The sequence below is a fragment of the Gossypium hirsutum genome, chromosome D01, assembly GCF_007990345.1.
Source record: "Gossypium hirsutum isolate 1008001.06 chromosome D01, Gossypium_hirsutum_v2.1, whole genome shotgun sequence".
Classification (NCBI taxonomy): domain Eukaryota; kingdom Viridiplantae; phylum Streptophyta; class Magnoliopsida; order Malvales; family Malvaceae; genus Gossypium; species Gossypium hirsutum.
In genome coordinates this window covers 2,175,780-2,313,385 of record NC_053437.1, presented here as the reverse complement: position 1 = coordinate 2,313,385, position 137,606 = coordinate 2,175,780, and the positions used below count along the sequence as shown (strand labels likewise).

The 137,606-nt window shown below is 32.3% G+C and overlaps 27 protein-coding genes and 1 pseudogene across 37 annotated transcripts in view; 16 read left to right on the top strand and 12 right to left on the bottom strand.

The window, feature by feature from the left end:
- LOC107936127 (uncharacterized) overlaps positions 1 to 2,605 on the bottom strand; it is a 4,625-nt gene extending 2,020 nt beyond the window's left edge. The window contains exons 1-7 of the mRNA XM_016868794.2: positions 2,280 to 2,605; positions 2,067 to 2,197; positions 1,892 to 1,969; positions 1,772 to 1,816; positions 1,638 to 1,682; positions 866 to 917; positions 633 to 729 (exon numbers count right to left, since the gene is read on the bottom strand). Coding sequence (XP_016724283.1) covers positions 633 to 729; positions 866 to 917; positions 1,638 to 1,682; positions 1,772 to 1,816; positions 1,892 to 1,969; positions 2,067 to 2,197; positions 2,280 to 2,574 — 743 coding nt within the window. The 5' untranslated portion in view covers positions 2,575 to 2,605. The remainder of the gene's footprint in view (positions 1 to 632; positions 730 to 865; positions 918 to 1,637; positions 1,683 to 1,771; positions 1,817 to 1,891; positions 1,970 to 2,066; positions 2,198 to 2,279) is intronic.
- Positions 2,606 to 4,060: 1,455 nt separating this feature from the next.
- On the bottom strand, positions 4,061 to 12,487 carry LOC121213723 (phospholipase D zeta 1). Of its 3 annotated transcripts, XM_041086723.1 has the most exons (20): positions 11,925 to 12,487; positions 11,725 to 11,826; positions 11,478 to 11,593; positions 10,745 to 10,886; positions 10,213 to 10,383; positions 9,514 to 9,687; positions 8,830 to 9,072; positions 8,612 to 8,728; positions 8,079 to 8,218; positions 7,845 to 7,994; positions 7,383 to 7,539; positions 6,794 to 7,300; positions 6,292 to 6,402; positions 6,048 to 6,194; positions 5,768 to 5,965; positions 5,537 to 5,638; positions 5,307 to 5,438; positions 5,102 to 5,167; positions 4,775 to 4,836; positions 4,061 to 4,690 (listed from the first exon to the last, which is right to left on the bottom strand). In XM_041086723.1, exons 1-20 carry the CDS (start codon positions 12,156 to 12,158, stop codon positions 4,441 to 4,443), a joined length of 3,321 nt encoding a protein of 1,106 aa, XP_040942657.1. In that variant the 5' UTR covers positions 12,159 to 12,487; the 3' UTR covers positions 4,061 to 4,440. The 3 variants fall into 3 exon arrangements, with proteins under 3 accessions (XP_040942657.1, XP_040942658.1, XP_040942659.1); XM_041086724.1 differs by lacking the exon at positions 11,925 to 12,487 and having other exon boundaries at positions 11,478 to 11,568; XM_041086725.1 differs by lacking the exons at positions 11,478 to 11,593; positions 11,925 to 12,487.
- A 14,079-nt stretch (positions 12,488 to 26,566) lies between these two features.
- LOC107936086 (RING-H2 finger protein ATL2) lies at positions 26,567 to 28,009 on the bottom strand. The gene has a single exon (XM_016868737.2). The coding sequence runs from the start codon at positions 27,699 to 27,701 to the stop codon at positions 26,841 to 26,843; it is 861 nt and encodes a 286-aa protein (XP_016724226.1). The 5' UTR covers positions 27,702 to 28,009; the 3' UTR covers positions 26,567 to 26,840.
- A 390-nt stretch (positions 28,010 to 28,399) lies between these two features.
- LOC107936109 (uncharacterized) lies at positions 28,400 to 29,863 on the top strand. Its single transcript, XM_016868770.2, has 2 exons — positions 28,400 to 29,007; positions 29,189 to 29,863. Exons 1-2 carry the CDS (start codon positions 28,802 to 28,804, stop codon positions 29,355 to 29,357), a joined length of 375 nt encoding a protein of 124 aa, XP_016724259.1. The 5' UTR covers positions 28,400 to 28,801; the 3' UTR covers positions 29,358 to 29,863.
- A 1,313-nt stretch (positions 29,864 to 31,176) lies between these two features.
- Positions 31,177 to 35,070, bottom strand: LOC121213722 (probable acylpyruvase FAHD1, mitochondrial). Its single transcript, XM_041086722.1, has 7 exons — positions 34,879 to 35,070; positions 34,615 to 34,780; positions 33,662 to 33,714; positions 32,975 to 33,037; positions 32,517 to 32,567; positions 32,285 to 32,402; positions 31,177 to 31,699 (listed from the first exon to the last, which is right to left on the bottom strand). Exons 1-7 carry the CDS (start codon positions 34,987 to 34,989, stop codon positions 31,584 to 31,586), a joined length of 678 nt encoding a protein of 225 aa, XP_040942656.1. The 5' UTR covers positions 34,990 to 35,070; the 3' UTR covers positions 31,177 to 31,583.
- Positions 35,071 to 35,872: 802 nt separating this feature from the next.
- On the bottom strand, positions 35,873 to 39,352 carry LOC107936138 (eukaryotic translation initiation factor 2 subunit 3). 2 transcript variants are annotated; one of them, XM_016868808.2, is made up of 9 exons: positions 39,247 to 39,352; positions 38,563 to 38,722; positions 38,358 to 38,419; positions 38,093 to 38,205; positions 37,902 to 38,004; positions 37,565 to 37,792; positions 37,255 to 37,473; positions 36,774 to 37,034; positions 35,873 to 36,448 (listed from the first exon to the last, which is right to left on the bottom strand). In XM_016868808.2, the coding sequence occupies exons 2-9, from the start codon at positions 38,666 to 38,668 to the stop codon at positions 36,146 to 36,148; spliced, it is 1,395 nt and encodes a 464-aa protein (XP_016724297.1). In that variant the 5' UTR covers positions 38,669 to 38,722; positions 39,247 to 39,352; the 3' UTR covers positions 35,873 to 36,145. The 2 variants fall into 2 exon arrangements, with proteins under 2 accessions (XP_016724297.1, XP_016724298.1); XM_016868809.2 differs by lacking the exon at positions 39,247 to 39,352 and adding an exon at positions 38,852 to 39,230.
- Positions 39,353 to 40,673: 1,321 nt separating this feature from the next.
- LOC107936136 (ubiquitin-like-specific protease ESD4) lies at positions 40,674 to 45,131 on the bottom strand (annotated as a pseudogene).
- Positions 45,132 to 46,737: 1,606 nt separating this feature from the next.
- Positions 46,738 to 47,383, bottom strand: LOC107936137 (protein RALF-like 33). Its single transcript, XM_016868807.2, has one exon. The coding sequence runs from the start codon at positions 47,238 to 47,240 to the stop codon at positions 46,863 to 46,865; it is 378 nt and encodes a 125-aa protein (XP_016724296.1). The 5' UTR covers positions 47,241 to 47,383; the 3' UTR covers positions 46,738 to 46,862.
- Positions 47,384 to 52,961: 5,578 nt separating this feature from the next.
- On the top strand, positions 52,962 to 56,063 carry LOC121213721 (vesicle-associated membrane protein 724). Its single transcript, XM_041086721.1, has 5 exons — positions 52,962 to 53,260; positions 54,425 to 54,566; positions 54,670 to 54,790; positions 55,344 to 55,406; positions 55,497 to 56,063. The coding sequence occupies exons 1-5, from the start codon at positions 53,071 to 53,073 to the stop codon at positions 55,644 to 55,646; spliced, it is 666 nt and encodes a 221-aa protein (XP_040942655.1). The 5' UTR covers positions 52,962 to 53,070; the 3' UTR covers positions 55,647 to 56,063.
- Positions 56,064 to 61,500: 5,437 nt separating this feature from the next.
- On the bottom strand, positions 61,501 to 62,061 carry LOC107936147 (flowering-promoting factor 1-like protein 3). The gene has a single exon (XM_016868819.2). The coding sequence runs from the start codon at positions 62,001 to 62,003 to the stop codon at positions 61,665 to 61,667; it is 339 nt and encodes a 112-aa protein (XP_016724308.1). The 5' UTR covers positions 62,004 to 62,061; the 3' UTR covers positions 61,501 to 61,664.
- A 4,067-nt stretch (positions 62,062 to 66,128) lies between these two features.
- LOC107936146 (60S ribosome subunit biogenesis protein NIP7 homolog) lies at positions 66,129 to 68,816 on the bottom strand. Of its 3 annotated transcripts, none has more exons than XM_016868816.2 (2): positions 68,115 to 68,816; positions 66,129 to 66,386 (listed from the first exon to the last, which is right to left on the bottom strand). In XM_016868816.2, exon 1 carries the CDS (start codon positions 68,699 to 68,701, stop codon positions 68,120 to 68,122), a length of 582 nt encoding a protein of 193 aa, XP_016724305.1. In that variant the 5' UTR covers positions 68,702 to 68,816; the 3' UTR covers positions 66,129 to 66,386; positions 68,115 to 68,119. The 3 variants fall into 3 exon arrangements, with proteins under 3 accessions (XP_016724305.1, XP_016724306.1, XP_016724307.1); XM_016868817.2 differs by lacking the exon at positions 66,129 to 66,386 and adding an exon at positions 67,282 to 67,587 and having other exon boundaries at positions 68,115 to 68,767; XM_016868818.2 differs by lacking the exon at positions 66,129 to 66,386 and adding an exon at positions 67,282 to 67,581 and having other exon boundaries at positions 68,115 to 68,767.
- Positions 68,817 to 72,319: 3,503 nt separating this feature from the next.
- On the top strand, positions 72,320 to 77,744 carry LOC107936141 (cullin-1). 2 transcript variants are annotated; one of them, XM_041086720.1, is made up of 20 exons: positions 72,320 to 72,456; positions 72,822 to 72,976; positions 73,105 to 73,204; positions 73,725 to 73,910; positions 74,000 to 74,047; positions 74,140 to 74,343; positions 74,430 to 74,507; positions 74,622 to 74,711; positions 74,800 to 74,880; positions 75,022 to 75,084; positions 75,173 to 75,208; positions 75,284 to 75,370; positions 75,458 to 75,607; positions 75,689 to 75,744; positions 75,831 to 75,951; positions 76,065 to 76,226; positions 76,362 to 76,505; positions 76,590 to 76,808; positions 76,887 to 77,054; positions 77,151 to 77,744. In XM_041086720.1, exons 2-20 carry the CDS (start codon positions 72,837 to 72,839, stop codon positions 77,250 to 77,252), a joined length of 2,235 nt encoding a protein of 744 aa, XP_040942654.1. In that variant the 5' UTR covers positions 72,320 to 72,456; positions 72,822 to 72,836; the 3' UTR covers positions 77,253 to 77,744. The 2 variants fall into 2 exon arrangements, with proteins under 2 accessions (XP_040942654.1, XP_040942653.1); XM_041086719.1 differs by having other exon boundaries at positions 72,358 to 72,563.
- Positions 77,745 to 79,186: 1,442 nt separating this feature from the next.
- Positions 79,187 to 80,308, top strand: LOC107936103 (transcription termination factor MTERF6, chloroplastic/mitochondrial-like). Its single transcript, XM_016868763.2, has one exon. It carries the CDS (start codon positions 79,187 to 79,189, stop codon positions 80,306 to 80,308), a length of 1,122 nt encoding a protein of 373 aa, XP_016724252.2.
- A 1,508-nt stretch (positions 80,309 to 81,816) lies between these two features.
- LOC107936119 (transcription termination factor MTERF6, chloroplastic/mitochondrial-like) lies at positions 81,817 to 82,926 on the top strand. The gene has a single exon (XM_016868784.2). The coding sequence runs from the start codon at positions 81,817 to 81,819 to the stop codon at positions 82,924 to 82,926; it is 1,110 nt and encodes a 369-aa protein (XP_016724273.2).
- A 1,277-nt stretch (positions 82,927 to 84,203) lies between these two features.
- On the top strand, positions 84,204 to 85,774 carry LOC121202891 (transcription termination factor MTERF8, chloroplastic-like). Its single transcript, XM_041086718.1, has one exon. The coding sequence runs from the start codon at positions 84,389 to 84,391 to the stop codon at positions 85,538 to 85,540; it is 1,152 nt and encodes a 383-aa protein (XP_040942652.1). The 5' UTR covers positions 84,204 to 84,388; the 3' UTR covers positions 85,541 to 85,774.
- A 1,071-nt stretch (positions 85,775 to 86,845) lies between these two features.
- On the top strand, positions 86,846 to 88,408 carry LOC107936116 (uncharacterized). The gene has a single exon (XM_016868779.2). It carries the CDS (start codon positions 87,014 to 87,016, stop codon positions 88,172 to 88,174), a length of 1,161 nt encoding a protein of 386 aa, XP_016724268.1. The 5' UTR covers positions 86,846 to 87,013; the 3' UTR covers positions 88,175 to 88,408.
- A 1,222-nt stretch (positions 88,409 to 89,630) lies between these two features.
- LOC107936118 (uncharacterized) lies at positions 89,631 to 91,174 on the top strand. Its single transcript, XM_016868782.2, has one exon. The coding sequence runs from the start codon at positions 89,780 to 89,782 to the stop codon at positions 90,938 to 90,940; it is 1,161 nt and encodes a 386-aa protein (XP_016724271.2). The 5' UTR covers positions 89,631 to 89,779; the 3' UTR covers positions 90,941 to 91,174.
- Positions 91,175 to 93,521: 2,347 nt separating this feature from the next.
- LOC121214082 (transcription termination factor MTERF15, mitochondrial) lies at positions 93,522 to 94,511 on the top strand. Its single transcript, XM_041087822.1, has one exon. It carries the CDS (start codon positions 93,522 to 93,524, stop codon positions 94,509 to 94,511), a length of 990 nt encoding a protein of 329 aa, XP_040943756.1.
- A 2,377-nt stretch (positions 94,512 to 96,888) lies between these two features.
- Positions 96,889 to 98,874, top strand: LOC107936114 (transcription termination factor MTERF15, mitochondrial). Of its 2 annotated transcripts, XM_016868777.2 has the most exons (2): positions 96,892 to 97,066; positions 97,706 to 98,874. In XM_016868777.2, the coding sequence occupies exons 1-2, from the start codon at positions 96,983 to 96,985 to the stop codon at positions 98,258 to 98,260; spliced, it is 639 nt and encodes a 212-aa protein (XP_016724266.1). In that variant the 5' UTR covers positions 96,892 to 96,982; the 3' UTR covers positions 98,261 to 98,874. The 2 variants fall into 2 exon arrangements, with proteins under 2 accessions (XP_016724265.1, XP_016724266.1); XM_016868776.2 differs by having other exon boundaries at positions 96,889 to 98,874.
- A 4,056-nt stretch (positions 98,875 to 102,930) lies between these two features.
- LOC121213720 (uncharacterized) lies at positions 102,931 to 104,186 on the top strand. The gene has a single exon (XM_041086716.1). The coding sequence runs from the start codon at positions 102,959 to 102,961 to the stop codon at positions 103,910 to 103,912; it is 954 nt and encodes a 317-aa protein (XP_040942650.1). The 5' UTR covers positions 102,931 to 102,958; the 3' UTR covers positions 103,913 to 104,186.
- Positions 104,187 to 105,339: 1,153 nt separating this feature from the next.
- On the top strand, positions 105,340 to 106,798 carry LOC121203361 (transcription termination factor MTERF15, mitochondrial). The gene is made up of 2 exons (XM_041086715.1): positions 105,340 to 105,455; positions 105,959 to 106,798. The coding sequence occupies exon 2, from the start codon at positions 106,053 to 106,055 to the stop codon at positions 106,617 to 106,619; it is 567 nt and encodes a 188-aa protein (XP_040942649.1). The 5' UTR covers positions 105,340 to 105,455; positions 105,959 to 106,052; the 3' UTR covers positions 106,620 to 106,798.
- Positions 106,799 to 108,169: 1,371 nt separating this feature from the next.
- LOC107936104 (uncharacterized) lies at positions 108,170 to 109,008 on the top strand. Its single transcript, XM_016868765.1, has 2 exons — positions 108,170 to 108,661; positions 108,907 to 109,008. Exons 1-2 carry the CDS (start codon positions 108,170 to 108,172, stop codon positions 109,006 to 109,008), a joined length of 594 nt encoding a protein of 197 aa, XP_016724254.1.
- Positions 109,009 to 109,816: 808 nt separating this feature from the next.
- Positions 109,817 to 111,496, top strand: LOC107936087 (transcription termination factor MTERF15, mitochondrial). The gene has a single exon (XM_016868738.2). The coding sequence runs from the start codon at positions 109,987 to 109,989 to the stop codon at positions 111,124 to 111,126; it is 1,140 nt and encodes a 379-aa protein (XP_016724227.1). The 5' UTR covers positions 109,817 to 109,986; the 3' UTR covers positions 111,127 to 111,496.
- A 2,584-nt stretch (positions 111,497 to 114,080) lies between these two features.
- Positions 114,081 to 117,993, top strand: LOC121213719 (zinc finger CCCH domain-containing protein 34). The gene is made up of 7 exons (XM_041086714.1): positions 114,081 to 114,470; positions 114,584 to 114,729; positions 114,976 to 115,041; positions 115,185 to 115,304; positions 115,381 to 115,689; positions 115,780 to 116,079; positions 117,032 to 117,993. The coding sequence occupies exons 1-7, from the start codon at positions 114,401 to 114,403 to the stop codon at positions 117,425 to 117,427; spliced, it is 1,407 nt and encodes a 468-aa protein (XP_040942648.1). The 5' UTR covers positions 114,081 to 114,400; the 3' UTR covers positions 117,428 to 117,993.
- A 1,683-nt stretch (positions 117,994 to 119,676) lies between these two features.
- LOC121213718 (serine/threonine-protein kinase PBL27) lies at positions 119,677 to 123,876 on the top strand. The gene is made up of 5 exons (XM_041086713.1): positions 119,677 to 120,396; positions 121,092 to 121,291; positions 121,430 to 121,619; positions 122,151 to 122,542; positions 122,669 to 123,876. Exons 1-5 carry the CDS (start codon positions 120,246 to 120,248, stop codon positions 123,287 to 123,289), a joined length of 1,554 nt encoding a protein of 517 aa, XP_040942647.1. The 5' UTR covers positions 119,677 to 120,245; the 3' UTR covers positions 123,290 to 123,876.
- A 1,242-nt stretch (positions 123,877 to 125,118) lies between these two features.
- Positions 125,119 to 130,177, bottom strand: LOC107936132 (uncharacterized). Its single transcript, XM_016868801.2, has 8 exons — positions 129,744 to 130,177; positions 127,816 to 128,226; positions 127,603 to 127,723; positions 127,074 to 127,383; positions 126,718 to 126,790; positions 125,768 to 125,858; positions 125,602 to 125,681; positions 125,119 to 125,436 (listed from the first exon to the last, which is right to left on the bottom strand). Exons 1-8 carry the CDS (start codon positions 129,792 to 129,794, stop codon positions 125,302 to 125,304), a joined length of 1,272 nt encoding a protein of 423 aa, XP_016724290.2. The 5' UTR covers positions 129,795 to 130,177; the 3' UTR covers positions 125,119 to 125,301.
- A 1,571-nt stretch (positions 130,178 to 131,748) lies between these two features.
- LOC107936095 (receptor-like cytosolic serine/threonine-protein kinase RBK2) lies at positions 131,749 to 134,754 on the bottom strand. Of its 3 annotated transcripts, none has more exons than XR_005909158.1 (9): positions 134,443 to 134,611; positions 134,206 to 134,324; positions 133,694 to 134,131; positions 133,355 to 133,606; positions 133,122 to 133,276; positions 132,938 to 133,017; positions 132,713 to 132,848; positions 132,149 to 132,315; positions 131,749 to 132,064 (listed from the first exon to the last, which is right to left on the bottom strand). XR_005909158.1 is itself a non-coding variant. In XM_016868747.2 (9 exons), the coding sequence occupies exons 1-9, from the start codon at positions 134,475 to 134,477 to the stop codon at positions 131,966 to 131,968; spliced, it is 1,464 nt and encodes a 487-aa protein (XP_016724236.1). In that variant the 5' UTR covers positions 134,478 to 134,754; the 3' UTR covers positions 131,749 to 131,965. The 3 variants fall into 3 exon arrangements, 2 of the variants coding, with proteins under 2 accessions (XP_016724236.1, XP_016724237.1); XM_016868747.2 differs by having other exon boundaries at positions 132,149 to 132,298; positions 134,443 to 134,754; XM_016868748.2 differs by having other exon boundaries at positions 132,149 to 132,298; positions 133,355 to 133,594.
- A 2,756-nt stretch (positions 134,755 to 137,510) lies between these two features.
- Positions 137,511 to 137,606, bottom strand: part of LOC107936145 (pre-mRNA-processing factor 19 homolog 1) — a 5,950-nt gene continuing 5,854 nt past the window's right edge. For both annotated transcript variants that reach the window (XR_001694326.2, XM_016868815.2), the window contains one exon: positions 137,511 to 137,606. This exon is cut by the window's right edge. The gene's annotated coding sequence lies outside the window, so the exon portion shown is untranslated.

Here is a 137,606-nt window from a genome sequence, read left to right as displayed (position 1 = left end):
AATTATCGAGCCAAGCTCAAGCTTAGTAATACTTGGTTCAAACGGCTCAAGAGCTTTATCAAACTTTTCATTTTTAATGTATATTTAAATATTTTTGTCATTAAATTACGTTGTTGTTTAATTATCTAGTTGATGTAGAGCTCAAACTTGAACTTAATCGAGCTCAAGTTCAAATAACTTGGTTATATCTCAAATCAAGCTTGAGTTTAAAATGGATATTCGATTGAGCTCTGAATTTTGAGCTGAGCTCAAACTCGAGCTCGCCTCGATTACACCTTTAATATTTGGGCTCAGCTCGGCTTGAACAAAGTATCAAACCACAAAGAAATACAGAAATGAAAGTCATACTTCAGATGGCTTACAAAAAATTTCAAATCTAGCAAGCAATGTGGTTCTGCATTCATCACGTGCTTTATTCCCTATGTTAATCAAACTCGAGTGATAGTGTTGGATATAGAGATGTACACCACGGGTATATTCTATTTATTTTCCCTTAGATTTTCAAGTATTTGAAAGATTCTTAGAAGATCATATCTTCATACTGGTATACACTTCAAGGAAAATAAGAATCTGAGGAACATAATATTTTATACTATGTAGGACTACAGCATAAGAATTGCAATAGTACATACCAATGTCGAAGATATACACGGCACGGCAAGATATCATCTCGCCAAATCTTTTCGATGTTGTATCGACCGTAGTGCTGGAAATAAATGTCCTTATTTCCTGCACAAAGGCATAAGCTTTTGTTACACATTATGAATATGAAGCAGCATAAACGGTTAGCAAAAAAAGTACATATTCTTTCACTCAGAATCTCAAAGTCACAAAAAAAAAAGAATAACTAATGGAAAAACTTAACCTTTGCATCTAATTTGAAAGAACTCCTCATCACTGTAACGAGTACAAAGCACCTACATTGATATTTCCAAGCAAATATGCATAAAAATTACAACCCCAAAAGAAGAAAGGCATGGGTTATCTTAGTCAGATTCGGACGGGAGTGTCGAATACTGGCATGTATTTTATGTAATATGAGTACGTTCGTTTCTTTTTAGCCATAATAACAAATTTAGTTATTAAGGTTTACTTATTTTGTTACTTTGACTCTGATTTTTCTTTTATCACTTTGACCCTAGTTATATCGCTTTTTGTTGGATGAAAAAGTCAGTTGAACTGTTAAAACTTTCACAACACTGACGTGATAACTCGTGTGGCACTTTACATGCACTTCGTAAAAATTAAAAAAAAAATTTAAAATTTTTTTAAAAAAATCATAAAAGTTCTTTTTAAAGATTATCTATGTTAGCAATGAAGTACAACTGTACAACTAAATTGCCATGTGAGATACCACGCCAATGACATTAAAATTTTAAGAGTTTAGTCAGTTTTTCCGTCCAACAAAAAGCAATTAGACTAAAATCTAAAGGTTGAGGGCAAAAATGATCTAAAGAACAGAATTAAGGTCAAAGTGACAAAATATGTAAACCTTAGTGGCTAAATTTGGTATTATGCTTCATTTTTATGCATTAGCATGTTTATCTATGTTCGAATATGTGTCCAGCATGGGTGTTGAATACAAAATACTTCAGGAAAATGAAAGTGGTAAAGTAAATTGAACAAATTTCACATACGGCTGGATTAGCAAAAGGCTCTCCATCAAGTGTTTCAGGCAAGACCTGTAAAACAAACAAATCAATCCTCCATATTCACAGAGCAAGAAATGGATAGCCAATTAGCACGAAAAATTAAGTAAGAAGAAACTTACAGCAAGAAATCGGAATTCGAGTTCTCTTTCCATGAAAGCTGGAATCTGATTTTACACAGCAATATATCAGGTAAAAGCTGAAATTATTCAACTCAAAAATTTGGAATAGAAATGCAATACCTCAGATTTTTGAATCTCGAAAACAGTAACAATTAGAGTCTCCCCTTCACAAGGCTCTACACTTAAGCTTGATATCTCCTGCAATAAAAAACAACAAATTCATTTTAAAACATGAAAAAGAAATTAAACATTTCAAATCAAAGTTTCCACTGAATTCTCAGTATCCAAACATAACCTTGGTTTCAGGCTTGGCGATGCCACGATCGAAGAAAATTGGGGCGACGTGAGCGAAGACACGCCTAAATCCTTTCAATTTCGCTACTCTGAAGTTCAATAGATTCGGAAACGTACTTCGTGCGCTCCTTTCTGCTCTCAATTAAGCGATGATCAATGAATCATGATGATCATCAATTAAGATCAGGTTGGAAGCTTAGCTAACTGTACCTACCGGAGAGAAGGGAACCGAAGCCGCAGATTGAGATGTAACCGCTCGGTGAGAGGAGCTTTTCGAAATCGGATGAATCATTAAGTTGACACAGCTCCGGTTGAGTCGCGGCAAGTTTCGTGTTGGAGCTCATTATCGGAGAAGGAATCCAGAGAAATCTACGGTTGAGAGTAGAAGGATAGGTGCGAGCCGAGACAGCGATCGGAATGGAGATGGTGGCGCGTAAGGGGAACACGCGAATGTGCAACACTGTTGGTGGAAATGAGTGAGAGACAGAAGGAAAGAGCGAATTGGACATGGGGAAGGTGTAGGCTGTGGAACCTATCTTGCGAGATTGTATATATAAGGCAGGGGTTTTGAGGTCAATTCAACGTATGATGGAAATCACGTGAGGCGCACGTGAATAATATATTACAGCTTTTCTTAGTTCAAGAATTCATGTTTTATAAAATTTCTCTTTTGTTTTTTTTTATTCCCGAAATGAAATACATTCATATGTAAATAGTTATAATTAGGATTTTTACGATAGTAAAAATATAATTTTACTATTTTAATAGTATAAATTTTTATAATTTTTAAAAAATTAAATCAAAATTTTATTAAAATTTTTTATTTTTTAGGAGATTGTGATTCTGTCAGCCCCTAGCTTCACCACTAGTTATGATCAAAGAAAATGAATCATAAAATTTAACATGTTAGGAATAAAGCTCAATGGAAAAAATGACATATAGAAAATACATCATTTGACGCTTAGCTATCATAATGAAATACTTAAATCTAATACTGACAATATTATCTATTTAAAAATATGTAAAAACATGTAAAACTCAAATCTTCTAGATTATATATAGACAAAATTATTATCTTTTAGATTATATAGACAAAATCATTACGGACTCAAGGAAATTAAACTATAATGACTCGAGAAATCATGAGTCCTCAATGACTAAAGGGCCAAACCCTCAGCCAAATTTATCATTTCGAAATCAAAGCCCTTTCATGCCGGAAAAAGGTGAGTAGCAAGGCAAAGAAGTGTCAATTGGAAGGAAAATGATGGAAATGGGAGGGGAAAATGGAAAATAGGGAAGGATGAGGAAACAAGAGGTGAAAGATGAGTGGGTAAAGGATGAAGGAACGAAGAGGGGAAGGAGGTTTTGCCGGCAAAAAGTATCATAGGAAAGCCAGCGACAGTTAAAACAAAGATAGATAGTGTTTAATTCCCAAAAAGGGAAAACTAGGAGAGGTTGGAGAATCCTTTCGTTTCTTATTAGAAGAATATGAATAGCAAAGATAAATTTGTGTAAATAATAGCCGGTTAAATTTTGTTATTTTTGAAATTTTATATAAAAAATTTATTATCTCACGTTTAATGTCATATTAATTTACTATTTTTATATGATACTCAAGAAAAGCAGAGTTTAGTTAAATCGATTTTATGTCTATCATTTCAGAATTTAAAATACATAAAAATTAAAAATAATTAAATTGAATAATAAAGACTACATCTACAATTTATGCTAGTATAAAACTAATAATAAAATTTGACCCAACCAAATCTAAAATTTTGAATTAAGAAAAAGGACCAAAAGTAAATTTAATCAACAAATTTCACTGATAACAAAACATAACCATCAAGCTTGACCAAATAAGAATACAAGGTCCCGTTGATATTACAAGAATATTTTCAATTTAGGTTACGAAATATTTATTTATGGAGATAATTTAATTATTTATTTTATAAAAATATAATATGATTAATTTTTAAATAATTCTTTACTAAATCATTCACATTGAAATTCAAATAAATTAAAAATCTCCAAATACATGGCTTTTTATGTACTTTCACAAATTACACGACTAACTAAAAAACAATATGAACACATGTATGCCCAAATCTATAAAATACCTTAAACACAATTATGACATGACATAATATACGTACACTATATTAATACACGAATTGCCAGGTCTACCAAACACTAATTATATCCAAAAAAAGAAAAAAGGAAAAATTTTCAACCTTCAAAAATGGTGGTGAGGTCGGAGTTGCTGAAGGAGAAAGCTTGGTTCAAACCTGGCTTTGTTGGAGAAAAAAGGTTAAAGAGGAATCGTATGCAATGGATGCGAAAAATCGAAAAAACCGGGCTTTCTATGATCTCCCTACTTAATGAAAAACTTGAGGGGATGCATAATATTCACTCTCATTAAACACAGGTCTTAAATCTTCATTGCACATGAAATCCAAAGGGAAAGAAACAAGATGTCCTCGTACCGACTTTAATCTATCCATTGGATCTGTTTGTTTGATATCTCCGTTGTGGTATGATTCTAATTTCTTAGGGGCTATTCCTAAATCAATTGTAGTGTGACCAAGTCTTTCCTTCCAAAAGGTAAGGCTTTGTCGGAGCGTAAGCCTGCAGGTTATCGTCCATCAGGTTAAATCTCAATAATAGGATAACTGAAGAGAAAAGGAAAAGAGTACGAAAGAGATATGGTACCGGGAATGTATGATATCATTTGGGACACAGGCAAAGACATCCTGGTAGATTGTTGTATTCATCTGTTATATAATATGACAGTATCATGTTATTGAGCAGTTTCAATTACTTTGACTTTTCATTTAAGTACTTGTGTCCGACATTCATCTCTGACACAAGACCATCCCAATACTTGGAAAAAAAAAAACTGATCATATCTATATCCAACACTCACACCTCCAAGTAACATAGGTTCGTAAATCATTTTACATCTGATTTCTTTTAATCCGAGCATTTCAGCAAATAAAATGCAAAACTACTAAAGAAACATAAAAGTCCAGTTCTTACCTTTGCAGTTGCAACCCATATCTCTTTATAACTCGAATCACTAATGGGATCGATTATTTGATTTATCTGAGGTGGAATGGAAGAACACATATATCAGTTGAATCACATGAAAGACTGTAAATACCGTATGACCAATCTCGAAGTCCAGTTAGATGATCATAATCAGAATTTAAAATAGGTAAACAGTAGATGGAGCCTGTCAAACCTCTCCTTTACGAAGATCAAGATGTTCGGACCATAATGAGAGGCGAAGACTCAAAGTGAATTTTCCAACCTTCCATGGATTTCCTCCCATCCGCGAATCAACTAATTCTTTGTCTTCGATAAGCACACCGATCTGAAAATATTAATTAACATCAAGTTTCTTGGAGAAGTAATACAGATATGTTAGTTTTCACAGAAAAAAGTTAAAACTAATCTGGAATGCGGAGGTACCTCTGAATCTCTAGAGCCAAGTAAACTTCTGTCATTAATATTTGCAGATCCAATTAAGGCTTTAGAGTCATCAATTAACATGATTTTACTATGCACATATACCTGGAGAAATAGCAGGGAACAAATATATCATCAAACACGTACATGCTACATGCTGAACTTTCATCGTTAAGTGCTATGACATGATACTATACCACGGAAAAGAGAATTGTACAGAGAAGGCGAACATACCGGACTTGTAGCCACAGGACCGTGATCGAAAAGTTTACCATACGATCTAAGGCCATAGAAAGATATGTAATCATGAGTTTTAGGACCAAGAACTTTATGAAGTTTATGCAATATTGAATTCTGTCCTCGGCAAATGGTTCGGTATTGCCAATGCATTATAGCTCTCACAGATGCCGCACCAGCATCATCAAGGCCACCCTGTTAAAACTTAAAAAATCAGTTCAAACATAATACTAATGTCTGAACTCCAAAGTAAAAGAAAGTTACCAATATTTACAACCTGGAAACCGGGAAGCAGTGGTATGACTATAATAACCCTGAAACACTTCTTATCATTGTAAGCTCGCATAATACGCCGGTACAATGCTTCTAAAACACGATTCCGAATAATTTCATCCCCAGAGAGGCCTGATATAAAAAATTGGTTCTGGAAAAAAATGAAGCAACAGGAGGATGGTAATCCGTGTGATTATATGATTTGTAGTGAACTGAAAATAAAAAAGATTGAGAGATGAAGCACGTACCTCAATGTAAACAAAGTGTTCCGCTTTCTCAATGAGGGAGCAATAAGCACAGTGAATGCTTTCTTCTACTTGGCTGGTTCCAGCAGACCATTGACTGACACTTCGTATAATCTGAAATTTATAGATCATCGTTGATTCACACCACTTAATAAGTTGAAAATATCTCTTGAAATGAAAAAGAAAGTCAAACTGAACAATAGGAATAATAACAGATTGCATTCATATCATAGTTGCACAAAAGAGCTTCATGGGCTGCAAAAGCACAGTACTGATGGCTTGAACCAATATTATGACCAGAGACATCACTCCGTTTTTCCTATCATTATAATTTTTTATTTCTATCATGTAAATATGCTGTTCAACAAAGTATACGACCTAAATTTCAATGATTTTTTTATGCACTTAATGAAATAAGACTGAAGATTTGGGATATCAAAGTAATAAAATGAAAATTCTGACCCAGATGCAAAACTTGTAAAAGTCTTGATGAGAAACAACCCACCTGACAACGACATGAAGTTCGGGGACCAACCTGTCCAGCTTCATCTACAAAACCAACTTGATCACCTCGTTCCTGTGTTTCCCACCATTCTGGGTCTGCAGCTTTGCTTCCAAGCTTCCTTTTTACATCTGAAGATCTTTCCATACGAAGATCCAAGGAGTCAGGGTCATCAACAAAGCCCTTCATGGGTGTGTCTGTGACTGCTGGTTCTATTTTGGACTTTCGGAAAGCAAAAGAAACACTTGTACCGGCAGTAGAATCCAACGCATTAGATTTTGGAAACCCATTGCAATTATCCAACTCAGCCTCTTGAGGCAAAAGTAGAGGAATATCTTGTACAGCTGATCTAGAACAAAAGTAATCCTCTCTGTCGATGTCTTCGGTGTTGTCCAAAACGCTCTTGCCCTCAATTTCAATCTCTTTGCTTCTTCCCATATAATGTGGAATCACCATATGATGATGAGGCATGAGTAGTGGAATTGCTTCTTCATACAGAGCTTTATTTCTCTGGAAAAGGAAACAGCAGATTATTCTTAATAACAAAGTTACAGCATTTTTACAGTTAACTATATTAATTTTATAAAATAACCTTCGCATAATTCCAGCGCTGAACAAAATGTCGTGCTACATCACGACAAGGTGGTCCCCAGAGTGCACAATGGACATCATGCCAAGGCATTCGAGGAAATTTTCCTCGATCCAACTCATCTTTCATAGTATCTTCCCATGAATTAGGTTCAGATTCCCTGTGAAAATGAAATGTGTTTCATCTGTTATACTACAACAGCTCCAAACCAACTCATATTCAAGAACATTATAGAAAAAGGAAGAAGAGGGGCGGGGGGAGAGCACTGAATACGCAGTCACAAAATCTTGAAAGTTTTGAACTTGTGATCTCTATATACAAAATCGAAATGTGTATAAAATAAGCATATTATAACTTATGACAACTGAAATGTGACAAGTTCAGGAAAGGTTAAAAAGAATGTAAGTCAACTTCTAAACAAATTTCTCAAAAATTGAGGAGAATCTTTGCTTACTAAAAGATTACCGCGGGTTATAGTAGTCTTTTCCAGGCCATACTAGGGGAGGATTATCGCCCACCTTGTGTTCAAATGTGTCATAGCGACCAAAGCATAAATCAAGTCCACCAATGAAACAAATTTGGTAATCAACAATCACAAGCTTTTCATGGTGGGACCTACAGGTAAAAGAAATACATGTCAAAGTCTGAAATATAAAAGTAAAATGCCAGTGCACACCCAATTCTCCAAGTAATGCATACCATAGATAGACACCAGCAGAGAAGTGATCTGGATATCGCAATACCCTCACATTCTCGTGAATGCTAAGAAGCTTTCTCTTGCTATAGACACTGTTGATCTTCAAAGCAAGGGCAAGTTCTTTGTAGAGAAGGATGTATATCTGCAGTCATAGATACATTTAGCATTTTCACGTCAGGATTGAAGAGTGATCTAAATAGCAGAACTGTCAAAACAGATCTTTTTGAAAAGAAGAAGAAGAAGAATGAACACGTATGCAATAGTTAGATAAGGTTGAGAATTTAAAGGGTTCAAAATAAAAAAAATAAGTCTTCAACCATCAAATAGTGACTGAGCTCATTGAAGACAAAATGGATTGGAGAAAAAAGTAATACATTGTGAACACGCAAGCCTTCATTTATGAGTCATAATTCATGTACATTTGTATACACAGCCATCAGAAGATGATAAATAATTCAACATCCATTTTTAGTTGACAAAAAAAGACTTATTAATGAAACAAGACTTTTAATAAATAAACCAAATATTACAATACCTGGACCCCTTGCTTAGCTTTGGCTTCAAGCAAAGAATCGAGCCTGGAGGATGCCTGCTCACGAAAAGGGCGGCGTAGATACAATTCTGGGCAAAGCCACCAGCCACAAATAAATATCTGCATAAATTTTTAAATCATACAACAGGTTTTATGCTAAAGAGCAGATTTGGACACAACCCATTTCAACATGCAAGAATGCAAGAGCAGAAAGGACAGACCTCTGATTTAGCATCCTCAATTGCTGAAGCTATTGCATCAAAAGCAGCCATACCATCTATGAACCATTGCGCCTGACTACCATCTTCTGTCAAACCCCTTGGAGGAGCAAAAGAGCCAAAGCGATGAGGATGACACCAGCCTTCAGGAGGCCTAAACCCAGCATCATTAATAGCAGCAACCCAATCTTTAACTTTAGCACTACTCTTCGTTCTTAACTTTATACTGCGGACTCCACATGTGACCTTTTGAAGTTCCCAATCATCTGTTAGAAAGTGAATTTCTCTAGATATATACATCAGACATACAACTTAACCCGTCATCACAGCGATAAATAGTTCATTTAATGTGTAGAAAGAAAGCCAACACCCTAAAAAAACTGTCCAGAAAATCGACACATTTATCTAGGCCCTAAATGTTTGAAATTAATGTCATGTTAATAAAGGTTACTGATCATGTTTTAGAATTAAATTTAAAATAGCAGGAGTATCACCAGAGGTTTTCTAATGCAATAAATTTTTTTGTTCGGGATTTTATATTCTTATCCAAATCACAATGAGAAAATAAAGTAACAATAAAAGGTCATTGAATATGAGCAGCAGTGCCATAAACTTTAACATGGCAATGTTAAATAAAATATTATTCCCATCAGCAGGAAAAAAAATCGACAGCAGTATTCTACTGACCTTAAAAGAATGGCGTAAAGGGTTACGTTCCTTTACTTCTTCTGCTAATGATACCCGGCCCTCACCATTACCATCTGAGGCTGGTAATACATCAAAAACAATAATATCTAGAGGTTTGGCATTAAAAGGATCTTCCAGCAAGGCCAAGAATCCAGGTTTCAGTACAGCCCACACCTGTAAATAATCATTACAAATGAGAACAGAAAAAGATGGGTCCTTCAAATCGACTAAAATGAGAAAATACCCAAAATGATGGAAAAGGAGAATTATGGTCTGACTAGTGATTTGTCTATACAGCAAGACTAGGGCAAAAGAAATCTGAATTTTTTTGCAAGGTAGGAGACAACTCCAAAGCTCTCAAGAGCATAAGAACCAACATATGATACCCATTAACCCATCTTTATAATCCTCTCCACAAAATCCTATAATCTTCTACCGTTCAACATATCTCACCCTTTAAGGGACAGTAAGAGATCCCTATGCATATTCTGTATCACAAAGCACAGCTTACTAAGTGATACCACTTGCAGAAGCACAAAAGATGAACACTATCATGCCAGTTTTTCTCCCACCCCAAGATAGACACAGAAAAAAAGTGGCTAGTATTTGTTGCACCGCATGCAAGAGCAGCATGGGCACTGAAAGAAATGCATTATAAATTGAATATACCCCAAACTTTCAGAAATTAGGTCACGTTACCTTTTGCCAGTTGTCATTACAGCAATTGAACCAATGACATGCACAGCATCTATCAGAGTCGTCATTCTTGGCAATTTTTGGTAGATGCTTCACCATTACATACGCTTCCTTTAGCTTAGGGCCATACTCTGGTGAAAACGACAATTTTGAAACCTCCAAAAACTTGCAAACCTACAAGAAACTAGACAAGATACTAATGCAACAAACAATAAAATAGGGACACAACGCAAATTGAAACTCAAAACATAGTAGTTACGGACCACATTCCAAGTTCCAAGTTCAAAGAGTAAATCTACAGAAGTTGAACTAAGACCTATGACTACAAAATGCATAATCCTATCAATTTAGTAACTGACAGACTGAAAGCTTACTGAACCAGCAGTTAGGAGGCTTAATCTACTTCATGATTGTTGCATGAAAAAAGGAAAGCGCAGAACTTGGTCTAAAACCTATGAAGACAAACATAACTGAACCAAAAATGATTGCCATGAACACATCGTAATATCACATCTCCATGTTTAGGAATGCATACCTCTCGAGAATTAACAATATCCATATTTCCAAGAAAGTGGTTCAAGTATTCTTGCATTGCAACCTTTGCCCTGTCCGATATTGATGACTGCCTTCCCAAGGCTGGTCTAATAACTGGAAGAGCAGCACTGGATGGAACATCTCTGCATAGAAAAAACAAAAGAAAATAAAAAAGACTAGTAGGCACTAGAGGTGTGATCGAGTTGAGCCAAGCCCGAATACTGGCAAGCTCAAGCTCGAGCTCAACTCAAAATTCAGAGCTCAATACTTGGCTCAAGCTCGATCAAACATTTATTTTTAAGCTCAAACTCAGCTCAAGATATAATCAAGCTACTCAAGCTCAAGCTCGATTAAGCTCGTTTATCAATCTTCATAGTCAAGCTCAAACTCGAGCTCAATTAAGGTTGTATATTCAAGCTCATGTTTGAACTCAGTTCAATAATTAAGCTTAAGCTTAGGGTTAATAATATATATTATGGGCAATAATGTAATTTAATAATATAAAAAATATTTAAAATATATATTAAAAACGAAAAGCTCGATAAAGCTCATGAGCTATTCAAGCTAAGTATTACTAAGCTCCAATTCAGCCCAATCGATTACTTGAGCTCGACTCGATTAATGACTTGAATTCGAGTTTTTTTTAATCGAACTCGAGTAGCTTGCGAGCTATGTAAGCACACATAATTAAATTTTGTCTTCCTTTTCAGAAAATTCGTGCCAATAACAATCACCTATTTTTAGCACTTTCGTCATGATGTAAAGGAACTGCATCATCATCCCGTTCATCATCATCGTGAACAACTGGCGGATGATCTCCTATTCCTAGATTTTGAAGCCATTCTTTAACCTTTAATGTAATAATATTCAGTGTGAAAAACACATTCGAATCTTAAACCTTCAGACTCAAAGAGTTGCTTATTAAAAGAAAATTCAAATTGCAGCAAAACACGGTTAAAACTTGTCGTTTCATCTACGCACCTGTTCCTGCTTCTCGTGAATTTCTTCAATAAACAATCGTTTCTTCAAAGCAAAGTGTAGGTAGAAAACGTCTGAAGCTTTCTTCAATAACTGCCACCTAAACTGAAGAATAAAAATGAACAAATTACTAAATATATACATAAAAAAAAGAAAGCAAGCGGTTAAGATCTTCTAATTGAATAATGAAGCTAAAAACTAACTTGTTTGTATTGGAATTCCATAGTGTAAGATAAGAGCATGGGACTGATATCGCCGGCGTCAGGTCTGGAGACAGAGACTATGGAAGCTTTAGGTAACTCGTCGAAAATCCGAGTTGCTTCAGGGGTGACACCTGGAGCAAACGAGAAAAACGATGACATCATCGACGGTAAAGTATCCGATTGCATCTGGAAGTGCCGGAAACCGCCACCTGGCATCAATTGCTCCGTCGCCATAACTTCGAGCTTTTATTAACTAAAAATCGGAGAACTTCTATTTTGTGAATTTTGTTGGATCTGATGAATTGAAGATCGAATGTTGAAAATGTGATGGAACTGGGATCCAGAAGCTTTGAGAGGAGGAGAATGGACAACGAGAGCAGGATTTGGATTTTTCTGAAATGCAATTTTTTTAATTTTTCTTTGGAATAATAAAAAGGTAAAATTCTATAAAAGGTCCTTATACTATATTTTTTGATAGATTTAGTACTTCATTATAATTTAAATTTTCTAAAAGGTGCTTGTACTATATGTTTTTAGTAGATTTAGTGCCTCCATTATAATTTTGATTATTTTTAGTCCTGCGTCTTGAAGTCGACCTTTTTTCAGTTAACTCCGTTGTATATACCATAGTTATTTTAGTATTTTCTATACAGTTGTAAAAAGAGATAAATTCCAAAATTGCACTTAAACTTTGGTTGAGTATACATTATGATATATGATTTTTTTTAAGTATATAAATTTTTGTGGGTGAAGCCACAAAAATTTTTTAGGGGCCAAAATTAAATTGTAATTTTTACAATAGTAAAAATATAATTTTTAAAAGATTAAATCAAAATTGTATCATTTTTAGGGGCCAAAGTATAATTTTATCTTTACTCATTTAAAATTTTTAAAAATTTTAAAGGACCAAAATAGAAAAAAAATTATTTTAGGGGGACCGAGGCCTAGAGGTGCTCATAGGCCGGGCCGGGCCCGTAAAAAATTTTGGCCCAGGTCCTAGGCCCGGCCCGAAATATGGGCCTAAAATTTTGCCCAGGCCCGGCCCAGGAAAAATCATAAGCCCTGGACCGGCCCGGCCCATTTTTTTAATAAATACCAAATTTTTATTTTAAAAATTAAAAAAAGTATTTTAAAAATATTTTAAAATAAAAAATAAAAAAAAAAGTATTTTAAAAATATTTTAAAATTAAAAAAATTAAAAAAAATTAAAAAATAAATATATTTATTATATCGGGCCGGGCCCGGGCCAAAAAAGTGGTGCCTAAGGCCCGGCCCATTTTTTAAACGGGCCTCGTTTTTTTGCCCAAGCCCATATTTCGAGCATATATTTTTACCCAAACCCTCCCATATTTCGGACGGGCCGTCAGGCCGGGCCGAGCCTCCCGGCCCATGAGCACCTCAACCGAGGCCCCTGCCCAACGCCTAGATTCACCCCTGAATTTTTTTGAATTTGAATTATTTCTAATTTCATAAATTACTGACACTGTTATTAATTAAGTATCGTTTTATGTTTGAATATTGCATACAAAAATAATTGTATTTATCTAACATAAAAAGTAATATATGTATTAAAATATATACAATTGAATTAAAATAAAATGCTTATGTGTATAATTGTAGCAAATAAAAGTTCATACATCACGTTTCTCGTTAAATTAAAATTCCCGTATAAATTTAAAATTTCTCTAGAAAATATTATAACTTAATCTCCTTTTTATTTTTTTTATATGCAACAAAATATTTAATTGTATAAAATTATTAAGATGTATATGTCGTTTTAAAAAATAATCCAAATTAACATGAAAACGTTAGTTTTAGGGTTAATATATCATTTGGTATATGAGTTTGATTTCAATGTTCAATTTGGTATCTAAGTCAAACGGCATGATGTAGCTTAATGAATATTTGAAACATATATTCTAGTAAAAAAACATAGATACTTAATTGAAACAAAAAACTCAAGTACTAAATTGTTAATAAATCCAAACTCGAGTGATTAATTGGAACAAAAAAATCAAGTATCAAATTGAAAATTCTTATAAACCAATTTGAATGTTGAAACCGAACTTAAATACCAAATTGGGACGAAAAAATTACAAATATCAAATTGAATATTAAAACCAAACTCGAATACCAATCAATATATTAACCTGTAAAATACATAATTTAAAAAATAAAGGACTAAAGCTATAAATTATAGTATGTAAACTAAATTTGTAAAAGGTATGGGATAAATAAACCATCCAAAGGTTGGATAATCCATCCAGCCCGACTCGAGTCAAGCTTGGACAAGGACTTTTACACTTTGGACTAGTTCGACTTTGATCCTAATATAACTTAAAGAATAAAAAATATTTTAAATTAAAATTTAATTATATAATATATAATTTGGCACCTTTAGTGTAAATGTTTTTTTTATAAAATTTAACTTTTATTAATTAATAAGATAAAAACAAAATAAATTAATAAAAAAAGATGTGAGAGACATGTTGGGTGGACACATCTAGTGGTAAATGAAATATTTTTATAAAATTTAACATTATTAGTTAATAAAATAAAAACAAAATAAATTAATGAAAAAAAGATGTGGGAAACATGTTGGGTGGATTATTGTGCATCTAGAAGGTCTCAAATTTCAGGTAAGATACGAAAGTATTAAAGCATGTCATTTTGCCTACCTATACGTCAATTATTTAACTAATATGAATTTTATCGTACTTAGACTATTTATTAATTATTTTTAGATAAATTATAAAATAAATATTTGGGTATTAAAACACAGTTAAGTTCATTATCAATTATTTTTATATATTTAAAATTTAGTTTGCTTTATTTATTTTTAAAATTTTAAAAAAACTAATTGTTAATATCTTTAAATTCTTTTATTAAATTTAATAATGTGAATTTTTAAAATTAAAAATATATATTCATTTAGTAGCCATCAGTGGCGGAGTCAGAAATTTATTTTGGGAACCGAAATTAAATTGTATATTTTTACGATAGTAAAAATGTAATTTCATCTTTTTAATAGCCTATATCTTTATAATTTTTAAAAAGTTCAATTAAATTTTTATCATTTTGGGGGGTCAAAGTATAATTTTACTATTACTAATTTAAAACTTTATAAATTATAAATAGCCTAAATTAAAATTTTACCATTTTAAAGAGGCCTCTAGGTCTCCACTATGCTCCGCCACCAACTAGCAGCCATGTAACCAAAAATATTGAAATAAAGTTGAATTTAACAAATAATTTTAACGATGTTAACTTTTAAAAGTTAAATTAGCATTTAATCAAAATAAAATATTTAGGTTAATCAACAACATTGTAAAAATTAAGATATGGAATTACCTAAAAAAAATTTAAAGTATAAACATCAAATTTTAAATTCTAGTGTAACACATAGGTTAAAATTTAAAATTTTACCATTGTTATATAATTTTTAAATTTAAGTATTGCATATGGACTAAAATTGAAATTTAACTATTTTCATATATAATGCAAAAGAAAATTGATCCACGTGTCGACCAGGAAAGGTCCAAAGATTCCTTTTACAAAAAAGACCTTCATTTTATATCTGGTTATATTAATTAATTAACTAAAATATTAAAAATTAAAGGTATAATGTTAAATTTAGCCCTTAGTATTTATATTTTTTTTGTTAAATTGGTCTTTTTTTAGTTAAATTTGATCCTCAATATTTTAAAAAGAGTCAAATTTGGTCATCAATTTTTTGAAAAAGAGTCCAAATGAATTTTTTAACAAAAATATTAACTAAAATGTTAATTTTTCAAATACGAAAATCTACATGACAATCTATGTGTACTCTATACTATTTTTTTAAAATTTTTATGAACTTTTTATATTTTTTTTAATTTTAGTTTTGGTTGTTTTTATAATTTTTGAATCATTTTTGACATGAAAAATAAGACAAATGATGATATGTTAATATGATATGTAAGTGGATTAACATACAAGTTGTTTAAAAATTAATATTTTAATCATCATTTTCATTAAAAAAACAAATTGACTTTTTTTTTTACTCAACTATATTAGATTTTTATATGTTTCTATTTTTAGATTAACCAACTGGTGACTAACAAAATAAAATTGAATAGTTAAATAACTATTTTATAAATTTTTATAATTAAGTGATAAAAAATATATTAATAATTGAGTACTATTTTGTAACTTTTATTGTCGGTGACAAAAAGAGAAAAACAAAAAAGTCATGGTAAAGATCAAGTGAAATGCAAAACTTTACATCATATAGATACACGTCATGGCCATTGATCATTTTGATCCTTATGTGGTGTCAACTAGTCTTTATATACCCTTTACACGTCATGGCCATTGTTTTTGTGTGGTGTCAGCTACGGCTAGTCTCTCTCTTTCTATATTTTTTTTAAGGTTAGAACTTTTTGTATATTTAAAATTTAGTCTTTTTTATTTTTAATTTATGAAATTTATTCTCTTTATTTTTTATATTTTAAAATTTAAGTCCAATTATTTATCCCATTAAAATTATTTAGTTAAATTCATTTGTGTAACACACTAAAAAAAATTACATGGCTACTGTGTAAAAAAATTTGACGTTATAATGAACTTGAATTTAACAAATGGATTTTAAAAATGTTAACAACTAGGCTTGAACTTCTAAATTCTAAAAGTACATGGATTAAATTTATTTAAATAGGCGTAGAGAAATAAATTTCAAATGTACAAAAAGTACAGAGATTTTAATTATATTTTAACCTATTTTTATGCTAAATACATAATTCATAAAGGGTAAACTACATCTGATGTCACTAAACTATTAATAACTTTATATTTTGGTCACTCACCTTGAAAAAGCTACAAAATAACAACTAAACTATTCAAAAGTTTTCATTTAAGTCACTAAACTTTTTGAATTTTTTTATTTAAGTCACTGGATTATTAAGTTTTTTCTTTTACCAGCTAAAAAGATCCAAGTGATGATTCGATGGGTTAGTACCCATCGAAAATAGCAGAGCATACCAACTTAGACCCAAATCGATCTAACAATCAGTATCGGAGATCAATGGAAAAATCTATTTGAATTTTGATTCGTAAATCCGTGACGTTCAAAGCTATTTTATGAAAAAAATGAACTATATAAGAGAAGTGAAATAATAGTTTTTAATTATTGCAGACAGTGCAAACATAGAAAGTTGTATAACAATGATTTTAACAACTCCGTAACTTAAATAAAAATTTTAGAATAATTCAATAATTATTTTATAACTTTTTAAAGTTAAATAATTAATATATAAACTTACTAATAATTTAATTACATCAGATATAATTACTTTTCGTACAAAAGTTACAACAAAACGGATCCATCAAAGCAAAAGACAAAACCAACAGCAAATGATAGGAGCCCAAAAGGAACTTGAAATCCAATCCACAAAGAACCCTGCATCTAATCCATCGTTCTTGTCTCGTCTTGCATTTGTTTATAAACAACATCTTTTCATGACCAACTATTTCATAATTATAGTATTCGATGTGATTGCTACAATACTTAATTTTAATATTATTTTATTTTTATTCTCATCAAAATTAATCTTATTGTCAGTAGGAGTGAGCTTTCGTCGAATCGAGTGAAAATTTTTGAATTAGTTGAGTTAATGAGTGTTATTTTATCATCTTAATTTTATTTTATTTTCTTTCCGCATCAAGTTAAGTGAAATTGTTCAAGTTAAATTAAAAAATAAAAAATGTCAAAATAAAATCCATGTTAGACACGTAAATTTAAAACCATATGTATTCGCAAACTCTTCCAAAAGAAAATAAGAAAAAAATTTAAGATACTTTAGTATAATAAAATTGAATTCGTAATTTACTTGTTTAGGTCATCAAAATTATTATTTTGGAAATTTTTTAAAAATAATTACTTTTTTTTTTGGAATTTTTGGTTTTAAAAAATATAAAATTTGGGGGTTTTTATAAATATTTTGTATTATTTTTTTGTTGAGAGAGACCAATTTGTACATTTTAGAAATTGACAAGAACCAAAGGGTATTTATACCAATTTGTTATTTCAATTATTCGAGTTATTCGAATTGTAAAACTCAACTCGACGCATTTTATAAAACTAATCACATAATTTAACTAGATGCATTTAATTGCTACCATTTAAACTAAGACTAAAATTCCAAAATTCCAAAAGTATAAGGACTAAATTTGATCAATTTGAAAAGTAAGGAAAAAAAAAACTAAAATGGACCAAATCAAAGTATATGGACTAAATCCATAACTTACATAGAATACATGGACTAGTAGCAGAATTTGACCAAAACAATATTATTAGTTGATCAAATATGGTTAAATTTCTATACACTCTAATACATCCAAGCAAGGCCCAATCATTGTTAGATGCGAAGGAAGAAAAGCATAAATTGAATGAAAAATTTGTCTTTGATTACCAAGAATTACGTGGAAGACAAGTTCATATCTCCCCAGCCCATGTGATGTCTTCTTATCGTTGATTTAGCTTTATATTATTATTTCAGTCAACAATAAACCTAAATTTCTTTGAATTTAACAAAAAGAATAAAGCATGCTAACGTGGCTAGAAATTTATTTAATTCAGGGAAGTAATGTTGATTGAGTGTTAATTTGATTAATATAGATACTGTTGTCAATGCAGGAGGACGTAGATTCGAGTGCGCTAAAGCGTATTGCCTTTCTATTTATTGGTTGAGAAAGGGCTATACCTAGTTTAACTGGGCATTGTGCTAAAAGAAAAAAAAAGAACAGATATGATCAAAACCTATAATGAGATTGTACAAAGAAACTTCACAGAGCTAATTACAATTTCAAATTTAGGTATTTAAGTAGATATGCCATCAATTTGTCAGTTCGAACGGTCCAACAGATTTGATTAAATAAATCATTAAAATAAAAATATTAAAAAACATTGAAAATAAAGATCAATCGGTTCGTACCGATTCTCGGGTCAACCGGCTGAATGTCTTTGTTTAAATTGATATTTCAACCGATCTGACCAATCAATCCAATCCGGTTCAAACAACATTACCCGAAATCTTTACCTTAACCAATAATTCCAAAGCTTCATATGCATTTTGTCATGGATTAAGACTCAACCCTAGTACAATTTTAACATCGTGAATTGAGTTAAATCATATTTTAAATAGTTTTTTAATTATTCGAATCAATCCAATTCAAATAGAGGTGATCATAGGCCGGGCCCAGATCGGCCCGAAATATGGGCCTAAAAATTTGTCCAAGCCCGACCCAAAAGAAAATTGCTAAGCCCAATCTAGGCCAGACTCAGCCCATATTAAATTTTACAACACCAAAATAGAATATTTTAAAAAGAAAATAGCATATTAAAATTTAAAAAGTATATTTGATTAAAAATAAAATATATATATTTAATATATAATTCGGGCTGGGCCCGGGCTAAAAAAGTTTTACTTGAGGCTCGACCTATTTTCTAAACAGGCCTTCTTTTTTGCCCAAACCTATATTTTGGGCCTATATTTTTACCCGAACCCTCCCATTTTTCGGGTGGACCGTCGGGCCGGGCGGGGTAACCCAACCCATGATCACCTCTAAATTCAAATTACTGTTCACTATATATATATATAAATATATATTATAAAATATGTTAGACCCTCACGCCTACACATCATCTCAATGCCATCAATACTAATTGTCAGATCAGGTCCAATCTTATTAATTCTTTCGACTTTCCAATCATATAAACTCCGCATCAAGGTACATCTAAACCATATTTTAACCCAAGCCTAAATTAGACAATACTAATAAGACAATCATGTTACGAGATACCTACTCCAAATCCCCCATTCTCCTGTAAATCTCTCATTTTCCAACATTAATGGGACATGGCACACAATACAAGAGATCAACTATATTAATCGATCACTCTACTAAAACATGATCCTAAATCTTAATTTTCAGTTGATTTCAACACCATACACAATGTGAACTGCTACTATAATTTATATCAACCGTTTTTGTAACTTAGTTGTTATAACAAAATGTATTGATAAATATTTTTCAACATTTTAAATAAAAAAAATATTTCAAGATGAATATATATATTTGTATAGACTTGGATTGATAATAAACATTAATAAATTTTATCTATATATCTAAATTTTTATTTTTAATGTCAAATTAATAATTCTTCGTAGTTGAAAAATTTTAATTATTTAAGGATTGAATCTAATATTAATATTAAGTTTATGTTTCTTCGGTGATTAGAAAAACGACTTAAGGCTTATCTGGATGGGCATTTATTTTCAGTGTTATGCGTTTAACTTTTTTTTGTCTCACGTTATAATATTTAATTTTACTACCACCATTATTTTTATACTAATCACAAATAAATACACCGCCCATGATAACACTTACATTGTACCGGGTAATTTATCAATAAAAGCCGTTTTTTTTTCAAAATTTACCGAAATGGGCCGATTCTTTTTATTATTTACCGGAATGGGCCATTTTTCCGGAAATCGCGTCCACGTCAGCGCGGAATGGGCCATAACATTCAAATATTCTTAAATAGAAAAATTTCATGCTAATTTTGAAATAATTACACTTTAGTCCCTATACTCGTAACTAACAAATTATACATTAAAAATTAGTCCCTATTCATCTCTAAGAAGTTTGTCAGCGCGCAGATCTCGAAAATTTATTCGAAATCAAAAAAAAAATCTTCTCAATCGGACAACCGAGCCAAAAGTTATGGCCTTTCAAAGTTTTTCAAGCTAAAAAACATAAACTGTTCATGCCACGTCAGCAAATCGCGTCCTCTAGGGCGCAATTTCTGTCCACGTCAGCAAGTCGCGCTGACATGGACGCGATTTCCTGGCGCGTACCCTGACATCGCGCTGACGTGGATGCGATTTCGCGGAAAATGGACCATTCCGGTAAATAATTAAATAGTTGGCCCATTTCGATAAATTTTGAAAAAAAGGGCTTTTATTGGTAAATTACCCCATTGTACCTATACCTTTCCTTTAAATGACATGACCCATTTTTCTTTTTCCCCTAAAAAACTTCGACTAAACAAGTTGATGCATTTTCCCATTCATTTTTTCAAAATATTAATTTTATTTTATTTCTTATAATTTATAAGTTTCCTTCTATTTATCCTTATTTTAAAAATAAAATATTAAAATATTATATTGCATGTTGAATTGATAACAAAAATTAATTAAATGAGTTACACAAGTTGATACGATTAAATTAAGTAGATTGTAAAACAATATGACACCATATAAGATATAAATTGATCACAAGTATGATATAAGAAAATTTTATTTCTATTTTAATTTTTTAAAAAATTTAATTAGGTCCCTTAAATTTTTGAAATTTTTTATTATATCATTTTAACAAAAATAGTTAAAGGTCTTTTAAATTCTTTAAAATTATCACTAAACTCTTAAAATTTTTAAAAATTTTATTAGACCCCTCAAAACTTAATTCCAAAATCTATCATTGATTATCCTCTAACCCCAGATTAATTTACTTCGCAATATGCTTTTTTTTGTTAAGTCGAAATATTTTTCACTTGCTTCAACCTTAATAATTTGATATTTATATTTTTCATGGAAAATTTATTTTGAACCTAATTTCATTTTAAATTGTTAATATTTAAACTCCACTCTAATAACTTTCACTCAACATGACCCTAAATGTTCATCTTTATAAATTAAACTTAAAAAAATAAAAATATCTAATTAAAATATAAAAAAATAAAAATTGTAATTAATCATATAAAATTAATTGTACAATTAAAAGAATGTTATTTTGGTACAATTTTCAGACAGATTTTTCGTATATCCTGTTTTGTCTTTTACTAGGATGTTCAAAAGCTTGAAAAGTCAAAGATAAAAGAGTTGACTTTTAAACGAGTCAAAAGGATATCCACTTTCCGCCCTCAGTTCAACGTTATATTGAGAAATAGACAAAATTTCATGGTTGTATGTAGGGGTGAATAAAACTTGATTCGATTCGAAAAAATTGAAAAAAATTTAAATTTCGAGTTAAATGAGTCGAGTTATTCGATTTAATCGAGTTATTCGAATCAACTCGAATTTTTTTTCGAATTTCGAGTTCGAATCTAGTTGAGTTTTTGAATTCGAATAACTCGAATAATTCGAATATCAAACTATAATATTTTACATTTTTACCCTAAACTCCCAAACCTTTTTACTTTTCCCTCAAAACTTTTACTCTTTCCCACTTTCTCCCTAAAATTTTTACTCCCCTCCCCTCCCAACCCCCAATCTACCCAAAATCCATTTCCCACCAAAATTTTACTCTCCCATTTATTTTTTCTCAAAATTTTACTCCCAAAAACCATCAAAACCTTTTATTTTCCACCAAAATTTTTACTCCCTCCCACTTTTCCCCTAAAACTTTTATTCCCTTCCCATCTCACCTCTCATCTATCCCAATCCAAACCCTCCCCCCTCCAATTTATTTTTTAATATTTTTCCTCTAAAATTTTACTCTCCCTATTTACTTTCCCTCAAACTTTTATTCCCAAAACTTTTTTATTTTTCCCCTAAACATTTACTTCTCACCCTTTACTCTCAAATAAAAAATCAAAATTATCCAAAAAAATCACTAAACATAAATAGTAATAATTTTATTTATATCTACTATTTATATTATTAAATTAAATTTCACATTTTATATTATTTATATTATTGAATTATTTAGTCATATTGAATATTTATATTAAAATTGAATTATTAATTATGCCATAAAATATTCGTGTTAAAATTTTATATTGGTATCAATTTCACATTTTTTTTAAAATAACTTTTATTAAAAAAATCATATTTTTACATTTAATATATTTTTTAATTCTAAAATACATAGTGACAAGAATCTGAAGATAATTGAAACAACTAAGCAAGCAAAGAAGCTAACCAATATATAAAAAATTAATAAATAAATTATGAAGTGATGAAAGTTAATAAAAAATTTGATTAAGGTGGACAAATTTTATTACGATGGGTGACAATAGTTACAATGACCCAAAATTAATTTTTAAAATTTAACTCGAAGAAATATATTCGATTCGATTCGAATTCCATCTCACTCGACTCGATTCGAGAAAACTTCAAATAAAGTTAGGATGATAAAATGAGATTCGAAAACTCGATTAACTCGAAAATTTTCGATTCGATTCGATCGAATGCTCACCCCTAGTTATTTGGATTAGTAGGTAGGATTGTGCATGGTTCGGGACAAGGGTTCTGAGAAAGTGTTTAGATCGATTGAGTCGAAAAGTAATACGAATCAATTAAATTAAAATAAAAAATTATTTAAATTAGTTATTAAATCGATTGATTCAGTTTTTTTAATGTTTTTAATAAATTATTTAATCAAATCATTTATACCAATCAAACTAATAAATTAGTCGATTTAATCATTAGTCCGGTTCTGAAAAGGTTACCAAATTCATACACTTCTTAACAAATTCCTTCTTTTAATATGAAGTATCCATTTTTATTTAAATTCATGGTTAGGGTCTATTCTTTTAGTGGACCTATAGGATACGAAAGATTAGTCATTAGATTTGCTTCAATGAATACCTTGATAAATTAAAAAAAATATATTTTTTAAAAATATTACGAGTAAAAGAAATTACAGAAACATTAAGCTTAGAAGAAAATGTTTTTTTATAGGTTAAATTCTGTCATTAATCCTTGTACTTTGCAAAAATTATGGATTTAATCTCTATACTTTCTAAATTTTAAAATTTTAGTCCTCACCAAATCATATATGTTAAATTCATTTAGTAAAGTTCTATTACTTATAAAATCTGATGCGTCAAACATATTATCAGATGTGTAATGTCATGCTTCTAAAATCTGATGCATCAAACATATTATCACATGTGTAATGTCATGCCAATTTACTATTTCTACATGTTACTCACTAAAAATCCAATTAATGGGTTAACATTTGTCATTTGCGTCAAGACTGAAATTTCAAAAATTGAAAAGTATAGGGACTTAGAATGATCCAATTGGAGAGAACGGACTAAATCCGTGATTGTACACATAATACAGGACTAGTAAATAAATTTAACCAAATAGATTTAATTGCTACTATTTGAACTAGGATTAAAATTTGAAAAATTGAAAAATACAGAAACTAAAATTTATCAAATAAAATATATAAAAATTAAATCTAGTAATAACATAATTTAACTTTTTATATATAATCACATATACCCTTATCTGTTTTACCGCTTAAGAGAAATTGAAATATTATATGACATGTCACATGTGTATAAAAAAATTGTAGAGGTCGATAATAAAATAGAAATGTCTGCTAGGTTGGGTCAAATCGAGACGGCTCTAGTTGCGCCACCATCAACTAACAATAATAAATATTATTAATATAATAAAAATATAATATCATCAAATATAATATCAATTAGATATATTCAATTATAAAATAAACATCATATTATTAATAAGGTTCATATCCTATTAATTGATTTTTTTATTTTCATTTTTTAAAAATTAAAAACAATACACATTTAAAAGCATTTAAACTTAATTAAATTTTTAAATTTTTTTAAAAATGTAACACATGTCATTTTATTAAGAAATTATTAGATGAACTATTTCAACCGCATGATTCATGTTCTCTTTCCAATTATTTAATAATATTTCAAAAAAATTTTATGTCATTGACACATAATTTTGGTGATTTTTACTCTGAATCTCGAACCCTGAACTTAACTCAATATTAAGGTTTAGGGTAAAACATTACAAAAAAATATGTATTAATGACATGAAAAAAATTACTAAAATATCATTAAATAATTGGAAAGAGGCAATGGATGATGTGGAGGGAAAAATTCATAAAATAATTTTTCCATTTTATCATATTCAATAAAATAATACTCGTAAAAAATAACGCGTAACATACAAATAAAATTAGAAATTTTATGTTGAAAGATCTAGATAAAAATCTAATAATTTTATCAACCATGGACTTCGGGACTTTTTTTTTTCAACATTAATCTCATTATAAGTTATTATCATATCTATTTTTTTATACAATGACTAAAATTATCCATAGCCTCTCCCAAATTATTAAATAGGAATATAATGTGCTTCAGGTACTCGAACCTACGACTTCCTACATTGATAACAATATCTACATTGATAACAATATCGATACAAATCAAGTTAAGGCTTAATCAGCAATGCCATAAATTTTTAAATTTATTATTATCAAAAATATATATTAAAATAAAACAATAGAAAAATCAGATCATATAGTATTTAATTAGTTTTTGAGTTTGTGTATTATTCTTTTTTCGAAGACGATAATTTTAGTTTCTAAAGGTGGTTTACCTCAAGTAAAACAAATATATATAAAATAATATTAATTGGATTTTTTACAAAAATATTATAAAAAAATAAAAAATAACTAAAATGTTATAATTTTTTTATTTACCAAAATATATCAAAAAATAAAAAAAAACCTGACACCAACCTGATCAGGCCAATTAAATTGGCGGCACCAAATGTGCCAAATAAATTGGTGGTATTGGTGCCAAAGTCATTGGCGGCGTGCCAAAGGAAAAAAAAAAGTGTGTAATTGCTTTCTAAGTCCTCATTGTTTATTATTTTCTTTTTATTCCCCTTCAACTCTTTTTTTATTTAATAAACTATTCTCATTTAATAACTCTATTTTAATTTAATAAAATATTAAGTAATACTTAATATTTTATTAAATTAAAATAGAGTTATTAAATGAGAGAATTCTAATTAAGTGACCATCTGCAGTTTCAAGGACCTGACATGTAAATTTACCATTTTGAATTTTGAAAGCGAATTGCTGCTGCTTGCGCACTAAAATTGAAATGTGGCTAATTGCTTTCTAAGCCCTCCTTATTTATTATTTTCTTTTTATTCCCCTTCAACTCAATTTTTTATTTAATAACTCTATTTTAATTTAAAAAATTAAGTATTACTTAATATTTTATTAAATTAAAATAGAGTTATTAAATGATAATAGTTTATTAAATTAAAATAGAGTTATTAAATAAAAAATTGAGTTGAAGGGGAATAAAAAGAAAATAATAAATAAGGAGGGCTTAGAAGGCAATTAGTCACATTTCAATTTTAGTGCGCAAGTAGTAATTCACTTTCAAAATTCAAAATGGTAAATTTGCATGTCAGGTCCTTAAAGCTGCAGATGGTCACTTAATTAGAATTCTCTCATTTAATAACTCTATTTTAATTTTAAAAAATTAAGTATTACTTAATAGTTTATTAAATTAAAATAGAGTTATTAAATGAGAATAGTTTATTAAATTAAAATAAAGTTATTAAATAAAAAAAGAATTAAAAGGGAATAAAAAGAAAATAATAAATAAGAAAGACTTAGAAAGCAATTACACACTTTTTTTTCCTTTGGCAGTGCCGCCAATGACTTTGGCACTATTGGTGCCACCAATTTATTTGGCACCTTTGGTGCCGCCAATTTAATTGGCCTGATCAGGCTGGTGTCAGGTTTTTTTTTTGTTTTTTTAATTTTTTTTATATATTTTGGTAAATAAAATATATATATTGGTAAATAAAAAAATTATAACATTTTAGTTATTTTTTATTTTTTTATAATATTTTTGTAAAAAACCCAATGTTAATTAATGAGACAAATTTATACACACAAAAAATTACAAATAAATATTCTTGTTCATCAACGTCTCAAAATCTGCCAGGTGTTTTCGTTTCAATATCCTCAAGCCACGTGGATTCTGTCATCCTAGTCCTCGTAAGAATGTCTTTTCACCGCAGTACAGTAAATCAGCCGCGCCGCTGATTTTTGTCTACTGAGTCACACATCACGTCATCACCCTAGTAATCCCTGAGTTTGCGGAGTCTCATCCCCGCCTCGCTCGATATCCGACTCGGGAACGGAGATTGTTCCACTCCCTCTTCTGTCCCTACTCAGTATCCTCTTAAACGACAACATTCGAGTCATTGGCGATCTATAAGCTGGACTCGGTCCTGAGTTCCACCCACTCGACTCACCCACGAAACCTTCAGTATTTCTTGAAATCTCAATCGACAATTTCCTGCGGTACCCAACGGCCGACGAATCTTCATGTCCTTCCTCGTGTCGACACGTGGCACACAAATCTGAGCTCCGATCGGATCCGGATTCTCCTTCTGACGGTTCATTGATAGTTAATACTAAATCTCCCGGGTTATCAGATACGGGTTTGTATTCTTCGACGGGGGTCCGACAAAGAGGACACGTTGAGTGAGAGTGAAACCACATATCTATACAAGCTAAATGGAAACTATGATTACATTTGGGTAATACCCGGCCCGACTCATTTTCTTCGAACTCCGACAAACAAACGGCGCATTCGAGGGCGGAATCCGGGTGGGTCTCGGAGGAGAAAGTGAAAACCGGGAGCGACTTGAGAACGCGCGCATCTAGTCCGCGATTGGCGGCGGCATTGGAGTTTGGATCAACGTAGAAAACGAACTGCGTTAGCCGTCGATTACGGCGACCGCTGGAACGACGGCTGCGGGAACGTAGGATGTACCAACGAGCGTAGAGATGGAAGATGAAGGCGAGTATAACGACGAAGAACAAAACAACAATGGTGCTGAGCATGATCCTGCCACTTAAGGCGTAGCTGTTATTGTTATCCATGGGAATATCAGAGGAACCACCGAATCCATTATCGGTCTCGCTCATGGCTTTGAAGCTTTTGCAGCTATGGAGTCTGATACGGAATCGGGTCGGACTTTGATTCTTCTATTTAGAAAAGAGAGAAATGGGGTGGAAGGGTTTTTAAGTGAAAAGATGAGATGTTCGACTTTCAGTCCAAGAGACGCCTTGGTTGACGGTGGAAATTGTGAATTTGACTTTAATGCCCTTACCCACTTTTCGATATTTTATTTAATATTATTTGTATTTTTAATTAAATATTATTTTATTTGTATCTTTTTTAGCTTTTTTACATATAAAGGGTAGGGAAATTCTACCGAAAGCTCTTACAAAAGAGCTTAAAAAAAAAAAAAAAAAGCTTACCATGAGCTTAAGAAAACAAGAGCCTTTAGATTAAATAAAAATTAATAGTAACAGTTGGATTGCTGTTTGGTGATTAAAATTCGATTTGATTTGAAAAATTTTATAAAAAAAATTAAATTTTGAATTTAATAATTTGAATTATTTGTGTTAATCGAGTTATTTGGATCAATTTAAATAAAGAATTAAGTTTTTTGATTTAACTCAAATATGAATTACACAATTTGAGTTATTCAAAAATCCGAATAAAGACAAAACTACTTTGTTTTGATATATGTTTACCTAAAGGTAAAGCTATTATATTGTTTATATAGTTAAATAATTTTGTACTTCGTCTACTAGTTAAATAATTGGTCCATGTAAACACAACATTGAGTATAAATAATAGGATCCGTTAACTCGACTTGACTCGAAATTTTTTGACTATATTCGACTCGATGCAATTGGATACTCACCCCTAATCTTAACGAGAGAGTAATCATTTTGTAACAAAATGATAACGTAAGTGACTAAAACGTAACATTTCAAATATAAGTGACTAAAATATAATCTGAGACATAAAAATGTTTATTTAGTAGTTTACCCAAAAAGAAATCTTCTTTTACGTTAAAAAAAACTTCCTCCCCAAGTCGCCATTCACGGTCCCTCCTGTCGGCCTTCCTTCCAACCCATTCCGATCGACGCCACCACCGTGTTTGCCGCTCTTCGGCGCCGGTGGAAGCCCGCAGCAGCATCAATGCCATAGGTTCCGTTTAAGGCAACGCTTTATGCCATCCCATGCTTTCCTCTTCTTCATCGCAGTTCAGATCGATCCCGCTGGACATCATCGCCGAGTCTGTCGCTTTCAGACAACTAACGAAGTCCACTACCTCGTCAGTGCCGTAGTTCCCGCTTGGTGCATTTTGGTGGTTCCTCTTCTTCACCGTGGGACAAGCTTACTCCTCTCGACGTCGCCACCCTCTTTTGACTATGGGTAATCTATCAATTCCTTGTCTCTTTTCAATAGAAGTAGTTCGCTTTGGAAACCGTTCAAAGAATCGTCAATGGCATAGCTTGGGATGTTATTTTGAGAAGTAATGCATTTTATATAGTAGTTCAATGACTACTGTTTTCAATGTGCTTCATCTGAGTGATGCATTACTTTCATTTTCCAGAATCAGCAGAGACCTTTCTCCTCGGAAACAATTGAAAGAAGAAGCAGAATTACTGGTGGAGCAATTGATGGTTTCAGTTCAATATGCAGCTGTAAGTTTTATGCAGTGGGGAACACAGTGGAGGCTGATAAAATGGAAAATTTTTTATTTAAGTCTCCTTATAGTTTAGAAAATTTTAAATTAGTAATGGTAAATTTTTACTTTGGCCACCAAAAATAATAAAAATATGATAAATCCCCTAAAAGTTATAAAGATATTGACTATCAAAATGATAAAATTATATTTTTACGATCATGAGAATATACAATTTAATTTTGACTCCCCAAAAAAATTTCTGCCTTCACATAAGAATTGAGTATTTATGATGTTTAAATTCGATTCAAACACAAGCTTTACTAAGAATTATTAAATTAAATTTGAGTTATTCTAATCCGATCCAAATAAAATGCGATTACTTGTATTTCATTTATACCCTACATTTTGTAGCCATACATTTCCGTAGAAATGTCAATATTTCGTAATTAGTACGTAAGTAATTAAGTATCAAGTCATATACAAGAAGAAGGGTACACTATCAAAATAGTCATTTTTGTTTTCTCTCATGTTATATTTTAGTCACTTATGTTTGAAATGTTACGTTTTAGTCACTTACATTAACGTGTTGTAACATTTTAGTCACTAAGCCGTTAATTGCCGTTAACAGTGTAACGGTAAGCTGACGTGACACGTTAAATCATCATTTCAAATAAAAATTTTAGGTTAGATCATACAATTGTACCCCATATTTTTTTCATTTTGAACCATTGTTCCCCAATGTGTAAACTTACTTGGGGTGTAGTTTACCCAAAAAAAAGAACAAATTAATCCAACATCGGGGCAGCTAACTACTGTGAAATAAGATGCAGCGAACATTGTTGTAGTGAAATAAATCAGTATGCTTACACACAAATTTGATTTAGGGTTTGAAACCCTAATAATGACATGTTTGCCTAAGCACCTATTATCCTTCCCACATGCAAGGGTGTGATTGAACATGATCTCATCATTGTTGGTTGATTAATAATTAATAATGCAATATATATGACATGAACTTCAAGTTTCAAAACAAATAAACTGATAAGAATATACCCATAAAATCACAACAAATTATATTTTCGTTGAAAAAATGAAAACAATATAATATTTTAATAATTTAACTGTTAAATTTATTAATAAAATTATAATTCATATATGCAAAATTTTAAATTGCTATGATATTTCCACCATATTTATCCAAAATACTATATTAATAGATTTTTCTTTTACATAAAATGATAATTTGCATGATTTAAGTGCACATGAGATAGGTGAAACTGATTTTTATTAAAATTATAAACTTTCAACAAGCAATGTTATCATACTCAGACCAAGTTAATTGATTGAATAAACAACTAGTGATTTAACTGACAACATATAACTGGGAATAAAGAGGACAGCTATGAATTGGTAAAAAACCGTGGACCAAGATGAAAAATGAACTAAAAATCATATGAACCAAATTTAAAATATATTTTGATTTTTCTTTTCATATTTTGGCTAATATTTATTGCCCAAATTCTAGAATTTGTGTTTATTAATTTCTCTAGGTCTTTTTTATTCTTTTATTTAATCATAGATCAACTGGCATTCACCCGTTAAATCTATTAAACCAAATGATCAGCTTGACTATTGATCCAATTTACAATAGAGGTGAAAATGTCTTTGAAGTTCATTATCAGCAACCAGGGACTTGCCTATATCCATGTCTTGAACACTGAGTGTCGCATTCACATAAACAAAAATGACGTCTTATGTCATTTCGAATCCTCTTTTTTCTTGAAACATGTATATCCGACACTTATGTCTAGCACATATCTGGACATGGATACAAGGTAAGGTTTTCCAACGACTCTCCAAATACATGAAAATCTTGAAAAAGAAAATTTTGAACATAACCACATCAAATAAACTCAGACAAAAGAAGTATTGGATATGTTAATTTAAGCTGAAACTTAAAACAATTCATGTCACTGAATTATTTGTCTTGAACTTTTAAGCAAAATCCATAAAATCAGGCAAGTTTCAAAAGCCAACAGGCATTGGTTTCTTCTGAGTTAGTTTCAGTAATAATCACTGCAACTAACATTGCGTGTCAATAATGATGATGACTCCATAAACACGAGATTCACAAAGTACTATATATAAGAAACTTTATTGACAGAATACCTGAAAAGATCCAAGTCCAGTCTCTTTTGCTTGGTTAGCTTCAATGGCAGATTGTGCCATTTTTTATGTCCTGCTGCAATTGCATCAGAAAATGAAAGGGTAACTTGTGCTTTCAACAGGCAATGGTTGCAGCAGTGCAGATGCACTAAGCTCAAGTACTCCCTGGCTTTTGGCGTTTTCCAACGTCGAAGCAAACATCTACCAAGCCTGTTATTCCGGCAGTTATCTTTTGGCCTACCTTTACAGGGCCAACACCTTGTGGAGTGCCTACAAAAGTGAAATCAACAGAGTGCCTAATTAAGACTTAAATTGATGAAAATGTTGTATACAATAACTAGCGTTTAAAATCAGAAGTTTGATAAAAAGGACGAGAACAAATGGGGTATGCTAGAATCTATAGAGAAACCTGTATCTAACACATATCCGAACATGAGTATAGGTATATGATCCTTCTAAAGACACTACAAACACTTGAAAATCTTGGCAAAAATTGAACATATCAATGTTGGATACTCGCAACCAAATCCAAATAAAATAGGGAAAAAATAAAGCACCGAACCAACCAGTCATGCCATATCTATTGGATGAATGATACATGAAAACAGAATATAACAATCTAAACATGCAACAGAATCAGGCAAAGAGTTCCATTAGGAAATGTATGGATCATCAACATGAATGAGATCCCACAATAGAACATACCCCCTGGAAAAGAATTCGGTTTTTTTGCCAATGGATTCAGATCTTTGATCAATATGTTAGTTTAAAAAGGAATAACCAGATAACATGTTTTAAGTTTAACAACTAATGTGAAAGAAGAAAATTTGGGGGAAAAAGGGAATGCTATTTAACCTGTTAATATGGTATCTCCTTCGAAAAGGGTCATTATGGAACTTATGTGACTAATAAGGTAAGGAATCTTAAAGATCATATCCTTGGTGGAACCCTTTTGTCGTATTTCATCATCTACCTGTGATGAAAATGCACCTAAACTTGATTAGTTTGGGGGAAAAAGATAATTAACTTGAAGAATTCCATGTGTACACAAAATGAACGCTGAATAGCAGAATGCTGGTATATAAACCTTTAACCAGAGCTCCAAGTTGTCGGGATTGGGCACCATGGACACTGAAAACTGCAGAAAACTTTTCATTCAGCAAACTTTGGAAGATATATATATAACATTATAGAACACCATGGGAAAAACAGCTATTCTCCTCAGTCCAACTTGGATGCGAGTGTTAAAATATGAGTATGCATCCAGCTAGGATATGTTCAACAGTCTTTTCAAGAATTTTATACATTTAGAGAGCTCTTGGAGGATCATATCCCATACTTATGATCGGATATGTGTTGGACACAACCACTTCAAGAAATGAAGGGTCAGAGCAACATTGTTCGATATTGATTATTCCTGAGCAGCAAATGTAAAGCTCAAAAGACACACTCATCATCTAGTCAAAGAGCTTGAAAATTAATTTGGGGACATAATGTACTTCAGAGAAAGGAGAAAGATGAAATTATTTCAATCTTATTTCTTACAACAGAACTGATCGGAGTGAAGGTGTCTTGCCCTTTAGCAACTGTCCATGGAAGACCTGCAGACTGACAAAAGTGATAAGAAAGGAACATCAGTAACTCAAACAATAAACAAGTAGAATAAGAATCATGGCAAGATGCATGTGATGAATAAAGATTGACATATAACTTAAGATCTGCCATTAAAGTAGATGGTTGAGCCTACAAGCTTTTTCTTTCCATTGATCCTGTAACAACATGGTGTGGCAATCATCCAAAAGGAAAATCGTTGCATTTTCCAGAGAATTTCAGTTACAAATGCTCTTAACCAGAGAATTAATTACAAAGAAATTTTGAGGTTTCGTGAAGGCTAAATGATTTGTGGACTTTATGTACTTGTCTCTAATGTGTTGATCCCATCCTCATTCTCCAAAATACGTACCAATGGAATGAGTAAAAAATAGCCAAAGAAAAACTGAAACTGTAGAACATCAGAGGCAACATAATGGTAACCCCACTATTAAAATACTTCATTTAAGAATTTCATAGTAATAGCAATATAAGTCCTACCGGAAAACAAATCATAACTTGATATCCTCTTGTCTATCAGAGCAAGGATTTGCCTCAGTGGAAAAGATGATTCATTCGGATGTGAAGTAATAAAACCTTTACAAAATGTACATGAGAGCTTAATATGACTAAATGTTATACCTTCGCAACAGATTGGATTTCCCTTGCAGTCATATCCAACGCTACAGCATAGCCTGAAGCAGACGAATGTAGCCATTTTAGCATGAAATTGATAATTTCATCAGTCTATGTAAATTGTTAATGTGCAAAAAGGGGGGGAAAGTAAATGAAACGTATTAACATCCAAGGTTTCCCATCAATTTTACAACAAAATCAATCATAAACCTTTGCAAAAATAATAAGAGAGCAAACTAGAGCTTCTAAAGTAAACTACACAAATACAAAATCAAGTAGTAATAAGCACATCATTTGCTCCATTACAGTTAGAAAATTTGCTATTGGATCAATTTTAGTCTCATAAAAAATGGGGTCTTTAGGGAACCAGTGATAACAAAAACGGGACCAATTGGTCAGTTGAACCAGTTCACTCGGAAATCAGTGACCTCTCTGGTCCGGTAAATCCCAAAAAAACAGAGAACCAATGAACCAGGAATATATCTATTTAACCACCGAAAGTGTTGGGTACAGTGTTTGAACCTCGGAGACTGGAAACCCGAACATAGATTGTAAAATAGACATGAAAATACAAAAAAAAATATTTAACCAATAAAAACGACAAAAGAACGGACTAAACCAGTACAAAGAACGGACTAAACCAGTAAAAACTGGGGTTTGGGTAATTTTTTATTAAAATTATTTTCGCAAGTGATTGGAATTGAACTTATAACCTCTTATTCATATGTATCAAACATTATAGAATCAAGTCTAACACATGCTTTTATTAACTAACAATTACGCGATCCAATTCTTATTTAATAACAAAATCACATATTTTAGCAGAAAAAAGGATATCTCGAGAAGCGAGATCCTAAACCCACTTTCATCTCGAGCTTATCAGCCCCTAAGCTTTCCCTTTTATCACAGAAAACACAGCACAAATTCCGTCGGTTTTAATGAAAAATGATTCGAATTACCTCCAACATAGTTCATGGCAGTGTTTTCAGGCACATCCCGAGCCGTTTTTCCGATCACGACAGCAAGTTCAACTTCATAATCCAATGAATTCAATGGATGTGGAACCTCAATTGTACCTCCATTTTCCAAATAAGATGATGTCGGCTTTAAAAACAGTACTGGTTCCTCGGAAACCAGATTTCCACATCATATTTAGTTCATAATTGGAAACAAACCAATTAAATCTTCTCTTTGAATAAGATAAATGGGAACTAGATAGATACCTTGGGGACGGCGTTGCCGAGTTCTTTGGCGTGCGCGGCATAGTTGCGGCCCACGCCGACGATTTTAGTCCCTAGTTTCAGGAGATTCTGCAAAGATCCTGCAGCCGCCATGTTTGTTTGTTTGTTTTTTTGGCCTTTCTGGGTTCAGAAATTTGAGAAAGGAAGAATGGAAGTGACCAACAGAAGCGTGCTTTGATGAAGTTCCAATTTGGATTTGATATTTTAGGTAAAAAGACCACTATGGTCCCGCTCAATTTTAATATTAGACAAATTGGTCACTCTCAAAAAGTATACTATTTAAACCCTATCAAATTTCGCATATTAATTATACATATTTTATTAGCTAATAAAAAATTTAGCTTTAAAATTTTATGCATCTTATAATTTCATCTTGATTTAATAAATTTAGTCCTCATCTTGATTTAATAAATTTAGTCACCAATATTTATATGTTTATCAAAATTTATACAAAATATATAAATATTGAAAGTTCAATTTATTATTAAACCAATTAAAATGATATAGAATTAAAAAAATTTCATGTCATGATTAATTCTTCTTATTTACTCACTTTCGAAATTAAAAAGATTAAATTATTCTATTCTTTTAAAAGATTATTGTACTTTTTTTAAAAGAACTGATTTATCCAATATTGAAATTGCTAGAGATTAAAATGTTATTTTTAGAATTATTTTAAAATAGTAATTAACAATAAAAAAAATATGTTAAATATAAAAAATTTCAACCAACTCATCTTGTTGTCAAACTAAGCGCGAATGTGTATAACTAAGCGCGAATGTGTATAGATGTTTATTTTGGCGAATTACAATAGGAGGGTAAAATACTAACAACATGACTAGAACCTAAGTCACACCTGGAACAGTGAATATCCTGACCACCACAGGTTCAACTTATTTAGATTGCAATATAATGCGTGGTGGAGATTGCTTCATTCAGCCATTGAGAAACTGTGCTTAAACAGTTAAACTTTCAGTTCAGTCAAATAGATATCTCTCTCAATTTCAACAGTGTTTGCATGACAAACAATAGCCTCGTACAAAATTCCATGTTTCCCACAATACAACAAACAATGACAAAAATTATCAAAACAATGTTTTCTTCTCCACTTGACAAAAATAGTACCATGATATTATCTTTCTGCCCCCACATCTAAACACCCTAAAAAATTCCTTACTTAAGCGTCTCTTTTTTTTCCTTGAACTGATGTTTTAGTTTTCTGTTACCTGATTATCAGTTCGGTGGTCGTTCAAAGCGGACAGGGTGGAACCTCGAGGGTTGTTCCAGCTTGAATTTGACCCCATCCTATTAGACGCCAGTGCTTCTCCACGCGTCGACTTAGTGCAATCTTCTCTCCCTTGCTGGTGCACACAGGAGATGTGAGTTGCAGCTTTGCCAAATCGTTCTTTACAGCTATGACCCGAGCCCCAGTCGACATGGACCCGATGTTCAACATTAGGATCTCTCCCTTGGCCAGCTTTGACACTTTTCCCTGCCTTTCTGATCCCTTTGTCCTAACACCAAGAAGCCTTCGAAGAAGGAAGAAGTTTACCTACACGATAAGACAAGATGCATGCCATCGGTGTTTATTTTCACTTTTGTTAGCAGGTGCAATAGTATATATGATAATTATTCACCATGGCAGCTGACATTGACAACATCGAAATAGAATAAATTATCAGCACTTCGCAAACCAAACCCATCTCCCTCTCTGAAAGGAAAAAGGAGGGAAACTATGCATGCCTTGAATATGTAGAACATATACATGATTCACTGCTATGACTTCATAATCTAAATAAAGCAAGGAAGGTAGCAAATATATATAACCATCTTAGCGAACAAAATGTGAACCCCTGCTAGAAAAATTCAGCACCTACCTCAAGCTCAACAAAAACGTCTGGGAGTGACCCAACCTCTCCTAGGACTTGACCCACCAACCGATCAGCACGTGTTAAAGTTGGGTCCATAGTTGTTCCAACACCGATCAGGCCTCCGGGAACAGCAAATTGTAGCTCATTTTGTTCTGCATATAGTGAGACTATTCTGGAATAGATAGGTGTGCATTTGATGTTCCCATTTTCATCCTTAACAACAATCCCAGGACGAACTTCAATAAATTGGTTCACCTTCAAAACACCCTGAAATTAACAAATATTTAAAAACTAATAATGAATACAAAACAAAGCTACATAAGCTCACTATAAATCCGTTCTCTGGCAACTACCAAATGATATAAGTTCCTTATTTTGAAAATTTACTATTTAAATCGATGCTATTTCTTTGAACATAGACCTCAAACACTGTAAAAGACAAGAAAGGAACAAGAAGAAAAAGAGAACATCCCAAACCAAAACATACCTGGAGTATACTTCCACCAGCAACACCACCTTTAATCTCATCCACCTCAAACCCTGGCTTATTGACATCAAATGATCTGATGACAATCATGTTAGGGGGTGAGATGAAGTTTCTCTCGGGAATGGGGATCTTCTTAACAATGTACTCGCACACAACATCAATGTTATATTTTAGCTGTGCAGAAATCGGTACCACTGGTGCGCCATCAGCTACAGTGCCCTGCAATGAATATGTTTAGCCAACAGAAATAGAAGAAAAACAAGAATGAAATATCCCATCTACTTTTTGTTGTAAATAAAAAAGGGTAAACCTGAATAAATTTCTGAATTGCTTCATGCTGATTGATGGCTACATTCTCTTGAATAAGATCAACCTTGTTTTGAAGAATTATAATATACTGGAGTCGCATGATTTCAACAGCTGCCAGATGCTCAGAAGTTTGAGGTTGAGGACAGCTTTCGTTGGCAGCTATGAGAAGTAATGCACCATCCATAATCGCTGCTCCATTAAGCATTGTAGCCATGAGAATGTCGTGACCCTGATGGAAACATCGAAGATAAGCAGTATACTAAATAGAAAACAAGTGCAACAAGGAACACATAATCTCCTTATTTCCAAACCGTAGCACTACAGACATAGGACCCTACCGGGCAATCTACAAAAGATACATGTCTCAACAATTTCATCCTGCAGTTTTCAAAGCCAGGCACGTCACAAAGAGGACTATCCTCCTTTCCACTTCCGTATGCCCTACAAATACAAATTTCAGATCAAAGTTGTACTTGTTATTAATACTCAAGAAATTTATAAAGAAACCAATCACTAGGTATCTACCTACTTGAAGCTCATAGGACGAGGGCACCGTTCATCTTCACATTTGTATATCTTTGCATTTGCATATCCAAGCTTGATAGTAATATTACGCTCCAACTCATTCTTAAAACGAACAGTCTGCAGGAAAAAAATATGCACAAAGCACACAAAGCATGATAGTTACATTTACTACACTCCAAAAACAAAAAGTACGAAATAGTAAGCGGACTCTCCAAAGGTAACTTCTCATATCCTGGTTGAGTACCATTGATTGAAAATAAGCTAATTACCTGAACGCCAGATATTGCTTTAACAACTGTCGACTTCCCATGCGCCACATGCCCTATGGTGCCTGATGAATAGAAATCGAAATCAAAGTTTCAATAAATAAAGCCAGGAGCAAAGACTAGGAGTTAGTTTTGACAATAACAATTTGGAACATTAAAGATGTGCAGTACAAGTAGGAGCTCAATACCAATGGAGTTTGAACATTACCTATATTTATAGTAGCTTGGCGCGATATAACTTCTGGAGATAACGGATGCAACTTAGTTACGTCCAGTTTACTTAAGTCTTGCTCCATCAAACCTTTTCTCGACATTTCGGCTGATATTAATAACGGTCTTTATGCTTCAATATGAACTACAATCCAAACCTATCCCGAGAAAGGAAATCATTACACTTCATAAATAAGCAAAAAAGCCGCCAATTATAGGAATCTAACAATATAGAAAAGAACATTCAACAAAACCCTAACAAATCGAATAAATTACAGAACAGAAACCTTAAAGCTCCGTTCCTACAACCTAGGAAGGAAATACACGACAAACTGCATAGTTTGATAGCAAGGCCTTTCCTTGCGAAGCTTTTGATATGAAGCCTCAAATGGAGAAGAGGAAATTCTGGATTTTAACGAGAGGAAAAAAGGGGCAGTTTTGCTAAAGATTTACTCCTAATTCACTGCCCCAAAACCCTAAATACAGTAAATCACCAATGCTCGAATTTGAAGTTTCTCTGAACTAAAACCTTCAGACAAAAAATCTTAAAAAAGTTCTCCGAAAAGAAGAAAAATGGAGAAATGATATCGCCATTAAAATCAATCAAATTATAGACAATTTGAACAAAGGCAATAAAATATCATTAAAAAAAGCAGAAATTAATAGAAATTAAAGAACGAACCTGATCGGTGGAGATTTTTTTTTGCAGAGAGAAAACAAAGAAGCACAGTTGCTAGGGATAGTAAATACCTTTAAGTGAAAATAAGTCAGCTTGGCAAGGGTACTTTTGTCAATCTAGTGATTATGTTGTGTTGGGCTGGATTTGGCTTCCTTTGTTGAAGAAAAAAAAGCCAATATCCCTTTGAATATTTTTTTTGGTGAAAACTCTCTTCCATCCCTCTCGATTTTAATATCAAATAAATCGAAGTAATTTAACCCATTTCAACTTCGAAAGTAAATATTTAAGAATACATTTTTCGTCAATTTTACCTAATTTTGATTAATATAATAATAAATTTAACTTAAAAATTAAACATTCTATCTATTTTTATATATATTTTCGAAGCTAATTTTTTTATGTATTCTTTTTTGAACTTTTTTTTGTTTTTTAAAAAAGTTTTTTTTAGATAATTTTTTAAAATCAGGATTAATTTGATGTCATATGTAAACATTAAATACTTAATTTATTATTGTATTAATTAAAGTTATGTTCAATTAACAAAAAATATTAATTGACATGATTAATTATTTTTAGTTGCTTACGTTCGAAATTTAACCTAATTATTTAATGAGATTATTTGAATTTATATATTATAATTTTAATAACTGTTTGGCACCCTCTATATTTGTCAATGCAATATATATGTATAAACATAGAAAAGATAGACCTTTACATGGTGGATATACATACATGGGATAGTATATCTTGGTTATCATTTTGTAGATGATTATTAGTGTAGTTTTCCTTGCTATTTTATAAAATAAAAAGAAATGGGTTAATTTAATAGATGGAAATGGTTATTATAAATTTTAAATCATGTAAGAGAGAATGTGTTTTTCATAATAAAGGGGTTAGGGATGTTCACAATTCAGTTAAAATCGAATTAATTAATCGAACTGAACTAATTTAATTAATCGATCAGTGACTAAATTTAATTCGATTGGAGGTCGGTTAAAGATTTTTTGAAATCTCGATTATCGATTAATTAATTAACAAAAATATTTGTTGTTTTCTAGACTTATTTCTAATGTCTTATTTGTTGCTTTCACTTTCATTTTAAGTTTTTTGAACTATTAAATAAAAGAAAATAAACATTAGCATGTATTTTTTTTATATGTTTTATACTTATTTAAAAATTAAAATATAAAAACATATAAATTTCGGTTAATTTAATTAACCGACTGATTTAATTGAAATATTTCGATTCGGTTAATGTATTTAAAAAAAAACTTCGATTCGATTAACGGTTAAAAATTTTTACATTTCGAGTATTTCAATTAATAATAATTTGGTTTAAGTATTAACCGAAGAGACCGCTTGAAATCCAAAATACCAAATTTGGGTGTTTCTACCAAAAACACTTAAAAATAAATTATATAAAATTGAGCTAAAAAGAAAAAAACTTCATATAACAAGATTTTTTTAATGATACAGGTATAGGCAGACAAATGATAATTAATGCCAACTAAAAGTAAGTTACCCAATTGGAAAAAGTTTCAGGTACCACATTCAACCTTCAAGCCAAGCACAGGTACCATTTGGTATATTATCCCTATATATATATGAGAAAAATACAAACTGAATCCTCTAACTTCCAAGAGCTTATCTGGTCACCCCTTGTATGCAACTAGGAATGCATTTTGATTTGAATTGCATTTATCACGGTTGCGGATATAATATTAAAACAACCGTAAACGTTGAGCTGCGAGTGCTATTTTCATACTTTGCCAAAGTCATTATACCAATAATCTGATCGGAAGCAAACTCGAGCGCACCATCCCCAACTCCTAGTAAAGGCGTCCTAACCAGCCAAAAAACCAGGCAAACAAACTGTACCTATACATCTTCAATGTCGCGGCGTGTTTGTGTTTCCAATCAATCGGCTCTCAATCTCAGAATTTCCTTGGCTGTCCTTGAACGAAAATAGCGCATATGTTCCTACAAAAGCCAGAGGAAACTCACGATTCAGTTCAAAGACAAAACCGAAACCTCATTCGCTTTCAACTCTGAGAGAACTTGGCAGCAATTTGAATAGGAGCCGGACAAAAATTCAGCAGGCCGAGGTTTCAAAATGAGGGTTCGAGGATGCCTCATCGAAGACCTTCGTAAAAGTTTTTTTAAGCTATCAAAAACAAAATCGGACCTCAAGTTCTTCTCTCTCGTATATTTTGGCAGATAAACAACGCATCTTACATCTCAAGGACTATTTATCTAAGGTTAAAATATGCCATAGGTCCTTGTACTCTTCATAAATTTAAAATTTAGTCTCTGTACTTTTATTTCCAGGAATTTCAATCCCTCCACTTTTCAAATTTCAAATTCATGTCCAATTGTTAACATTGTTAAGTTCTTTTTGTTAAATTTGTTAGTTTGACATTTTAAAATTAAAAAAATGCGCAATTGGTAGCAATGTAACTAAAAAACCTGAATTGAACACAATAATTTTAATTGTATTAACAATTGAACCTAAATTTTGAAATCTGAAGAGTAGAAAGACTAAATTACTAAAAATAAAAGGTACAAAAACTAAATTCCAAATTTACGAAGAGTACAGGGACTTATGGCACATTTTAACCTTTACCTAACTACTGCAGTTTAATCACATAGAAATATCATATGGGAATTACAAGCATAAGAAACCATTTTCTACGGACTTACCTGACCGAAACTAAGACTTAAGCCTCTGCTGTAAAAGTCGATATATTTCAACATAAACATACCGCAGTCAAACCTGTACATAAAGAAAACTGTTTAGCGAAAACAATTCAGATTCCAATACAAAAGGCACATTAAAAGGTACCCTAATTATTACATTAATTTGGTTCCATCGAATATTTGGAGCCGATAGCCATAAAGGGTATGTAGTTAATGCAAAATCGATCATACACTTATAAAGCTACCACTATGTTACTTGGACTCAGGTATTAGTTTCGGATATGGGTGCGAGTTCAACATAAATATGTTCAATTTTTTTAAGTTTTTCATGTATTTAAAGGGTCCTTGGAAAATCATATCACCAGACCCATGTCTGAATATGTGTCGGATACGGGTAACTCAAGCACACCATAGAGCTATTGTACAATATGTTACATAACGGTATAAGTTATTTGTTTATGCAATAAGCTCATGAAGAATAAGTATTCTGACTAATAATCTTTGAAAAAATACACACCCGTTCTTTTGTGCGGGAAGGTCTTCAACATGTTCTCGTTCCCAAGAACTTATATCGATGTCCTGTCTACTCTTGTCCCTCACTTCTTCAACAAAGTAATTTGCCTGGCACATAACAACCAATATTAAACAAGTTTTCGCAGAGGCACCAAAAATCATATATCTAACATCTTTGATGATATTCTTTTTTTTCTTCGAGGGGGAGGCAGCGGGCGTCCCCCCTCCCCCCCCCCCCCCCGCCCTGCGCCCGTGCAAAAAAAATGGAAAATTCTCTCTATAATCACTTTAATTTTTAGGAAATCACAAGTTAGTATAATGGTAAAATTGTACTTTGGCCCCACCTAAAACAATTTTCTGGCTGAAGGGGAAGGGTTGGATGGAAGCCAAAGCAAAATCGTTAGATGACAAAGATTAACAGCATAAGAGAAAAGGCAGAAATTGCTATGTTGCTCCGACTTTTCATTTTCCTTGAAGCATCCATTTCTAACACATATTTGGATACGGTTAAGGGAATATGACCCTGAAAAGACCCTCCAAATAAAATGAAATACTTCCAAAAATTTAACAGACATGTGCCAAATGCATACCCCCATCTAACACATTACACACAAATTCAAGAAATATAGAGGAAACGAATCTTGCGGCTAACAGGATCTCAAACACTAAATCGCCTACCAAATGCACTTTGAAAATCAATTAATTAAATACATTTAGAACAATAAGACATCTAAACCAGGAAAAAAAAAAAAAGGTCACTGAAAATCATACCAATGCGTTCAGCACTTTACCGTCTCTTCCTCTTAGTGAATCAAGATACTGGAACTTTCGATCTTTCTTATTGATAACAGCCAAACACCAATGTATATCTTTGTGTATCGGTACAAATATCTAAGCAAAACAAGGTAATCGGTTTAAGAATAAGTACAATGAAACAAATGGTTCTAAGGAAAAATAATAATAAATACTTACTTTATCACAATCAAACAAGCAGTACCCCAACTTTCTTTGTGAAGTCCATCTTTTGACAGCTTTATAATTACAACCACCCTCGGAACTCACTAACTAAGCATATCACAATGCCGAGGGGAAAAAAGTAACTGATAAACCAATAGTTATAAAGATTAAAATTAAAGAGCAAAATAAGGAAATAGAAAACTGAAATTACCTTCTTATAAAAGAAGGTGTTGAAGAAATGACATTTCAAAAACTTCTTTGGTTCTCTATTTTCCCTTTCTTTAAGCAATTCAAGATAGAGATTAATGACCTACAAAAGATAAAATTAATGCGAGTTAAAACCAGATTACCAGCACGATTAATTCAAGTACATCCTAATAGTGATTACTATCTAGAAGAGAAATAACAGTGAAAGTAAATGAAATTGACCTCGTCATTCAACCATGAACCTGGTTTCAAGCATTGCAAAACTTCGCCTCGAATATCTATACTCGAATTCTCATGAGAGACCAGTATCTTCTTCCTGCAAAAAATCAAACACAAAGTATTTTAACACCATCCAATCAAAATAATCAAACACTAACACAAACAAGCATTATTACATACTTGTTTTCAGCAGAAAAAGCATGGGAAACCTCTGCTAATTCGTCCTTTGTAAGAGGGACAAACAGTTCATGAGTTACCACCTGAAATTCGATATTTATGAACAAATTTACAATTTCCAAACAACAATGAAAACTCAATTAAAAACTAAGCAAAAGGAAATTTCACATCTGGTTTTTTAAGCTTCTCATTCACCTTAACTTGAGGACCCGAATCTTTCAGCTTGATAGTTCTCCTTTCAGCACTCTTTAGCAACTTATTATAAGCTTTCGAATCGTTATCAGAATGGTTCAATGACAACTTGTCGAACGCATCCGCCATTAACCAGCTCCCACTATCTTCATCATCTTCCTCCACGGTAACCACTTCTTTATCCTTATTAATATACTTAAAAGAACCAAAAGCTTGCTTTTTTGCATTACTTAATTTTTTACTCAAAAAATCATGATTTGGATTTGGATTTGGAATTGATAACCCAAATTTAAGGTGTTTAACAGGGGCTTGAACTTCTTTAGGAACATGAAGCTTGGAATCCGGGTAACGAGAGAGTCTCGAAACGGTGTCGTTCAATGACGAACTAGCTTTTCTGGGCTTTGATCCATTGAAGAAAATCTGAGTTTTTTAGAACGTTGAAAAACTAGGGAATTTGAATGTAGGGTTTTGTTTTTGTGATTAAAATGGGGATTGCAACGTTTACTACCACTGCGTTTACGATTACTGGCTAAAGCACCTAGAAAATTTAACACCCATTTGAAGAAAAACATGAAAAGGAAAAGATTTGGAAGGGGATTTTTTAGAAATTAAAAAAGAAAAACACTGATTCAAAGTAAAATGTCGAAAACCCAGAACTTGAAATACCGCAAATTACATCTTTTTCTTAAAAAAGCCAAGAAAGAAAAACCCAAGAATCTGGCGCCGGTTCTTGCGTTGTATAATTTGGATCTAAATAAGAAAATCGAATTTGTTAAAAGAGAATGAACATATAATTGAGGACTGACAAAAATGGATTAAGAGAAAGAAAGACACTGTCTTTCGCAGCTAGAGCAAAAGTTGCATTAATGCCCCCACCAAATGAAATTAGAGTGACCGGATCAAATTAGAACTTTTATTATTACATAAACTGCCCTCAAAAATAAATTATTAGTAAGTTTATATTTTAATCATTTATCTTTAAAATATTATAAAATAATTGCTTTAATTATTTAAAAATTTTTATTTAAGTCATTATACTGTTAAAATTATTATTCTATGACGTTCTTTGTTCGCACTGACTACACTAATGAAAAATATAAGCCTAAAGAACCATCCGAAATATAGAAGAGTTTGAGCAAAAATATAAGCTTAAACAATAAACATCAGTAGAAAATAAAGCTTATTTAAAAATGGGTCAGATCTCAAGTAAGACTTTTTTGGCTCCGGTCTGGCCCAAATTAACAAAATGACAAAAAAAATGTTATTTTCTTACTGTTTTGTTGCAATTTTCTTATTATTTTATCATTATTTTGCTATCATTTTACTATTATGTTAATATTATTTTGTTAGTATTATTTTGATATTGTATAACTCTTATTTTATTTTATAATTTTGTAACTATTTTAGAGGCATTAGCTTGATTAGTTGCACCTTAGTGTTATTTCAGTATAAATAATTATTTTAATTTATTTTTAATTTGTCAAAAAATATTTATTTTAATATTTTTAGTATTTTTGATGTATTATATTTTTAAATTTTTATATAAAATAATTTAATTCGGGTGGATCAGATCAAACTCGAGTTTTAACATTTTTATTCGAATTATACTTGGATAAAATTTTAAATTCATTTTTAGGACCGAACCCGAGCCTAATAAATAAATCTAAAACTTTGACAAAACCCAAACAATGATGACATCTAATTCCGACCCCTCCCATCACTCATGCCTATAACAAATGCACAGGATAGAACTGAAAATATACATAATAATTAGGCAATTGAAATTGAAATTGAGAATATTCAAAATCTATTTTCTTTTACTAACAGTACCTTATTCACACTTCATCGATAATCAAACTCATTAATTTTGTCCAAATTTATATGAATTTTAGATTAAAATAAGCTTATAATCCATATATTTTTAGAAAATTAAGTTAAAATTAAGAATTTTAGGTTAAAATTAAAATTTTAACATTATTAATAATTAGATCTAATTTTTAAAGGGATTAAATTTTAAAAAATACAAATATAAAGACTAAATTTTTAATTTTAGATAACTACAAGAAATATTTATGATTAATATAAGAATTAAGATGATGCATTTTGGATTAATTCATTTAACTGACCACCTAAGTTGATTCGATAATTCTGATTGTTCCTTAAATTAATATTTATGAGAATTTCATTAAACTAGCTTTCAATTAATCAAACCCACCGACATCACAACCTAAAAAAGTGAGGCTTTAAATATCCAATTATTTTCCATTAACAAAATTTACTCTTATTGGCAATTTGTAGTAATAAATCTCATATTTACTTAAGAAAATAATAAAATAAATAAATAAATCCCTACAAATAAAAAATCTCACTAAAATTATGCACCCAAAAAAATAAAAAAATAAAAGCAATTACAGTAGAGTAAATCCAATGCAAGATATAAAATAATATTATAAATAAAATTATAATATAAGTTCATCCAATAATCTTAAAATTTATACCAGTAGGTTATTTTATATACGAATTTAATAAATATTGGTAAAAAATAATAATAATTTTATAAACAACAATCCATCCAATCAACATGACAACAACAACAGACATAATTATAAATGAAACAATATTATTTTTATTATTTAAAAAGACTTGTAAAAATAAATCTACCGCCGACAGCGTGTAATTCTACTGCATCCGCGTGAGTAGGGATTCGCCTGAGCTCCAGGTCGGCAGTTATAATAAGATGCGCCGCGTCGCGAGCACGGCACAGTGTTTCTCCTCAGTGCACCGTAGCTGATGTACCGTCTCGCCGCTAAAATGCGCCTGCTGATCTCGGATCCCATGGCGAACTCGGCATCGAAGTCCGACGAGTCCTCCCCGCCTTGCATCAGGCACTCAGCGGTGGATCCGCTGCATTCCGATTTGATCTGGAGGAAATGGTCGCCGGCGAAATCAAACGTCGGAGAAGAAGTTGTAACCGCCACGTGGATGGCCAGGATTGCGCAAATCGCGAGGAACATCGAGAATCTAGAGCTTCGCATTTTCGGGGGTGTTTTTTTTTTTTTTTTTTTTTTGGACGAAGATAGTGGAAATGAAGGCAAGCAGGGCAGGGTTTAGGTTTATAAGGGATTGCTAATAAGAGAAAGCCACTGAGGTTCGGATTTATTTGCGATTATGCCACTTCACATCAAAATGACCAAGCTGGCTTGTAATTTAAGTGTGTCAATCACTTTATGGACATCCACTAATCATCTTTTGACTTTTACTTCTTCCACCACAAATGATAATAATAAAAATATCGATTGGGGTTTAGTTTGATTGGTATAGGTATTATTATCAATAAGATGTGAATTTGAATGCGTTAAATCACATTATCCTCTAATTTATGGGTTGAAAAAAGCTATGAATGATTATAAATATTATGAAAAAAACAGATATGGAATTAATCCCTCTTCAAATTTTAAATTAGAACATTCATTTAATCGTCAATTTAGGCATCAGATGTGAATTGAGGCCTAACGTGAAAACATATAAAATAAATGGATCAAATTGTAAACACTTATATACTTATTAACTAACAATCTAAATCTGCGTATTAGAAAAAAAAATGTGATGGTTTTTTTAAAACATGTCCCATGTTAAAATTATGAGTTAATATATATGGAGGTACTTGAACTGGACAACTTATACTTACTTAATACTTAAACCTTTTTTGGACTTAACAAATAGTAAGTCAATTTGGTTTTTCTTTTTTAATTACTTGACTAGCATCGTTAAAATGTGTTAACATGACACTAACGACCAATAGCATAAGGACATATGGCAGCTTCACGTTTTAATACGTGACAAAAAATTTTAAATATATAAAATAAAAGTTATATTTTTACTATGTGTCACGGTGCTATTGGTCATCAATGTTACATCAGCGTATTTTAATAATGTTAATTAAGTACCTAAAAGAATATCAAGTTGGCTTACAATTTCTAACTTTTTGTACCAATTAAGTCCAGTAATAAATTTAAGTACCAAGTAAGTATAAGTTACCAAATTTAGATACTTCAACATATATTAACCCTAAAGTAATGGTCAGATTAACGAAAAGACGTAATTGATACAATAATAATATTTTAAAATATAAAAATAATATGAATTTCGAAAAGAATGATTACATAAATTAAATTAAATGAAATTATTTATTTATGTTTTTGACATTTGTAAGAAAAAGAAAATAAAAAGGCTAATATAATGAACAGTGACAACAAAGGGACAGGCAGTGGACAACTAAGATGAGAGTGAGACAGAAAAAAAGGAGGAACATTTGATAAGTGTTGGGTTTTGAAAGGAAGAGAAGAGAATGGGTAGATTTCTCTTTCGTAATCATGTGAATGAATATTAATAATGCTATAATTTTCAAATTCGTGTCAAGGTATTACGTTACGCCAATTAGGGACAAATTTGTATGCGCGTTTTGTGATATGGATGCTGATTGATGCTTTTTTATGAAGGGAACATGCTCAAGTCCTTTTCTTGCGCCACCATATTAATAATGTTCCATGCCACAATTTGAATTTCACAATCTTATTCCGATTCTTTGAATTTGGTTGGTTTGAGTGAATTTATTCAGGGATAATATAATCTTTAGGTTATGAATTTGGTGATTAGGTTTATTTTGGTATTTTTAAATTTAATAATTAAATTTTATTTGAGTTTTTTAATTTGAAAAATATGAAAGTTTGATGATGCGGTGTAGACTTGTTCATGGGTCAAGTTACCTGCCCAGGCCCGAAGGTCTATCTGAAATTTGGAAGGGTTTAGGTAAAAAAATTAGGTCCATTTAAAACATTTAAACCTCAGTCCGGCCCATTTTTAGTTTATAATATTTTTATATTATGTTAACTTTATAATTTAGAACACTTTAAAATAAACATATACTAAATATATAATACTATTCTAATGTAAACATTTAAAAAAATTTAAGATGACTATATAAAAATTTTCAAAAAATTAAAAATTGTATAAATTTATTAAATATTAAAATAAAACAATATAAATATTTTTCAATGATTTAATTTTGTTTGCATGTTAGATAATACGAGCTAAAAAAACAAATGATAGAATTTTTCAATGAAAAAAAGGTTGAAAATAATAAGTAGATAGAGAACTACAAATTAAAGTAGCGTAATTTCATTGTGATCAGCAAATAAGAAACACAGCATTGAACATGGGGGTTCTTTGAACAAGTAAACCTATGAAATCATTAGTAGTATACTTGGTCATGTGATTCGTCACTATATTTTGTGATATTGGAATATGACTAATTCGTATATTCCAGTTTCGAGTTAGCAATCAATGTATTAGGCGTAGCTCCACCAATCTACTATCAACTCCACTAGCTAAGAGAATTTCCACGAGAAAAGCATTATCATATTCCAGGTCTAATTGTCTAAAACCCTTGTCCGATGCTGAGTGTAGACCTTTTAAAACAATCTTTGTTCGATTCTAAAAATTATGTCCTTCCATCATCATCAAATGACCAAACAATCAATTCACACCAGAATCTTTAAACACTTTTCCAATAGAAGCGTTCGAACTATTTGGTGGCAGTACCCCGTTCATGTTAAGCTTAATCCATCCTCTAACCAGTGGTGACCAAATCGTAGCAGTAACCATAAGAATAGAAAGCAACAGATTAGAAATCGTCCTTACATAACTCCTCGTCCAAATAGTACCTATATCCATAAGCTTTTATACATAATTATGACAATTTAAAAAAAAAACATAAAGATTTCGATTTTTCCATAATAACCAACATAAAATAGGGAAAAGAGCTTGTCAGCAAACCTCCTCACTACTACACTTCCCTTTGTTCTGCGTATTCCATAAAAACCAGACTTTAAGCGGCATTGAAAAGAGAGTGACATGGAAAGGAAATATATTCATCTTCAAATATATATATTGGCCCATTGAACCTATTGATGTTAACCGTGGCTACGATGGGCCTAAAGTGAATCGACAATTCGAATCAAGGGTTTAATTATTTATGGCAGTGAGTTGATTGGCTGTATTGATATCACCACCATTCCATAAATTTAAATATATATTTATTCAAATATTATGAATTTATATAATATTTAGATGTTTTGATTAATATGGATCACAGATACAAATATTAGTTATCGAATATCTATTACTCGAATCTCAATTTTAAATTTAAATATATATCATTTTTATCCGTTTTATTTTTATGAATAACCAAATTAAACATTTAAATATATATTATTTATATCCGTTTTATTTTTATAAAATTGGAACATTAATCACATTTAAATATCATAGAAATGATTTAAGCAATTGGGCTCGAATTATTATAACAACTCTCGTGTTTAATACAAATAATTAGTGGACCTAAAATTTAAAATATATTTATTAATTCGAGTGTGAATTTTACAATTATTAATCACATCTGATCAATTCATTGAATATTCGATTTAATTTAAAATCTACGTATTCATGGATTAAATTTGGAGAATAATTTTTTTATCTCGAACCCGCCTAAATTTAAATATATTTATAAAAAATATATAAATATTAGCGTAAAAATATGTCAAATTAATATTTTGTTATTTTTAAATAATAAAATATACTATTTAAGTAGCTTTAATTTAAGCTGCGATCACATCCAACAAGATCCATCAACCTCTCTAATAAATAATAATAATGAATTTAAATTTGCTAAAATCTAGAAAGTTCTACCAGTTCTTAAAATTCTAACAAATAGATCCCTATGAAATCTTATTTGTTTAATATTAATTTTCAACATTATTTTAGATCACAGATCATTTAGGTGGGTCCAAATGCAACAGTTTTATTAATTATGACAAAATAAATAAATAAATAAATCGCCGCCAAAGCAGTATCAGTGTCTGAAAACTCTTTTTGCAAAGTGTCACTCCAATAATCATTCTTTGCTTTTCCTTGTCAAATTAAAAAGACGAATAATCCAAGCCAATTTTATAATTATTAATTTTTTTAAGATGCAATGATAAATTTAGTCCTTATTTTTTATATTTTTTATCAAATTGATCCTTTTTAAGTTAAAGTTGGCTTTTAAACTTTTAAAAATAGTTGAATTTAATTTCTTCTTTTTTAAAATCAAATTTTTTAATGAATATAGTGACTAAAATGTTAAATTTTAAAATACGATGGCCTACATAATAATTCATGTGTAATTTATATTTTTTTAATATTTTTATAATTTTTAAAGTATTTATTGGCGTGACATCAAGACAAATAGTGTCATGTGAATCATCACGTGGGATAAATAGTCACCATTTTTGTTAAAAAAAAGGGATTTCTCTCTTTTTGAAAAATTAATTGTTAAATTTAATTTAAAAAAAATAAGGGTCAATATGACAAAAGAAATAAAAATAAAAACTAAAATTATTATTATGCTATTTTTTAATAAAATCCTAAAAAATCATTTTTAAAATAAAATTGAAAACAAATCTTTTTTAAAAAAAAACACAATCAAACTATATTAATCTAACATAATCGAAAATTTGTTACTCTAGCAATCTCAACAACTTCTAACTCTTCCAAGAGTCATTCCAAACACTTGCAAAGCTGAGTTCTTCACTGAAGTCATCTTGGCTAGTCAATCCGCAACTTAATTTCTTTCTCTAGGAATATACTTGATTTCCTATTGCTCAATGGTTTGTAAAATCATATGAATTCTTCTAACCTAGTTCAGTCAAATGAATATCTTGAATGGTTTTGACAGTCTCTAAATTATCGGTATGGATGAGAACTTTCTTATGCCCTTCTCTTTGAATGAAAGCTAGATCATCTAAAATTTCTCACAACTCAGCATAAAAAACTGAGCAAAACCCCAAATACTAATTGTATCCAACAATCCATTGCCCATCTTGATTGTACACCACCCCTCGACAGCAACCCACCTTGCATAACTCAATAGCTAGATCAGTATATAAATAAATCAAATTACCTATCGGAATAGGTTTATGAGCAGATTTAAACTGTCCAATGAAATCCTACTTAAGTGCTTCAATATATTGTTTTGCCCAACTTTTCGAAAACTTAATAGTCTTAGCGAAGCTCCACAATATTCCTTGAAAAATAAAGAGATTCATGTTTTTCTATATGTGCCAAGTGATTAAATCGAAAATACTGGACCAGAGTAGCTAGACAGTCCCTAAGGACATGGATTAAGTCTTTAAGCCCATGCTGACACGACGAACAAGAACCATTTTGCCTAATGCCCTTATGTAACCTTTCCACATTAGTTAGGTGGCGTTGCCTGAATTTAATCATTATACTTTTATTTTTAGGAATTTAGTCTATTTATCTTTTAGATTTTAAAATTCAGGTCCAATAGTTAACACTGTTTTTTTTGTTAAATTTGTTAGTATAACATTTTGCAATAAAAGAAAGTACTCACTAGGTAGGAATGTAATTAAAAAATGATGTTGTAATTAACCTGAATTTAATAAAAAAATTAAGAGTATAAATAATTAGACTTAATTTTTAAAATTTGAAAAGTAAATAGACTAAATTTCTAGAAATAAAAGCACAGGGATCACATTCCAAATTATCAAAGAGTGCAGGGACTTATTGCAATTTTAACCTTAATAAAAATCTAAGCAAAATATTTCTATGATACGTAATTATCTTTCTTAGCAACAAAGGAAGCTGCCAAACACGGTCTTAATATAATATATGTATACATATATAAAAGGTGAAAATAAAATAAAACCTGCAATAAGCAAGGTCCTTGTCGTTCTCTGTGTTGTCTCTCCCACCAACTCGCGAGATAACCCAGTTGAACTCACAAAGGAGAAAGGGGAAGGGAAAATGAGTCTGGAACCGTTTATTTACAGCTTCGTGGCTCGAGGAACAATGATCTTGGCCGAGTACACTGAGTTCACTGGGAATTTCCCAGCCATCGCAACTCAGTGTTTGCAAAAACTCCCTTCTTCTAATAACAAGTTTACTTACAACTGTGATCACCATACCTTTAATTTTCTTGTTGAAGATGGTTACGGTAATTTCCCAGAACTTTAATCTCTTTGTTGTTGTTTTTTCTCGAGAAACAAACGGGGTAGGTGGAGTTCTTTAAAGTGTTGAATTGAAGGATAAGGCTGTTGGATCTAGCTAAAATAGTGTGAAATGGGATGTGGGACTTGGTGGGTTTTTGTTAAAAATTTGAAATGTTAGCTTCTTTTTATAGGATTGATCAGTTTTTCCCTTTTTTCATTTTGTTTGGTTGCTGAGGAAACTGTGGGAAAATATGGGAATTTGCAATGTTTCTTGTTCTTCGATTTGTTTCATATTTTTCATACCTTGAGAATTTCTGGATTTGGATTACAGTTTGATATTTGTCAATTAAATAGTGAATAATTTATATCACATAAATGAAGTTTTTCAATAAATTTATTGGTCAAATGAAATAAACATTTAGGGAAATTAATATGTGAAAATGATATGCTCATTAAGAAATGCCTAAACCGGAAAATGGTTGTGATAGTTTATAAGAAAGTTCTAGATTGAAAATGCATTTACTTGATTCGAGACGTGGTTGGATTGGTTCGAGACTTTGTTTGCATGTATAATTGACTCGAATATCGCCTTGTGGTGATTGCATTTGGTCCCTAGGAAGCTTGTAAAATAGAAGAAAATGGTGAAAAGTTGATGCACCGATCATTACCGATGATACTCTGGCAATCGCAGTTTCATATCTACTAGCCTACATTATTATCTATGGTCTGATCGGACATATTATTACATGTCTGAGCTAGCTTTTCATTGATGGGAGCACAATAAAGATGTGGTCGAACTAGTAACTAGATAAGAGTGCTACTATATACATGAAAAAAGTTTTGGATTCGTATCTGAAATGAAAGAACATTTGGGTGTGGAGAGGAGAGAGGGACGGGGATATGAGCTTCCAGCATCTGGTCTGCTCCACCGTTGAACTTGCCTCTTTTGTTGAAAACTTGTTATTGCCAAAAAAGTACCAATTTTCCGGCTTTTAATGAAAGCATATCAGTTGTAATTGTATGCAAACTGTTGCTTCTGGTGCTTAACTGAATATTCAAGAACTTTTATATTTGCCTAAGCTGATGAACTCTCGATGTTCCACATCAGGATCGATAGTTTATCGTTTAAGTAATCAGTGGTCTTGACTGCATGCATTTTATCTATGCAGCTTATTGTGTTGTTGCCAAAGATTCCGTTGGAAAGCAAATCTCTATTGCATTTTTGGAACGTATGAAAGCAGACTTTAAGAAAAGATATGGGGGTGGAAAAGCTGATACAGCTATTGCCAAAAGTCTTAACAAGGAGTTCGGGTATGTTCATGCATCCGTGTTATCATTAGATATCTGGTCTTTTGTTCCAATTTTCTTAGTTTTCAGATATATTTTATGTAAAGCAAAAAAACATAATTTGCAGACCAGTTATGAAGGAGCACATGAAATATATTATCGAACATGCTGAAGAAATCGAAAAGCTATTAAAGGTGAAGGCCCAAGTTTCGGAAGTTAAAAGTATAATGTTGGAGAATATTGACAAGGTAAGTCTGCATCGGGATTCTCTTCCTTCGCTGCTTTTACATTATCGGAAGACTGAAATTCTGAATTCGATTGCATGTTCATGCTTTCGTTTTACACTAACGAGAGCACGGGACACTTCTTTAGATATAGAAATTGAAGGTTTATCGAACAAGAGTACTATAGGTTGATAATGGTATCATTTGTCAAATATGTTGGGAGATCCAGTGTCACATAGCCAAGTTGGAGAAACATGAAATGATTAGGTTTAAAGTAATAACAAGGATTATTCGGAATAGGTGATAGACTATTAACAAAAGGGTACCAAACGCAACTCGTGAATGACGGTTTAGTCCAAAAGCTTGGTGAAAGTTACCTGCAATAAGATCTGTATTTGTTAGTGCAATATGTGAATTAATTCGGGTTTGGTCTGTTTTCAACATACCTAAAATACCCGATTTTTATTTTCTTGGAAATGATATGCAACTTCACATGAATCAAGATCAAGTCTAATAGGAAATTTGAGGTAACAGCTGCTTTTATATAGTTTATATGACTTTCGATTTTATGTTCCAGGCGATTGATCGAGGAGAAAACCTAACCACACTTGCTGACAAGACCGAGAATCTACGTGATCAGGTAAAACCCGTTTCTCTCGGTTAAGCTTTACGGTAATCTACATCTATCTATCTCGACACAAAGCATGTTTCTTTGTTTGCCTTTCTTCAGGCCCAAGCATACAGGAACCAAGGGACGAAAATCCGTCGTAAGATGTGGTATCAAAACATGAAGATAAAGTTGGTGGTTCTCGGAATCTTGGTTCTTCTAATCCTTGTAATCTGGCTTTCGGTTTGTCACGGATTTGATTGCACCAACTAAGTTATGTCCTCGAGCATTGCAGAGAAGTAAGCTTTGTTGTGACATACACCGAATGTGCTGTTTCGATATTGAGAGGATTGGAAGGATTGTTCGGTCAAGTGTAAGCTTTTTCATATTGTCTTCGGTGGTGAGTTGGTATAGGGAGGTTTTACGGCTCATTGAAACACCAAAACAAGAACAGAGGGAGAATTCAGTACCATGTTTTTTGTACTTAGTGGCATCGTCTGAAGAAAAAACAAAATGATATTTTTGGTTCTTGGTTCTTACTTTTTTATTCTATAGCAATGGAACTTTACAAAGAAGAATATTTTTAATATAATGATATTGATGAATGACTAACTCATGTGAATTGCTTGAAACCGAGTTGGTTGGATAGTTTTTGATAGAAGAAATTGAATTTGATGCTCGGTTATTCGAGTTATTCGAGATTGGATTGTTTCAAGTTTAATTTAGGTGGCTTTGAATTAGTTTTTATGTGGTGTCAATTTGACTGCATTAGTCAATGATGATTGAACCTGCTCAGGAATCTGTTCGTAGAATAATATTGAACCAGTTGGATCGGGAATCAATACAAATCGATAAAATTCAATCTTTTTAACACTTTAAATATATTTTTTTGAATTTTTAATATTTTTTAATTGAACTGGTCGTATTGATATAATTAAATAATTTATTGAATTTAGATTTGACAAGTTAGATAAAATTTTCGAATTCAAAACAATTTAATGAACTTTTGTTTCGAGTTTATAGGTAAGGTTATGACCAATTCACTCAAAAGCTAGTGTCATTGTTTTTTTAAAAAAATAGTATTAAAATATATGATTTTATATTAATATATATTTTTTATAATTAAATTTAAATAAATAAAATAAATATATTTAATTTAAATTTAAATTAGATTGAACAAATTTGAGAATAAAAAAAATCATTCAAGCCCAGAATGAGCTTAGTCGTCCGGACCACACCTGCTATTTATAGTTTAGTTCCCTTAGATCCAACGGTACAGTTTAAATTATATCGATGATCAATATTAAAATCTATCTACAAGATGAGAGTTTTAAAGTATTTAAACTCATACAATCTTACCCTTTAATATTTACAATATTTACCATGTTAACTCTAGTTTTACTAGAGATCAAGTATATGAGTTTTTCCATATGTTCCACAAATTAAACTACTTCAAGTGAGTCAAAATGAGTTTCATTTAATCCGTTAACTTTCATAGGACGTTCTGTGTACATTTATCACGGGCTTTAATCTACAACCCGTACCACTAACACATGCTTGTCCAACACCTATCTTGTTTCAAAAGGCCCAACAGACCAATGGTTGCTCAAAGGACATCGAGTTCTTCTAACCCATAAACCCCGTTGGTAATGCTAAGAAAGCGAAATTAGGGATTGCAAAACCCAATATGTTGTATGAATTTCGTACCAAATTGCTCTAAAATCTAAATTAGAGGGTTATGTTTTTTATTTTTATTTTTGAAAGTCGAGGTAATTTTACTAAATACTTATTCCACTCCTTTTGTCTGTCTTTTAAAAAATATATATTTTTATCAATTAAAATATTCTATAATTGTTTATATTTGTTACAAGTATAAATACACTATCAATAAACCATATAATAAAAAAACTGCGACAAATAAATTCAAAAGGACTCTTCATTTTTTAATCATTTATAAATATTTTATCTTAACATTATATTATTATTAAATAAGAATCAAATCATAATAATTTAAAATTTATGATATCTCATCTCATCATAACACGTGGCAAGCTGTTGGATAGTCTGTCCATGACTCTCTATTAAGGGGGGTTCGCATACAACCCTCCACAAAGAACAATCCCTACCAACCTTTCATGCGGAATGACCCGCAAGTGACTTTCCACAAATCTTGTCTAAATTAACATAGAGACAACTTGCTACACACCCTCATGAGGACCACTAATGCATAACAATACAACCCCAAAGACGAGAATATCAGAGCAACATCACGTAGTACACTCCATGACGAAAATTGACCAACACACACAACCATATAGGACACTATATTGCCGGTTATGTGGCACTATATGACAAAGGATGACTCTATATATAAGCCTGAGTGCATAAGGAATCAAGGATCAACTCATTCTCTACTAAAAACCCTACATAGCAACGTTAGCAATCCATCTTATCCTTCTCTTTACCCCAACTCTTTGTTTGTTACAGATGAATCGACACTCTTCTCCGTTGTCATTTTCTATTTGTTGGTGACTTGCATCAACAAAATTAATTACTTCTATTACTAGTTTGGATATTCTTAAAATTTTTATTTAATATTTAATATTTAAAATTTTCATTTATCAAACAATATATTTATATTCAATGTTTTATAAACTAAAAATTAAGTACTGAATTTAAGTTATAAAATATGTTTTGTATATTACTTAAAATTAAATATCGAATCTAGTTAGATGCTTTGGTAAATGACAATTTTAAATATTTAGTAATAACCGTTCATCATTGAAAAATTCTATCATTTATTTTTTAAAACTTGAAGTATCAGATATGTTAAAAAAATTAAATTCTTAAAAAAATATTATTTTTAATAAATTATAAAAAAAGCCTTAATTTCTATGATTCAAATTTAGTACTTAGAATTCAACATTTAATTTTTTATTCTTTTTTCATTTTAGAAAAAAAAAACCTACTTTTATGGAATTCTCATTGCTTTCAGCTCCCATCCTTTATCCCACTTTTCTTGACTTTCATCATTTCTTTTTATTTTCCTTTTCCACTTTCTCGGTAAACAAACAGCTCAACTGGAACTGGAAGGAAATTGACTACTCGATGTCAATGTATAATTGCAGCCCACTCAACCAAGGAATGGGGCTTCGACTGCCATAACTGAATCAAATCAAAATCTAGAAAATAAAACTTTTTCAGATCCCTTTTTTTTTCTTTCTAAAATAAGAAAAAATCATTGGTGGATTTTCTTTTCGATTCCACACGTGTTGATTCCGCACAAGTTAAAGTAAAAGTGCCTGTAAAAATTAAAAAATGCGGCTAATATATGAAGGAGCACGTGTTTTTTTTGAACTATTGGCCTCACCCTAAAGTTGGAAACATTCATCCATGGTATATGATCATAGGGTATAATCGAGAGTCTATTTAAGTATTGATGTTTTTATGCTAAGTATCAATATCAAAAGTCGATTAAGTTTTAGCTTGATTGATCTTGGTATTGTTCTTAGTGCTGAAGGACATGAGTTTGAGTGCACTGAAACGCATTATCCTCCTATTTAAATGTTAGAGAGGGGCTATGAATAGTTTTAAATTTTGTATCGAAAAGAACATATATGATAAATACCTATAAAGTTCAAAAAAAAAATATCAATACCAAAAGGTAGGTGCTGACATGGATGGTTTACGATGTTAAGATTTAGGGGTTTAATTAAACTTTTTTTAAAAAAATAAAAGATTTAATGAGAGTGTTTAAAAAGGTAAAAAGGCCTCTCGATTTTCTCTCAATTTCAAAATTGAGTAAATTAGTCTCTTTAAAAAACTGAAGCAAATTAATTCCTATCAATTTCGAAAGTGAGCAACTATTGGCAATTAATCACAATATTAATGTATTCCATCAATTGTATATAATTTTTATCGACATAATAACACATTTAGTCTTAAATGTTTATATATTTCGTCATTTTGATATTAATTCTAAAAAACCCAACAAATTCAGCCTTAATATTTACACATTTACACAAATATTGCAGGATAAATTTGTTAAATTAGGACCAAATTGATAAAAAAAAATGTGTAAACTTTGAGGGATAAATTTGTTATTATATCAATTACAATTAAGTACAATTGATGGAAAATAATAACGTCGTGATTCTTAATTGCTCACTTTCAAAATTGACAAGAATTAAATTGCTTTGATTTTTTAAAAGGACAAATCTTCTCAATTTTGAAATTGAGAGGGACTGCGGAGACCTTTTTATCGTTTAATTATTTTTAATTGCTCACTTTTAAAATTGACAAGAATTAAATTGCTTTAATTTTTTAAAGAGACAAATCTTCTCAATTTCGAAATTGAGAGGGACTGCGGAGGCCTTTTTCTCGTTTAAAAAATTTAAAATATTTGATTAAAACTTTCAAAAGCTTAATAAGATTTGACAAATTTTTTGGTGAAATCTAATTTTAAAAAACTGTAAGGTATAATGTGAAATTCAAATAAAAATGGGGTAACTTTTTTTTAAAAAAAATTTAAAAGTCTAAAAAGAATTTTCAAAAATTTTGAGAGAGCTTCATTACTATCTGCTTCAAGGGATCATGATATCGATACTCTTGTCCAGTCAAATATTGATAATTTATGTATAGATTATGATCAAATATAGCGATTGAATTATTTGAGCAAGCTCAATTAGGCTTGTGAGTTTGATTATCATCCTTGACTTCAAATTTTAATAAATTTGAGTTTAAATCGAGAATTTTATTATTGATTAAAAATAGAAAAGATTAATTAATTTTACGATCTATTGAATCAAACAAATATAATTAAAATTGACTAACTTGATAGTTGTGCTTGACTCGATAATAATTAAGCTGAATTTTAAATTTTAAATTATACTCAAACAACTTAGAATAATCGAGTGAACTCGATTAACTCAATTCTCGAATTAAATTCAAACTTTAAAAGTGAAATTTAATCGAATTTAAATTGAATTTTAAATCAAACTCAAATTCAAATTTCACATAATTTAATCTCGACTCGACTCAACTCAACACGACTCGATTACATATATTTACCTTTAATCGTCTTATGATTTTGTGGATAAAATGTTATAGCTGAAGACAAATCTCAGATTTTTTGTCAGCTTCGAACACAACAATAGAAATATCTAATTTTGGCTGCGCACATTTGACTCCCATAATAATTAATACACGGTCCAAAAAATAATTAATATATGATATAAAATAAATACAAAATAAATCATGTATATTATTTATACAAAATAATATAAAGTATTTTAAATTTAACACTTAAATTATTTTAATCACTCAATTTCAAAAAAGTTATAGAATAATTATTGAATTATTTGAAAGATTTATTAAAGTCACTAGGATATTAAGTTTATTTTTAAAAGAAAGAAGTCGAGTGAGCGAGTTCCAAGCGACGATTCAACAATTGATACGATGGATCAATACCCATCGACAAATAGAATAGCATACCTTAGATCCAAATCGATCTAACAATCAATATCAATTATCAGAGAAGAAAACTTTTTAGATTTTGGTTTGTTGGTTTATAACGTTCAAATTTGTTTCGTAAAAAAAATGAATTGTAGAAGAGACTGGAAGTATTTTAATTGCTGCAAGCGATGCAAATAGAAAAGGCCATTAGTTACTTAAATGAACATTTTTGAATAGTTTAATGACTATTTTGTAATTTTTAAAGTGACTAACATGTAAATTTACTATAGTTCGGTGACCTTGAGTATAATTTACCTTAAATTTAATCATAAAACATTAAAATACGAATTACAGCCTATATTCCTTACTTGCTGAGTTGGCATTTTTGTCTGCTTTTCTTACCAGCTGAGCTGGCATTTTGTCGGATTTTCATTTTCCTTGGAAATTAATTTCATATTGAGAGGAAAAATAAAGAGTAAAAAGACACCATCCTTCCTTACATATTGGATAGACGTGCTCCGGCTCAAACACGTGACATTATGGGTCTTTATTGTATAGTATTAGTATATTTTATCGTAAGTATTTTATAGGAGTATATTAATATATTAAAAAATATATATATGTTAGTTTTTTAAAGTTGTTTGTGAATTAAGAAAAATGTACATTGTCAGTATATCAAATACTAACTTTTTATTACAATTGATCGAGATATATAGTATAACCATTGAAAATGTATCCGCGACCGAAAATTTAAATACTTAGCAATTAGTTTTGTTTTTAACCCTAATTACACAAAGGAAAGAAGAAGAAAAGATGACGAAAGACTAGAGATTGGAACTACACATCCCTGACTTCGAACATGTTACGGTTCTTGACGACGATGTCGAACATGTGCATGGATTTGAACTTGCTGAAATCTTTAGGAAGCGAGATCAGATGAACGGTGGATCGTTTGTGGAATTGAAGAAGGTCTGGGTCATCATAGTATCTTTCCCACCCCAAAATTGATAGCTTACGCTCGAGAATCGCGTAAGAAGTGATTGCTTCGTTAGATGGAGTGTGGATAAGCAGTTTGCGACGAGTGTTGGAACCCTGACGGCTTCCGTCAAAGGAGTCGACCCCAGGGTTCTCGACGAGACGAACAACGCCGTTCTTAAAAACCCAAACGCCGGACATTGGTTTATCGAAAAGGGGGAGGATATAGCTATAGAAAGGGTATTGGCAATGGGGGTACTTTGTAGGGGGTGTATATATAGAGGTGAGTTGAAGGCTGTAAAGGGTGGATTGAGAGGGAAAGAACAAGAGAAACAAGGTATGGGATGGTTTAGTCATAGGGAATGGTAATGTGGGCCTAAAAGTGAAGAGGAAATGGGAGAGAAAGTGAGGGTGAGGGAGTTCATGTATCTTAATTCGTATCAATATGGAAAATATCAATTGTTTTAGTTCATAAAAGTTCACGATATATCTCAATATATCCCGAAATTATTTTTAATGTATTATTAATTTAAGATTTATAACTCTTTTCGAGAAACATAAAGTCACGTTAGAGCTCGATGGATCAAAATGATGTTAAGGATGCATTGAGATCAAGGCTGCAATGGGGACAATTACAATGGATGTGGGCATAAGAAGATTTAAGGGAATCCTTATATATATATATATAATAAGTCTTTTAAATTAACCCCACCATGGGAATATTTGTCTTTATTTTTGTTTTTTCTTGGAAAAATATTGGAAATGATCTAATATGTCAATTTTATATTTATATTTATTTTAGTGAAAAATTAAAGCAGTTTCATATATATCTTAAAATTTTTATGATTAATATATTAAAAAATAAAAAAATAATTTATGTAAAAAATATCTACATTAATTCGAAATTTTATATGCATAATTATTATAAAATTTATGTAAAATTATTCTAATTTTACAAGTATTATGAGTTTAAACACAGAAATTGTATACCATCAGACTTAATGCTCTTAATATTCGATAGGGGAATCCATGGCTGGGGGGCATCATCGAAAATAAAGTGGGTCAAATATTCAAGTTATATATATAATGCTACATGAATAAATTCTGTCTCACTAATTAAAGTAATTTTGGAATATGATGCAATATAATATATTATTTTTTTATAGAAATGTAATAAATTATTAGCTTTCATAAAAATGTTGATTGAGTCTTATCTCGATTGACATGAGCATTGTTGCCAACGTAAAAAGACGTGAGTTCAAGTGCGCTGAAACGTATTATTATTCTATTTATGGGTCGGGGATAAAAGTGTGCATAGGTTGGGCCGGGTTCGGTTCGGGCTCAACTAAAAATTTAGGCCAGTTTTCCTGACCCAAAAATGGGCCTAAAATTTTGCCCAAACCCGACTCGGATAAAAATGTTAAAACCCGAGCCCAACCTGACCCGCTCATATTAAATTTTTATACTATTTTAAAATATATATAATACATCAAATATACTAAAAACATCAAAATAAATATTTTCCAACAAATTGAAAACAAATTTTTAAAAAATTTGTATACTTAAATAACACTAAGATAAATGCAACTTAACAAGCAAATGACTCTAAAATAATAATAAAATTAACAAATGTCTTTAAAATAATAACAAAATTAACAATAAAATAAGTTTTATACAATATCCAAACAATAACAACAAAATAGTAGCAACATAATAGTAAAATGATAGCAACATAGGGAGAAAACAATAAGAAAATAATATTAAAAAGACAGATTTTTTTGTCCTTTAGTGAATTCGGGCTAGGCAGGGTCGGGCTCGAGCCAAATGGCCTTATCCAAGGCCCGGTCCTTTTTTAAACGGGTCTTTTTTTTGTCCAAGCTCATTTTTCGGGCCTATTTTTTGCCGAAACCCTCCCACATTTCGGGCGAGCCTTCGGGTGGGGCTAGGTGGCCCGACACATGAACAGGTCTAGTCGGCAATGATCAGAACATATTATAAGATTGTTAAATAAAAACTGTTTTTAATATCGATATCTATTTTCAACTATTATTACATATATCTACATGTTATTACATTTTCTTTTAGATTAATTCTATTTTTCTGATAATTAAAAGGGTAAATTAAACTAAAGGTCTTTGAACTATTAGTAAGTTTACAAGTTAGTTATTTAATTTTAAAAAGTTACAAAATGGTCATTGTATTATTTGAAAATTTTTATTTAAGTTATTAGGTTGTTAAGTCTTTTTTTTTAAGTCCAGAAGGCGAGCTCCAGGTGATGATTTAACAATTAGTACGGTGGAACAGTACTTACTGATGAGTAGAATAACATACCTTATATCCAAATTGATCAGACGGTAAACATTGGAGATCAGAGAAAAAGAAAGCCATTTGAATTTTGGTTTACAGATTCATGACTTTTAGAAGTCGTTTCATAGAAAAAATTAAATATTAGAAGATGAGAAAATGAGAGCTTTTGATTGGTGCCAGCGGTGCAAACGTAAAAGGTCATATGGTGGCAATTTCAACAATCTAATGACTTAAACGAAAACTTTCGAGTAGCTAAATGACCATTTTGTAACTTACTGAAGTTGATTGATCAAAACGTAAACTTTGATAGTTTAGATACTTCGGGTATAGTTTATAAATATCCTTAAATTTTGATTAAATGTATATCTCAAACGACTTTAACAGTACATCCCTTACATAAACTTAATACATTCAAAATTTTACAATAAATAAACCTATTCAAATGACTTATCCGGTGATTAGATTTAATTATTTGAGCATGTTCCGGTTTATGAATACTTCTAAATCATAATATCCTAATCGGCAAGAGAAGAGAAAAAAAATTGCTTACCAGTTAGACTAAAGCAAATGCTAGCTAGATTCTAGCACCCAAGTTAGCCCAACCAACCCTAACCATGACGCATGGAATTTTAGGCTTTTATAGCACACAATGTTCCTTTATCCACTACTACAATCGCACCAATGGCGGGTCTCCAAACCCTCTTCCTCGATCTTTTTTCTCTCTCGTTGATGAAGATTTAATGTCATCTTCTAAATTCGTCTTTCTATTTCATACTTTTTCGTAATATTTAAATCTTAACATATACAACTCTTTTTATTATTCTCAAATTGATATCTTATTTATAATAGATTTATGCGAGACCGCTCAAGCTAGGCTTTGAACACAATATTGAATAATTGGAGTCAACCCAACTAAGATAAGTGGGGTTGAAGGAATTTCCATTATAGACATTGGATGATTCTTCCAAAATCCCCAAAACCATATCCATGAGAATCATTGAGAAAGAACATTTTTTTTAGAACCCAAAATTAGATTCACAAACAAACATGCTTTTGCTCCTGGCTCATATTCATTGGAGCTCGATTTTATTAAAATTGTTTATGGATTAGGTCGAACAAGATTGATAATTGATTTAAAAGAAATTTAAACTCGATTTATTCCGTCCAAAATAGAAAAATGTTTTAAATAGTAAAATGATGTAAGTTGGATTGAGCCTATCCAAAATTAAAAATTCTAAACACAAACTCAAACTAAAATGAATCATAATCGAGCCATAAACACTTCTAGATTCTAAAAGAAAAAAAAATCATATCTCATTCAAATAGCAATCACCTCTTAATACAAGCAGTTGTATAGTCGATATATACTAAAATAATATAAAAAATTTCACTTACATCATCTTAATAAAACTAAATTAACTTTTTTTTTCTAATATTTTATATGATTTATATTTATTAAATTCAATTATCATATTTTATATGTTATTCAGGTATATTATGTGGATTAAATTTCATGTAAATTAAAATCATTTAACTATTTGTTAGATGTTTCATATGTTACATGCATATTAAATAAAACTATATTATTATACTCAAAAAAATAAGCTTAAATAAAAAAAATTTAAGATTGTTCAAAAATGATAGCTCCAACTATAACATTCAAGGGCAAGTCCAATCGACCCAACTTTATATTTTTATCTTATTTTATTTCTATGTAAATTATATCACATAAAGATTATATATATATTTATGATACTATAATGTAAACAAAAATTATGTTAAATTGTCCATATTTCAAAATTTAATAAAGGAAAACATAGAAAATATAAGTACTAGATATTAAATTAAAAAACATAATATTTTCAAATTTTTAGAAAATAATAATGGAGTTAAAACTGATGTTAGCCATTTACAAATAATTGATATTCATTAATGTTCTTTATAAATGTATAAATTATTGACCCCGGCGACGACAACAAATGCATTAACCTCGGATTTTGAGTCTTCAAGCCGCTAATATGTGATATGATTCTTCAAATATATGAAAAAATAACTTCTAAAAAGTTAAGAACTCGTGCCCAATACCGACTAGAATCCAAGTAACAGAGATGCTAATAGCCATGATTTTCCAATCAATTACAGTCACATACCCTCACTAGTGTACACAAAAACTCTCCTCTGAACAAAAATGTATAAGAAATCACTATCAACTTGACTTAGATGACATTAAAGGCTATAAGCACACCACTGAGTTTGATGACGCTCGTATCCCCGTACCTATGTCATGGACACAATATTAGACATGAGAACTTTACGAAAATTGGAAAGTGAAAGCGACATAGCTGCTTATTAGGGATGTGAAACAGAAGATCATGTTAAGTGATGGTAATACAAGAACCTAGACAACCCCTACCCGTACCCCTTATTGGAGAAAAGATATTGAGGCATGAACAAAGCTATCACACCAAGCTGCATTTTGAATTATCCTAGCTGATTAAGATTTTGAAACACAATTCATACACATAACATAAGCACTACAAGCAGTGTTTTCAAAATTGGACTGGACCGATAAGACAGAGAACCAATAGCCGGTCCAATTCCAAAAATTTGACCACAAGCAAAAATTTCTCGTTTCAATTAACCAGCATCTCGAAATCCATCTTTTAACTCTTTTGTATTTTCTCAGAGCTATGTTACTCCGAATTTTCGTTTCTTAAGTCCCTAAAGTTGATACAATGTCTAACACCAATCTATGTATGACATGAGAATATAATCTTCCAAATATATAGAAAAAACTTCAAAAAGAAAAATGAATACCGGTGTCAAAGACATACCCATACCTGACACTCAAAACTCAAGACCAATTAACATTCACTCGTAAATTCAGACTAATATAAAAGCATGTTTAATAAAACTTTCTCAAAGCATAGATCAACAGATACATTGCAATAGGACTGATAAAACCCAATGTCACTCACACTCGGATATGCGTGTTTTATATGTGAATATGTCTAACAGAGGTATGTTTAATTTCTTCTACGTTTTTCCATGTATTTGTAAGACCCTTGATGTGCTATATTATATCAAAATATAGGTTCTGAACATAAATACTTCAAGAAAAATGAAGAACCATGCAGTAAACCTATTCCTTTCACTAATTAAATACAGATTATACAAAAAGCGATCATACCAAGCTGCATTTTAAACTCTACTATTTCGAGACACAAGTCATACACATAACATAGGCACTACAAGCAAAAATTTCTGTTTCAATTAACCAACATCTCGAAATCCATCTTTAAATCTTTAGTATTTTCTCGGAGCTATGTTACTCCTATTTTGCATTGTTTTTCAAGTCCCTAAATTTAACAGAACATCTAACACATATCTAGGTATGACACGAGAATATGACCCTCCAAACATTCAGAACAAACTTCAAAATGGAAAATGAACGCCCGTATTAAACGCGTAGCTGCATCTGACACATGAACCTGAGTCCGATTAACATACACAAGCATATATCCACGGTTGCAATTAAATAAATTATTAAAAAAATCATAAAATTTCAAAAAAATGAATAAAACCCAATTCAACCGCTGACTCAACCGATTTTTTATCCCAGGTCACAAGTCAACCGGTTCTCTCTTTTACTCTAGACCAATATACCAGCCTGTTTCCGGTCGACCGACCATCCAGTTTCAACAACTATGACTATATATGAATATATACATAAATATATCAAGAAAAACCCGGTCCGAATGACTGCTCCGGTTTCAACAACTATGACTATATATGAATATATACATAAATACTTCAGGGAAAACGAAAAACCAAAGAATCATACAGTAAAACTATTACATCAAATATTTGAACCAAGACATTGTATAACCGAATAAGCAGCAAATACTTAAATTCAACGAGATTAAAGAAGGCAGTGACAGATAAATTAAAACAAAATTCAACCTAAAAATTCCAAATTTGATAACAAATAATATTAAAAAATACCCGATTTATTCTTCAATTATCTGCTCATGCTGATTCTCCATCCTCAAATACTCCCCAATATCAGCCTGATGAAGCACGACAATGGCATTAGGATCCAATTTCCTACAATCCTGTGTACTCTTCGCCGCAACCCCAAACCCCAAAGGCAAATCCGACATGGAAAAAACCACAACCCCATCACCAGGCGCGATGCTCTCCGTTATCCTCCCTAGCCCACCTTTCAAAACGTGATTCGCGTAAAGAAACGACATCTCCGACGTGGGTTTCAGCCAAACCTTGTGCTTGGCGTTAGCAGCCAAGAGGTTTAAGCATTCGATGGTCAGATGGAAGTTGCCACCGTGGGTGAACCTACCTACGCAGGTTCCAATGGAAGCCAGCTTGGTTCTGGCGACGTTAGTGGCTCGTTTGACGAGGGAGTCGCTGACGTAATAGACCTTGTTTTTGTGTAGCCTGAAACAATAGCGACCGGGTTCCTTGTCGGGTCCTTCATGAGATGGGTTCTCGACTATGTTCTTCAGGTTGTTCCCGGTGAATTTAAAGATTTTTTCGAAAACGGCGGTGGTTTCTTTCTCGTCTAGAGGCCTCATCTTTGCTTTTGATTAGGGTTTTGCAGAGGATTTGGCTTTTTGTTTTGTTCTTAAATGATGGTTCAGTAGGGTTTTAGATGAGGGTTATTAAAGTTAAATTCTTCTTTTAGTCCTTATATTATACTTAAATTGCAGGTTCAGTCTTTATATTTTAATTTGGTCTCTTTTTAGTTATGTACCTTTTGAATTTCAAAATTTTATGTGACAATTATATTATCAAATGACTAATATCATTTCAGTTTGTAATTTCTATATGATACTCAGTTATCGTGCCCACGGTAAACGCTGAGTAGCCAAGTGCGGAGCGGATAAGTGCTGAAAGCATCTAAGTAGTAAGCCCACCCCAAGATGAGTGCTCTCCTATTCCGACTTCCCCAGAGCCTCCGGTAGCACAGCCAAGACGGCAAGGGGTTCTCTGTCCCTGCGGGGATCGAGTGACAGAAGTTTTGAGAATTCAAGAGAAGGTCACGGCGAGACGATCCGTTTATCATAAAAAAATACACTATTTTAGTTAATGGATTTAATGGCTAACATTTGAGTCGTGATTACAAATTTTAAAAATAAAAAGTATATGAATAAGAAAGATAGAAAATTGAGAACAACTGGTAAATTATCAACTTATGCATAGTATGAGACTAGTAGCCAGGGGTGAAGCCATAAATTTTTGTTAGGGGGCGAAATTAAATTGTAATTTTTACAATAGTAAAAATGCAATTTCACCATTTTAATAGCCTGTGTCTTTATAATTTATTAAAGATTAAATCAAATTTTTGTCATTTTTAGAGGGTCAAAGTGCAATTTTACTTTTATTAATTTAAATTTTTAAAAAATTCAAATTGCCTAAATAGAAAATTTTCTATTTTAGGGAGGCAGGACCCTTGCCATGCCCCTGATTTTGCCCTTACTATTGTTTGGATTAGTACTTTAATTTAAAAAAAAATACAATGACTACAAAGAATAAAGTTCATGTATAGAGACTAAATCTATAACTTACGTATAAGGCAAGGCCTAGCAACAAAATTTATTAATGGATGATACAAGTGTTGAATTTAGCTTGGTATAAAATTGTAAATTGGGCAAGTTGCTTAGCTAGGTCAATTTTAAAAATTCTGAGTTATTTTGTTGGAATTGTTTTAGATATAATTGTTTTTTATTCGAATTATTTTGAATTTAGATGGGATGAGTTAGGTGAAATCGAGTTCCATCAAGTTTGGATTTGAATTAGGATTGATGACTCTGATTGAGATTGTTAATTGAGTTACAATGACTAAAGAATATAAAGTTTAAGTATATAAACTAGATAAACAACTTAATGCAAGGACTAGCAATGTAATTAGGGTGGGTTTGGATGGACAATTGGGTGCGGTGCAATGTGTTTAGTTTACTTTTTGTTTCGCACTACAGTATCGTTACAGTATCTAATCTCACCGCCACCGCTGCTTTTACACTAACTGCAGGTAAACGCACCGTCCATCCAAACTCACCCTTAATAATGGATGATAAAAGTGTTGAATTGAACTTGCTGGAAAATTGTAAATTGGAACAACTTGGCTAGTTAGGTGAATTTTATTTTATTTTTAGTTATTTTGTTAGAATTATTTTAGATTTAATTATTTTTTTCGAATTATTTTGAAATTAGATGGGATGAGTTTGGTTGGGTTTTAATAAATAAGTTAGAGTTTTCGGATTTCAATTAAGAATTATATCTTTAGTTTAGATTTTTTTTTTCAAACATTAATCTTATTACAAGTTTATCATATGTTCATTTTTATATACTGGTTAGAACTAGTCATAGTCTCTCCTCAACCTTTAACTAGGAGGATAATGTGTTTTAATTCACTCGAACTCACGTCCTCTTGCATTGGCAACAATACCGATGCCAATCAAGCTAAAACTTAATTTATCTCTAGTTAAGATTGTTAATTGACTTACTAATAAACAACCAGTTTATCATTGAGGTTAAAAAGTGTTACGGAAAAATGCTTTTAAAAATTTCAACTATATTTATCATTGATGTCAAAAAGTGGTTTTAAAAAAATAAAAATAAAAATTCATTAAAAAAACACTTTTCCAAAAACTAAAAATATTTACTAATTTGGTTTGGGATAAAATCCAAGTTTAAAAATGAGGTTTTGTTTGAGAATTTGCTTATTTGCATTTTTTTTTGAAATAATGTTTTATGTATCCAAAAAAGTTATGGTTCGGATTAAAAAGTACTTTTCAACATTAATGATAAATAAAGCTTAAGTGTTAAGAAGGAGAAAATAGACACGGTTATAAGAGCTTTTTTTTCATTTAGGGTCCAATCTAGGCTTGCTCATGGGTTAGATCACTTGCCCAAGTATAAAAGTTTGTTTGAAAAATGAGAGGGTTTGAACAAAAAAACAAGGATAAAAAATGGGATTGAATAAAATTTAAGGTCCATTTTCCATATGGGTTGAGCCTTGGGCAATATTTTTTTACCCGAATTCGGCCCGATCCAAATATATTATATTATAAAAATATTATATTAATTATATATGTTAAATAATAATTATTTATATATATTGATATTGATATTAAATTATTAACTCAATAATAATTAAACTAATTACTCAACCCAAAATATAAAATTTTAAAAATTTATATTTAATGCAATAAATATTTATCATATTTATTAATTTTTTTAATATAATAAAATATTTGTTATAGTTATAGTAGTGTTTTTAATATAAATAAAATTTAATGTGTTAGAAATATTTTATTTTAACGTTTTTAGTGCATTTAGTGTATTGTATATTTTAAAAAATGCTCTCAAATAAAACTAATTTAAAAATCAAATATGGGTGGGTCAGACCCGAGTTTATCAATCTTAAATTGCGTCAGACTTGAGTAAAAAAGTAAGTTCATTTTTCAGGCGGGGTTGGGCCTAAACTTGAAAAGTTGATCTAGATACATTGTATGAGCCCAGCCCAAACTTAACTTGACCCATGAGCTCCTCTAATCTAATCTGATTCAACTTTAAAATAATTAGATTGGTGACTAAATATAAAAGAATACTTCCTAAAAAAGTTTGTTTGGTTTGGGGGTAAATTATACCTAAAGTCACTAAACTATTCGAAAAATTACAAAATGGTTAGTAAATTATTTGAAAATTTTCATTGTTACCAGCACAGGAGGATGTGAGTTCAAACGCATTTTATTTTCTTTCTTAAGGGTTGGAGAAGGATTTTGGGAACTTTTAGGCCTTGTATAAAAAATATGTCACAAGTCCTTGTACTTTTTCAAAATTTGGAATTTATTATTTGTATTTTCATTTACAGGGATTTAATCCTCCTACTTTTCAGATTTCAAATTTTAGGTCAAATAGTTAACACTGCTAAGTTTGTTTGGTGTGACATTTTGAAATAAAAAAATACTGATTTAGCAACAATATAATTGAAAAATAAAGTTGTTATGAACTTAAATCTAACAAAAAAAATAGTGTTGGTAGTTGGACTTGAATTTTGAAATTTGAAAAGTCAAGGGACTAAATTCTTGAAAATGGAATTATATAGACTAAATTTTAAATTTTCGAAAAATACAAGGACTCATATGATATATTTTTAACCAAGAAACAGTGAAAATAATAAAAAATTAAAAAATACAACAACCAAAGGAAAAAAAAAGTGAAAAGGATCTTTTAGTAAAAAAAAAAAACACTCCATTTCCTTCTTCAATGCTTTGTCGGAACTCAGCTTTCAATCTTCGTCCTCTTTAGGAGATATTTTTATCAGGTGTTTTTATTTATTATTTATTATTTCTTTTCTTTTTAGGGTATCTATTGATTCTCATGTATTTTGCTTTTCCGGTTTCAAGTTGATGAGTTTCTCGTTTTATTGAGGTTAGACTGAGTCTATCGACTTCAATTTAATAACGTTTTCAGAAAAAAAATGTTAAATTGTTTGGTTGCTGAGAAAATGTTGGTATTATTTCAAGTAGCAGCACTGTCGCTTAAAGTCCTGATTTTTTAAGTTATTTTATGGAGGAATCTTTTGTAAATTTGTGGGGTTTTTGTTAATTGAGCTAAAGGTTATGGAATGTTGGTGATTTTGAGCTGAAATGTTAGCTGATTATGCCATTTGAATCATTGATGATGCAGGTTAGGGTTTTTTCGATGACGATGAATGAGAGGAAAACGATTGACCTTGAACAAGGATGGGAATTTATGCAAAAAGGAATTACAAAGCTAAAGAACATTCTTGAAGGCTTGCCAGAGCCTCAATTTAGCTCAGAGGATTATATGATGCTTTATACGTATCCGATCCTAAGTCATTTTCTGTTTGATTGGTTTTGTTTTTTTTATAGGAATTATTGTAGACATTACTGTTTTCATATGTTGTGAATGTTTTCTTTTTGGTGCCCTTGACCTTTGTTATGTGTAGAACCATTTACAATATGTGTACCCAAAAGCCGCCTCACGACTATTCTCAACAGTTGTATGATAAGTATCGAGAATCTTTCGAAGAATACATCACGTCATCGGTAAGTAATGTTTGCTGTTATTATTTATGTTTGGACTTAGTGATAATGTGCCTTATGGTGATATTTGTTGTTTCAGTCATAAGTATTTTCATGTATTATAAGGATCATACTCTCGTACCCAAGTCTGAATATGTAACGAACATAAGTACTTTACGATAAACATAAGCTAGCTGAAAGTTTTTTGTATCAGAGGAATCAAATGCCTCTCTATCTCTTTTGTTGGTAGCATTGAAAGTGCCTTACAACTCCTCCTCACCCCAAACCTGCCCTGAATCCGGGCCAATTGGTTACCTTCATTTTAATGATCTCTCTCTCTCTCTATATATATATTATTTGCTTGCTTTGGAGGCAGATGAATCGTACTTTAGTTCTAGTTGTAGGATTTTAAGGAAAACTATTTATTGAAGTGAAATCATTGTAGCAAAGCAAGTCATGTCCTGTTGATTATAGATTTGGTTGTGCCATGTCTTTTATCTTTTGATTCTCTACTAATACAATTCATAAAATATTTCCTTTATAGGTACTTCCATCTTTACGTGAAAAGCATGATGAGTTTATGTTGAGAGAGCTGGTGAAAAGGTGGACTAACCATAAAGTTATGGTTAGGTGGCTTTCACGGTTCTTCCATTACCTTGATCGCTACTTTATTGCTCGGAGGTCATTGCCTCCCCTTAATGAAGTTGGACTCACATGTTTCCGAGAGTTGGTATGTGCTGACTGAATACATTTGCTATGATACATTGTACTTTGTTATACGTTATTGGGAACTTATATGCTCATTTTCTCTGGTTTAAGGTCTACCAAGAGGTAAATGCAAAAGTGAGGGATGCAGTAATTTCTCTGGTAATTTCAGTTTTCTCTTTGCATTTATTGTGCACCTGTTTTTTTATTCAGCCAAATAATAATAAGTAATACCCTCCCTGATCTTAAATCAGATTGATCAAGAACGTGAAGGTGAACAGATCGATCGAGCTTTGTTGAAGAATGTTTTGGATATATTTGTTGAAATTGGAATGGGGCAAATGGATTACTATGAGAATGACTTTGAGGCTACTATGCTCAAAGATACAGCTGCCTATTATTCAAGGAAGGCTGCAAATTGGATTGTAGATGATTCTTGTCCCGATTATATGTTGAAAGTATGCATTATATATGGTTAATATTATTCTTTTAATTTGTCGACTTAGATAGTGTCTAATGATTCATTTTGCTTTTTTCATTTCAGGCTGAGGAGTGTTTAAAACGAGAGAAAGATAGGGTCTCAAATTACTTGCATTCTAGTAGTGAGCCTAAATTACTCGAGGTTGGTATTTGCTTTTTTGCTATATAAATCTGCCCTTTCGTATTGGAAATAATCTTACACTTCAAGGTCATTCTAAACATTTTTCAAAATGTTGTTTCTTTTGATCTTTTATAGAAAGTTCAACATGAGTTGCTGTCCGTCTGGGCAAACCGACTGCTTGATAAAGAGCACTCTGGATGCCATGCATTGCTCAGAGACGACAAGGTGCTTGCTGCATGCACAAGTTATTTATTTTGTTGCTTGATATATTGGCTAATCAACCATTGATCACCTTTCTCTTTTAACTTTCTAGGTGGAGGATTTGTCAAGAATGTTTAGACTCTTTTCAAAAATTCCTCGAGGGTTAGATCCTGTGTCAAGTACCTTCAAACAGGTTAACTATTTCTTAGCAGTCATCTCATATAACATACCTTGAATTACTTCAATTTGATGATCATTTATTATTTCCATAATCCTCAATGTATTATTTTCATTCTCTTACACTTTTAATATTATGCTCTTGTTTTGACTCCAGCATGTTACTGCTGAAGGCACGGCGTTGGTCAAACTGGCCGAGGATGCTGCAAGCACTAAAAAGGTTCTGATTTTTCATTTTAAAGTTTCATTTTTTTTATATCATTTATGTTTGTATCTAATCATACCAAAATGTTTTATACCTTAAGCAGGCAGAAAAACGGGACGTGGTTGGCCTGCAAGAGCAGGTAAAATTTTTATTTGTTCTACGTAGCATTAGACTGTTTCAAGGTTTGAAAACTAATTTTTTTTGTGGCTTTCAGGTTTTCGTGAGGAAAGTGATTGAGTTGCATGACAAATACCTAGCATACATGAATGATTGTTTTCAAAATCATACTCTCTTTCACAAGGTCTGTAATAGATAGTGTTTTCAAGATAAGTTCCGAAATAAGTCTGATGTTTTCAAGATTGTTCTTAATATTGTCTATTTTCCATAGGCTCTCAAAGAGGCTTTTGAAGCCTTTTGTAACAAGGGTGTTGCTGGAAGCTCAAGTGCGGAGCTACTTGCTACCTTTTGTGATAATATTCTCAAGAAAGGTGGAAGTGAGAAATTGAGTGATGAAGCCATCGAAGAAACACTCGAAAAGGTTTCTTGTGCCCTTCCACAGTGTTCTATATACATTTTAGGACCTATTTCACTTAACATCATATAATCTTGTTCTTTTTAGGTTGTGAAGCTACTTGCTTATATTAGTGACAAGGACTTGTTTGCGGAATTCTACCGGTATATGTTGCACTTTATTTGAAAATACAATTCATTTGGCTCGAGAATATTCAACTAATTTTGTTTTTGTGAATTATTATTGGTAGGAAAAAACTCGCTCGAAGGCTTCTTTTCGACAAGAGTGCTAATGATGACCATGAGAGAAGTATATTGACAAAGCTGAAACAGCAGTGTGGCGGCCAGTTCACCTCAAAGATGGAAGGAATGGTCGGTTTCTGTTATTATCATTTGTGCACCGAAAGCCACTTTCTATTCTTATTTCCAAATGTTCTTAACTTCTTGTGTAGATCTTTTTGTCAAATGCTTTTCTGTTGTTTTAGGTGACAGATTTAACATTAGCAAGGGAAAACCAGACAAATTTTGAGGAGTATTTGAGCAATAATCCAAATGCAAATCCAGGGATCGATTTGACAGTAACTGTTTTGACTACTGGTTTCTGGCCAAGTTACAAGTCTTTTGATCTCAACCTTCCTGCTGAGATGGTATAGATATAATTGTGGCAAACAATTCGTTTTTCATTTTTGTATTGCTACTTGTAAGTTTAAGTTTACCGGAAGTCACTAACTTCGGTTTCTTTCTTTTTTTTCTTCCTTCTTTTCCCCTACAAACCTTTTTAGATTAAGTGTGTTGAAGTTTTCAGGGACTTCTATCAGACGAAAACGAAACACAGGAAACTTACTTGGATGTATTCTTTGGGTACTTGTAACCTTATTGGGAAGTTTGAACCAAAAACAATGGAGTTGATTGTCACGACATATCAGGTAATATGGCCAAAAGGATTATTTCTAGTCTTTGTTTCCCTTTATAATATTTTTTCGCTAACACCAAGTCTTCATGGTCTTTAGGCTTCTGCCTTACTGCTATTCAATTCCTCTGATAGACTGAGCTATTCGGAGATCATGATACAGTTGAACTTAACCGATGATGACGTTGTTAGACTTTTGCATTCGTTGTCATGTGCTAAATATAAAATTCTGAACAAGGAGCCAAGCACAAAAACCATCTCCTCCACTGATCAGTTCGAGTTCAACTCCAAGTTTACCGATAAAATGAGGAGGATCAAGGTACTTTTTAACAAATAAACCAACCAATATTCCGACTTACATAATATCTTCTAATGGATTTCTTTGTTTACCATTCAGATTCCTCTTCCCCCTGTGGATGAGAAGAAGAAAGTAATTGAAGATGTTGACAAGGATAGACGGTATGCCATTGATGCCTCGATTGTGCGCATCATGAAGAGTCGGAAAGTTCTAGGTCACCAGCAGTTGGTTATGGAGTGTGTCGAGCAGTTAGGCCGCATGTTCAAGGTTCATTTCAGACTCTTTTCCTACTATGCACACATGTCTGCTGTTGTTACTTCCTTGCTTTCTGTGGTTGTGCTAATCAAAATTTCATTATTGCAGCCTGATTTCAAGGTGATCAAGAAGCGAATTGAGGACTTGATTACACGAGACTATCTTGAGAGGGACAAAGATAACCCCAATATGTTCAGGTACTTGGCATGATGCGGGCTATGGACATTATCATCATGAAGTGATAACTATTTTGCTGCTGCAAATAGCTCGAAACAGCTAGACATAGTCAGTCCGTGGTGAAAATGGCATATAAACCTAACGAGATGCCACCGGATGAGTCCTTTTGGTGATTTTGCTTAGCAGGAGCTGAGATGCTTGTACAGTAAGAGCCAGGTTTGGTCAAGTTGTAAAATTCCGAAACCAACCCAGAAAACTTGTAATTGATCCCATAATATGGTCCGGTGCAGCAGGGGACCATCTAGTATCTGGTTTCATGTTTCTGCAAAAAACAGAGCACATTTCATGACTTTAGTTTGATGCTTGTTTGTTTTGCTCCCCCATTCCCCCCATTGTTCCTCTAAAAGGGGGGAAGATGTGTAAGTTTTAAGTTTTGTATACTTAAGCTTCATTATGATTGTAAATTTGTTGAAATATTAGGACTGCTTTTTTTCTTAATGCAACCAGCATTTTATGCTTTTATAATTAGCCTGTAATTGATAAGGAGCATCTCTATTGTCTCATGTATATAAGCTCTCTCAAATAGCAAGGGGAGATTCTCCAAACCTCTCTTCTCTTATTCACATTGTTCTCTCGCTCTTCATCTTCTCTTTAGTACTTAAAACTTCTCTCAGACGGCTCTTCGCTCTTCAAAGGCGAACTGTCACCAACTCTCATCATATCTCCTCGTTGATTTCTCATAGCAACAATTATAATTTTAGCATAGATCAAATATTTAGTGCAATGGTAATGAGCAATGATCAAAGCCACACTAGAGAGGAAAGTTTGATGCTTGTAGGAGATGGGGTTGGTCGGAGCAAGAGATTCGTGAAGCTTTTCAAAGGCATCCTATGTGTATGACACGTTTTGAGGATAAGATCATGGCCATAATGGATTTTCTGGGGTTGGTCGAAATGCCTATACCTATCCCTTACAGTCGCCTCTAGGCGTTGCAATATTTCATGCTTGAGCTTTAGGGCTTAAGGAGAAGAAGAAAAGAGAAAAATAAAATAAAAAGGGAAAGTTCATGTGAAAATGACAGAAAAAAATAAAAAAATATTGTTAAAGACAGCTTAATAAATCGATAACATTAGTGATTATATTGTAATTTTCTATAGTTTGATAATCAAAATATAATTTAAAGCATAATTAATTGACTAAACTTGTAGTTTAACTTAAATATATATATAGGTAAACTATACCCAAACTCACTAAACTATTAGTAAGTTTGTATTTTGATTACTCATCTTTAAAAAGTTCCAAAATTATCATTAAACGATTCAAAAGTTTTTATTTAAATCGCTAGGTAGTTTAAATCATTATTGTATGAACTTCTTTGTTTGCACCGCATGCACCAATCGATAATTCTCTTTTTTCTTCTATTTTATAGTTCATGTTTTTTCATAAAATAGCTTTGAGTGTCATGAATTTGAGAATAAAAATCCAAATAGTTTTCTTTATTGATCTCTAACACTAACCGTCAGATTAACTTGGATATAAAGTATCTTGTTCTACTTGTTGATGAATATTGATCCACTGTATTAATCGTCAAATTATCACTTGGAGCTTACCAACTAGACTTAAAAAAAAAACTTAACAACAAATAACTTAAATAAAAACTTTAGAATAATTCAGTGATCATTTTGTAACTTTTTGAAGTTGAGTGACTAAATCATAAACATATTAATAGTTGAGTGACCTTATCCTAAATATTTTAAGATATAAAAATGGAAAAGGTAAAAACCATTGGAGGATTTTGGAGGTTTAACCGGCGCTGGCAGTGAACTTCGGTTCTCCCATACTCTGCCGGAAAAGTCAGATTCTATCTCTGGGGTCACATAAAAGAGGTTAGTGAGTGAGATTTTTGAGCTTCAATTCCTATGTTTTATTCAATCTTTAGAACTAGTCTTCTTCATGGGAGGCGAGCCATGGCAGCCTCTCAAAGTTTCAAATTTTCAAACATTAAAATATCAACTAGTCTTAGATTCATCTCCATTAGCTCAAATGGACACTCATTTACAGTTTCATACCTTATAAACAAATGTGGGTTCTCCACAGAATTGGCTTCATGGGCTTCAAGTTATGTTCATTTTGAAACCCCTGAAAAGCCTGATTCTCTGTTTGTTTTCCTGGAAAATCACGGGTTTTCGAGAACCCAAATCTTAAATCTCATAAAAAAGAGGCCAAGGTTGCTTGTTTGTGATACTGAGAAAACTCTTTTGCCCAAAATAGAGTATCTTCACTCCTTAGGTTTTTCAAGGCCAGAGCTTGCTAAAATCTTGAGTAGCTATCCTACATTGTTGATGCATAGTTTAAAGAACCAAATTATCCCTAATTTTAATTTACTGAGGAACTTATTTCACTCTGATGATAAGGCTATTAAGGCTATAAAACGATTTACCCCTATTCTTGTGTACGATTTGGAGTCGTATTTGTATCCGAATATGAATGTTTTGAGAGGAATTGGAGTCCCCGAATCGAATATCCTTGTGCTGCTTAACCGTCAGCCTAGATCACTTTTGTATAATCCGGTTCGGCTTAAGGAGATTGTGGAGGAAGCCGAAAGAATGGGGTTTGATCCTTCAACGAAGATGTTTCTCAGTGTGGTTATTGCTTTGAAATCAATGACCAAATCCACACTAGAGAAGAAGTTTGATGTTTATAGGAGATGGGGTTGGTCTGACCAAGAGATTCACGAAGCTTTACGGAGGCATCCGTTGTGTATGACGGTTTCGGAGGATAAGGTCATGGCTATAATGGATTTTCTCGTGAAAAAAATGGGCTACAGTTCGACTCTTATTGCCAAACAACCGAGTATTTTGAGGAAGAGCTTCAGGAAGAATATTATCCCAAGGGCTCTGTTTGCTAGAGAATTGTTATCACAAGGTTTGGTTAATGACTTAAAATTGTCTGTATTGTTTGACACATCGGAAAAGGTGTTCATTAGGATGTTTGTTGACCGTTTCGTAAACAAAGCACCTGAGCTCTTGAAGCTTTACAAAGAAAAACTTAAGATTTCAGAAAAAAAACAAACATTAGAAGTGAGTTAGCATAGGCTGCAGCATTAGCATTGGACCATAGGAATTACTTTTGGCGCCTTATGATTTGGATTCTTTTCGTTTCATGTTGCCTGGTTTCAGTTCATTAATTTGGTCTGAAACAGTAAACCTCGTTGTAGTTTGAAATTGTCAATGGAACCAGCAATGTTATTTTAGCTGTATTCTTTTCTTCCATTGATGAACCTTTAAGCTCAACATTTTGTTTGCTTTGATGTTTATTTAAATCTCCTTGGTTTGAAGTGCAATAGTGTAATGAGTTTATTTTGCAGCCTTATTAGTGTCTAAAATGATCTCGAACTAGTATCTTTGGTATGAAGCTGAACTTGGAGTTTAGCTCGGTTGGTTCATACTGTCACCGTTATGAGATGGCATCTCGAATTAGCATTTGATCTAGTGTCCTTGTTCTTTTTGCATCTAAATCGTCTCGTGTCATTTGTTAAAGAGTTACAAAGCTGAATCTGAACCCGGAATTTAGCTCACTTGATTCCTACAATCACTCTTGAAAAGTGACATTCATGAAGCTTTCACTTTTTCCTCGTTCTTGGGCTCTATTTTGCTTTTATTTTGGGGGATTGGTTTAGTGGTATTCCACAACAAAGATCAATAAAAAGTAGGGTAAATTATGTTCAACGTCGATTACATCAATTACGTTTTGATCATTTAACTTTAAAAATTATTATCAGAGGCCATCTCATATTGTCGTTGTACCATTAACATCACTTGACTCGGTTACATATGATCATATTATAATTTTTGGATAAAATTGTTTTTTGGTCCCTTTCAATTTTGATAGAGCAACTTAATCCCTCTTAAAAAAAAGTGGAGCAATTTGATCACTGTTAGTTTCAAATTGAGCAACTAAAGATAATTGTTTACTTTGTTAAAAGTTTTTTTTGTCCATTATACATAATTTTTATTGGTATGGTAACAAAATTAGTTCTTGATGTTTATATATTGTGTAAATGTTGATAAAATGTGAATTGTTGCAAGCTAAATTTATTAAATTAGATCCAAATTGACAAAAATGTGTAAATGCTGCTGGCTAAATTTATTAAATTAAGATCAAATTATTAGAATGTGTAAATTTTAAAGGCTAAATTTATTATTATACCAATAAAATTATACAATTGTCGAAAAATATTAACATTTGTTCACTCTCAAAATTGCTCTGATTGACCATTATACTCAATATCGAAATTGAAATGGACTAAAAATACCATTTTACCTACTTTTTTAAAGTTTGATAATCAAAACCCAAGTGACTAAAGTTGTAGTTTAACCTAAATTTATATATTAAGTATATATCCCTAAAAACGGAAAAGGAATACACATCGGAGGGTTTAGCCGGTGCCGGCAGTGAGCTTCAGCTCTCCCATTCTCTGGGGAAATTTCTGATTCTATCTTTGGGGTCACATAAAAGAGGCTGGTGAGTGCACTTTGAGTCGATTCCCATGTTTTATTCCATCTTTAGAACTAGTCTTCTTCATGGGAGGCAAGCCATGGCAGCCTCTCAAAGTTTCAATCTTTCAATCATTAAAATATCAACTATTCTTAGATTCATCTCCATTAGCTCAAATGGACACTCATGTACAGTTTCATACCTTATAAATAAATGTGGGTTCTCCACAGAATTGGCTTCACGGGCTTCAAGTTATGTTCATTTTGAAACCCCTGAAAAGCCTGATTCTCTGTTTGTTTTCCTGGAAAATCATGGGTTTTCGAAAACCCAAATCTTAAATCTCATAAAAAAAGGGCCAAGGTTGCTTGTTTGTGATACTGAGAAAACTCTTTTGCCCAAAATAGAGTATCTTCACTCCTTAGGTTTTTCAAGGCCAAAGCTTGCTAAAATCTTGAGTAGCTATCCTTCATTGTTGATTCGTAGTTTAAAGAACCAAATTATCCCTAATTTTAATTTACTGAGGAACTTATTTCACTCTGATGATAAGGCTATTAAGGTTATAAAACGATATACCCCTATTCTTGTGTACGATTTGGAGTCGTATTTGTATCCGAATATGAATGTTTTGAGAGGAATTGGAGTCCCCGAATCGAATATCCTTGTGCTGCTTAACCGTCAGCCTAGATCACTTTTGTATAATCCGGTTCGGCTTAAGGAGATTGTGGAGGAAGCCGAAAGAATGGGGTTTGATCCTTCAACGAAGATGTTTCTCAGTGTGGTTATTGCTTTGAAATCAATGACCAAATCCACACTAGAGAAGAAGTTTGATGTTTATAGGAGATGGGGTTGGTCTGACCAAGAGATTCACGAAGCTTTCCGGAGGCATCCGTTGTGTATGACGGTTTCGGAGGATAAGGTCATGGCTATAATGGATTTTCTCGTGAAAAAAATGGGCTACAGTTCGACTCTTATTGCCAAACAACCGAGTATTTTATGGAAGAGCTTCAGGAAGAATATTGTCCCAAGGGCTCTGTTTGCTAGAGAATTGTTATCACAAGGTTTGGTTAATGACTTAAAATTGTCTGTATTGTTTGACACATCGGAAAAGGTGTTCATTAGGATGTTTGTTGACCGTTTCGTAAACAAAGCACCTGATCTCTTGAAGCTTTACAAAGAAAAACTTAAGATTTCAGAAAAAAACAAACATTAGAAGTGAGTTAGCATAGGCTGCAGCATTAGCATTGGACCATGGGAATTACTTTTTGCGCCTTATGATTTGGATTCTTTTCGTTTCATGTTGCCTGGTTTCAGTTCATTAATTTGGTCTGACACAGTAAAACTCGTTGTAGTTTGAAATTGTCAATGGAACCAGCAATGTTATTTTAGCTGTATTCTTTTCTTCCATTGATGAACCTTTAAGCTCAACATTATGTTTGCTTTGATGTTTATTTAAATCTCCTTGGTTTGAAGTGCAATAGTGTAATGAGTTTATTTTGCAGCCTTATTAGTGTCTAAAACGATCTCGAACTAGTATCTTTGTTATGAAGCTGAACTTGGAGTTTAGCTCGGTTGGTTCATACTGTCACCGTTATGATATGGGATCTCGAATTAGCATTTGATCTAGTTTCCTTGTTCTTTTTGCATCTAAATCGTCTCGTGTCATTTGTTAAAGAGTTACAAAGCTGAATCCGAACCCGGAATTTAGCTCACTTGATTCCTACAATCACTCTTGAAAAGTGACATTCATGAAGCTTTCACTTTTTCCTCGTTCTTGGGCTCTAGTTTGCTTTTATTTTGGGGGATTGGTTTAGTGGTATTTCACAACAAAGATCAATAAAAAGTAGGGTAAATTATGTATAATGTGATTTACATCAATTATGATTTGATCATTCAACTTTAAAAATTATTGTCAAAGGCCATCTCATTGTACCATTAACATCAATTGACTCGGTTTCGGTACATAACATAAACAAATGATCATATTATAATTTTTGGATAAAATTGTTTTTTGGTCCCTTTCAATTTTGATAGAGCAAATTAATCCCTCTTAAAAAAAGTGGAGCAATTTGATCACTGTTAGTTTCAAATTGAGCAACTAAAGATAATTATTCACTTTGTTAAAAGTTTTTTTTGTCAATTATACATAATTTTTATTGGTATAGTAACAAAATTAGTTCTTGATGTTTATATATTGTGTAAATGTTGATAAAATGTTAATTGTTGCAAGCTAAATTTATTAAATTAGATCCAAATTGACAAAAATGTGTAAATGTTAATTGTTAGAATGTGTAAATTTTAAGGGCTTAATTTATTATTATACCAATAAAATTATACACTTGGCTGAAAAATATTAACATTTGTTCACTCTCAAAATTGCTCTGATTGACCATTTTACTCAATATCGAAATTGAAAGGGACTAAAAATACCATTTTACCTACTTTTCTAAAGTTTGATAATCAAAACCCAAGTGACTAAAGTTGTAGTTTAACCTAAATTTTTATATTAAGTTTATATCCCTAAAAAGGGAAAAGGAATACACCATCGGAGTGTTTTGGAGGTTTAGCCGGTGCCGGCAGTGAGCTTCAGCTCTCCCGTTCTCTGGCGGAAATTTCTGATTCTATCTTTGGGGTCACATAAAAGAGGCTGGTGAGTGCACTTTGAGTCGATTCCCATGTTTTATTCCATCTTTAGAACTAGTTTTCTTCATGGGAGGCAAGCCATGGCATGCCCTCAAAGTTTCAATCTTTCAATGATTAAAAAATCAACTACTCTTAGATGCTTCTCCAATACCTCAAATCAAAACTCGTTTACAGTTTCATACCTCATGAACAAATGTGGGTTCACCCCAGAATTTGCTTCATTTGCTTCAAAATATGTTCATTTCGAAACACCTGAAAGGCCTGATTCTCTGTTTGCTTTCCTGGAAAATCATGGGTTTTCGAAAACCCAAATCTTAAATCTCATCAAAAGAAGGCCAAGATTGCTTATTTATGATACTGAGAAAACCCTTTTGCCGAAATTGGAGTTTTTTTACTCTATAGGTTTTTCAAGGCCTGAGCTTACTAAAATCTTGACTAGCTATCCTGCAGTGTTGATATGTAGTTTAAAGAAACAAATTATCCCTTCGTTTAATTTACTGAGGAACTTGTTTCAGTCTGATGATAAGGCTATTAAGACTATAAAACGATATGGTGCTATTTTTGTGTATGAGTTTGAGAGGAATTTAATTCCCAATATGAATGTTTTGAGAGGAATTGGAGTCCCCGAATCGAATATCCTTATGCTGCTTAACCATCAGCCTAGACCGCTTTTGTATGATCAGGTTCGGCTTAAGGAGATTGTGGAGGAAGTTAAAAGAATGGGGTTTGATTCTTCGACGAAGAAGTTCATCGATGTGGTTATTGCTTTGAGTTCAATGAGCAAATCCACTCTAGAGAAGAAATTTGATGTATATAGGAGATGGGGTTGGTCGGACCAAGAGATTCATGAAGCTTTTCAAAGGTATCCTATGTGTATGGCAGTTTCTGAGGATAAGATCATGGCCGTAATGGATTTTCTGGTGAACAAAATGGGCTATAGTTCGACTCTCGTTGCCAAACAATCGAGTATTTTAAGGCAGAGTTTAGAGAAGAGGATTGTCCCCAGGGCTTTGTTTGCTCGAGAATTGTTATCACAAGGTTTGGTTACTGACTTTAAATTGTCTGTATTGTTTCACACATCGGAGAAGGTGTTTGTTGACCGTTTCAAAAACAAAGCACCCGACCTGTTGAAGCTATACAAAGAAAAACTCAATGCTTCAGAAAAAAAAAAGGAGTTAGTATAGGCTGCAACATTAGTATTTTGTAGTATGTGCTAACTTTCAGATTAGGACCAAAGGAATTACATTGAACGTGTTTTGTTGTAGTTCGAATTTGTCAATGGAATGAACAGGCAATGTTATTTTAGCTGTATTCTTTTCTTCCATTGATGAACCTTTAAGCTCAACATTTTGCTTGCTTTGTTGATTATTTGAGTGTCCTTGGTTTGAAATGCAATATTGTAATGAGTTTTGATGAAACTTAGTGTGTTTCTTTTTTCATCTAAACAGTCTCAGATTAGTGTCTTTGATAAACAGCTATACTTGGAGCTTAGCTCAGTTGATTCATATGGTCACTCTTAAAGGATGTCCGGCAAGTTTGGGGCTCATATTTTAGCATTTGCCAACTTAGTTAATCTTTCTTTCTCTAAATGCAAGTGTGTGTCCTTGTTCCTTTTTGCATCTAAATGGTCTCGTGTCATTCGATAAATAGTTATGAAACTGAATGCGGAATTAAACTCATTTGATTCATACAATCACTTTTAAGAAGTGTCATTCAAGAAGTTCGGGTTCGAATCTTTAGCATCTTCAATCTTTTCTTCATATTCTTGGGCTCTATCTTTGCTCAAAATTTTGGTATTTGCTTTTGTTTAGATCCTCTTTCATCATTTGTTTTGGTAAAGAGAATCAAAGGCATAAAAAGATGATTTGGGTCAGCCACCAAACAAGCATAAGAATTATAAGATGCTATTTTTATATGGGTAAAAATACTCTTTATGTTAGGAGATGGAATGTATTTTCTTTCTCTACTAAAAAATGAATAAATTAATCTTTGTACCTTTGGTCAAAGAACAAATTAGTCGTTCGGTTAAAAATTTCATTCATTTTTAGTGTTAAAAATTGGTCATTGTACATCAGCATAACGTACACGTGACATGTCATGTTATTCCACCAACTTAAAATACGTAAATTAAATAGTAAACATGTGTACTTATTATAAAGTCAAATTGGATCCAATTTGTTAGAAAAGCAAATCATATCTTTAAAACTTAGGAGAATTATTTTTTTTTAACACATCATATCTAAATAGTTCAAGTGATACATTACATATACACATGTTTGCAATTTGATCTATTTACTTTTTATATGTTTCAAGTTATATTCGAGTTGTTATTTAATGTTCAATCTAATGGCGAGACTGAAAAAAAAAGATCTGACTGAAATGATATTGATATTTTAAGAATTCAATTAATTTAAAATGTGTCATAGTTTAAGGATGTGTAGTGAAATTAATCCTATATCTTTCTTATTGGAGCATAAAACAAGTTGGGCTAAAAGCCTTTGACACTTCACAAGAAAATACCCATTCTAGGTTTTTGGAGGTTTCACCGGGGCCGGCACTGAGCTTCAGTTCACTCATTTTCCGCCGGGAAAAAAATCAGATTTCATCTTAGGGCACGTCAAGAGGTTAGTGAGTGAGATTTTTGAGCTCCAATTCCAATGTTTTATTTCATCATTAGAACTAGTTTTGTTCATGGGAGACAAACCATTGCAGCCTCTCAAAGTTCCAATCTTTTCATCTTTAAACGACCAATTGGTCTTAGATTATTCTCCAATAGCTCAAATGGACACTCATTTACGGTTTCATACCTTACAAATAAATGCGGGTTCTCCCCGGCATTGGCTTCTCGGGTTTCAAATTTTGTTCATTTTGAAACCCCTGAAAAGCCTGATTCTCTGATTGTTTTCCTGGAAAATCATGGGTTTTCACAAACCCAAATCGCAAATCTCATCAAAAGACAGCCAAGGTTTCTTCTTTCTGATACTGAGAAAACCCTTTTGCCCAAATTAGAGTTTCTTTACTCTATAGGTTTTTCAAGGCCTGAGCTTGCTAAACTCTTGAGTAGCCATCCTCATCTACTGAAATATAGTTTAAAGAAACAAATTATCCCCTCGTTTAATTTACTGAGGGACTTGTTTCAGTCCGATGATAAGACTATCAAGGCTATAAAACGATTTGCTGGTATTCTTGTCAATTATTCCAAGTCATATTTGTATCCGAATATGAATGTTTTGAGAGGAATTGGAGTCCCTGAATCGAATATCCTTATGCTGCTTAACCGTCATCCTCGAACGTTTTTGTATAGTCCGGTTCGACTTAAGGAGATTGTGGAGGAAGTCAAAGGAATGGGGATTGATTCTTCAACGAAGAAGTTTCTCGTGGCGGTTCTCGCTTTGAGATCAATGAGCAAATCCACACTAGAGAAGAAATTTGATGTATATAGGAGATGGGGTTGGTCGGACCAAGAGATTCGTGAAGCTTTTCAAAGGTATCCGCCATGTATTGCGGTTTCAGAGGATAAGATCATGGCTATAATGGACTTTCTTGTGAACAAAATGGGCTACAATTCGACTCTTATTGCCAAACAATCAAGTGTTTTAAGTCGGAGCTTAAGGATTATTGTTCCGAGGGCATTGTTTGCTCAAGAATTGTTATCACAAGGTTTGGTTAATGACTTCAAATTGTCCGTATTGTTTGACACATCGGAAAAGGTGTTCATTAGGATGTTTGTTGACCGTTTTGTAAACAAAGCACCCGATCTCTTGAAGCTTTACAAAGAAAAACTTAAGATTTCAGAAAAAAAATTAGAAGTGAGTTAGCATAGGCTGCAGCATTAGTATTTTGTAGGATGTGCCATGTTGCCCTTGAAGACCAAAGGAATTACTTTTTGCACGTTAACATTTGTATTTTTTTCGTGTCCGGTTGCCTTGTTTCAGTTCATTACTTTTGTCTGAAACTTCTTGTAGTTGGAATTTGTCAACAGAAGCAGCCATGTTTCCGTAGCTATATTCTTTTCTTCCATTGATGAAGCTTAAGCTCAACATTTTGCTTGACTTGCTGTTTATTTCTCATTGGTTTGAAGTGCAATAGTGTAATGAGTTTTGTCAAATGAGTTTCATTCACAGCTGTATTAGTGTCCTTTTCTTTTTGCATCTACATGGTCTCGAATTAGTGTCTTTGATACAAAGTTGAATCCGAAGCTTAACTCGGTTATAGTCACTCTTACGAGTTGGCATCCAGTAAGTCCAGGGCTCGAATTTTCGCATTTGCAGTAGTGTAATGAGTTCCATTTTCCAACTTTGTTTTTCTTTCTTTCTCTAAATGGAAGTGTGAAATGAGTTTCATTTGCATCCTTATTATTGTCCTTGTTCTTTTTGCATCTAAACGGTTCGTGGAATTTAGTTCAATTGATTCATATAATCACCTAAGAAGTGATGTTCGAGAAGTTCGGGTTTGAATCTAATATAAATCAAATAGATGTATCTTTTAACGAGAGATCCTTAGGATGAATCTTTCAATGAAATACTTTTCATATGGATGTATCGATATAAATTATTAAGTCTTATATTGGTGTAAGTGGATTTTTTCCATAATATTTATTCGATATAAAAATAAATTCAAAGTTTCATTGTGTATAAATAGTTGCATATTGGATAAATAAGTATAGTTAAAAGAGTAAATTAGTTTTTCTATTAAAAAATTTATCAATTTTTATTATTAAAAAATTGATACCTGTACATCAGCACGAGGTATACTTGGGAGCAAAATGCAATGTGACTCCTAATACAAGAGATTTCATAGTATTTTTTTTATATGTAAAAATAAATTCAATAAATTATATATTTGAGTTTAGGCAGCAAGCATGAGTTTGGATTTGACGAGGAATATTTTAAAATATGTGAATCAAATAATAAACATGTGTACTTTTCAGAAATGCAGATGATATCTTTAAAATTTGGGAGAACTATTTTTTTTAACATATCAATTCTAAATAGTTCAAGTGATAAATATACACGTTTGCAGTTTGATCCATTTATTTTATATATGTTTCAAGTTATATTTGAATTGTCATTTAATGTTGAATTTAATGGTGAGACTAAAAAAAAAAACTGACTGATATGATATTGATACTATAAGAACTTAATTAAAATGTTTTGAAGTTTATGAATCAATTTAAAATATGTGCCATAGTTTAAGGATGTCTAGTGAAATTAATCCTATATTTTGCTTACTAGAGCATAAAACAAGTTGGGCTTAAAAGCCTTTGACACTGAACAAGAAAATACCCATTTGAGGTTTTTTGGAGGTTTCACTGGCGCCGGCACTGAGCTTCAGTTCACTCATTTTCCGCCCGAAAAAAGTCAGATTTCATCTTTAGGGCACGTCAAGAGGTTTGTGAGTTAGATTCTTGAGCTCCAATTCCTATGTTTTATTTCATCATTAGAACTAGTTTTGTTCATGGGAGGCAAACCATTGCAGCCTCTCAAAGTTCCAATCTTTTAATCTTTGAAGGATCAATTGGTCTTAGATTATTCTCCAATAGCTCAAATGGACACTCATTTACGGTTTCATACCTTATAAACAAATGTGGGTTCTCCCCAGAATTGGCTTCTCGGGTTTCAAAATCTGTTCATTTTGAAACTCCTGAAAAGCCTGATTCTCTGATTGTTTTCCTGGAAAATCATGGGTTTTCACAAACCCAAATCGTAAACCTCATCAAAAGACAGCCGACTTTGCTTCTTTCTCATACTGAGAAAACCCTTTTGCCCAAATTAGAGTTTCTTTACTCTGTAGGTTTTTCAAGGCTTGAGCTTGCTAAACTCTTGAGTAGCTATCCTCATCTACTGAAATATAGTTTAAAGAAACAAATTATCCCTTCGTTTAATTTACTGAGGGACTTGTTTCAATCCGATGATAAGACTATCAAGGCTATAAAACGATTTGCTGGTATTCTTGCCTATGATTTCGAGTCATATTTGTATCCGAATATGAATGTTTTGAGAGGAATTGGAGTCCCTGAATCGAATATCCTTATGCTGCTTAACCGTCATCCTCGAATATTTTTGTATAATCCGGTTCTGCTTAAGGAGATTGTGGAGGAAGTCAAAGGAATGGGAATTAATTCTTCAAGGAAGAAGTTTCTTGCTGCGGTTCACGCTTTGACATCAATGAGCAAATCCACACTAGAGAAGAAATTTGATGTATATAGGAGATGGGGTTGGTCGGACCAAGAGATTCATGAAGCTTTTCAAAGGTATCCGTCGTGTATTACTGCTTCAGAGGATAAGATCATGGCTATAATGGACTTTCTCGTGAACAAAATGGGCTACAATTCGACTCTTATTGCCAAACAATCAAGTGTTTTAAGTCGGAGCTTAAGGGTTATTGTTCCGAGGGCATTGTTTGCTCAAGAATTGTTATCACAAGGTTTGGTTAATGACTTAAAATTGTCCGTATTGTTTGACACATCGGAAAAGGTGTTCATTAGGATGTTTGTTGACCGTTTTGTAAACAAAGCACCCGATCTCTTGAAGCTTTACAAAGAAAAACTTAAGATTTCAGAAAAAAAATTGGAAGTGAGTTAGCATAGGCTGCAGCATTAGTATTTTGTAGGATGTGCCTTGTTGCCCTTGAAGACCAAAGGAATTACTTTTTGCACGTTAGCATTTGGATTTTTTTCATGTCCCGTTGTCTTGTTTCAGTTCATTATTTTGGTCTGAAACTTCTTGTAGTTGGAATTTGTCAATGGAAGCAGCCATGTTTCTGTAGCTGTATTCCTTTCTTCCATTTATGAAGCTTAAGCTCAACATTTTGCTGGACTTGCTGTTAATTTAAGTCTCATTGGTTTGAAGTGCAATAGTGTAATGAGTTTCATTGGCAGCCTTATTAGTGTCTTTTGTTTTTTCTGCATGTAAGCAGATTCGAATCACTGTCTTTGATACAAGTTGAAGCCGGAGTTTAGCTTTGCTGGTTCATACAGTTACCTTTACAAGATGGTGTTCAATATAAATCAATGAAATACTTTTCATATGGATGAATCGAACTTAAGACATTGGATTGTTAAAATGTTAGTTGTATAAAAAGTTACGGAATGATGTAAAACCGTTTAAGTTTTACATCGATGCAAGTGGTTCATCTAAATTGATGTATTTATTTAAATGTGTACAATTTAATTAAAACTAAATTTTCATATATATATATATTTGAACCAAATTCAAAATTTCATCATGTATAAATAATTGCTTGTTGGAGCCGATTGAGTATTAGCTTGATTAGCATGAAAAATATTGTCAATGCAGAAGAACATAGGTTTGAGTGCGTTAAAGTGCATTATTTTCTAATTTATGAGTTAAGGTGGGACTATGGGTAATTATAGGGGTTATGTCAAAAGGAGCAATATGAGTAGAAACTATAATGAGATTGTTTAAAAAAATTGCATATGGGATAAAAGTTTATTGGTATAATAACTTATTTGGTCCTCCAAGTTTATAAAAAAATCATTTGAGCCTTCCATTTAAATTTTTTATTCTTTTAACCCTTAAACTAGTTTTTTTTTGTCAAAACGCTCCGAAATAGACGAAAATGCTAACGTTTGTTAATTTTATTAATATGGTATTCCACATATATGTTACATCAGTAATTAATTGAATTTTTTAAAAATTTTGCAAGTTATAGAATATTATTATAATTTTTATTATTAAATAAATTTTTATAACTTTTAATAATTTTTATTATTTTTAAAAAAGTGATTGATTGTTAATATGACATATACATGGACTGTCAGGTGAATGTCAATTTTACGTCAACAAAGTTAACAGAGGTTAGTTTTTTCATTCATTTTGGAGTGATTTGACAAACAATACAAGTTCAAATGATAAAAGAGGCGAAAAATAAATAGAGGGTTAAAATGATTTTAATGTAAAGGTGGATGACCAGATGAGTCATTATGCCATGTTCATTTAGCCATGTTTGATTCGACAAAATAGTCATTCTTTTCATTCATTTTGGGATGATTTGTCAAACAACGCAAGTTCAAATGATAAAATAGGCAGAAAATTAAATATAGAATTAAAATGAATTTTATGTAAAGGTGGAGGACCAAATGAGTCATTTACACCATGTTTGGTTCGATAGAATGGCCATTCCATTTTATCTCTATTCCACGCGCTACAGAAAAGTAACTATTTGGTTCATTGAATTCTCTAAACGTGGAATGGTTGATTCCTATTCTGTTATTCAAAATCGTTGAATAGCCATTCGTAAGGGGATGTTGAATGTCTATTCCAGCCTCTTCCCCGAACAACATCATTTTCTTCCTCCTAAAATACCCTTTTTAAAGCCTTGAAATCAAATAAACATAAATAATAATAAAAACTTGAAATCATTCAACACAACAAAAATTTACGAGAAGCAGATGATAAAAATTTTCGACATTATTTTTCTTTCTAGTGATTAAAAAAAAAGCATGGGTTTTAGGTTTTGATACTTGATTTGAAGTTAGAGAAGCGGATGATATCTTTAAAATTTACCAGAATTAATTTTTTTAACACATCAATTCTAAATAGTTCAAATAATGAATAAACACACATTTGCAATTTGATCCATTTGTTTTATATTTGTTCCAAGTTATATATGAATTGTCATTTAATGTTCAATCTATTGGCGAGACTGAAAAAAAATCTGACTGATACGATATTAATATTTTAAGAACTCGATTAAAATAGTTTGAAGTTTATGAATCAATTTAAAATACGTGTCATGTTTTTTAGTGAAATTAATCCTATACATTGCTTACCGGAGCATAAAACAAGTTGGGCTTAAAGCCTTTCACACTGAACAAGAAAATACCCATTTGAGGTTTTTGGAGGTTTCACCGGGGCCGGCACTGAACTTCGGTTCACTCATTTTCTGCCGGAATAAAAATCAGATTTCATCTTTAGGGCACGTCAAGAGGTTAGTGAGTGAGATTCTTGAGCTCCAATTCCTATGTTTTATTTCATAATTAGAACTAGTTTTGCTCATGGGAGGCAAACCATTGCAGCCTCTCAAAGTTCCAATCTTTTAATCTTTAAACAATCAAGTGGTCTTAGATTTTTCTTCAATAGCTCAAATGGACACTCATTTGCAGCTTCATACCTTATAAACAAATGTGGGTTCTCCCCAGAAATGGCTTCTCGGGTTTCAAATTATGTTCATTTTGAAACCCCTGAAAAGCCTGATTCTCTGATTGCTTTCCTGGAAAACCATGGGTTCTCGAACACCCAAATCGTAAATCTCATCAAAAGACAGCCACTGTTGCTTCTTTTTGATGCTGAGAAATCCCTTTCGCCCAAATTAGAGTTTCTTTACTCTATAGGTTTTTCAAGGCCTGAGCTTGCTAAACTCTTGAGTAACTATCCTCGTCTGTTGGCATCTAGTTTAGAGAAACAAATTATCCCTTCATTTGATTTACTCAGGAACTTGTTTCAATCTCATGATAAGACTATAAAGGCTATAAAACGATATACCGGTATTATTGCCTATGATCCTGAGTCGTATTTGTATCCGAATATGAATGTTTTGAGAGGAATTGGAGTCCCCGAATCGAATATCCTTACGCTGCTTAACTGTCAGCCTAGATCGCTTTTGTTTAATCCGGTTCGGCTTAAGGAGATTGTGGAGGAAGTCAAAAGAATGGGGATTGATTCTTCGAGGAAGAAGTTTCTTGTTGCGGTTTACGCTTTCAGATCAATGAGCAAATCCACATTAGAGAATAAGATTGATGTTTATAGGAGATGGGGTTGGTCTGACCAAGAGATTAACGAAGCTTTCCGGAGGTATCCAATGTGTATGACGGTTTCAGAGGATAAAATCATGTCTACAATGGATTTTCTGGTGAACAAAATGGGCTACAGTTTGACTCGCATTGCCAAACAACCGAGTTTCTTAACACGGAGCTTAGAGAAGAGGATTATGCCGAGGGCATTGTTTGCTCGAGAATTGATATCACAAGGTTTGGTTAATGAATTTAAATTGTCTGTATTGTTTGACACATCGGAAAAGGTGTTCATTAGAATGTATATTGACCGTTTCGTAAACAAAGCACCCGAGCTCTTGAAGCTTTACAAAGAAAAACTTAAGATTTCAGGAAAAAAACATAGAAGTGAGGTGGCATAGGCTGCAGCATTCGTATTTTGTAGGATGTGCTAAGTTGCCCATGGAGACCAAAGGAATTGCTTGTAGCGCGTTAAGATTTGGATTTTTTTCGTGTCATGTGGCCTTGTTTTAGTCCATTACTTTGGTCTGAAACTTCTTGTAGTTGGAATTTGTCAATGGAAGCAGCCATGATTTTGTAGCTGTATTCCTTTCTTCCATTGATGAACCTTAAGCTTGACATTTTGCTTGACTTGCTGTTTATTTAAGTCTCATTGGTTTGAAGTGCAATAGTGTAAGGAGTCCCATTTTCAGCCTTACTAGTGTCTTTTGCTTTTTCTGCGTGTAAACTGACTCGAATTACTGTCTTTGATGCAAGTTGAAGCCGAAGCTTAGTTTTGCTGGTTCATACAATCACCTTTACGAGATGGCGTCCAATATGAATCAATGAAATACTTTTCATATGGATGACTCTAACGTATGACATTGGATTGTTAAAATATTAATTGTATATAAAATTATGGAATGATGTAAAATCATTTAAGTTTTACATAGATATAAGTGGATTCCTTTCCGTTACATTTATTCGATATAAAAATAAATTGATAAATTTATTTCTTTAAATGTATACAATTGAATTAAAACCAAAGTTTCATATATATATATATATGAGCCAAAATCTAAGTTTCGTTGTGTATAAATAATTGCATATTCGATAAAAGTTTGTCAGTATAATAACTTATTTGATCTTTTAACTTTATAAAAAAGTCAGCCTTTTAATTAAAATTTTGCCTCTTTTTAACTTTTAAACTAATGGTTTTTTTTTTGTCAAAACACTTTGAAATTCATGGAAAAGTTAACCAACGTTAACTTTGTTGATGTGGTATTCTATGTATATATTAGGTCAACAATTAATTAATTTTTTTTTATTTTGTAAGTTATAGAATAATATTATAATTTTTATTATTAAATATTTGTGATAATCTTTTAATCTTTTTTATTGTTTAAAAAAATAATTAATTGTTAATTTGACATACACGTACACTATTATGTGAATTTCAATGTCACGTCGGTAAAATTGTTTGTGATAAAATTGTTTGTGATAAAAGAGACGAAAAATTAAATAAAATGTTAAAATGTTTTTTTATGTAAAGTTGGAGTGCAAAATGAATTATTATGCCAAATTCATTTATAGTCTTGAGACTTATCCCTATTTTTGGGTATTGTTTAGATTATATGTAGGGTTAATTCCATCAAAGACCCTCAAATTGTCATCAAGATTTTAATTGGTCCTTAGGCTTCAAATGCTAGTTTGGATTAGACGTAGGGTTTGTTTTCTTAAAACACATGCGTGAGAATCATATAAACAGTTTAAATCTAACATGTTAAAAAAAGTCACTATCACTAAAATTTAGGAGGGTTATTTCTTCAATATGTCAGATCCAAACAATTGTTGTGATAAGTATACACGTATTTGTAATTTGACTTCTGTGTTTTATATGTCCTCCACGTTAAATTTGAGTTAGCATTTAATGCTCAATTTAATGATGACACTAACAAAAAGAATTGTTTGATTCAATACCGATACTTTAATGGCTCAATTAAAGTATTTTAAACCTAATGGACCCAATTAAAAGCATGGGCAATGATTTGGGGACATATGATGAAATTAACCTTCTATATACAACATGTATTACTTAGGGCTAGTTTGGTAATGCTTTTGAAAAGTGCTTTGAGAAATAAAATGTCAAATTTGAAAAGTACTGTGAAAAAATTCTTTTGAAATGTGCTTTTGAAAAGTTTTAAAATTTGAGTGTTTGTCAAAAAGTACTTTTGAGAAATAAAATGTCAAATTTAAACATGTTATTATCAAGTAATAAATATGTATTTAAATAATATTTAAATTAGTTAATATTATTATATTTTAGTAAGAATAAAAAAAACTTATTATAAGTTGTTCATATTTTAATATATGAAATATAAATTTTAAATATTTTTAAGCAATAAATATTAATTATTTATAAAATTTAATTAGAATATATAAATTATATTTTAAATATTTAAATATAACCTTTAAATGTAATTAGTATTTTAAAAAATAATTTTTTATTTTTAATTAATGATTTTAACACATTTATAATTAAACACTAAGAAAAAAAAGAAGAAAATATTATGTTATTGGATGAGTGAAAAAATAACTAAGTACTAAAAATATTTTTAAGAGAGAAAAAGCTAAAAGTTTTAACTTTTTTTTAGAAGTGTCTTTTAAAAGCACTTCTAAAAAATAAAAAGTTTTAGTTAAAAATAATTTGTTTAACACAATTTTTCTTTTAAAAATATTTTTAAAATTAAAAGTGTTATTTTTAAGCATTACTAAACAATGGAGCATAAAGCTAGTTGGGCTTTAAGCCATTGAACCACCCGAACAAGGTCGCCCCCGCCTGCTGCCTGCATACAGGAAAATACCCATTTCGGAGGGGGCGGGGGGTGTTTAAATGTTTTACCGGCGCTGGCACAGAGCTTCAGTTCACTCATTTTCCGCTAGAAAATCCGATTCTATCTTTAGGGCAAAACAAGAGGTTAGTGAGTGAGCTCTTATTCCTATGTTTTATTTCATGTTTAGAACTAGTTTTCTTCATGGGAAGCAAACCATTGCAGCCTCTCAAAGTTCCAATCTTGTCATCTTTAAACGATCAATTGGTCTTAGATTATTCTCCAATAGCTCAAATGGACACTCATTTACGGTTTCATACCTTACAAGAAAATGTGGATTCTCCCCAGAATTGGCTTCTCGGGTTTCAAATTTTGTTCGTTTTGAAACCCCTGAAAAGCCTGATTCTCTGATTGTTTTCCTGGAAAATCATGGGTTTTCACGAACCCAAATCGTAAATCTCATCAAAAGACGGCCGACTTTACTTCTTTCTGATACTGAGAAAACCCTTTTGCCCAAATTAGAGTTTCTTTACTCCATAGGTTTTTCAAGGCTTGAGCTTGCTAAGCTCTTGAGTGATTATCCTACATTGTTGAGATTTAGTTTAGAGAAACGAATTATCCCTTCATTTAATTTACTTAGGAATTTGTTTCAATCTGATGATAAGGCTATTAAGTCTATAAAACGATATGCTGGTATTCTAGTATCCGATTTCGAGAAGAGTTTGCTTCCGAATATGAATATTTTGAGAGGAATCGGAGTCCCCGAATCGAATATTCTTTTGCAGCTTCATCGTAAGCCTAGAACACTGATGTTTAATCCGGTTCGACTTGAGGAGATTGTTGAGGAAGTCAAAAGAATGGGGATTGATTCTTCGAGGAAGAAGTTTCTTGTTGCGGTTTACGCTTTCAGATCAATGAGCAAATCCACATTAGAGAAGAAGATTGATGTTTATAGGAGATGGGGTTGGTCTGACCAAGCGATTAACGAAGCTTTCCGGAGGTATCCAATGTGTATGACGGTTTCAGAGGATAAGATCATGTCTACAATGGATTTTCTGGTGAACAAAATGGGCTACAGTTTGACTCGCATTGCCAAACAACCGAGTTTCTTAACACGGAGCTTAGAGAAGAGGATTATGCCAAGGGCATTGTTTGCTCGAGAATTGATATCACAAGGTTTGGTTAATGAATTTAAATTGTCTGTATTGTTTGACGCATCGGAAAAGGTGTTCATTAGAATGTATATTGACCGTTTCGTAAACAAAGCACCCGAGCTCTTGAAGCTTTACAGAGAAAAACTCAAGATTTCAGGAAAAAAACATAGAAGTGAGTTAGCATAGGCTGCAGCATTCGTATTTTGTAGGATTTGCTAAGTGGCCCGTGGAGACCAAAGGAATTGCTTTTGGCGCGTTAAGATTTGGATTTTTTTCGTGTCATGTTGCCTTGTTTCAGTTCATTACTTTGGTCTGAAACTTCTTGTAGTTGGAATTTGTCAATGGAAGCAGCCATGATTTTGTAGCTGTGTTCCTTTCTTCCATTGATGAAACCTTAAGCTCGACAATTTGCTTGACTTGCTGTTTATTAGAAGTCTCATTGGTTTGAAGTGCAATAGTGTAATGAGTTCCATTTTCAGCCTTACTAATATGAGAATATCTTTTGTTTTTTCTGCATGTAAACCGACTCGAATTACTGTCTTTGATGCAAGTCGAAGCCGAAGCTTAGTTTTGCTGGTTCATACAATCACCTTTACGAGATGGCGTCCAATTTGAATCAATGAAACACTTTTCATATGGATAACTCTAACTTATGATGTTGGATTGATAAAGTATTAATTGTATATAAAGTTATGGAATGATGTAAAATTATTTAAGTTTTACATCGATGTAAGTGGATTCTATTCTGTTACATTTATTCGATATAAAAATAAATTAATAAATTCATTTCTTTAAATGTATACAATTGAATTAAAACCAAAGTTTCATATATATATATGAGCCAAAATCAAAGTTTCGTCGTGTATAAATAATTGCATATTCGATAAAAGTTCGTTAGTATAATAACTTATTTGATCCTTGAACTTTATAAAAAAGTCAGCCTTCTAATTAAAATTTTACCTCTTTTAACTCTTAAACTAATGGTTTTTTTTTGTCAAAACACTTTGAAATTGATGGAAAAGTTAACCAACATTAACTTTGTTGATGTGGCATTTTACGTGTATATTAAGGTCAGTAATTAATTGCAAAATTTTAAAAATTTTGCAAGTTATAGAATAATATTATAATTTTTATTATTAAATATTTGTCATAATTTTTTAATATTTTTTATTATTTAAAAAAAGTAATTAATTGTTAATTTGACATACACGGGCACTGTTATGTGAATGTCATTGTCACGTCGGCAAAATTGTTTGTGATAAAAGAGACGAAAAATTAAATAAAATGTTAAAATGTTTTTTTTATGGTGGAGGGCAAAATGAATTATTATGCCAAATTCATTTATAGTCTTGAGACTTATCCCTATTTTTGGGTACTGTTTAGATTATACGTAGGGTTAATTCCATCAAAGCCCCTCAAATTATCATCAATATTTTAATTGGTCCTTTGGCTTCAAATGCTAGTTTGGATTAGATGTAGAGTTTGTTTTCTTAAAACACGTGCGTGAGAATCATGTAAACAGTTTAAATTTAACATGTTAAAAAAAGTCACTATCACTAAAATTTAGGAGGGTTATTTTTTTAATATGTCAGATTCAAACAGTTGTTGTGACAAGTATACACGTATTTGTAATTTGACTTTTGTGTTTTATATATCCTCCACGTTAAATTTGAGTTAGCATTTAATGCTCAATTTAATGATGACACTAATAAAAGGAATTGTTTGATTCGATACCGATATTTTAAGGGCTCAATTAAAATATTTTAAAGCTAATGGACCCAATTAAAAGCATGGGCAATGATTTGGGGCTAGTTTAACCCTCTATATACAACATATATTACTTAGGGTTAGTTTGACAATGCTTTTGAAAAGTGTTGTAAAAAAGTGCTTTTGAGAAGCTTGTTTTAAAATTTGAATCTTTAGCATTGCTGTTAAAAAGTAATTTTGAGAAATAAAATGTCAATTTTGAAAAGTGTTGTTTAAAAGTGCTTTTGAGAAGTTTGTTTTAAAATTTGAATGTTTAGCATTGCTTTCAAAAAGTTTTTTGAGAAATAAAATGTCAATTTTAGACATGTTATCAAGTAACAAATATGCATTTAAATAAGATTTAAATTAGTTAATATTATTATATTTTAGTAAGAATATAAAAAATTATTATAACTTGTTGTTAATATTTTAATATATGAAATATAAATTTTAAATATTTTTAAGTAATAAATATTAATTATTTATAAAATTTAATTAGAATATATAAACTATATTTTAAATATTTAAATATAACAATTAAATATTTGTAATTAGTATTTTAAAAAATATTTTTTTATTTTTAATTAATGATTTTAACATATTTGTAATTAAACAAAATACTATATTATTAGAGGGATGAAAAAATAATTGAGCACCAAAAGTACTTTTGGGAGAGGAAAATCTAAAAATTTTACCTTCTCCACTTCTAAAACTATAAAATTTCAATAAAAAGTACTTATTTAGCACACTTCCAAAAATGCTTTTGAAGTTAAAAAGTGTTATTTTTAAGTACTAAAAAGGCATTAATGGAGAAGTTGGGCTTAAAGCCTTTGACATTGAACCACCCGAACAAGGTCGCCCCCACCTGCATACAGGAAAATACCCATTTCGGGGGGGCGGGGGGGGGAGGGTGTTTAAATGTTTTACTGGCGCTGGCACAGAGCTTCAGTTCACTCATTTTCCGCTAGAAAATCCGATTCTATCTTTAGGGTGTAATACCCAATTTTAGCCCGGGCTCACATATGGAAACATAATTTTTTAGGATATGCAATCTTAGATATGATATGCAATCCAAGATATCATAATTTTTTAGGATATGCAATCTTAGATATGATATGCAATCCAAGATATGATATATGCAATCTTAGATATGATATGCAATATTAGATATGATATATAATCTTAGATATGATATGCAATCTTAGAATATATGATTTTGTAATCTTAGAGATTTAATTTGTAGATACCATTTAATCTCAACCGTTGATGTAATTGATCTGTACCGTTGAATTTGGGGAGGCTCAACTATAAATAGAGGCCTCTCCCTTCATTGTAAAAAAAAAGGAGGAGAAAAGGGAGGGAGGAGAAATAAAAAAAAAAGGAACGATTGTCAGTTTTTTAAAGGTGGCTTACTATTTTTTTTCGTTCGATTATTTTTTACTTATTTACGATTTTAAAAAAAAGGAGAAGGTGATACCACTGCGAATTTTATTTATCTATTTTTTATTTAGCCCCTCCTCCTTTTAATGTTTTTGTAATTAAGTTTTTTTTAATTTACCCTTTTATTTATTTTAAATTCCAATTTAATCCTTTTGAACAGCGCCGTTTTAGAGGAGAAGGAAAAATTTCCCTTCCAGCCCCCTCTATGTAACTCGCGCGTTCAAATTAGTCCTTTTACTTTTATTTATTTGTGAATTTACCCCAGATTTTTTAATTGCAATTCAATTTAGTTTTTTATGTTCTTTTTATTTATTTTATTAATTAATAGTGTAATTATTATTTTTATTCTAATTTTTTATTTATATATATTCCTTTTATATGTACACATATATATATTTTTTAAAACGAATATTTTTCTTTTTTTTAAATGAATATTTTCATAAATATATGTATATATTTACGTTTTTAAGTGATTAAATACTCACCTTTTTTTTCTTTTTTAAAATATACTTATTTTTTTCCTTATTTTCATAAGTATATTATGTGTTGTATTTATATATAAATTCTATAACCTAAAATTTTATTTGTAAATTATATGTATATTTTTAATCTTCATAATTTCCATGTGTACATCTTTTGATCATTATTTATTTGTTTGCTATCCCATCCATTGTATAATTATGTTTACATTTAATATTTTGCATGTCATGGATTACCCTTTTTTTATTTCGTTTTATTTATTTGCTTATATTATTTTTATGTCGATGATGTATTTATTATTGTTATTATTATAGCATTTGTATGTATAAAATCACGTTACATCATTTTTTACTCAAATTTAAAGATAGAAATTTTTTTAAAATTGAGATAATGTTCGTATTTAGGATTTTCAAGGGAATTAAGCCCTAACGTATTGGGTTTCGATTTTCTTCGTTAAATCCGACAATCGAGTATTTCTCTTCAATCAAAAAAAATAAAAACTCATTATTGGGAATTCAACACGTTGTGTCCTAACGTATTGGATGTGACGCATTGATTTCTCGAAATGAAGATTTTTTTTAAAAAAATAATAAAGGAAATATTCCGAGTTTGGGATTTTAAAGGAATTGTGCCTTAACGTATTGGGTGTGATTTCTTAAATTTTGGATAAGTGGATGTTCTTTTAAAGTAAAGGAAATATTCCGAATTTGGGATTCTAGAGGAATCGTGCCCTAACGTATTGGGTGTGATTTCTTAAATCTTGGATGAGTGGATGTTCTTTTAAAGTTTTATTGTACAAGTATTTTTGCCCAATTCATTTTGGAGAAAATTAGAATGCTGTGCCTTAACGCATTGGGTGTGATATCTTTTTTCTCTGAAATAATAATGGTCTTAATACGTAGCCTTTTAAGTTTTGCTAAGGATTATATTTTTTTCAAATTCTCGACCTTAAGATACTAATTAATTAACTAGATACCAATTTTGGGCGTTACGAGGGTGCTAATCATTCCTCGTACGTAATTGACTCCCGGATCTGTTTTTCTAAAACTCGTTGACCAAAGCCTTTTTTTAGGTGATCTAATCATACCTCAATAAAAGATTGATGGCGACTCCCAAATTTTCATTTTTTTTAGAGTCGATAACCTAAATTTTTTGTTTTCAAAAAAATGATTTCGAGATAGGAAAAATCAAGAGGTTAGTGAGTGAGCTCTTATTCCTATGTTTTATTTCATCTTTAGAACTAGTTTTCTTCATGGGAAGCAAACCATTGCAGCCTCTCAAAGTTCCAATCTTTTCATCTTTAAACGATCAATTGGTCTTAGATTATTCTCCAATAGCTCAAATGGACACTCATTTACGGTTTTCAAATTGTGGATTCCCCTCAGAATTGGCTTCTCGGAATGTGGATTCTCCTCAGAATTGGCTTCTCGGGTTTCAAATTGTGTTCATATTGAAACCCCTGAAAAGCCTGATTCTCTGATTGTTTTCCTGGAAAATCATGGGTTTTCACAAATCCAAATCGTAAATCTCATCAAAAGACAGCCGACTTTGCTTCTTTCTGATACTGAGAAAACCCTTTCGCCCAAATTAGAGTTTCTTTACTCTATAGGTTTTTCAAGGCCTGAGCTTGCTAAACTCTTGAGTAGCAATCCTCTTCTACTGAAATCTAGTTTAAAGAAACAAATTATCCCTTCATTTAATTTACTGAGGAACTTGTTTCAATCCAATGATAAGACTATCAAGGCTATAAAACGATTTGATGGTATTCTTGTGTATCATGCGTATGTGTTTTCGGATATGAAGGTTTTGAGAGGAATTGGAGTTCCTGAATCGAATATCCTTATGATGTTTAGTAATCCTCCAGCATTGTTGTGTAATCCGGTTCGGCTTAAGGAGATTGTTGAGGATGTTAAAAGAATGGGGTTCGATTCTTTGACGAAGAAGTTCGTCCATGTGGTTATTGCTTTGAGTTCAATGAGCAAATCCACACTAGAGAAGAAATTTGATGTATATAGGAGATGGGGTTGGTCGGACCAAGAGATTCGTGAAGCCTTTCAAAGGTATCCGTCGTGTATTACTGCTTCAGAGGATAAGATCATGGCTATAATGGACTTTCTCGTGAACAAAATGGGCTATCGTTCGAATCTCGTTGCTAAACAACCGAGTATTTAGAGTCAAAGCTTTGAGAAGAGGATTGTCCCGAGGGCTTTGTTTGCTCGAGAATTGTTATCACTAGGTTTGGTTGGTAACTTAACATTGTCTGTATTGTTCGACACGTTGGAGAAGGTGTTTGTGAACCGTTTCGTAAACATAGCACCCGAACTCTTGATGCTATACGAAGAAAGAAGAAGTCAGTATAGGCTGCAGCATTAGTATTTTGTAGGATGTATTAAATTGCAGATTAGGACCAACGCGCATTAAGTTTTGGATAATTTTCGTGTTCGTGTTGTCTGGTTTCAGTTCATTAATCTTGATCTTCAACTTGTTGTACTTTTGAATATGTCAATGGAACCAGCCATTCTCTTTTAGCTGTACTGTTTTCTTCCATTGATGAGCCTTTAAGCTCAACATTTTGCTTGCTTTGTTGTTTATTTGAGTCTCATTAGTTTGAAACGCAGTAGTGTAATGAGTTTTGTGAAATGAGTTAGGAGGGGCTTAATTGAATGCAATCCAAACTATAGAGGACTTTAATTGATTTTTTAAATTTTTTTGAAGTACAGAAAAATAAAAAGAATCAAAGGCATAAAAAAAATGTTTTGGGTCAGCCACCCCACCAAACAAGCATAAGATTTATAAGATGTTATTTTTATATGGGCAAAAGTTATGCTTGCTTTTTAAAATAATAGACAAATTTGTCTTTTTATAAAAATTTCATTTATTTCTATTCTTAAAAATTGATAACTATACCTTAGCACAAGGTATACGAGACATGTTATGTGTCACTGTTTAGTTATTCCATCAGTCACACTCGTTTTTAACAACATAAATGGATGAATTTTTTAACAAAAATGATAAATTTACTCTTTGATTTAATGTATAGAGACTAATTTATCTATTTTTAAATATAGGGAGTTAAATGCAATGTGACTCTTAATACAAGAGCTACTTTTACTTTTTTATATATAAAGATAAATCTAATAAATTATATAATTGAGTTTAAACATCAAACATGAGTTTAGATTTAAGGAAGGATATTTTTAAAATACGCGACAAATAGTAAACATTTGTACTTATTTTATAGATAATTTTGGTCCAAATTGTTAGAAACTTAGATGATATCTTTAGGAGAACTAATTTTTTTAACCCATCAATTCTAAATAGTTCAAGTGATAATATACACATTTGTAATTTGATCCATTTATTTTATACATGTTCTAAGCTATATTTGAATTGTCATTTAATGTTCAATCTATTGGCGAGACTGAAAAAAAAAACCTGACTAATATGATACTGATATTTTAAGAATTCGATTAAAATTTTTTGAAGTTTATGAACCAATTTAAAATACTTGTCATCGTTCAAGGATGTTTAGTGAAATTAATCCTATATATTGCTTATTGGAGCATAAAACAAGTTGGGCTTAAAGCCTTTGGCACTGAACAAGAAAATATCCATTTGAGGTTTTTGGAGGTTTCACCGTGGCCGGCACTGAGCTTCAGTTCACTCATTTTCCGCCGGAAAGAATTCAGATTTCATCTTTAGGGCACGTCAAGAGGTTAGTGAGTGAGATTCATGAGCTCCAATTCCGATGTTTTATTTCATCATTAGAACTAGTTTTGTTCATGGGAGGCAAACCATTGCAGCCTCTCAAAGTTCCAATCTTTTAATCTTTAAACAATCAAGTGGTCTTAGATTTTTCTCCAATAGCTCAAATGGACACTCATTTGCAGCTACATACCTTATAAACAAATGTGGGTTCTCCCCAGAAATGGCTTCTCGGGTTTCAAATTATGTTCATTTTGAAACTCCTGAAAAGCCTGATTCTCTGATTACTTTCCTGGAAAACCATGGGTTCTCGAATACCCAAATCCTAATTCTCATCAAAAGACAGCCAATGTTGCTTCTTTTTGATTCTGAGAAAACCCTTTCGCCCAAATTAGAGTTTCTTTACTCTATAGGTTTTTCAAGGCCTGAGCTTGCTAAACTCTTGAGTAACTATCCTCGTCTGTTGATATCTAGTTTAGAGAAACAAATCATCCCCTCATTTAATTTACTCAGGAACTTGTTTCAATCTCATGATAAGACTATCAAGGCTATAAAACGATATACTGGTATTCTTGTCTATGATTCCAAGTCGTATTTGTATCCGAATATGAATGTTTTGAGAGGAGTTGGAGTCCCTGAATCGAATATCCTTATGCTGCTTAACTATAAGGCTAGAACGCTTTTGTGTAAACCGGTTCGGCTTAAGGAGATTGTGGAGGAAGTCAAAGGAATGGGGATTGATTCTTCAACGACGAAGTTTCTTGCTGCGGTTATTGCTTTGACATCAATGAGCAAATCCACACTAGAGAAGAAATTTGATGTATATAGGAGATGGGGTTGGTCGGACCAAGAGATTCGTGAAGCTTTTCAAAGGTATCCATCGTGTGTTACTGCTTCAGAGGGTAAGATCATGGCTATAATGGACTTTCTCGTGACCAAAATGGGCTATCATTCGAATCTCGTTGCTAAACAACCGAGTATTTTCAGTCAAAGCTTAGAGAAGAGGATTGTCCCAAGGGCTTTATTTGCTCGAGAATTGTTATCACTAGGTTTGGTTAGTAACTTAACATTGTCTGCATTGTTCGACACATCAGAGAAGGTGTTTGTGAACCGTTTTGTAAACATAGCACCCGAGCTCTTGATACTATACGAAGAAAAAAAGAAGTCAGTATAGGCTGCAGCATTAGTATTTTGTAGGATGTATTAAATTGCAGATTAGGACCAAACTTTTGGCGCATTAAGCTTTGGATATTTTTCATGTTCGTGTTGTCTGGTTTGAGTTCTTTAATCTTGATCTTCAACTTGTTGTAGTTTGAATATGTTAATGGAACCAGCCACTCTCTTTTAGCTGTATTGTTTTCTTCCATTGATGAGCCTTTAAGCTCAACATTTTGCTTGCTTTGTTGTTTATTTAAGTCTCATTAGTTTGAAATGCAGTAGTGTAATGAGTTTTGTGAAATGAGTTTTATTTGCAGCCTTGATCGAGGGGCTTAATTGAATTTTTTATTAAAAGTAAAGACTTAATTGAATGCAATGCAAACTATAGAGGGCTTTAATTGATTTTTTTAAAATTTTAAAATGCTTTTTAGAAGTAAAAAAATACAAAGAATCAAAGGCATAAAAAAATGTTTTGGGTCAGCCACCAAACAAGCATAAGAATGAGAAGACGCAATTTTTATATGGGTAAAAGTACACCGGATTGCATTTTGCTTTCTCTTCTAAACAATGATTTTCTTAAGTTAATTCAAAAAGTAATTTAGTTTCTTTGTATTTTTTTATCACGAGGTATACGTGATATGTTATTTATCACTGTCTAGTTATTACGTCAGCTGTACTTATTTTTAACAATACAAATAGATAAATTTTTGAATAAAAAATAAAATTACTCTTTAATCTAATACATAAGTTAATTTATCTATTTTTTTTAATATAAAGAGCAAAATAAAATCTTACTTAAGTGTTTTTTTATATGTAAAAACAAGTTTTAAAGCCTTTTACACTGAACAAGAAAATACCCATTTGAGGTTTTTGGAGGTTTCACCGGGGCCGGCACTGAGCTTCAGTTCACTTATTTTCCGCCGGAAAAAAATCAGATTTCATCTTTAGGGCACGTCAAGAGGTTAGTGAGTGAGATTCATGAGCTCCAATTCCAATGTTTTATTTCATCATTAGAACTAGTTTTGTTCATGGGAGGCAAACCATTGCAGCCTCTCAAAGTTCCAATCTTTTAATCTTTAAACGATCAATTGATCTTAGATTATTCTCCAATAGCTCAAATGGACACTCATTTGCAGCTTCATACCTTGTAAACAAATGTGGGTTCTCCCCAGAAATGGCTTCTCGGGTTTCAAAATATGTTCATTTCGAAACACCTGAAAGGCCTGATTCACTGTTTGCTTTCCTGGAAAACCATGGGTGTTCGAAAACCCAAATCTTAAATCTCATCAAAAGAAGGCCAAGATTGCTTATTTATGATACTGAGAAAACCCTTTTGCCGAAATTGGAGTTTTTTTACTCTATAGGTTTTTCAAGGCCTGAGCTTACTAAAATCTTGACTAGCTATCCTGCAGTGTTGATATGTAGTTTAAAGAAACAAATTATACCTTCGTTTAATTTACTGAGGAACTTGTTTCAATCCGGTGATAAGACTATCAAGGATTCAAGGCTATAAAACGATTTGCTGGCATTCTTGTCTATGATTCCGAGTCATATTTGTATCTGAATATGAATGTTTTGAGAGGAATTGGAGTTCCTGAATCGAATATCCTTACGCTGCTTAACCGTCAGCCTAGATTGCTTTTGTATGATCCGGTTCGGCTTAAGGAGATTGTGGAGGAAGTCAAAAGAATGGGGATTGGTTCTTCGAGGATGAAGTTTCTTGTTGCGGTTCAAGCTTTCAGATCAATGAGCAAATCCACATTAGAGAAGAAGATTGATGTTTATAGGAGATGGGGTTGGTCTGACCAAGAGATTAACGAAGCTTTCGGGAGGTATCCGTTGTGTATGACAGTTTCGGAGGAAAAGACCATGGCTATAATGGATTTTCTGGTGAACAAAATGGGCTACAGTTCGACTCTCATTGCCAAAGAACCGTGTTTAGTAACACGGAGCTTAGAGAAGAGGATTATCCCGAGGGCAGTGTTTGCTCGAGAATTGATATCACAAGGTTTGGTTAATGAATTTAAATTGTCTACATTGTTCGAGACATCGGAAAAGGTGTTCATTAGAATGTATATTGACCGTTTCGTAAACAAAGCACCCGAGCTCTTGAAGCTTTACAAAGAAAAACTTAAGATTTCAGAAAAAAAAAAAAATACAAGTGAGTTAGCGTAGGCTGCAGCATTAGTATTTTGTAGGATGATGAAGACCAAAGGAATTGCTTTTGGCGCGTTAAGATTTGGATTTTTTCGTGTCATGTTGCCTTGTTTCAGTTCATTACGTTGGTCTGAAACTTCTTGTAGTTGGAATTTGTCAATGGAAGCAGCCTTGTTTTTGTAGCTGTGTTCCTTTTTCCATTGATGAAGCTTAAGCTCAACGTTTTGCTGGACTTGCTGTTAATTTAAGTCTCATTGGTTTGAAGTGCAATAGTGTAATGAGTTTCATTGGCAACCTTATTAGTGTCTTTTGTTTTTGATTAGGTCCTCTTTCATCATTTGTTCGATGCTCTATCTTACTCTGTGAAACTCTAATTGTAGTTCAAATATATACTTGAAATGTTAATTTTATCGTTTCTTCTTTTCTTGAACCTGTCAAATCCAAGCAATTCATGTGATTGGTATAGTGTTTTATATATGTTTCGTCATATTTCAGTTGAAATTTGGCATAATATAAATTTAGTCCTTAATGTTTATATTCTTTGTCAATTTAGCCTTAACCTTTTAGAAAATAGTCAAATTGCTATCATTAAAACATTAATTTTTAATGTTGTTGGCATGGCAACTCACATGACAATCAATGTGTATTTCATGTTATTATAACATCATTAGTACATGCAGATTGTTATGTTGGTATTTTCGTTAGAAAAACATCATCTCAACTCTTTTTCAAAAAATTGATGGTTAAATTTGACTTTTTTAAAAAAGTTTAAGGTCTAATTTAGCTAAAAAAAATAAAGGTCAAAATAATAAAAGATGTAAATGTTAAGAGCTAAATTTGACATTATGCTTTGAAATTTGATGTCCAATCTAGGGACGAAACTGATAAAAGAGTTTATTGATACAATACTAATATTTTAAAGATTCAATCTTAATGATTTGATGTTTTTGGACCAAATTAAAATAAGAGCCATAGTTTGGGGATCTCTAGTGGATTTAACCCTATTTGTAGTATATATTAATTATTAGATTATAAAGCAAGTTGGGCTTGAACAATCTAAACAAAGCCCCAATAGGGTTAAGAACAAAACCATTGGAGGGTTTTGGAGGTTTAACCGGGGCCGCCGGTGAGCTTCACTTCTCTTATTCCCTGCCGGAAAGGTCAGATTCTGTCTTTGGGATCTCGTAAAAGAGGTTAGTGAGTGAGACTTTTGAGTTTTAATTCCCATGATTTATTCCATCTTTAGAACTAGTCTTCTTCATGGGAGGCAAGCCATGGCTTCCTCACAAAATTTCAATCTTTCAATCACTAAAATATCAACTACTCTTAGATTCTTCTCCATTAGCTCAAATGAACACTCCTTTACAGTTTCATACCTTATAAACAAATGTGGGTTCTCCCCAGAATCGGCTTCACGGACTTCAAATTATGTTCATTTTGAAACCCCTGAAAAGCCCGATTCTCTGATTATTTTCCTGGACAATCACGGGTTTTCGAAAACCCAAATAAAAAATCTAATCAAAAGACAACCAAAATTGCTTTATTCTGATACTGAGAAAACCCTTTTGCCCAAATTAGAGTTTCTTTACTCCATAGGTTTTTCAATGCCTGAGCTTGCTAAGCTCTTGAGTGATTATCCTCCATTGTTGAGAGCTAGTTTAGAGAAACGAATTATCCCTTCATTTAATTTACTTAGGAATTTGTTTCAATCTGATGATAAGGCTATTAAGTCTATAAAACGATTTGCTGGTATTCTTGTATCCGATTTTGAGAAGAATTTGCTTCCGAATATGAATATTTTGAGAGGAATTGGAGTCCCCGAATCGAATATTCTTTTGCAGCTTCATCGTAAGCCTAGAACACTTATGTTTAATCCGGTTCGACTTGAGGAGATTGTTGAGGAAGTCAAAAGAATGGGGATAGATACTTCAAGGAAGAAGTTTCTCGATGTGGTTTTCGCTATGAAATCAATGACCAAATCCACATTAGAGAAGAAGATTGATGTTTATAAGAGATGGGGTTGGTCTGACCAAGAGATTCACGAAGCTTTCCGAAGGTATCCGTTGTGTATGACGGTTTCGGAAGATAAGATCATGGCTATAATGGATTTTCTGGTGAACAAAATGGGCTACAGTTCGACTCTCGTTGCCAAACAATCGAGTGTTTTATCACGGAGTTTAGAGAAGAGGATTGTCCCGAGGGCTTTGTTTGCTCAAGAATTGTCATCAAAAGGTTTGGTTAATGACTTTAAATTGTCTGTATTGTTTGACACATCGGAGAAGACGTTCAACAAGATGTTTGGTGACTATTTCGTAAAGAAAGCACCCGAGCTCTTGAAGCTATACAAAGAAAATGTTGAGAAGTGAATTAATGTAGACTGCAGCGTTAGTGTTTTTCGTGCTGTGCTGCCTGGATTTTGGTTCATTCTTTTGATCTGAAGCTTGTTGTAGTTGTTTTATTGTCTTCCATTAATGAAACCTTAAGCTCAACATGTTTGCTGTTTGATTAAGTCTTGTTGGTTTGAAGTGCATCTAAATAGGTCTCGAATTAGCGTCTTTGATATGCAGCATGACCCGAAGTTTATCTCGGTTTGGTAATACAGTCACCCTTACGAGATGGCATTTGATAGGTTCAGGACTCGAATTTTAGCGTTTGTAATCGCGTAATGAATTTCGTTTTACAGCTTTGTTAATCTTCATTTCTCTAAATGCCAGTGTGAAACGAGTTTCATTTGCAACCTTGTTAGTCTCCTTTCGGTTTCGTATTGTTTAGCTCAATTGATTCATACAGTTACTCTTAAGAGACCGCTTTCAATAAATTTAGGGTTTGAATCTCAACATTTGGGGATTTAATGTCGAAAGTGTTACCTTTATATTAATTTAACACATTCGTATATTCACACCGTAAGCATTTTTCGTGTTGTTTTAATCATATTATATTTGATATTATCAGGTCTAATCGAATTTTGGTTTTAAACAAAGTTAAATCACTTTTTAAGGCCTTTACTTGGTAACTATTCTCTCATTGGGTTCGGATTTTCTTTTTGTCTAAGCTAGATTTTAAATTTGGTAATTGCTTTCATGTTGGGGTTTGAATTTTTTTTTTTGTTCAAGTTAGTCCATGATATTGTTTTGAAAACTCTAAAGTTCAGGTCTCGATGTAGGAACAATCGTCAAGTTCAGATCTTTAATATGAAAACAATTTTCAAGTTGTCAAGTTCAAGGACTAATAATATTGCCAAGTCTAGAGTGTGATTTGGACAAAAAATTCAAGCTTCAATACGGAAATAGTTATCGAGTTCAAGCTTTAATTAGTTAACAACATTGTCAATTGTATTTTTTTAAATAAAAAATTGAGGGATTAAATTGCAAAATTTTGTACTAAAAATAAACTTTAAAATTTGATAAAAAAAGAATAAGGGATTTTAAAAGAAACAAAGTCATTAAAAATGTCTTCTTTGAGTCAGCCACCAAACAAAGGATAAGATGATGTTTGATGAGTGGCATGCACAGCTTTGGTTCATCAATGATTTTTAACAAATTAATAATAAATAAATAAAAATTAAATAAAAGAAAATATTTGGGTACACTTTTATCTAACATAAATATAAATTTAAATACGATTATAAAATTTCTATTTTATATTAGATTTTAATCATTTTAAAATAAAGAAAAAAAATGCACAATTTTTAGTAGACACCGAGACATGTGATCTTACAATTTTTCATTTTGTTGTCTGCCATAGGTAATATTTTGTCATAATTGTAGCAACAAAATAAACATTTTTTAAAACAAATTAAGGATTGTGCCGTGTTATTCCACAACAAAATTCAAAGTGAAATTTATTTCTAAAATTAGGATTTTTTTTTAATCACAAAAGCGATTACAATAAAAAAATTAAGATAAAACAGTACCAAAATTATTCCGATCTTCCCTCAGTAAATTTAGCATTGAAATTGGGGTCATATCAAATATATACATACTGCTGATACCAACAATCGAGACTTTGATCATGTGATCTACTACTCTGTTATAAATTCGAGGGATGTATCGGACATGCATCTTCCAATAAATAAGGTTTCATTTTCACTATGATTATTACTGTAAATCCAATGGCAATTAAGATAAGGTAAAAAATATATTTATTATTCGAGTTTAAGGATATTAAAATTAAATTAATCGAGTTAATATATATAAGTTGGTTTAAACAGTTTAATTAGTTAAGTTACAATTGACATCAGTTAATAAAATCGATTTAAATATCAATGTGATCGGTGGGGAGTTTTATTCAATTAATAACAACAAAGGTGAAAACCTTTTGGACAAAAAAAGAAGAAGCTAGAAGTTAAAGTATTATTTAGGTTTTTGTATTTTTCGTAAAATTAAAATTTAGTCCTTCTATTTTTTAGGAATTTAGTTCCTTTACTTTTTAGTTTTCAAAATTCAAGTCTAACTGTTAAAATTATTTTGTTAAATTTAAGTTCATTACAATGCTATTGTTTTAATTACATGGCTACCAAGTGAATTTTTTTTTCTATTTTGAGTTAAAATTTAAAATCTGCAAAGCAAAAAGACTAAAATTTTAAATTTGTGAGAGTACGGATACTATTTTAACCCAAAATAGAAAGGAGAATGAAAAGCAAATGATCAAAGGAATGAGTGGTGGCCGATCTAGCAACCGGTCACAAGAGAAAAGATAACTTTTTCTCTATAAAGGGATTTAATGCATTAACTCAGAATGACATTATTAGGTGTTATTCGTTTGAAAATCTATTTGTTGATGCAGTATATACACACACGTGTGTTTATAACTTGATCCATTTTTTTAATTATGCTTCACATAGATTTATACCGACATATAATGCCTGAGCTAATAGCTAGACAAATAGAAAGACTTAATTGATATTAAACTAATAGTTTGATGACTCAATTAGAACATTTACAATTTAAGGGATCAATTTAAAATCTAGAATATAGTTTGAGGACTTACAATAGAATTAACTCTTTCTCAATTTTTAATGAAGGAAAACACCACTCTTTTTTTGCCACGTCAACCACCAACTTTCCATTAATATCTTTTTTCTAACCTTTTCGCCTTAGGTTCTTTAAGCCCCATAGTATCATTAATTAATTCAAACAAATCCAAGTATTTTATTCCCTTTATGACTATTTTAACCTTATCCCGACTGTGAAAATCGCCACGTAATGAGGACATATTTGTCATTTAGAACCAATACATTTCGTAAAAATATAAATAATCAATTAATTAAAATAATTTTAATTTTATTATTTACCCATTCTATTTGGCGCGTATATAAACAACCGACGCATTAAGAAAAAAGAGAAAAAAAAAAGCAGAGAGAGAAAATGAAAGAAAGTGAGAGAAAGTGAAAGAAAATTTAGACAAAAAACCAAACTGAACCCAGAAAAAACAGCAGACAAAACAGTGTGTGTGTGTGTGTGTGTGTGTGTTTTTCTGGTTCAGTGTAAGAAAGAAAGACAAGAGACATAGAGAGAATTTCTGGGTTTTTTTGTCTCCTTTTTTTTTGTTCTTCGTTTTCCATCTAGAAAAAGAGATATATTTAGCCATTTGATCGGATTACAGTTAGGGTTTACTTGGGGGTTGTTGTTTGTACGTTAAATGGAGCGGGACCCAGAATCCGATCCGCAACCGGAATGGAATACTCAGGGACCCGAAACGGGACTCGAAGGTAAATTTTTTTTTTTTGGTTTTCGCATTTGGGTTTTTTTTTTCGGGATTCATATGTTCATTATTTGTTTTTGTAATGTGGGATTTGATATGGGTTTTTTATTTGAGATGTAGAACCGGTTTGTCGATTGGGATTAGAAGGTGGGTCGGAATCATACCCGGAACGACCCGATGAAGCTGATTGTATTTACTATTTGAGGACTGGGTTTTGTGGCTATGGTTCTAAGTGCCGATTCAATCATCCTCGTGACCGTGCTGGGGTAAAAAAAAAAGATAATTTGATCGAATCATTCTATTTTTATAATTTCTTTTATCTGTTTCTATTGGTTTTTTTGTTTGATCATGGTCTTTGGAGTGATGGGATTTAAAATTTTAGGGCAAAAATGCAAAGTTTTCTTTTCTTTTCTATTACTTCAATGGTGTAATTGGGAATCTATATCTGGTATAACTTTTATGCTCATTTGTTTTGATTGATGAAAGAAATTCGATGATGATGATTGCTTTAGGTTATGGGAGTTGGAAGAGGTGGTGTTGGAGAGTATCCGGAGAGAGTGGGCCAGCCAGTTTGTCAGGTACCTTTTTTTATTATGTTTGACAAGTTCGAGATATGTAAGCCGAAACAGTACAATGTCGATTATTGTTCGTTGCTTAAATTCTTGGATAATTTTTGTCTTGTTTTTACTATTTAGTGGCTTTCGTTTTTATTGATTTGCAGTATTATATGAGGACGGGAGCATGCAAATTTGGTGCTTCTTGTAAGTACCATCATCCCAAGCAAGGAGGTGGTTCTGTTAGCTCTGTGCCACTAAATTATTACGGATATCCATTACGTCCGGTTTGTATCACTCAACATGAATTTTTAGATACGTTATTGTTAAGTTTGTGTAATAATCGAGCAATCTGTAGAACAGGGTGAAAAGGAGTGTTCTTATTATGTGAAGACGGGACAGTGTAAATTTGGTACAACATGTAAATTCCATCATCCTGCACCACCGGCTATGCAAGTTCCGGCGCCATCTCCAGCTCCACAAGTTGCACCTGCACCTACACCAATGCCCGCTCCAACCATGTATTCGACGGTGCAATCACCATCTGGCCCTTCCTCTCAACAATACGGAGTTGTAATGGCTAGGCCTCCCTTAATGCCAGGCTCGTATGTACAAGGCCCTTATGGTCCTTTGTTGCTTTCTCAAGGTGTTCCGAGTTGGAATCCGTATCCGGTGGGTGAATATAACTTTATTTAGTTCCCTCAATGTTTGAATATACTATTAAATATTTACATTTCCGGTTGTTAATGCTGCTTGGTGTAGGGACCTGTTGGTTATGGTACTCAACCGACTGTTCCGTCAAGCTCAACTTTTGGGGCAACACCATTGTCTCCTTCTGCAACTGCCTATACCGGGTCTCATCAATTTGTACCATCTAGTTTCGAGAGTAATATTCAGGAGGAGGTGTCGTTTCCGGAGAGACCTGGGCAACCGGAATGTCAGTATTATATGAAGACCGGTCGTTGTAAATATGGATCCTCCTGTAGATATCATCATCCGCCGGAAGTGTTTGCACCAAAAGCAGATGTCGTCCTTAGCCCTCTTGGTCTTCCGCTTCGTCCGGTAAGCCTTTTGTAAAATGTCCTACAAATGTGATGGCTTTTACAATAATTGGTCATCAAGAACGTACCTCGGGTTTGCATCTCTATCGTTGTTTCATAGATGCATATGCCAACCTTTTGTTGTTTGCATGTTTATGCTTCTATGTGATTAATGAGTGTGACACGCGACTTGACAAATCATCATGTTTATTTTAGGAACATAAAGATTGTTCTATTTTGCATTCATTTATTAATTTACTATTAAGGGTGTACAAACATTTCCGGGATTGCGATATCTTTCTGAATATCAAAGATTTTCTAACCTAGATTCCGATTCTTGGTAATTTATATATGTTAAATTCTCTAGTTCTTATAAGAATAGCCATAATTGTTCCATCAACTGCACAAGTTGAGTGTCATTAATAAAGTTCGTGATGATGTTTGATGCGTTAATTTTTCAATTTCAATGTAAATCTCGGGGATGGATAGGATGAGCAATTATGGTAAGCACTTCAGATGATGGGTTAAGGCTGATAAGTTGTTCGTAATAACACCCGAGTTATATTTTCCTAGCAGTTTTTACCTCAGAATTCGGAACTTGGAAGAGTTAGTAAGGATTGGTATAAACATGGCATAGGTGACTTTTGTTGTAAGGTTAAGTTGCACAATATGCGGAAAATCCATTCCAAGCTAGTCTTCCTTCCGATTATTATTGCGTGTGGGATGCTTATGCTTATGCTGGTCCCACTTTATTTAGCTTTTTTTCTTGATGTCATTCTAAAACCGAGCTAGTTAATATTCAGACATGCTATCATCACGAACATGAATTTCTGATTATGTTTTTAATTCTCTGGTTTTGTTTTAGTACAATTGCCGTGTGCGACATATATGCGTAATAGGACCTGTTGAGTTTCCTTTATTCTTTTTCCTCATAAGTTGTTGTTCGTGTACTTGTTCATGTGTTTTTCTATCAGGGTGCGCCCCCTTGCACTCATTATACACAACGTGGAATGTGCAAGTTTGGAGCCGCTTGCAGGTTTGATCATCCTATGGGAACATTAAGTTACAGTCCCTCTGCATCTTCCCTCGCCGATATGCCTGTTGCACCCTATCCTGTTGGAACTACAATCGGTACTCTAGCTCCATCATCCTCATCGTCGGAATTACGACCCGAACTTCTTTCAGGGTCCAGCAAAGACCCTGCTCCAGCCATGATATCATCATCAGTGAGCGCTTCAAGTGAGCCGGTCGGTTCCGTTTTCTCTGAAGGTGCACCTGTTCCTCATTCAACCACACAACAATCTAGTTGGAGTTCTGCTCCTTCTACTGGCGGTGGCAGTGATGACGATGAGCCACACAGTTCAAGCTAAGACAAAGAAGCAACCGCATCAATCCCCTTTTTTCGTTCAAGGTCATAAACCAAAACATTATCATTATTATTATTTTTCTTTTTGAAAGTCTTCAAAATAGGAGGATTCATTTCTTTACTATCACAGTTCCGCCGTTCTCTTCCATATCGAATAAGTCTGTGCCGCCAAACCCATAAAAACTTCAACCGAAAAACCCTACATACCTTTTCCGAAAAACCCTGCATTTACATTAGGGAGAACCGAGTCAAAACCATCCTAATTTTCGGAGCTCGTAAAAACGAAAACATAGGAATCATAAATTTCCATCACCTTATTTGGCCTAATTTCTTTTACCCGAGTCTAAATGTTTGATACTTTTGTCAAAACCTTTCCGATAGTTTGAGCAGTATTTGCTACATCATCGAACTATGCTTGCATTAATACTCTTACTGATGTTTAGTAATTAAGGAATAAAAAACGGATCGATTGAATCGGTTGAATTGAAAAATAGTGTTAGCTCAGCTCGTTGAATTGAAAACTCGGATTACATACTATTTATTATTAAAACTTTGATATATCATTTGGTATCCGAGTTTCGAGTTTGAAGTATTTTTTGATGTGATACTCGTGTTTCCTTTTGGTTAAATATGTTTCTTTTTTATAAGATTACATGCTCTGATATTTTATAGAATTTTCTCGTGTTTATAAAATAAAATAAAAATATTACAATATCATTTTTTTTAATTTTATAATATCGTAGCAGCCAATTTAATAAAAAAATTTAAAAGTATTAATAATTAAACTTGAATTTTAAAATCTAAAAATTAAAATGACTAAATTCTTAAAATAAAATATAAAAATAAAATCCAAATTTATAAAAAATACAAATGTTTTGTTCCTTTTTTTCTTCTAGAAGTAGAAATATATATTTATGATTTTAAGTATGTTTTGAGAATATCCATCAAAAGTGTGGAAGCACATTCTTCTAGTAGGACCCACATGTTTTATTAACTATTTTGATTATTATCATTAAATATTATTCTTAGTTTGAAAATTTTCGGTATTAGATAATTATATTAAATCTAAATTAAATTAAATTAAAAATCGAGTCGGGTCAGATTTTTAAATGGAGAGCAAAATCTTTTCGATATTTTTTTTGTTAACAAAAAAAAATCTCGAATCTAATACTAAAAAAGTATTGAATTTTTTACTATTCGATCCAACAAAAAAAAAGGGGTTTAAGAGTAATGGTTACAACTTAATAATAAAAAAACAACTAACTTTAATTATAAAAATCAAGGCATAAAATGGAAAATTTTATTAGTTAGGAATTTGTCAATATTTTTAATGATTAAAAATATAATTATAAGTAAATTTGAATATTATTCGAATAATTAAAATCAATGATTACAAAATGTGATTAAATTAATAATTGAATATAAATTAGAATAAATATAATTAAGGACCATATATGATAAGTCCACACGTAATTTACATAAGACGAGACTTGAACATAAAACCGATATAATCGGTGAAATATTTTATTGAATAGAAAATAAATTAAATTGGAAAAATGTTAAAGCGATTTTAACTTCTTCTAAAATTTCAACGTTTTTGAAAATTGTGAAATTTGAATTTTTATTTATTTATTGAATTTTTGTTGAATATTTTTGTACTTAATATTAACAAAAAAAACTCAATTCACCCCTGTTAATGGATTAGTTGGTTGGACTGGTTGAATTGTGAATCAGTTTATATATCGATCTGAATAGGAATTAAATTGACATCCGTGCAAATTGCTTGTAACTAGTAAAAACAAAACCAATTTATACCGATTGAACCAAATTTATAAATTTTTAACTTTTTATGAATTTTAATTATTTATTTAATTATTGTTGGGCCGACGATTGAATCGGTTGAACCGAGAACTAGTGATCTAACCGTTTCGACCATTGGTCTAGTTATTAAAACGTTATAACATAGTATAAATTGCAAATAAAACATGTTCGAACTACACAAACTAAAATCGAATCAATACGAAGCATAATAGACTAAAAACTAAAATATATCAAAACTATTGTTTTTGGAATCGATTGGTGGTCAAACCAATCAAGCCACCAATTTATTCGGTTCAAATTAAATAAATTATTTAAATATTATAAAATTTTTTAAAAATATATAATATTATAAAATCCAATTCAACTGATCTTTAACTTTATTCAAACGATCCATATAAATTTTCGAGATAATCAATATTTCACCCTATTTCAAATCGATATACCAACTAGTCTGGTCTAATTCTAAATACACTAACAAAAACCTAGGTCAAACTAAAACATATCCAATCAAAAGCATCTGATAATTAATTAGTGGATAAATTAATTTCTAAAATAAATTTACCTATTACTAATCGCTTAATTAGTGGATAATTAATTAATTTACTTTTTAGCCTCCGATAATTAATTAGTGGATAAATTATTATTATTATTATTATTATTATTATTATTATTTTTCGTTTCTTTACCGTCTCTTCTTCTTAGTTCATACACAAAGCACAAGCATTTTTTTTTTCTTCTTTTTCTTCCATTTGTTGATCTGCCACTTGTGACACGATCTTTTCCTTTTAATGGGCACTTGAGATCATAGAAAAGCTGAAAAAAAGAGAGGATTTGAAGGGGAAACACTCGGTAAAGATTGGATTTTTTAAAAGGGAAATTGAGTGATTTTTTTGTTGTGTGAAAAAAAGGGGGTGAAAGTGAGGATGATTTGGAGTAATCTTTGAAGAATTTGTGTTAAATTTTGGGTTTTTGATTCTGGGTTTTTCTCTTGGATTTCGATTATGGGTGGTGGTGGGTGTTTTCCTTGTTTTGGATCATCAAACAAGGAAAAGAGTAATAATGGTGGGAAATCCATTAAAGAACTGAACAACAAGGATTCAACTAAAGATGGCTCAGTTGGTCAGTCTCATCATGTTAATAGAGCTAGTTTAGGTAATCTATTTCCATCTTTTAGCATAATTTTACCTTTTTTTTACTCTTATGTTTGTTTTAAAATTGTGGGTTTTTGATAAGCTGGGATATGTTTCCTTGATTATAAGCAGTTGATCTGATGAACTTTTGGTTTGTTCTTTTTGAGGTGCTTGATTGAATTATATTGTTTATGGCTTTATCTATTCTTTAGCTTTGAATGTTTGTTTCTTTGTTGGTAAACTAGTTTGAATTTTTATAACTCAGATGGGAGGACCTAAGGAATTGTTTGAGAGATCTGCTTGTAGGTTCAGGGACGCCGAATTTTCGTATTATATTGTTGTTCATCCGTGATTGTAGCTAACATTTGGACTAAATTCTAGTAAATGTATATTAAGTGTGAATATGGAATGTTCCTAGATATGATATAAGAATGTAGTTAAATACCTTAGGCGCGTCTTGTTTCACTTTGAATGTTAAATACGGTGTCGAAATCATCGATTTTGAATCAAGTATGGTTGTTTTTGTGTGTGAGATGCTAAAGTGATAGAAGGTTCCTTCTCCATTTCTGGAGGACTCGGTTTTATAGCATTTGCGTTCACTTTATGCCCCAACGGAATGTGGTTTTTAGCTTTTTTTATGCTCTTTTAATTGTAATTCTTATTGTTGTCTATCTTCTTTCATTCCATTTGATGTTTCTGAGTCACTTCTTTGAACAGACAAATCAAAATCTCGGAGTGGTTCTGATTCTAAGAAGGAACCTGCAGTATCTAAAAATGGATCAACCGAAAATATCCCAGCTCAAACATTTACATTTCGAGAGCTTGCTGCTGCCACAAAGAACTTTAGGCCGGAATGTCTATTAGGAGAAGGTGGTTTTGGACATGTTTACAAGGGCCGGTTGGAAAGTACGGGACAGGTCCGTTACCGATACTTGAAACTGATGTCTATATCTGCGTTTTTAAATGTTTTATTATGTTACGGGATTGCACTTTAGTTGCTTGCTCTGTATGATAAACTTGGGATCCGAGTGATGTTAAATATTCTCATACTGCAGGTCGTTGCTGTCAAACAGCTTGATAGAAATGGCCTTCAGGGAAATAGAGAATTCCTCGTTGAAGTTCTCATGCTTAGTCTCTTACACCACCCAAACCTTGTCAACCTGATTGGTTATTGTGCCGATGGGGACCAACGCCTCCTTGTCTACGAGTTTATGCCTTTAGGGTCATTGGAGGATCATTTACATGGTAAGGATGCCAGTCTTTTGGTTTTCATGATACCTGCACTGTTAAGTTGAAAAACAAATTATGTAATAAATTGTAAAGTATCTCTATGGCAGTGAAAATGCTACAAAAAATGCTTATTACCGAGTTTGTAGCCTCATAACCGAGTTATTTATCGATGAAGCAGCTTGGGTTGACTTTAGTATAACAATATTTCCTTCTATAGAGGTCTTTTAACACGTGATGAAAAGTTAATGCTTCTTAGAGTAAGATATCAAGACTTTGGCATTGGAATCTTTACTATTAATAGTAAGCAATCAAATACGGAGCCATCGCATCCTTGAAGCTGTTCTGTCAGCTTGGCTTTTTTTAAATTTACATCTCGTTGTTAGGATTACTTTTAAAGCTTTTGTATTTAAGGGTGCATTAAACATCAGTGTATTCTCATAGGTGGCTTATTTTGGACCCGTGTGATTAATGTCATATCAAGTTCGGCTTAGAGAATCAAACTTTTGGCAGACCGCTATGGTTACATTGTTCTAAATTTGTTTTCAGATCTTCCACCGGATAAGGAACCTTTGGACTGGAATACGAGAATGAAGATTGCAGCTGGTGCAGCCAAGGGATTGGAATACTTGCACGATAAAGCTAGTCCTCCTGTTATATACCGAGACTTAAAATCATCCAACATCCTTCTTGATGAAGGCTATCACCCTAAATTATCTGATTTCGGGCTTGCGAAACTAGGTCCTGTTGGTGACAAAACCCATGTGTCCACTCGTGTAATGGGTACTTATGGTTATTGTGCACCGGAATATGCAATGACCGGCCAGCTCACTCTAAAATCCGATGTCTACAGTTTTGGAGTGGTCTTTCTCGAGCTTATCACGGGGCGCAAGGCCATTGATAATATGCGTGCTCCTGGAGAGCAGAATCTGGTTGCATGGGTAAGTGTCTGTTTTCTTCTACTGTGCCACGATTGTTCCGAAATGTATGCTTATGCTGAATGATTGTGTTAACTTAAATCGAGTTATTTTGTTCTTTTCGATGTTGTCAAAATGGTGGGTTTGTAGGCACGACCGCTTTTCAAAGATCGTAGGAAGTTTCCGAAAATGGCTGACCCGCTACTACAAGGTCGTTATCCGATGCGTGGATTGTACCAAGCTCTTGCAGTTGCAGCAATGTGTTTGCAAGAGCAAGCGGCTACAAGGCCTTTAATAGGCGATGTGGTTACGGCCCTTACGTATTTAGCCTCACAAACTTATGACCCAAATGCCCCTGGCAACCAAAGCAACAGAGTCGGTCCATCAAATCCAAGACTTAAGGATGATAGGAATATGGCTGACGGGTTAGACAGCCCCGAGGGTCGTGGATGGCATCATGGTTCTCCTTCCACGCATAGAAATTCACCTGATTACAGGAAGAGGAATCAGATGAGGGAATCTAGCACCGGTTCTGAGTTGATCAGGAATGACGCTGGTGGGGGATCAGGGAGGAAATGTGGTTCGGATGATTCGGAACGACAAGAATCTAATAGAGGCAGCCCACTGAATGCTTCAAGAGCAAGGGAAACTCCACATAATCGTGTTCTCGATAGAGAACGTGCTGTCGCGGAGGCCAAAGTATGGGGTGAGAATTGGAGGGAGAGAAAACGGGCGAACGCAATGGGTAGCTTTGATGGTACAAATGAGTAATGACCGATGCTACCTAAATACTAACTCATGTCATTCTTCTCTTCCAATCGAGGACATTGCGTATTGGTTTCTTGGAAAAGAATAAAACTCCAACGATAAAACCATCCGTTACTGTCAATCTCCATTTCTACCCCGGAAATAAGAGTTAATGCATGTATCTAACTTTTGACTATTGTTTACTTGTCCTATAGTACATTTCCAAATGCTTCGATTATGTGGTCGAAGGAAGAAACACAAAAAAAGAAGGGATTGAGAGCAGTCGGTTGGTTTCGAGAATTCACAGGTAAATTTCCACCAGCAAAAAAAAAAAAAAATGTATACAACATACTATATGTATTTAGGCTTTTTTCTTTTTCTTTCTTTATTGAGATTCATGTTACAGGAGATGTATGTGGGGGGAAAACTTAGTATAGGTTTGTCTGGATGTCTCACCAGTCTTGTCTAGTTTTCGACTTGTTCGAATTCGTGTATGCGTCTCCGAGTCTACCTTGTTTTCGGCTTTATACATAGAGGTTTCATGATATTATTATCATTTATGTATGATCACCTTCGTCCTATTGTTCTTTATGTAATTACTTGTTTCATTATATTGTCATTCATGTATGATTATCATCATGGTAAAAGTACCACGGAGGTTTTATATTAGGAGTCGGATTGTATTTTGCCACCTCTACTAAAAAAAAAAAGCAAATTAGTTCATGTAGGTTAGATTAAATAGTAAATTGGTCCTTCTGATAAAAGTTTCATCCACTTTTAGTCACTGTATGTCGGCATGAGGTACGCGTGGCACATCACGTGTCACTATTTGATTATTTTATCAATCATGTCGATTTTTAAAAATAAAAATAAATGAGATTTTCAATAGAAAGAACTAATTTGCTCTCTGATATAATATACAAAGATTATTTTGCTTTTTTTTTTTAAGTAGAGAGAACAAAATATAATATAATACCTAGTACAAAGATTTTCATGATATTTTTACCTCATCATCATTGTATCATTTGCTTCACCATTTCATTGCTAGAGGTCTAACAGTTCATGGGCATGGGTCAGGTTACGGATCGGGTTATCTGAAACTTGTCATTTATGACTATGTGCAAAGATAAAATTTTTTTGTAAATATAATTATAAAAAATATAAAACAAATTTGATTTTACATTCACGACTACAACTATATATATAAAAGAGATCCTTGCACATCTACTGAAAATAATAATAATAAATAAAAAGAATTCATTGTATATATTAATTTTAATATTTATAAGTTTATATGTATGTTAACTCGTAAGTCTATTGAAATATAAATATTGGACTCGGAAAATTTTTTTTAGAATAAATTATATTAACAATAATTCAATTATTAGTAATCTTTATAATCACCCAATTATGATAAGTTACAAAATGGCCATTCAATTATTTAATTATCTTTTTAAGTCACCAATTGATTGGCTAACGGTGGGCTTTTAAAATTAGTATTATAACAATTTTAACTCTAATTTTGTAAATTATATCTACTTAGTCTTGATTTTTAAAAAAATTAACTTTTAACATTTACATATTATATATATATTTTCAATCAAATTTAGCTTTTAACTTTGTAAGTTTAAAAGTTATCAGATTACGATATGTAAATGTTAAAATTAAAGTTGTTGTTACGTCAACTTTTAAAATTACGACGGTTAACTAATGACAAAAAAAAAATTAAATAGTCAGATGACCATTTTGTAATTTTTATAATTAGGTGATAAAAAAATTAATAATTGAGTAATTTACATATTTTAAAAAAAAATTATTATCTCAACCTCCTATATATATTTCATTAAAAAATATTAGACTGAATTTAATTAATTCGTATTTAAATTTTAAAAGTGATACTCGGATTTAATACGACACTCGTTGCATACAAGCTCAACCTAATGCTATCCGATATTTAGCAACAAACATTATATCTACATTTAAGGCCTCAATTACTAGGTAATAAGCATAAAAATGCAGGAGCACCAGTCACTAAATCACACTGGGTTCGAATTTCCGGCAACCTGAACTCGCCAACCGAAACACCGGATATACAATGAATTGAGTGCCATAGCTGTCCCGAAACTTATCATTCCCGATAACAGTATAGAGAAAACAGCCTTCATATGGACCTGCATAAAGGCATCGTTGATCACAATTAATCGATACAGAAAGCTATTTCATGCACGTAGTTCAAATTATCTTGGATAAAAAACACGTTGAGTTTCGGTTTGGGATGGATTCGGTGCAAAGCACTAATACGAATTTGCTTGTGAAAAGAAGTTAGTATTGCTTACCACGGTATAGAATACGTGCACGATTACTGCAACGAGTGCGAACTCAAAAGCTGCATACGTCCATATATACTCCTTGATTGCTGCAAAAGTGCAAAATCCGAGAGAAGCCGATGTTAAGATGAACTACAACTCGTAAAAGAATATAAAGTTTGAGGTTCGGGCATACCTAAGAAGAGGGCAAAGATAGAGCCTAAGAGGCCTAGGGTAAACGCAAATGGCGCGGCAATCACAACCGCTTGAGTCTTCATTTCCCGAATCTACAAAATGATGGACGAGGCATGAATTCAACATTATCAAGCCAATGATGAAAAATATAAGCAATTTTGCTTCGATTTTTTCATTTTTCTTGAAGTACCTGTGTTTGACAAACTCTCCAAAGACCCTTAAAAAACTTACCCGTGTTGGATACATACCCGTATTTGAGACTCATATCCGAGTTTACAAGTATAGTTAGGGATGTCAGAGGAATTCAACATATGATGTGCTGAAACTCGGATGGCAAACTAGTTGTATCTAGACAACTCAAATCCAATTAAATAATGCTAAAATGTTTCTTTTACCTACATGCTAGCCTTATATTGCTCCGACTTTTTATTTTTTTGCTTGAAAGTACTCCTGTCCGATACCAAAATCAAACACATTTGTATATGAGCATTGAGGATTTGAAGGAAAGTTCTTATACTCCACATAATTTTTGAAATTTAGTATCTGTACTTCTATTTTCATGAATTTAGTCTTTTCACCTTTCAGATTTCAAAATTCAAGTCCAACGGTTAACATGTTAAAATTATTTTGTTAAATTCAAATTCATTAGAACATTATTTTTTTGTTACGTTGCTATCAAAAGAGGATTTTTTTTATTTCAAAACGTCAAACCAACATTAACAAAAAAAAATAGCAATTGGACCTGATTTTTTAAATCTGAAAAATAAAGAGACTAAATTCCTGAAAATAAAAGTACAGAAACTAAATTCCAAATTTATGTAGAGTACAGGGATCTATTGCATATTTTAACTGTAACTAAATGATTTCAGGGACTTGGATAACATTCAATTCCGCAAAATGAAAAAGATCAGATTCCAGTTTTCAGTTACCGATATAGGTAAAATAGCATACCAGTAGTTGCTCGAGGAAGAAGAAATAGCATATCGTGCTAATTAACACGAGAACCACGAAATCCTGCCAGACACTGCATTTTGAAGTACGTATATGAGAAAAACAGTTAGTTCTCAAGAAAGTATTATGCTGTAGAATAATTATCTATGTTGCTCCGACTGCTAATTTTGCTAGAAGTACTCGTGTCCAATAGCCATATTCTACAAGATATGGATATGGGGAGCTTCCAAATATATGTAAAAACTTTGGGAGAAAAATAAAACATATACATGTCGGACATATAACCATATCCGAGTTCAAGTAACATAGATAATTATTAATGTTATATCATAATTAGATTAACTAGCTGATACTACCTCACGGTTTCTGATGGTAATCTTTGTGGATCGATGTTCTGTCTATTACTCCTTCGAGCTGTAGTAGGCACCCGCAACAAAGTTACGGGTAAGTTCCTCACTTCTTGTCCACATACGTCGCAGTATTTGTTTCCTTTCACACTAAACCATTTTATGGCGCACACCTCGTGCACAAGTTGTAGGGCACCTTTGCAGCTGCATTCCATTTTAAGTGTATTCCTCTCATCACATTCGTCGAAACAGATTCTGCACACGGCTTCCTCTTCAGGAATCTCCTCGTCATCACTTTCTGCAGTAACGGGATTAATATCTGCACATCCCGTAGGAACAGCAAACCAATCTTAAAACTCGAGATGAAAAAACCAACAATAAATGAAGTCAATAGTTGAAAAAAACCGAGTTCCGAGTTCAGTCACTATGTGTTAACCATTGTTGGTCCAAGACTTCAACATCCGTGTCCGACATGAAATCTAATAATAGGGATAAATAAATAGAAAATTAGTCATCAAATGTACGAACCACTACATACCATCACTGTTCTCAGTAGGGGCATGCTCTTTACGAGTATCGAAAGATGCAGATCTCACTATAACGACATTTCGTCCGGGAACTGAAAGAGACCTCGAAACCACAGCAAGCTTAGCTCCTTTCTGCATAAAATTTACAGTAACCATCTCAAAATGCTTTTAAATTTGTGTTTATACGACCAACTTGGAAATAGTCAGAAGTATATGATATATACATTCAATTTACTCCGTTCTCCAGCCATCCTTTCTGTAGCAGGCGTGGCAACTGACGGGGACAAATTTGATGCCGGCGTGACAGGCAGCGATGTACATCTTTGCCAAAAAGATGGGGATGGAAAACTAGCCATACTCGGACTTTCTGGACCGGTTTTGTTGTCAGGGGTGAGGAGGAAGCTTCTCTCGCCATCAGCTATGATACCCTTTTTCTTGAAGCTTAAGCCACGTAAGAAGCCTACCGGTGAGGAACCGCTTCTACCGGAACCTTGGGACTGAAGTAAACCCTTTCCACTATGACTACCAAATCCTATTGGTCTAGGTGGTATTTGAAGTGAAAGATCAGAGTGACGACCACTTGTTTCGGGCCTTGGAGGCTTGTTATCTAAGGGTTCCGGAACAGGAGAATTTGCCTACATTTTATAAGGGTTTAATTCAAGTAATTTCTTTAATAAGCCTACCGAGAACATTCAACATTATAAATAATTCATATAACACATTGAATTGGTAAAATCGAAAATCAGATTCCCTAGAACCAAATTTGCATTTTGGGTCCAAATTTCGGGTCTTGGCTTGAAGAGGCCGCCATTTGGACTAAAAAAGAAAAAGGTAAACACAAGGGAGATGGAAGTACCCATGTTTGAAATATTTCCGGACATGATTATGAGGACATGATCCTCTAAATGCATTGTAAACTTAGAAAAAAAAAATTGAACAAACCCGGATCCTATACTCACATTTGAGTCCGGATAACAAAGACTATTAATGTCTAGTGACACAAAAAATAAGCATCCTTGATCAAGCATTTACACGATTTTCGTTTTGCTTGTGAGGATCGCGCAAAAACTCACCCGCCTGCCCCCAAGAAAAATAAGACATTTCCCAATGCTAAACACACATGCGCACCGCGCACACACATGAGACAAAATATAAGCATCCGTGACCAAGCATTTGCACGATTTCTGTATCATTTACGAGGATCACACAAAAACTCACCCACTACCCCGTCAAGAAAAAGAAGACATTTCTCGATGATACACGCGCATGCATGCACACACATATGACAAAAAAAAAGCAACCTTTAACAAGCATTTACTCAATTTCCGTTTCATTTATGACAATCCACACAAAAACTCGCCCGCCTACCTCCCCCCCCCCAACCCAAGAAAAAGAAGACATTTCTCGATGCTACACACGCACGCACACATGACACAAAAAATAAGCATCCTTGATCAAGCATTTACAAGATTTCCATATCATTTACGAGGATCGCTCAAAAAGTCGCCAGCCTACCCCTCCCCCCCAAGAAAAAGAAGGCATTTCTCAATGCTACACGTCAGCACGCACGCGCATACCATTAAGGAGATCAACAGTTAAATAGTTTCAACATACTCAAGAACATGATAAGAAGAAACAGTTGATTATCTACCGGATGCCTATTTAGTAGCGAATCCGAAATTCATATTTTTACACCTTTGAAATGTATAATTTCATTGAATCTCGACTAATTTACACATAAAGTATACATATCTTTCTCACAATTTATGAAGGAAACAAGATCAAAATCTTCGAAATTCACAAACCCTAAACAATAAGAGATAATCAAACAAAGAAATCTAAGCATTTAAGTATTATCTTCCAAAAAAGGCTTTAAATACCAGGAAAAAAAACAAACTAGTAAAATACACCCTAAAACATCGATCAACAATCTCAGTTTAAAAACAAAAACATAAATCAAGCAAAACTAAGAACATAAATTCACACCATAAAATAGATTGAACCCCAAAAAACAAAAGAGTGAAAAATCATTCAATTCATTTTCTAAGTACTAATTTAATGAAACATTTAGAAACCCATCTCTGGAAAATGAAGCAAAATATAAATTTCTCCTCAAATCTATATATTAAGGTAAAAAAAGAAAGAAGGAAACCTGAGAAGAACCATTTGAAACTCCATTGCTAACAGCTTCAGTTGCTTGCATTGTTAGTTCTTGTATAAGCTCACAAGAAACCCCCCTCAAGAAATAAAATGTAAGAAATAAATATAAAAATCAATCGATGAAAATAAATTAAGAAAAAGGAGAATAATTAATGCAACAAAACAAAAAACATGAGAAACGAAGAATCAAAAGACGGTGCAAACGCAAAGATATACGAAGGAATAAATCTCTACATAAAATTATTAAAAGAAATATATTTTCTTTTATTAATATATAATAATATGATATTGAGGATTTAATTGCAATGGTGATCGGGTCGCAGTCAGTAGGACTTGGGAAGATGACGACAGAATCGTGTCTGAAAGACAGACCACCCTGCCTTTTCCTTGCCGTTTCCTCATGTCCTTCTTTTTTCTACTTACTCGCGAATATGTGCTCATTCTCTACTCGCTTTATGTATTTGCCACGTCAATTGTGCCAGTCGATTTTTTACTTGGAACTGATTCGATTTGTAAAAGTTTCCTTCTTTTTTACGATTTCTTTTCATTTTTAGAGATTTTTTTTTATTTTTCTTACTATATTTATTTTAAATTTCTCAAAAAAAATATTTTTATATTTTGACACTATCTAAATCATAAATAAAAAAATAATGTGTTTCAACATACTTAAATTTATATTTTCTTGTATTGAGAATAATAGTCATACCAATTGACTTGTATTGAGAACAATACTCATACCAATTGAACTAACGCTCAATCAATTTATAATCTAATATTTTAAAATTAGCATGTAAATAATGATAAAAATTGGTAATTATATTTTAATTTTTTAAAATATAAAAAAACAATCCAATAATAGATAAAAACAATATATATTAGTCATTATGAGAGCACAACATTGACATGTGAGAGTGGAGTTGACAAAATGAAAGCAAGTGGGAGACTTAGGTCCATTGTTACCATCACACATTCATTACACACTCCATAAATTATTTAGGAAATTTCCTAAATACATACAAACTCCTCTTCTTTTAACTTTTTTTTCCACCCAAATTTCATTTTTTTTGGGTCATAGTAACCTATTTGATTTGATTGTGATTTTAATTTTAATTTTAATTTAATAAATTAAATATTTTTTATTGACTAATCAATAAAGTGATAAAAAATTTATGTTAAAATAATTCTTAAATTATATATCTTATGTTAAATTTTGTATTAAAAAAATAACATTATTTTTTTTAATTTTAAATAATTGAAAATAAAATTAATTTTAATTTTGAAATTAAATAAATTAGTTTTTTTAAAAATTGATCGAGCAATTTAATTCATGTTAATTTCAAAAGTGAGCAATAAAAGACAATTAATCACGGTGTTAATGTTTTTCGTCAATTGTATATAGTTTTGATTTGTATAATAATAAATTTAGCAATGTTTTAGCAGTTTACACATTCTGTCAATTTGATAATGATTTAACAGTTTTAGCCTGTAACATTTACGTAAATGTGAAAATATTGAAGCTAAATTTGTTGAAATTTTTAAAATCTGGACCAAATTGATAAAAGAGTGTAAATATCAAGAGCTAAATTTATTATTATACCAATAAAATTTATGGGCATAATGGCTTGACATCATCTTCATCTTCCTCCGACTTATCACCGACAGTCTGCTCAGGATTTCAAACTCAACGATACATTTAACCGAAGATATTAATGCAATGATTAATTGTACTTAAGTGTTTACTTTCGAAATTGAATATACTCTTTTTTTCATTTAAATAAATTTTTTAATATTTATAATATAATATTATATAATTTATTCTTCATATAATACAAAATAACTTGATATATATATACCATATAATTAAAAAGTAAACTGGGCTAAGTCCGATCTTGAATGTTAGATATTTAACTATTTTTGTTTAAGTTTATTTTTTAAATATAATATTTGATCTAAATTGTTACAAATGTTAGAAGAATTTAGGTTTTGTACGAATAATCTAACCCAAATTACCCTCAAATTAGGGTTCATTGTTAACATGAAGCCATAGCAACGAACTTCATTGAAAAAAGAACTGAATTCAAAGACACCCAAAGGCAAGCTATAAAACAGAGGACCGAACAGACTTTAAAACATCATTACAGTGACCTAAAAGAACCTCCATTTGCCTGTAGATATCATTCAAATACTATGTTTGTGTTGTATTCTTCTGCAACATCACGGATCTTCTTCGAGTAAATCCTCACAGGTATCGCCTTCTTCGAGTTGTTTCAGCGTCTCCTGGCAGCTGTTATTGCCTTTAAGAATGTCTACGACCTATTGAAACAAATCAAAGATCAAAAACCTGAAGTTTTTAAAACTTGTTTCGGAAGAAATTTTATGCGTAATGAAAGGACATGCCTGACTCATTCGGGGTCGATCGGCTTCGGATGGACATATGCAAATAGAAGCTAGAACTAGAACACGGTTTAGCTGATCGGAGTCGTAGTCATCCCGTAGAGATGGATCGATAAGTTGTTCGATCTTGTTTTCTCTGATCAAAGGGTTTGCCTGCAAGGATTCGTATACTGAAGTTCAAATCATCAGAAATACTTGGCCTAGCTATATGATAATGTAGTTGTCGAGTGTTTTTCTCTCTCTTCTTTGGATGATAAGATTGTATATTTGTATAATACGGTTACTGTTCATTGATGAGACATCTTAGAATAAGTTTCATGTATGCCAACATGTATCTTACTCTACACTAAACACGTGTTTATACGGTTCCATGCGTGATCTCACATGTGACCTCGTAGGAGGATACAGATCTCCCTCTTATGAACACTTAATGCTATGAGAGCTCCTACGCGAGCCCAACACGCGAGCTCAATATGCGAACCACGTGGAGCCCGACCCGAACCCATTCGGGATACGGATCGGTAATAATAACTATCATAACAATAGTTTTAAGTTCAAGAAACCTACCCACATAATAAGGCTTTTCTGTGAATTATCGAGAGCTTGCCTCCCGGTAACAAGTTCCAATAGCACTACTCCGAAAGCAAAGACATCCGTTTTTTCATTCACTATGCCATGCAAGAAGAACTCGGGAGGAAGGTAACTGTCATGAAAGGAATTTCGTTTAAAATTTTTATGAACAACAACGAAATTTTAAAGTTCGGAAACCGAGTATGATTCCATATTACAAACCCGAATGTGCCTTCTACTTTAGAGACAATGTGATGAGTCCATTGATTAGGTAACCACTTTGAAAGACCAAAATCAGATATCTGCAATTCCATATGGAAATTCAATCTTAAAATATATATATATGCATAATGAATGTTTAGTTTTACTAAGATTACGGCATACATGTTCACGGTTTGACATGTACCTGAGCGTCGAAGTCCTCTGAAAGCAATATGTTTGCAGGCTTGATATCTTTATGGATGATTCGCCTCTGGCAACCTTCGTGAAGATAGCAAAGGCCTTCGGCAGCCCCGAGGGCGATCTTGAATCGAATGCACCAATTTAGCTTCTCCTTTGAGCCTGTATATGCATAGCAAAGAAGTTGAAATGCTAGAACATGTGAAGAAACCCGAAACTAGAGGGTTCGGAATAACGAACCGTAAAGTAATGATGCCAAGCTTCCATGAGGAGACAATTGAAGAACAAGGTGCATCCCTCCATCAACTCCGTACCCAATCAATTGAGCAATATTTGGATGATCGACATGAACTACAATCCCGAGCTCAGACAAGAAATCCACTGTCATCTCTTCGGGTGAACCTCTGGTTAGTCGCTTAATGGCAACGAACTTTCCGTCTTTTAATCTCCCTTTGTAAACTTCTGCATACCCTCCTTCTCCTATCAAATTTTCTTCACAAAAAAAAAAAAGTGAATAAATGTTCGTCAGCCTCAGAGGCAATACGGAAACATAAAACCAATGAATTGAAATTTACTAACCGCGACTGAAGTTATCGGTCGCTTCCCGAAGCTCCGATAACGAGAAGTTCTTCCAGGAAGATTTAAAACAGGACAGTTCGGCATCAAGAGACGAAGAAATTTGTGGAACAACGTCACCTTTGATTCTTTTCTTCTTTCTTCGAGTGAGCTTCGGTTTTATAGGCAAGCCTTGAGAAGAAACTCCTTGTCTCTTTTTCCGCGTCCGAAAGAAATCACGCCAGTGAATGCTCGTGTTCGAATGACGTTGGTTTTCGAAGTCCGCCGACGAAGTGCTGGCATAAGGAACCGGTTCGGATTCAGCAGATTCTATTGCTACCGACGCCATACTCGAATCTATAGATTCTTCTTCACTTGTCGAACAATCCTCAAGAGTATCATCCGTCGGAGACGGCTCATCTACCGCCCTCTCTTTGTCGGCACCTAACGATTCCTTCAAATCTAACACGACACACATTTCCAACTTTAGCAAAATATAGCTAAAAACCGACATTAAAGAACACAGAAACGCGTACCGAGATGCGAGATCTTGTCGAAGAAACCAGCTCGATGCCGTCTTCCTATGTTTAGGAAAGGCTTTTTGAACTTTTCATTGACAGTTTTATTAGAGCTTTTGTTATCAATGGATTGTTCACTGGGGAATAAAATCAAAAACGAAAACTAAATTCAATTCGATCAATAAACAAACAAGAACCCAAAGCTGCAAATTAAAAGTAAATCATAAAGAAAACCAGATATAATGAGTAAAGTACCATGAATGAGGAGAAAAATGTTGGGTATTTTCCATGGTGTTTTCCTCAACCAGCAAGAGAAAGAGAATTTACATTGACAATGATTGAACAAAAAGAGAATTTACATTTACAATAATTGAACAAAGGATCCATGTCTTTTTATTTAATCAATTAATTGTTTTGGTTTTAAAGATTTACCTGAATTTTGTTCTTGAAAGTGGATAATTTGTGATCAGTTACTTCTAAATTTTTAATCCATTTTTAGCAGGGGGAAAATCTAGAAAAAGAAAAGGAAAAAAAAAAAGGCTGTTTTTTTATGTTTATAGTTAGCGTAAGTTAAGGAAAGTGGAAGGCTTGTAAGAAGCACCTTTAATGGCGGCTGTTATGGTAACTCCTCCTTTGTTCAGTTTCTGACACGTGGAATAACATACTCTTTTTTCTTTTATTCTTCCACTTTCTGTTGCAATTGTAAGTATTATCCGGTTAAAAAAATCGAGAAAATAAAACATCAAAAAGGTTAAATTCTGCTATTAGTCCTTGTAATTTTTAAATGTTTCATTTTTTTCCTTTCATTTTTCAACTTTACCCAAAAATGGATGGAAAGACTTTCAATTTTTCCATCTTTCTTACCCAACACATCTATGAAAATTGGAGAGAAAAATTAGAGTCGGAAGAACATTGGTTTGGGTATGTGTAATCTACTGGTATTGAAGTTAGAAAATTGATGAAAGCAATCATTGAATCCATTGATGGCACCCCTTTTGATTTCAAGGAGCTTGATCTTTTGCAATGGAACTTTTGAAGGGGAAGCGGTTTCTTCTCGTGTTAGATGATGTTTGGAATGAAAAGTACGAAGCCATTGAAGGTTGGAGCAAAAGGTAATCTGGTCATTGTTACAACTGGAATGGAGAAAGTTGCTCTTATCATGGCTACTCTTCCTATATACCGTTTAGACTATTTGTTGATGGAAAGCAAATTGTTCAGAAATGTGGAGGGGTACCTTTGGCTGTTAAAACTCTTGGTAGTATGTTGCAGTTAAAACATAGGGAAAGTGATTGGTTATCTGTGAAAGAAAGTGAGATATGGGAGTTTTCGGATGATGAGAGCGGCATCTTACCTGCATTGACAATCTATCATCATGTTTAAGGCAGTGTTTTGCATATTGCTCGGTATTCCCGAAAGGTTGTGAAATGGATAGCAAATGAATTTCTTCCTGTTAGAGGACGAAGGGATTTTCCTCGAGCTAAGTTGGAGATCCTTGTTTCAAGATGTTACGGAGTATTACGATGGTACCGTGGCGTGTGCGGTTTCTGTAATGAGATCGGAATATTCATACTAAATCAATGCCTCCTCCCCGGTTGGAAAGGACTCTCACGTCATTTTGGTCACTCATTCTTGGTAGTCTCCAACCTCATTCTAACCTGGAGTGTTTACAGATAAGCTGTTATCAAGGTTTAAAGCTTCCTGGATGGTTGATTGATTTAGCGAATCTGGTCTTGGTTGAGCTTGCTCAGGTTTCTTAAAATAAGGGAAATGGATGTTGTGGAGTGCATTAGCAGTGAATTTTATGGAAATGGGGTTAATCCATTCTCATCATTGGAGACTCGATATTGACTCGATGCCTGTTTTGGAGACATCGAAAACAGTCGACAAAAGGGTAAATTTTCCTCGTCTGCGAATCTTGACGTTCAAGAAATGCCCTGAGTTGATTGAATTGCAAACCTTCGAATTTGGACAAGGAACAATGCCTCGTTTGTTGCAAAATCAGACTCACCTGGAGGAGTTGACAATAGCATCCTTACCCGAACTCAAGTCTTTGTTGAACCAGCTGGATAATCTTTCGATGGTTAAACACTTGAACTTCAATGGTTGCAAGAAGCTTGAAGACATTCCAGAAGCATTACAAAACTTAAATGCTTTAGAGAGTTTGATTTTGAGAGGCTGCAACAGTCTTTTTTTCGCCTCCTGGTAATGGATTCCGTGGCATAACATCACTCCCCGTCCTGAAGGTCGTATCCAGCGAGCGATTCACCTCTTTATCTGATGGGATCATTCTCGTTGACTGTCCGATGTTGGATTCCTAACCGGCAGAAATCCAGTGTCGCTCTTCGAATGTTGCCAATTAGTTGGTGCAATAGATTAACTTCTGTTCCAAACCAGATAGAACACCTCACCTCACTTTCCGAGTTGAAACTCGAAAGTTGTCCTAACTTGCTCAGCTTCCAGTTAAATTTGCTTGAAAATATCTATGAAGGTATAGATAGATTTTATGGTTTGAATATAAAAAATTTAATTTATATTTAGATTTGATTAAAGATATGATTTTTTTATATTGATTAATTGGATCCAATTTTAGTTTTAAAATTAAATTATATTCAAATCAAGATTTTATTAAGAATGATTGGTATTTGTTTTGAGTGAAATTCAATTTAGGAATATGTGAATAAGAAGAACAACTTGATTTATTTGGTGAGCAAAGATTATATTTCTGTAGTGAAGAATAAGATAAGAGAAAAATAAAGGAAAAGAAGAGAAGAAAAATAAAGAAATAAAAAGAAAAAATTAAATTGTTCAAAAAAATAAAAGTACAGGGACTAATACAATTTATCCTAAAATTTTAGTTTGATATGATAAAATAATAAGCCACATTAGATTATTGTTATACCATTAACGGAAGTTAATAGTTCATTGACCAAAATGTTAACAATTCGATAATGTTGGTGACCATTTCATAACAAATTAAAGTTCAATGACCAAAATGTAATTTAAACCATAGATAAAGTGACTATTTTTGTAGTTTACCCTAAAAATTAATGTTAGGAAATCATTTTGCCACTTATAAATATGGAAGGGGTGAAATTTAAAGTCTATATTTCAAGCTAGACTCACCAAGCTAATGCAATTTATATATCATATATTAATACTAAGCATAAACTCAACTTGAATATAATTAAACCTGGCCCAAGATCACCTTTATGCTAGACTAAATTCAAATAATAATAAAAAATTGCAAAAAAAAATCCAACTCTTCTCATTCGAATTGATATTCAACAAGACGAATATACGAAAATATAACACGAATACATGAATACACAAATTACCAAGTGGATTATAGATAATGGTTTCATAAAACTACATATACCATCCACAAGTAAACACCAATCAAGGCTACACAATGAAACTAA

Bases quoted from the DNA above. Each gene is read 5' to 3' on its own strand.
- LOC121213723 (XM_041086723.1), bottom strand. From the start codon at position 12,158: ATGGCGACGGAGCAATTGATGCCAGGTGGCGGTTTCCGGCACTTCCAG. The intron at 11,827-11,924 runs GTTAGTTTTTAG...TTTATTCTTCAG, and splicing joins TGGAATTCCAATACAAACAA to TTTAGGTGGCAGTTATTGAA. The intron at 6,195-6,291 runs GTACGTGCTTCA...ATTTTTTTCCAG, and splicing joins AACACTTTGTTTACATTGAG to AACCAATTTTTTATATCAGG.
- LOC107936086 (XM_016868737.2), bottom strand. From the start codon at position 27,701: ATGAGCGAGACCGATAATGGATTCGGTGGTTCCTCTGATATTCCCATG.
- LOC107936109 (XM_016868770.2), top strand. From the start codon at position 28,802: ATGCCATCCCATGCTTTCCTCTTCTTCATCGCAGTTCAGATCGATCCC. The intron at 29,008-29,188 runs GTAATCTATCAA...TTCATTTTCCAG, and splicing joins CCACCCTCTTTTGACTATGG to AATCAGCAGAGACCTTTCTC.
- LOC121213722 (XM_041086722.1), bottom strand. From the start codon at position 34,989: ATGGCGGCTGCAGGATCTTTGCAGAATCTCCTGAAACTAGGGACTAAA. The intron at 33,038-33,661 runs GTATAACATTTA...CACTTTTGTCAG, and splicing joins AAATCCAATCTGTTGCGAAG to TCTGCAGGTCTTCCATGGAC. The intron at 32,403-32,516 runs GTTTATATACCA...TTTTCATCACAG, and splicing joins ACTTGGAGCTCTGGTTAAAG to GTAGATGATGAAATACGACA.
- LOC107936138 (XM_016868808.2), bottom strand. From the start codon at position 38,668: ATGTCGAGAAAAGGTTTGATGGAGCAAGACTTAAGTAAACTGGACGTA. The intron at 38,005-38,092 runs GTAGGTAGATAC...TTGTATTTGTAG, and splicing joins CCTCGTCCTATGAGCTTCAA to GGCATACGGAAGTGGAAAGG. The intron at 37,474-37,564 runs GTTTACCCTTTT...TATTCATTGCAG, and splicing joins CAATTCAGAAATTTATTCAG to GGCACTGTAGCTGATGGCGC.
- LOC107936137 (XM_016868807.2), bottom strand. From the start codon at position 47,240: ATGCGAAGCTCTAGATTCTCGATGTTCCTCGCGATTTGCGCAATCCTG.
- LOC121213721 (XM_041086721.1), top strand. From the start codon at position 53,071: ATGAGTCTGGAACCGTTTATTTACAGCTTCGTGGCTCGAGGAACAATG. The intron at 54,567-54,669 runs GTATGTTCATGC...CATAATTTGCAG, and splicing joins AGTCTTAACAAGGAGTTCGG to ACCAGTTATGAAGGAGCACA. The intron at 54,791-55,343 runs GTAAGTCTGCAT...TTTATGTTCCAG, and splicing joins TGTTGGAGAATATTGACAAG to GCGATTGATCGAGGAGAAAA.
- LOC107936147 (XM_016868819.2), bottom strand. From the start codon at position 62,003: ATGTCCGGCGTTTGGGTTTTTAAGAACGGCGTTGTTCGTCTCGTCGAG.
- LOC107936146 (XM_016868816.2), bottom strand. From the start codon at position 68,701: ATGAGGCCTCTAGACGAGAAAGAAACCACCGCCGTTTTCGAAAAAATC.
- LOC107936141 (XM_041086720.1), top strand. From the start codon at position 72,837: ATGACGATGAATGAGAGGAAAACGATTGACCTTGAACAAGGATGGGAA. The intron at 73,205-73,724 runs GTAAGTAATGTT...TTTCCTTTATAG, and splicing joins AAGAATACATCACGTCATCG to GTACTTCCATCTTTACGTGA. The intron at 75,209-75,283 runs GTAAAATTTTTA...TGTGGCTTTCAG, and splicing joins TGGTTGGCCTGCAAGAGCAG to GTTTTCGTGAGGAAAGTGAT.
- LOC107936103 (XM_016868763.2), top strand. From the start codon at position 79,187: ATGGCAGCCTCTCAAAGTTTCAAATTTTCAAACATTAAAATATCAACT.
- LOC107936119 (XM_016868784.2), top strand. From the start codon at position 81,817: ATGGCAGCCTCTCAAAGTTTCAATCTTTCAATCATTAAAATATCAACT.
- LOC121202891 (XM_041086718.1), top strand. From the start codon at position 84,389: ATGTTTTATTCCATCTTTAGAACTAGTTTTCTTCATGGGAGGCAAGCC.
- LOC107936116 (XM_016868779.2), top strand. From the start codon at position 87,014: ATGTTTTATTTCATCATTAGAACTAGTTTTGTTCATGGGAGACAAACC.
- LOC107936118 (XM_016868782.2), top strand. From the start codon at position 89,780: ATGTTTTATTTCATCATTAGAACTAGTTTTGTTCATGGGAGGCAAACC.
- LOC121214082 (XM_041087822.1), top strand. From the start codon at position 93,522: ATGGCTTCTCGGGTTTCAAATTATGTTCATTTTGAAACCCCTGAAAAG.
- LOC107936114 (XM_016868776.2), top strand. From the start codon at position 97,091: ATGTTTTATTTCATGTTTAGAACTAGTTTTCTTCATGGGAAGCAAACC.
- LOC121213720 (XM_041086716.1), top strand. From the start codon at position 102,959: ATGTTTTATTTCATCTTTAGAACTAGTTTTCTTCATGGGAAGCAAACC.
- LOC121203361 (XM_041086715.1), top strand. From the start codon at position 106,053: ATGAATGTTTTGAGAGGAGTTGGAGTCCCTGAATCGAATATCCTTATG.
- LOC107936104 (XM_016868765.1), top strand. From the start codon at position 108,170: ATGAATGTTTTGAGAGGAATTGGAGTTCCTGAATCGAATATCCTTACG. The intron at 108,662-108,906 runs GTGTTCATTAGA...AACTTCTTGTAG, and splicing joins TGTTCGAGACATCGGAAAAG to TTGGAATTTGTCAATGGAAG.
- LOC107936087 (XM_016868738.2), top strand. From the start codon at position 109,987: ATGATTTATTCCATCTTTAGAACTAGTCTTCTTCATGGGAGGCAAGCC.
- LOC121213719 (XM_041086714.1), top strand. From the start codon at position 114,401: ATGGAGCGGGACCCAGAATCCGATCCGCAACCGGAATGGAATACTCAG. The intron at 115,305-115,380 runs GTTTGTATCACT...TCTGTAGAACAG, and splicing joins ACGGATATCCATTACGTCCG to GGTGAAAAGGAGTGTTCTTA. The intron at 116,080-117,031 runs GTAAGCCTTTTG...TTTTTCTATCAG, and splicing joins TTGGTCTTCCGCTTCGTCCG to GGTGCGCCCCCTTGCACTCA.
- LOC121213718 (XM_041086713.1), top strand. From the start codon at position 120,246: ATGGGTGGTGGTGGGTGTTTTCCTTGTTTTGGATCATCAAACAAGGAA. The intron at 120,397-121,091 runs GTAATCTATTTC...TTCTTTGAACAG, and splicing joins TGTTAATAGAGCTAGTTTAG to ACAAATCAAAATCTCGGAGT. The intron at 121,620-122,150 runs GTAAGGATGCCA...ATTTGTTTTCAG, and splicing joins ATTGGAGGATCATTTACATG to ATCTTCCACCGGATAAGGAA.
- LOC107936132 (XM_016868801.2), bottom strand. From the start codon at position 129,794: ATGCAAGCAACTGAAGCTGTTAGCAATGGAGTTTCAAATGGTTCTTCT. The intron at 127,724-127,815 runs GTATATATCATA...AATTTTATGCAG, and splicing joins GAGAACGGAGTAAATTGAAT to AAAGGAGCTAAGCTTGCTGT. The intron at 127,384-127,602 runs GTATGTAGTGGT...CGGGATGTGCAG, and splicing joins CCCTACTGAGAACAGTGATG to ATATTAATCCCGTTACTGCA.
- LOC107936095 (XM_016868747.2), bottom strand. From the start codon at position 134,477: ATGGAAAATACCCAACATTTTTCTCCTCATTCATG. The intron at 133,607-133,693 runs GTTAGTAAATTT...TTTTTTGTGAAG, and splicing joins GACCGATAACTTCAGTCGCG to AAAATTTGATAGGAGAAGGA. The intron at 132,849-132,937 runs GTTTGTAATATG...CTTTCATGACAG, and splicing joins AAAGTAGAAGGCACATTCGG to TTACCTTCCTCCCGAGTTCT.